Source organism: Balaenoptera physalus (genome assembly GCF_965194825.1).
Source record: "Balaenoptera physalus genome assembly, chromosome: 12".
Taxonomy (NCBI): Eukaryota; Metazoa; Chordata; class Mammalia; order Artiodactyla; family Balaenopteridae; genus Balaenoptera; species Balaenoptera physalus.
Window position 1 is genome coordinate 92,958,700 of NC_138897.1, and position 144,179 is coordinate 93,102,878.

At 41.1% G+C, this 144,179-nt stretch overlaps 1 protein-coding gene and 1 long non-coding RNA gene across 16 annotated transcripts; both read left to right on the forward strand.

Moving 5' to 3' along the window:
• The first annotated feature begins 9,900 nt into the window (after positions 1 to 9,900).
• LOC309640085 (uncharacterized protein) lies at positions 9,901 to 60,934 on the forward strand. Of its 15 annotated transcripts, none has more exons than XM_082418389.1 (3): positions 9,901 to 36,824; positions 37,378 to 37,477; positions 58,112 to 58,205. In XM_082418389.1, the coding sequence occupies exon 1, from the start codon at positions 26,938 to 26,940 to the stop codon at positions 27,343 to 27,345; it is 408 nt and encodes a 135-aa protein (XP_082274515.1). In that variant the 5' UTR covers positions 9,901 to 26,937; the 3' UTR covers positions 27,346 to 36,824; positions 37,378 to 37,477; positions 58,112 to 58,205. The 15 variants fall into 15 exon arrangements, with proteins under 15 accessions (XP_082274515.1, XP_082274507.1, XP_082274508.1 ...); XM_082418381.1 differs by having other exon boundaries at positions 9,901 to 36,759; XM_082418382.1 differs by having other exon boundaries at positions 9,901 to 35,318.
• Positions 60,935 to 96,736: 35,802 nt separating this feature from the next.
• Positions 96,737 to 135,165, forward strand: LOC309640112. The gene is made up of 2 exons (XR_014252037.1): positions 96,737 to 105,712; positions 129,526 to 135,165. It is a non-coding gene; the product is annotated as an uncharacterized lncRNA (long non-coding RNA).
• Positions 135,166 to 144,179: the final 9,014 nt, after the last annotated feature.

A 144,179-nucleotide genomic window follows, 5' to 3' on the forward strand; every position in this document is an offset into this window, starting at 1 on the left:
AAGTGAATCAGTTATACATATACATATATCCACTCTTTTTTAGATTCTTTTCCCATATAGGTCATTACAGAGTATTGAGTAGAGTTCCCTGTGTTATACATTAGGTCCTTATTAGTTATCTATCTTATATATAGTAGTGTGTATATGTCAATCCCAATCTCCCAATTTGTCCCTCCCCCCTCTTTTCCCCTTGGTAACCATAAGTAACCATAAGTGGTTTCTTTTTTGTTTTGTTTTTTTTTTATAAATTTATTTATTTATTTATTTTTGTCTGTGTTGGGTCTTCGTTGCTGCGCGCGCGCTTTCTGTAGTTGCGGCGAGCAGGGGCTACTCTTTGTTGCGGTGACTTTTGTTGCAGAGCACGGGCTCTAGGCACGTGGGCTTCAGTAGTTGTGGCACTTGGGTTCAGTAGTTGTGATTCGCGGGCTCTAGAGCGCAGGCTCAGTAGTTGTGGCACACAGGCTTCAGTAGTTGTGGCTCACGAGCTCTAGAACGCAGACTCAGTAGTTGTGGCACGGCCTTAGTTGCTCCACCGCGTGTGGGATCTTCCCGGACCAGGGCTCAAACCTGTGTCCCCTGCATCGGCAGGCGGATTCTTAACCACTGAGCCACCAGGGAAGTCCCCATAAGTGGTTTTAAAGGTTTTATTTTATCAAATTCTGTAACCTCTATTTTTCCTGATTCATGCTACATACCATTGACATCTTCATCCATGGATGTCATGATTAAGACAAACTTTGATGGCCAGAATTTGGGGGATGCTGAAATAGTCTTTTTGCTGTCCACCGTTAAGATGATACATATTTCACTTTGCTTACATCTTCTTTTCAATTCTTACTTTTTCTCCTTTTCCAGCTCTTCACAATTTTTTTTATTCCCATCTTCCTTACTGGTTTGGAAACTTTCCATGCTATGTCTATTATTTTAGATGTTGAAATTTCACTCTTTTGGGCCCGATTGTTCATGGTCTTCCTGAATGTACTTTACTGATTACCAATGACCCCTGAAAAGTGCCCCTTAATTGCTTAGGGAGCAGGAAGAATATTCAGGGGGTTTTTTTTCCATCAGGTGCAGTCAACAACTGAGTCTACTCTTTTCTGAAGTCCGTCTCAGTTCTTTTTCCCTTCCACACCCATCTTTGTTTCTTTCTTGATTATAGCCAGTTGGGCAAAAGTCCACACCTTCCACAAGGCTGAGAAATCATCCAGAGTGGAGAGTCCCAATCGTTAGCACACGTGAATCACCTCGTTAAACATCAATCACGTGCCGCATGCCCAAAGTTTCTGATTCGGTAGGTCTGGGGTTGGGCCTGAGGACTTGTGTTTCTACTCAGTCCCCGGTGACTCCTGTTGTTCTAGGAGCCACACTCTGAGTAAGGCCTTCAACATCATCACTGGAGATCATAAGTCATAAAGAAGCTTTTTTTGTAATTTATTTTTTTAATTTTTATTTTATATTGGAGTATAGTTGATTTACAATGTGTTAATTTCTGTACAGCAAAGTGATTCACTTATGCAAATATATGTATTATATATATATATATTCATTCATATTATATATGTATATGTATATACATTCTTTTTTAAATATTCTTTTCCATGATGGTTTATCATAGGACATTGAATATAGTTCCCTGTGCTATACAGTAGGACCTTGTTGTTTATCCTTTCTGTGTATAATAGTTTGCATCTGCGAATCCCAAACTCCCACTCCATCCCTCCCCTACCCTCCCTCCCCCTTGGCAACCACCAGTCTGTTCTCTGTGTCCATGACTCTGTTTCTGTTTTGTAGATAAGTTCATTTGTGTCATATTTTCGATCCCACATATAAGTGACATCATATGGTATTTGTCTTTGTCTGACCTACTTCACTTAGTATGATAATCTCTAGTTGCATCCATGTTGCTGCAAATGGCATTATTTCATTCTTTTTGATGGCTGAGTAATATTCCATCATATATATGTACCACATCTTCTTTATCCATTCTGTCAATGGACATTTAGGTTGTTTCCATGGCTTGGCTATTGTGAATAGCGCCGCTATGAACGTAGGGGTGATATATCTTTTCGAATTAGAGTTTTGTCTGGATATATGCCCAAGAGTGGGATTGCTGGATCCTATGGTAGTTCTATTTTTAGTTTTCTGAGGAACCTCCATACTGTTCACCACAGTGGCTGCACCAACTTACATTCCCACCAACAGTGTAAGAGGGTTCCCTTCTCTCCACACCCTCTCCAGCATTTATTGTTTGTGGATTTTTTGATGATGGCCATTCTGACTGGTGTGAGGTGGTACCTCATCGCAGTATTGATTTGCATTTCTCTAATAATTAGCAATATTGAACATCTTTTCATGTGCCTGCTGGCCATGTCCAGATAATTTTTAATGGCTTCTTACCTGGGAATCAAACATCTTTAGCCATCCCACCTGTATGTCCCACTTGCAGAGGTACCTGGTACCACCAGTTTGGGAGTGGGAGTGAGGGGGTGGATTTGCAGAATAAACTGCAGTGGGTCGTGTCCCATTCTACACACTGCTGGCCTGCAGCCCAGCCATCACTCTCTGTCTCAGCGTGTCTCACCCTCCTAAGTTGCATTCCTGTTTTCTCCTCCAGTATCTCCTTGTCCTTGTGTGCCAGTATCTTAAAAACAAAATCAACTTACTGCTATTTTAATGGCATTTGAGGAACAAGTACAAATAACTCCTTATGTTCCTGCCATCATCTTTACCATACATGGACTTCCTGAATTTAGTGGGGGGGGGGTGGAAAGTTTGAATAATTTAATTTCCATTATAATTGAGTGCAAAATTCCAAATGCTGATATAGTTCAGTTCATTTCAGGGTTATCTTCAATCCCCTGAATTTATTGTTGGTCTCGATGAGTCCTGAGTGCTCAGTTCTCTCGCTTTTAGTTCCTCTTATTCAGTAACACAAAGACATAAAAAGTCAACAGTTTCTATTCATGATGACAAAGTCACTTTTTCCCCCAAGTTGCACATGGTTTGCATGAAAGCCAAGGTTTTTGTGAAAAATGATTTAAATATATTTTTAAAAGACCAACTAAGGAAATAGGGACCTATGATGCTTTCTGTCTGCTTAGACTTGGGGCAGAAATGGTTCCCCTACCCTTCAATCTGCAAATAAACTTCCACATGTTAAGGCACCTCCATAACTTTGTCTTCTGTGGTCTACTGGGGCAGAGGCAAAGATCAGAGCATGTTTAAAATGTATATGTCTGTTTCTGAATTCGCATTGATTGAATGGTACTCTGGGCCAATCTAATGATAACTAATTACTGGATCTCAACATGCTAACATCTTGTGATGACTGATGAACCACTGGAAAAATGGGTAAAATTTGCATTTTCTATACAGAATCAACTTTGCAAAACAATAAAAGAGAGCATTGGATACATGGTTTGGCAAACAAAAAACTATCTTTAAAAAACATTTTTTTTAATTGAAGTATTGTTGATTTACAATGTTGTGTTCATTTTTGCTGTACAACAAAGTGATTCAGTTATACACAAGTATATATTCTTTTAAATATTCTTTTCCATTATGGTTTATCACAGGATATTGAATATAGTTCCCTGTGCTGTACAGTAGGAACTTGTTGTTTATCCATTCTATATATAGTAGAAAAAACTATCTTTTAACCTTGACATTTCAAATGATGACTGTGTACTGTAATTTCCTTGGCCCGTTTTTCTACGTCTTACTATTACTACTACTACTAAGTATATTCCTATTAGCTACCGCTCAGTTCATGTAAAATGATACATTCCCTGCAAGGTGGTAGATTCCTGGTAAAATTTGAAAGCTGAATGCTAAATGAACAGCACCTAAGAGATAATATTCTTTCTATTGACAAGATATCAAGAACGACACTAGAAAAATACTTGTTTGTTGCCTTTTCAAAATATACACTTTAGTTGTTGGTGTCTTTTATAAAAAGATTAGGAGTGCAATAGCAAAATAATGAACCAAGGTAGGGAAATTTTACCCTTAGATGTAGATAATTCATCCTTTGTTGATTACACACTAGACATCTTTAATTTTATATTCAGTATCTGATTTTCCTAAAGTCACACATTGTTTCACTCCATCAACTTTAACCTTTCTCTAATGGCATAAGCTTAACGTTATTTTTTCTAAGAATTACCTTTCGTACTTACTAGAAAGTCAAAGCTTTATCTTAATTTTACAGTGACTGTGATCTAGAGTTAGAAGAAATCCCAGATGACTAAGAGGGGTTAATAAAATCACATAGAAAGAAGACTAATTACCATCAATCTGGACTACACGGGCCAAGTATGGGATAAGCAATCCTGAGAATGCAGGGTCCACCAGCGTTATCCGTGTTGGTGACGTCAAACATCTGGGTATTTTCAAGCATCTTCACGCTGGGGCGGGTAAATTAGACCAACCATCTGGTTGTTTGGATGAAATTTACACTATTCATATGGTACACATTTTAAGAGAGTCATTGAGACCAACTCCAACCCTGCTCACTTTTCTGGTTTTTAGAAGCAGCAAGCAGTGATACAGAAAATTAGATGGTATTTTTAAACTTGCAGTGGTGGGTCTCTCTCTACACTGTAGTTGCCTAGGCCATATCATTCCAGAACTCTTTTCTGAATCCCAATTTTGGTATTTAACTCATCCTAGGCCGGCTGCAAATTTTTTTCTAAAGATCTCATGCACTAAATGAATAACTCCATTCTTATAGCAATACCTAGTGCCTTGAAGTTCTGCCTGGCGTGTCTCTGTTCTGGACTTTTAATAATGTTCCATTTCCTCTTCCATTAGGAATCTGTTTCTAGAAAGAATCCCTTCAGTTTCTGGACAGCGTTTTCTGTTTATAAGCACGCTCTGAACTGCCATCAGATGCTAAATCGTGTGTACTTTAGAGGACCCTTCCCAACACATCTCCCGCTAGTGTCAAGAAGAGGGGGTGGGGAGTCAGTGGTACCGAAGCTAAGGCTGATGGGCATTGAGATAAGATGGGTCCAACTGATTGCACCGCCAGAGCTGCTGGGTTTTGTCTCTCACAAAATCTAGTTTGCGTGTGGGCTGAGATCGGAGCTTTATCTTCTCAACCCTCCCCTCAGGAACTAAATGTCTTTTCCTTTTGAGTGACCCTGTTAGCTCCCATGCTGCACCTTGTTTCTGATTTTTCATCCAGTCTCCCAGGGTGCTGCTGAGCCCACCTGGATGTCTTTGCTGACCATAGCCATGGGCTGAGTTGGATGGGGAGGAAAGCCACTCTGGGTTTAAAACAAACCACACACACACACACACACACACACACACACACACACACACACACCCCCGACATACCAACAAACAACAGCCATTTGTAGAGTGCCGTGGCAGCTGAACAAGCAAAAGGATTGTTGAATGAACATAAGACGAGGATGGGACTTTTTGTCACTGTTGAGATGGAGAATGCCTTCCTATATCTAAACTTGTGTTTTGTTCCCTTTGAGCATCACAGCTTTATTTCAGCTGTTTTGTATAGTATTCTCCCAAAGGGAGCTTTGCATTTTTGGTTTCTGAAGCAGAGCTCACTGGAGAAATGCCTCTGTGTGTGTGTGTGTGTGTGTGTGTGTGTGTGAAATGTCATAGGAAGCGTCAACTATTTTACATATGTATATATTTATTTATTTTTATTTTTTTGTATGCACAGTGTTGGTCTATGGAATTACTTTCTAAACCTATTTGTTCCTTTTTTATATGACTTCCTACTGACAAGCTTTTAAAAAATCTGTTTAAAAAAACTCTTTTTCTTTGTTTCTACAGTGCACTGCTACCAATGTCCCCTGCTCTCAGCTTGCTCCTTGGGCAGGTCCCCTGCCATCAAGTTTGCTTCTTGTGCACTCTTACCTAAGAAAACAGATAACCTCTTCTTCCTTTTTTTTCTTTAATACATTTTTTTTAACATCTTTATTGGAGTATAATTGCTTTACCATGTTATGTTAGTTTCTGCTGTAGAACAAAGTGAATCAGCTATATGTAGGAAGGAAGGGGACTTGTTTGTCCTGGTCACCCGGTACCTAGCACACGGCTGTGCCGTAGCAAAGGCTCATTCAATATTGTCTCACGAGACAGTGAAGTTATAGCAGTCAGGGTAAAGCAGGAGGAAATCATTCATAGAATCCAAAGGCCTTCCATTTTCCTAAAGCATGTGAACAGAAACACACAGACTCAGTGGGTCTATGCCTTACAAGAAGCTTTAAAAATGCCCTCCTAGGGGCTTCCCTGGTGGCGCAGTGGTTGAGAATCTGCCTGCTAATGCAGGGGACACGGGTTCGAGCCCTGGTCTGGGAAGATCCCACATGCCGCGGAGCAACTAGGCCCGTGAGCCACAACCACTGAGCCTGCGCGTCTGGAGCCTGTGCTCCGCAACAAGAGAGGCCGTGATAGTGAGAGGCCCGCGCACCGCGATGAAGAGTGGCCCCCGCTTGCCGCAACTAGAGAAAGCCCTCACACAGAAACGAAGACCCAACACTGCCAAAAATAAATAAATTAATTAACTAATTAAAAATGCATAATGCTTTTAAAAAAAAATGCCATCCTAATAGTTGGCTGTGTCATTCGTGAATGCACTAGTGCATGCCAGAGATTCGTATCCATTCATTTTGGGAAATTCTCCAGCCACCTCTCCTAGACGGGTCTTCTTCTAGACGGGTCGTTGTTGATTAACCTTTGGGAAGTCTCCATCATGCATGGCAACTGGGCTTTGCTGTGTGGCCATGATGCCGAGAAACACTGCACGCGTGTATTCTGACCACGTGGCTTCTCATGTACTTGGTCTACAGCGCATGCTTGGTTACCTGTCTTTTCCAGAAATTCTAGGAGTGTGCTGAGCCTCCCCTGCAGCTGTTTGCACGCATTCACCTCTTGAAATGAACAGGTCCCTTCATTGGTCAGTGGCTGATACAGGTGTGAGGGCAGAGCGTTTTGCTCACTTGTTTCAATGTGTTGGGTGATGACTCTTCCATATGACAAGTTGTATTAGGGAAAGTAGACCCAGGTGATCAGCAGCCAGATTGCAGTGATAAAACCCTAGAGGATGGCAAGGTGCATTGCTCAAAGCAAGGCTCTTATTCAAATAGTTTTGCCTGATGAAATTCTAAGGATTTATTTTCCTCAACATAATTGTGCAACCTTCAGAAATCTCCTGAAAGTGACCAAATGACCCCTTGCCCGCCCTGAAGTCTTTGACTTTGAAAATGTATCAGGAACATTTGAATAGCTTTTATCTGAAAGAGAGTGCTAGTAATAAGTGTTTCTGACTACTGAGTTCTCCCAAAGTCTGTGACTTTATTTACATCCTCTTAAGATGTTCACTTGAGACATTTGAAAATATAAAATCCTTCGGCGGAATACCAGGCTATTAATATTACCTTCTTATAAATTCTATTTTCCCAAACTGGCATTTATTAAATAACTGAAATATAATTTTACATGGCATTTGGATTATGCATAAGCTTCATGTTTGATTTATTTTTCTTTGAGATTAAAGGTGACAGATGACATTGATAAGAGGGTGTTTTTAAAATATCTCCCCTTTGCAGCTCGTTCACTGTAGATTGACAACTCAGAGAAGGAAGAAAAACATAAAGTCAAAAGGGCTGATTATGCAGATGCTGTACACGCACTTCACAGAACATCAGGCAGGAGAGACTTGCGGTTATGGGGGAGGTGTCTGGGAAGAGGATGCAGGCAAAGGGAAGAAATGATTTAAATACTAGGCAAATACAGGGAATTTCAGATACGTCAGGATTGTAGGCTAGCCCTGTGAAAGATTAGGAAGGAAAATAATGATTTATTAAAGGTAGGGGACAAAGAAGATAAAGTTAACAGTTAATGCTCATATTTTATTATTGAATTACTTTGGCAGCTATGGCTTCCCTGATACAATTTTAGTCTGGTTTTAAGATCATGCAATCGTGTCTGGGCATATGATGTCTACTTGGGCTGAATAAATGCCAGGCTGCCACAGGGTCGGGGTGGGGGGAGAACATGGGATCTCAGGGGTATGGTCCCACCTCGGCCACTTCTAGCTGTGTGACTGCCCCTGGAAAGGGGATTAATGATCCCAGCCTTGGGAACCTTACAGGAAAGCTGGGACACAATGAGTTAATAGATGAAAGTAGAAATAGTGAAGAGTAATAATAGTTCATTGTAAAAATGGCTTAAAATATTAAAGTGTTGTATCCCGGGAAGGGAACACTATGATTAAGGTCAGATCTGACTTTTCTCAAAGCTCTTTTGTCTTCTCCACAGCTCCTAGCAAATATCCAGCACATATTTGCTGGGTAAATAAATATACATACATATTTGTATGTGTGTAGATAGATGGATAAATAGATCATCAGGCTTTCCTCGTCCTGTGGAATACCGAAATGTCCTCTGTGTGGGGTGTGTGTGTGTGTGGTGTGTGTGTGTGGGTGTGTGTGTGTGTGTGGGTGTGTGGGTGTGGGTGTGTGTGTGGTGTGTGTGTGGTGTGTGTGTGTGGTGTGTGTGTGTGGTGTGTGTGTGTGGGGGGGGTGTGTGGGGTGTGTGTGTGTGGTGTGTGTGTGGTGTGTGTGTGTGTGTGTGGTGTGTGTGTGTGTGTGGTGTGTGTGTGTGTGTGGTGTGTGTGTGTGGTGTGTGTGTGTGTGGTGTGTGTGTGTGGTGTGTGTGGGGTGTGTGTGTGTGGTGTGTGTGTGTGTGGTGTGTGTGTGTGGTGTGTGTGTGTGTGTGTGTGTGTGTGGTGTGTGTGTGTGGTGTGTGTGTGTGTGTGGTGTGTGTGTGGTGTGTGTGTGTGTGTGTGGTGTGTGTGTGGTGTGTGTGTGTGGTGTGTGTGTGTGGTGTGTGTGTGTGTGTGGTGTGTGTGTGGTGTGTGTGGGTGTGTGTGTGTGGTGTGTGTGTGGTGTGTGTGTGTGTGGTGTGTGTGTGTGTGGTGTGTGTGTGGTGTGTGTGTGTGTGTGTGGTGTGTGTGTGGTGTGTGTGTGTGTGTGTGTGTGTGTGTGTGTGTGTGTGTAATGAATGAGGATCCCTATTTTTACAAAGCTTAAAAAACATATAGTCCCCCAAGCGTTACAAAATTACTTCTTCTTGAGAATGACAAACACCATAGGATATCACTTATGTGTGGAATCTAAAGTATGACACAAATGAACTTATCTACGAAACAGCACAGCCTCACGGACATAGAGAACAGACTGGTGGTTACCAAAGAGAAGGGGGTTGGGGGAGGGATGGAGTGGGAGGTTGGGGTCAGCAGATGTAGGCTTTAAAAAAAAAAAGGATAACAACAAGGTCCCACTGTATAGTACAGGGAACTATATTCAATATCCTGTGATAAACCATAATGGAAAAGAATATTAAAAAAAGAATATATATATATATTATATATGTATATATCACTTTGCTGTACAGCAGAAATTAACACAACATTGTAAATCAACTATACTTAAATTAAAAAAAAAAAAAAAACAGAAAACCAAAATTACTTCTTTTTCTTCTTCACTGAAACGTTCACGGTCCATAACCGGTCTCTGAATATACAGAACATTCACATTAAGCAGTTGATTGTGTTTCTGATTTATAAAATTTTTGGTATTTATTATAATTACTTTTTAAAATGAAAGTATATAGTCATGGTAAACAATAATTGGGGAGAGAAGTTCTTGAGGATTTTGATGAAAACTTTCCCGTAGGATACCAAGCCACATTCCAGGCAACTAACTGGTACTCAAGAGTTATATTTATTAAATTAAAATTTTTAAAAATTAACTGTATAATATTGGTTGGGATTTTTCATTATGTGGCATGAATACAAGGGATTCACAGAGTTGGAAGTAAGCAGGGAACATTGGATGGAGGCATGTGCATGGCTGCCCCGGAGGCTGAAACCTCGATAGAGATCCCATTCTAGGAACCATCTAGAATATGAACAGTCTTATCCGTGGAATGGAATGGAATGATGTTCACCTGTTTTGTTCCTGTCCTAAAGGAGCATCTCACTGGGTAACAGGCACAGATGAGTATCAGCACCATGAAAGTTTCACTGACAACACGCATTGTAATTTCCAGCATAAGACATTGAGGGGCTATTAGAAAAGAGAATTTATACAGAGAAGGGAAAAAAAGGAGGAAACTCCTCACAGCATTACCTTTTTCTACCCTCAACTCAAAGCACAGAGCCCCCTCAGGGATCAGCATTATTTGCATCACAAGACTCTTATCAACCATCAGGGTACAACATGACAAAGGAATCTAGCCTCTCTGGGCTAATTTGCTATTTACTATCGGCATCACCCATCATTATGTAAACAAACTCCACCCTCACAATGTTAGTTCAAAGGAGGAAAACAGCTAATTTGCCAATACGATTGACTTGCAATTGTTGTTATGCTTCATGAATTAAAGCAGAAGCCTATCAGTAGATAACTAATCAGAACCCGCTGTATACCACAGAGAACTCTACTCCATACTCTGTAATGGCCTATATGGGAAAAGAATCTTAAAAAGAGTGGTTATATGTATAAGCATAACTGAATCGCTTTGCTATACACCTGAAACTAACACAACATTGTAAATCAACTGTACTCCAATAAAATTTTTTTAAAAAGCAGAAGCCTATCAGATGACGGTAATTACTAGTAAGAATGAAAAGTATTGGCTGGCAGCTGGACCTCCGTGCTCTGACCTCACAGCCCTGGCCTGAGGACACCAAGCTTCCGGGGCAGGTGGAGATGGAGATGCCCAATCCCTGTGGTGGCCAGAGGGAGAAGCACCTGCTGGGCACCTGCCCATAGACGTAGGTCATGGAGAGCCATTGACAGAGACCTGCCGGCCCGTATTTTTGCACTGAATCCTGTGTTATATGTCAGTCTGAAACCATTACATACTGTGAGCCCCATTTTAATCACAAGGAGGCCAATCTCTGTCGTGGGTCGTGGTAACAATGACCATATGGAAATAAACAACTGAACACAGCAGCCTGAAAATTGAAGTAATAGGCATTTAGCATGGTTTAAGGAGAGATGCTTGGAAAATTAGCTACTAAGCGCTGGTGTCGCCTTTAGGTTTTTAAAAAGGATATTATTTTCTGAATATTATGGAAAACAACCCAATTGTTTCCGAATATAAAAAGCATTTTAAAAGTTTGGAGTGGTTGGATTCAAATATTGCCGAGAGAAAACATTTTCTGTCTCTCGGTTACTGAAAAATGGTGTTTCTCCAAACGAAAGAGCCAAGCAGTTCACATTCTGTTTTCTAAAGAATACAGCGCTTTACTTTCACGTGTTTTCCAAAGGAAATGCTGCAAACGTTCTCTGAAAATTGAGTGTTTTCCTCTGAGCTCTTGACAGCCAAATACTGTATTTACACGAAACTTCAATGAAGTGCAGCGCCCCCTAGTGGGATAACTTGCGCCATCACGGATTCATCTCGTGTTAGTGCATCTCTCCTGCAGATGGTTTGAGGGACCAGCCCATTAACCCCAAAGATGCGCCAACAAACTTCGACCATAATAACCAAATACCCAGAGCTTCCAATTCACTTTCCTGGGTATGAAATACTTTTAAAATGTTCACCAAAATGTTATTGCATGAGGCTCGTGCCGCCTGAAATCAAACTAATGCGTTTTTTGCTGAATTAAGAAATATAAATTCCACTTGCAGCTTTCCGTGATTCTGCCTTTAGTGATTCCTCTGAACTCTGCTCATTTCTCTATAATATCTTTAATGCTTTTATCATAGTAAAATTGTTTCTGGCAATGTTCCGTCACTGAGGAACAGAAGATGAAGTTAGCATTATCAAAACGGGTAATTAGAGGCAAATTCATTTTTATGTGTTTGACAAACCTTGCCATTTGATAGAAGTAAACACCTTGTCACATCTGAAATCAATGATAATTATAAATGATGGAGTATTTGCAAGAAGGCAACACAAAAGTAGCTACTAGGCCTGCTTCCAAACTTAGAATAAATGCATTAACAATTTAATATTGACCAATTATACATGAATTCTGTTTAGTGTGTCAGTACTTCTGGTGGCATGGGATTTATTAGACTAAGTAATGTAAAATAGAATGAAATAGATTAAGTCTTTTTTATGAAATAATGGTACCCGCTAGATCGGGTACTCTAAGTCAAAGTGGGAATTTTCCTCTTTGTAGACACTCTCTGAGTTGTGGATGGTGTGTTGAAACTCTCATGCTGCAGACAGCCCTAAGCCTCAAATTAAAACAGCCAACAAGAGTGATAAAACAGATTTGAAAAAGCAGTTATCTCCAGGTGGAGAGAGAGAGTTTGGGAAGTTTGGGAAAGGTCCTTAGGTGTCTGCAAAGGTAGTATAATTTCTAACGTTGGTGTGTAAGTGTGGGTCTTCTGAGAGTGGAGACTAAGATGGGATTAGCTAAGCAAGAGATTGATTAGGGTAAACAATTTTGAGGAACATTTGGCAGAAAGCCAGGGGAGGTGGGAAAAGCCTTCAAACCTGCAAATCCAATTGTTTGTGGGGAAAAAAAAAAGATGGAAGGAAGGGTAGGTGGGTGGAGGAGTCTAGAATTACAGGAAATTTGGAACATTTGTAAGGGTCCACTGGGAACCTTCAAGCCAAAGTCACTGTCACAGAAGCTTAAGTGTCCAGAGCAGCCTGCCTTGAGCAGGAAAGAGGACTATTTGCCTCTCACCTTAAGCCAAGTGAGAGATAGGATTCTGAAATTTTGCCCTGGAAGTTGTAGGGGCACAAAGCCTGACATCAGAACCACTCCTGAACATACCTACAGGGACAATGCCTTGCTAGAACAGCCCAGTGGGCATCAGAGCAGACAGGTATCCACGTAAGGAAGTAACTGCATCCTCATAGCTCAGAGCCAGTGGTCCGATATTCACCTGCAGGGTGAAGAAACCCCAGTAAGAGGGGAGCTAAATGCCTTGGGACTGGGTGGGGACTGGGGGTCAGCCTAAGAAGCACAGCCAGCATTGAGGATGTCCAGTTAGAGAAAGGCAATGGGGAATTTTCTCAGTGTTGGAAAACAGTAGATGTTCAATAAATGTTTGCAGTGGCAAATTTATCTTGTTATGCTGTGTCAGTCACGAAAGCAGAAAGCACAGGTATTGCAAACAGGGAATTTAACTCAGGGAACTCATTACAGTGGTGATGGCAGACCTTAAAAGCTTCCCAGAGATTAATAACTGACAGTAGAGAGACAAAGGGAGATGGTAATATTATTACAGCTGGGAACCTGGACCTTAGAATTAAATCTTGAATCATAGCAGGCCCTACGGGTTGGGAGATGGGGAAAGAATCCACAAGAGACGCTCAGCTGCTATTTGAGATGCTGCCCATGGCAGAGAGAGGATGTGGGAAAACGCCTGGCTTCTCCCCGCCTTCCACCTCCAATCTCCTGCCAGGGTCTGTATTGGGCACATCTAGGCAGCAGCAAGAGAGTCTGGGAAATGCAGTTCCCTGTAATTTGGGGCAAAGCAGAAGGTCAACAATGGATCTGAGATCAAGCAGGCTCGTGAGCAATCCACATATCCTCTTAACAACCACATGTGTCAGGAGACTTGTAGGAAAAAAAATCAGGTGACAGTGACACAGACTGCAGTTGGCAGCTGGCAGAAGGATGCCTTTCTCCATGGAGCAGGAGTTCTATGGCCTCATTTAGACCAGGATCCTAGAAAACTAGACCCTTTTTGATTTGGAACTTTTATAACAGTTCTGCATATGAGAGATTTTGCATAATGATAAGGATTATTGCCAAGGGGCGGGGGGGAGGCAGTTTTCCTTTTTGTTTAGTTGGCACATAATTAAAACTCTTACACTAGTGAGAGTTTTCAAATTTGGCACAAATCTATTTAATATATCAGAAAAGCTTTGAGGTGCTGCTCTCTGGGAATTATGTAAACTTAAAAAAGCAAATAAAGCCTGGGTTTTACAGAGTCCCAGAGCAATACTAGAGAGGAGAATATTATTATGTTCTTTATAGAGACACTGGCTTAGGACAAAAAAATGAGCTCCAGAAATGTCTCTAAATTCTTCCAGTGCATTTCCTTACCTTTAGACCAACTCTTTGGACAGTTATTGGACATGATCCTTGTTTGGAACTTTCTGTGGAAGGAAATGATTTCCTGCATCACACAATAGGCACCAAGATAACAAGTGTTCTTGATTGGCCAACAATTTGATAATACTTGAAGTCAATATTTAAAAACAAAAAGAAATTGAAAAGTATTTAGAAGAAAAGCAGAGTAATCTGTGGGCAGAAGAGTGGATAAAAGACAACCATTGTTCTCTTTTACTTGTATTGCCCTGAGCAATTCAGCTCTGCCTCCAATTTGCATATTAAATTCAACAACAAAAACATCAGCAACAGCAATAGCGCTTGTGGCAAATCAGAAACACCCTCTTGGAAGATGTCCGCGGACACTGCTACTTCTCTACAGCTCTCTTGCTAAAAGGGAATTCAGTAAAGAGCCCTTCCCAGGTGCCCTGACATTTTCAGTTCCCATTAAGTGTGGGCACCTAGCAGTGCCCTGATGGAGATCATAACCTGGTCTTGCTCCAACGGATGGGGAAGTATGGGTCAGTGATGGAAATTAAATAAAGGAGGAAGCTGAAAGGCAGGACTTATGTTCAGGGAAGGGGCTGAGAACAAAGAAAAGAAGAGGGGACTCTAAGTCAGGGCGTTTGGGGAAATGGGAAGGCAACATTTCAGACAGGAGCCTGGGAGATGTGAAAATGAACCTAGGGATCTCCTGCTAGTTATTTTAGGGGAACCACTGACCGAAACTGCCCACCCTGGCCAGGCCTGATAGTAACCACTTGCATGAGTTATCTTACAACAGGAGGTCCTGGTAAGGAACACGGAACTAACAAGCTATCACCAACCGGAAGAATTCGGGAAAGGTCAAGAGGAGAGAGGATACAGACACCAGTCCGTATGTCCTACCAACCTCCCAGAATCCTCTTCGCTGGAATCCACCTTGGCTGAGCAATGCGTGCACCACCAGGAAGGACCCTGAGTCAGAATGATTGGCCAGAGACAACCCGGAAACTAACCCCATCACCAGAAAACCCAAGATTGTGAGCCACATGGCAGAGCGGTTCTCCTGGGTTCCCTTACCCTGCTGCCCTCCGCCCCGGCGCCCCTTCCCAATCAAGTCTCTTGCATTGTCAGCACGTGTGTCTCCTCGGACAATTCGTTTCCGAGTGTTAGGAAGAGCCCACTCTCGGGCCCTGGAAGGGGTCCCCCTTCCTGCAACAGTCAGAGGGGGTGGTGAGGGTGGGAGGGAGGAGTCTAGAAGCCAGTGGGAAAATGGAACAAACTGGTGAAAGCAGTACTGGGGGCAGGGAGTGGCTGGACATCCTTTTCCTGAGCATCTTATTACGATTTTATTACCGACTCTCTCAAAGAGGAAAGAAACTTGCTGATAACGCTTGAACACTCATCGCCTAGAGTCTACTTTTCAAAGTCAATTTCAGACATTAGTTCATTCCCTCCCCCCAAACTTCTGCACTTGTATCAGTAAAGACAGTGTAACATTATTCGTAGATTATCATTAGAGGTAACATGTAAAACAGTGACCCACACAAATCTCACGGGTAACATTCCATAGGTTTTAACAAATGCATGTGTCCATGTGAGCATGCTCTTATCTGGATGCAGAAGCTTGCTGTTCCCCCGGGAAGTTCCCTCAGGCCTTCTGAAGCAGCTAGGGGGTGGAGCAGGTGGGTGCTGATGTAGAGGAAGCTGAGTGGTTAGGGATGGGGGGAGGCCAGGGTGTCAGGGTGGACCATGGCCAGGGAGGCACCTGTGTAATGGGTGTGGCTGGGAGTGGGGTGACCAGTCAGGCAGTGGCTCTCAGAGGCTTCAGGACACTGGGGCAACAGGAGGGACCACGGTGGGGTCTTCAGGGGGCAGTTGTATCTCTGAGGAGCCTGTCTGGGCAGGTGGATGTATCAAGACATGGCATCTAAGAAAGATGAAAGACGGGGCAGCAAGGAGGCTGGCGGGACCACTGGATCTCAGATTGCAAGCCAGAGACTGTCCCCAGCCAGATCCAAGCCAGACTGGGGTGCCAGGTAAGGCTTAGGGGTGGGAGGTGAGAAGCAGGAAAGGACAGGGATAGTGGAGGCGGGAAGAGGGGGAGAGCAAGGATGAGGGAGACAGGGAGAGGGTCCCATGGGGTTTAGTGGATTTTACTAGATTTTCCATGTCGTTAATTTCACATCTGCAAAGCGTGACCGCTTTTCTTGTGTTTGCCAGTATTTATCCTTCTGTGTTCTTCAGTCTCTCTTGTTTTGCTTTGTTTTCTTACTGCACTGGTTAGGACCACTCGCAAAATGTTGAATATTATTAGTGACAGAGGAGATTGTCTAAGGTTTTTTCCTAGGTTTCTGATGGCTACTCTGAGTGAAGAAATTGATATAATTTCTAGCTCATTGAGGATATATGACTTGTTTGTGTTTTATTTTTGGTTTTCTTTGTTCGGAGGGAATGTATAGAATTTAAACAAACACATTTTGGTAATCTATTGACATGATTTTGTGCTTTTTCTCCTTTTCCTCTATTTTACATCGATAGATTTGACTGAGGTTGTTACATCCTTGCATCTCTGAGAGAAGTCACCTTTGGTTCCAAGGAATAACTTTAAATACACTAAAGGGTTTGGATTTTCTGATAGGAGTTCATCCTTGTTACCTGTGTTATAGATAAAAAGGCTAACTCCCTCAAATTCTTTTCAGATCATTGATTTTCCACACTTTGTTGAGTGCGCTTTGTAATCTGTGTTGACCCAGGAAACCCCTCAGTGTCTTCCTTTCTGAGATAATCCCTTCTCTTGTTTGACATTGACTTTCCTCAGGGGACTCCTTCTCCCGGGAAGACACGGTTTTCTCTGAAGCCTTTAGGTCATGGCTGACTTACCTCCTGCATCGGTTCACTCATCAGCTTGCAGGCAAGGTGACGTCCTGGTTCTCCTCAATGATTCTTCCAGAACAACGTTTCCATCCCTCCTAAAATGCTCCAGCTTTGAAACTCGAGGTATACCACCCTTTCCCCTTCCTTGTCGCAGACACTTGTAGACCCTGGTTCATTCTTCCACAGTTCTTGAAGTTCTCTGACTCACTGTCATGGTCTTTGACTCCTTCCTTCATAATCGAGATTTAAAGCATGCACCTCTTAAAGGAGCCGTTCTCATTGTAGTTGGTGTATGGAGGAAGGTAGGATTCTAAATTCGTGGAGAGATAGCCAACCTTTATTAAGTTGCTACTATTTTCCAATTAAGTCCCATGGCTGACACTATCAAATATCAAGTTCTCATACATGTCCGGGCAGTTCCATTATTCCATTGGTGAATTTGGCTACACTTGTCCCCATACCACAATCCTAGTGACTTCAAAGAGGTAACACATCCTGATAATTGTCAGAAAGTCCCTCTTTTTGGTTGTTTCCTTTATAATAATGATCTCAGTTATACTGGGCTTGGCAGGGTCAATTCCTGGGCTCAGTCTTTATTCCAAGATAACATTCTTGAAGCTAATTTCTGTGAGTGTTAGAATCTCTGAAAAGCATGATGGTCTCCTAGCAGAGGCATGCCATGTGGTTGGGTACCAGCCAGGACTTTGGGGTCAGTCCCAGCCCTGCATCTCATCAGCAGGAAAATGCTGAACCCGTGAAAATAAGTCTAATGATAGAATCAGCCACATCTGTTACTTTGAAGCATAAGATAATGCCTGTTAAATTGCCCATGGAACATAGTAGATATTTAATAAGTGATAGCTGATTTTATGATGATTTACAAAATTCTGATAATCTTAGTAGTACTATGTAGGGATATTAATTAGGATTAAAAGAGCTAATATAAATAAAGACCCAGTATAAAGTAACACCTGTCAAATATTACTTTTAGATAACTCATACAGGTTAATTTCCGTCACTAATTCTCTTCTCTGTTCTCTTCTTTTCTACTGCTTCTTTCTCTTTGCAAATCCATGTCATAGAAATAAGATAGAATTTGGGGAAGAAAAGTATTCAAAATGAACTTATACTGCTCTTTGAGCAAAAAAGGTAAATACATTTTTAGATAGCAGTGATCTTCCCCAAACTTTAATTGATCAAATTCTTGGGAGAAAAGTTATTGTGAATATTGTTAGCAGTTAACAGTATTTTCTATGGAAGTTTAAGACAAGTCAGTTTTATTCTGATAAAGAAGAGAAACATATTCTGTTTATTCTGATAAAGAAGAAAAACACACATACACAAAACCCAGAACTACTCATCTGGAAAGAAATAAATGAAGGCTGTGACTTCTCTCTGGTAATATTTTCTGATCTTTCTTTCTACTAAACTTGAAAAATAAAAACCTCTCCTTGAATTAGCATCTACCACTAAATATGACAGCCAGTTCAAATCAACATTACTAAAAATATTTTAAAAATTAAAATGCCGCAAATAGAGATAGATCAATATCTTGAAATTTCCTCATTTCTCTCTGTAACTGATATTCCATTTTAGAGTTTCAAAAATCCCACAAGCATTGAACAAAACTTTAAGAGGAAAAATGGATCAATGGGAACAACATGCTTGGCGTATTTTATAACAAATATAGAGTAGCTACAAATTGGTTATGTGGTGCTGCCTGTTATAAAAGCCTTGTCAATATCTCTGTGTATATACAATTATAAGACGGGATGATAGAATGGGGAATGCTTGAAAAATCTATATGGTAAAAGTTGCATACAACACGTGCCCGTATAAATGAGATTGTGCAGTTTTGTAGTCCTGTACAAGAAGATCACTTTCCTGAAAGAGAGAGAATGCAACTTGTGTGAGACTAACTGGGGGAAACTTAAACCTCAAGCTGAGCTCCAGATGCCTTCCCTGATATAAATGAGTTGACTTTCATGTACTGATGATATTCAGGGTTGGGTTGACTGCCAGGAAAGTTAACCATGACTAAATATGATAGCAGTTTGCTACACAGACTGTGGATGTACTTTAAGTAGTGAACATGGGGTCCTGTGACCCTGTGATTTCTAGAATTTGCTTTGATTTTGTGTACTTCATAAGAGGAAATTTATTTTAAAAGATAGATTTACATTTTTATTAAGAGATTAAGTTTAGTTTTATTACTAGATTAAAAAGAATTTCTGTTTCTGGCCAAGATGAAATAACAGGGTCTGAATTGACCTTCCTGGTTTAGACAACTTAAATAAATGGAAAAAATATATATATATGAAACAAGAGTTTTGGACATAGGGCATCAGACAATTCAGGGCAGTGATCACTGAGAGAGGAGAAATGGTAAAGGACTTGGATTCAGAATATATAAAAACTCCCCCCTAGTAATACAGTCAGATATCCTAATAAAAAATTAAAAGGATATCAAATAAAATTTTGTAATGATGCTAAACATCATTATCCACAAGGGAAATGCAAATTAAAACCACAATGAGATACACTATACTCCTATGAGAATAGTCGAAATTGAAAAGATTGACTGCAAATTATTGGTGAGGCTGCAGAGCAACTGGAATTTTCATACATTCCTCGTGGTGATGTAAAAACGTACTTTCTTCAGGATACTTTGGAAACCGTTTGGCAGTTTCTTAAAAGTTAAATATACCCCTCCCTGTGACTTAACTGTGATACCTCGAAGTATTTACCCAAGAGAAATGAATGCACATGTCTATACGGCACATTTTGTGTGAATGTTTATAGAAGATTTATTTGCAACGGCCGAAAACTGGGAACATCTCAAATGTCCATCAACAGGTAAACAGATAAATTGCAGTATATCCATACAATGGACTACTACACAGCAGCAAAAAGGAATAAAGAATTGCTACAGCCAACAACATGAATGGATATCCGAACACATATGCTGAGTGAAAGAGCAGACATACTGTCGGGTTCCATTTATGTAAAATTATGCAAATGTGAATGAATCTGTAGTGACAGAAAGCCTGTCAGCGGTTGCCAGGAGCAGGAGGTAAGAATTACAAAGGGACATAAAGAAACTTTGGGGAATAATGGACATGTTCATTTTCTTGATTGTGATAATGTTTTATGGGTATAAACATATGTCAAAAATTTTCAAATTGTATACTTTAAATATATATAGTTTATTTTATGTGAATTATAAATCAACAATGCTATAAAAAGAGGCAATTTGGAAGGATGATAAAGCATCATTTAAATGGGAGAAAATAGTCTATATAAAACCACGTGTAATTAGGTAACTAAATTGCTTATCTGCCATGCAAAAGTGACAAAACATGTGAAATTAAAAGTTCTGCTTTCCTTAAGCAATTCACTTAGTACCCTATCAGATTCAATTTTTGATAGTCTGCACGTTGCTTAAAGGAAAACAAAGTAAGGATTAATCATGCAATTTTTAGCTTAGGGTGGAGCTGATGAGTTTAATTTCCCAATTTATTTTTTGGAAACATGATTTGCCTATATGAATACATAAGCAGTTGTATTCTTAATATTGCCTTCAGTGTTATTTATACAGAGATAATATAATAAGAGAAACGTTATTCATTTATTCTAATGCACCCTTCAGGCTCTGGGTGATAACAGCTCTGACGCCTGGTGATATTGGTGGTATAAATATTACATGTTAGACTCAGGGTGGTGAGAATTTTTTGATAGAAGGAGAGTCTCATTATTGGCTTTGTATGTATTCTGTCACATGGAGGTTTCCTGTGAAACAAAAATGATTTAGGTTTACTTTCACAGCATCAATAAAGATGCTTAATCACTATTGTCTTTCCACGGTGTTGTAAATCTGGGGCAGTAACATAGATGGTAAGCATACCACGTTTACCCCTCTTACATCCATAACAGACATTAGTAGTCAATTGTGATACTCTGACCCAAAGCTTTGCTCTCTGAATCCCTCTCATCACATTCCCTAAAACAAACACTAACTTCGGGGAAAGTGTGCACGGAGGCTGAGCCCAGTTTGCCACTTCAACTCTAGAGAATTCTGCAGACATCAACAGCTCAGCTCTTGTGTAGCTTGGTATAAAACGTATACTATCTGCCCAATATCAGGACACTTATTAAGAATAACAATGACAATGTCTTTCCTTTCATATAAATTCCTTTTCTTTTGTACAAATGTAGTACACGCTCACTAGAGAAAATTTGGAAGACACTAAAAATTAGAGAAAAATAATTATTGTACATAATCCTACCACCAAGTTAAAACAATTAGTGCCATCTTCAAGTGACTTTTTTTTGAGATACATGTATTTCATTTGTGGAGGTTGATTTGGGTCTTGTTTCCACATCTCTACTTAAACGCACATTTTCCAGTACCTTCTTGGATATTTGGAGTGTATTTATAATAGCTATTTTAATATCGTTGCTCTATTTCTATCACTTGTGTCATCCCTGTATCTATTTCTATTGATCAATTTTCTCCTTATGGATAATGTTTTCCCATTGCTTTGTATGATGGGAAACATAAGTGTGGCCAATTGTCAGCTGACCATGAATGCATGAGTGATACCAGCCCAACCACATGAAGTGCAGACCAGTTGTCCCAGATGAACTTGGCCCAAACTGCCAGCCTATAGAATTGTGAGCAAGCTGATGATTGTGTTTTTAAGCAACTAAGGATTTGGTTGGTTATCAAAAGCTAATTGATGCATCAGGTAAATATTTATGAAAATGATGAATAAATATTTCATAATATCTCATAACCTTGAGGGACAAATTAGGGTAGGGGATTAACAGATACAAACTACTATATATATTATAAAATAGATATGCCACAAGGTATACTGTACAGCACAGGGAATGATACCCATTATCCTGTAATAACCTGTAATGGAATATAATCTGCAAAAATACAGAATCACTATGCTCTACATCTGAAACTAATATACTATTGTAAATCAACTATACTTCAATAAAGCATCATAAAAATAAATATTTCAGTTAATAAAGAAGAATAAAAGGACAGTAATCCAAGTGATTTGAAAAAATAATGTGTGACTAAGTTCCCTGACAGATCCAAAATGGGTGTTATTTTCCACAAACGTGGAACGTACCCTGCTTCCCAGGTTCCCTCTGTGTTTCTTGCATGTGTCTCCCTGAGTCTCTCCTATGGTTTCTGTTTATTTGCTGATGAATGTCCCCTCTCTGACTCAATTCACAGGGAGAGCAGGATGAGACCACTCAGTTCATTTCTCTGCTTTTGCAGCTGGAGTAACTCCAGTCTCCTGGGGTAGAGCCCAGATGAGACAGACTGGGGGGTTCATGATTCCCACCTACTGTTGTCAGGCTGTCCGCTTTTCTTTGAGCTGTTTTCATCTCCTCACTTTCATCCTTAATTGACCGTAATATCGACTGAAATAAAGGATTGCATTATTTATCATTATTGAACAGTTTCATATTTCTTGTCCTTAAAGATATAAACAGATGAGTAGAATATTTTCTATTTCTCTGAGACTACTACTCTAAATTAATTTGCTTTTTACTTATGAGACCTAGCATTTTTCTCTCTCAGAGTTAAGGCTCCTAGAAGAACTGAGAAAACATAGGTTTTGTATGTCAGCATTAAGTGTTCCACCCAGATACTTTCTTGCAAAAATTACAGTTACTGTTACCACTAATCATTATAATAAGAATTAACAAGTTAAACATGACTGCTCTCTGGGAAGTTTATACGGAGCTCTAGGGACCGAGTTCCTTTGTTTCCCCAAACAGGATACACAGTGGATTTTATCACATATTTACTTACTTAATTTTAGATCAATACATGCAATTTGGCTTCTCTGAACCACTTATTTGAGGAAAATGTCACTGCTTCAAGCTGAACTTTACTAGTGCAATTTGCAAGTAATGATTGAATGATGCAAATTGTCATCAGGCAATTTAGTCAAGATTGGCGATGGAGTGGGAATATTATAGCTGCAGAAATTAGCTGCTGTGAAAAACATCACTATTTTAAAAAGTAATTTCAGCAACTTGGAAAAATGAATAAGAATTCCATTTTTTGATTATTGAGATGGAAGATGTTAAAATACAAAATGAGTCTAAGGCACTTAAGCTCCAATAAAAACTTTCCTCCTAGAATTTATCCTAAACTGATAGCTCAATTTTCCTTGGTACAACCTGGAAAACACTAGAGATTTGAGCTAAAGTGTCATAAAAATGTGTGCGTGAGACTGCTGTCTGTAACCTGTTTGAAATGGAAAACATTTAGAGCACAGTGGTTAAGCAGGCACAGGGTTTGAAACCAGGGTAAGTAGTGGCGTACCTTGGGGTATTTATTTAACCTCCCCCAGCTTCTACTTCCCAGTCTGTAAAATGGGACCGACTGATAGCTACCTTCCTTGTGGAAATGTCATAGGTTAAATGAAAGCATGACGTAAGCCTTTATAAGTATAATGCCTGACACTTAAGAAAGAAATGTTTTGTAATATAAATGCTGCTCTTGTTATTATTTAAGGGAACAATGAAATAAATCAATGTTTATATGCTATAAAAAAACATGATAATGTCCATGATAAAAATAAACAGTTCAAAGGAGCATAAAGGGGGGAAATTGCATTAAAAATTTCCCCTCATCTTATAGCCTCTCTGTTTCTGTCTCCACAGATAGACATTGTTAAATTGTGTGGTGTGTGTGTGTGTATGTGTGTGTGTGTGTGTGTGTGTGTACACTCTCCAGAGTCATTCAGTACATAATCAAGTATACGTCACTCTTTTAAAAATATGTATGGAAGCACACCCTTCCCATAGCTCTGACCCTCACTTTTTCTAGCTCAGTTATAAATCATGAAGGTTGTTCCCTATCAACACATACAGATCTACTTTCGTGGCTTTTTCTGGATCTTGCTCATCATGTTTTCTTTCCTAGAAGGAAAGATCTCTGCAGGTCATTATTTTCCTTCCTGTTAATTACTTGGCAATGTACTAGGACATTGACAGATAAGGCAGCTTTGACATTCAGATAATCATTCTTTACAATTATTCCAGCTGGACCTACAAAGACCAGATAAGGAAAAGCAGCCATACTCCTAAGACCCTAATAGAAATAATGGGGGATATTTTAAATCACACAGTTGTGAAATGTACTTCGTGTTTCAGTGCAATTGGGAAAGTCAATTACCTTTCTGAGATCTCATGCTATTTACTAGAGCTAAGGTTATAATTCCTGAAAGGCAGCTGGATATAGTTAATTTGCTGTCTATAGTGAATTTCTCAATCTACTAATCATATAACTTAGCTCTTTTTTTTTAACATCTTTATTGGAGTATAATTGCTTTACAATGGTGTGTTAGTTTCTGCTGTATAACAAAGTGAAACAGCTATACATATACATATATCCCCATATCCCCTCCCTCTTGCGTCTCCCTCCCACCCTCCCTATCCCACCCCTCTAGGTGGTCACAAAGCACCGAGCTGATCTCCCTGTGCTATGCGGCTGCTTCCCACTAGCTATCTATTTTACATTTGGTGTGTATATATGTCAATGCTACTCTCTCACTTCGTCCCAGCTTACCCTTCCCCCTCCCTGTGTCCTCAAGTCTACTCTCTATGTCTGTGTCTTTACTGCTGTGCCCCTAGGTTCATCAGGACCTGCCCCTAGGTTCATCAGGACCTTTTTTTTTTTTCTTTAGATTCCATATATATGTGTTAGCATACGGTATTCGTTTTTCTCTTTCTGACTTACTTCACTCTGTATGACAGACTCTAGGTCCATCCACCTCACTACAAATAACTCAGTTTTGTTTCTTTTTATGGCTGAGTAATATTCCAGTGTATATATGTGCTACATCTTCTTTATCCATTCATCTGTCGATGGACACTTCAGTTGCTTCCATGACCTGGCTATTGTAAATAGAGCTGCAATGAACATTGTGGTGCATGTCTCTTTTTGAATTATGGTTTTCTCAGGGTATATGCCCAGTAGTGGGATTGCTGTGTCATATGGTAGTTCTATTTTTCGTTTTTAAAGGAACTTCCATACTGTTCTCCATAGTGGTGTATCAATTTACATTCCCAGCAACAGTGCAAGAGGGTTCCCTTTTCTCCACATAACTTGCTCTTTGTATATATTTTAGAGCCAGTGACTAATAAATCTGGCAAAATATCTTCTGGCCTTCACATTCAAACTTTGCTGTAATACAGCAACTGAGAAAGTTATTTTATTTTATTTTTTAAATTAATTTTTATTGGTGTATAGTTGATTTACAACGTTGTGTTAGTTTCTGCTGTACAGCAAAGTGCATCAGTTATACATATACCTATATCCACTCTTTTTTAGATTTTTTTCCCATATAGGTCATTACAGAGTACTGAGTAGAGTTCCCTGTGCTATATAGTAGGTCCTTATCAGTTATCTATTTTATATATAGTAGTGTGTATGTGTCAATCCCAATCTCCCAATTTATCCCTCCCCCCGCTTTCCCCCTTGGTAGCCATAAGTTTGTTTTCTACATCTGTGACTCTATTTCTGTTTTGTAAATAGGTTCATTTGTACCACTTTTTTAGATTCCACATATAAGCAATATCATATGGTATTTCTCTTTGTCTGATTTACTTCACTCAGTATGACAATCTCTAAGTCCATCCATGTTGCTGCAAGTGGCATTATTTCATTCTTTTTGATGGCTGAGTAGTATTCCACTGTATGAGAGAAACTTACTTTCATCCAGGTCTATATATGCTCTTAACTGCCTTTATCAATCCATGGGTGATTACAGGTCTTGATTTCGGACAATGGGGTCTCCGAATTTGGGCCTGACCAAGGCAAGTGGCACTTGTTTTCACCTCACACCATGCATGCCTCCTAAACCACGCACTTGAGACTGAAGTTTCCACTTTGTTTGCATTCTATCCTCTCCTTCAGAGTCTGGCCAACATATAATTAAATGGAAAAATCTTTCTTAACATATGAGACAATGGCATTTACTATTTTCTATCACTCAAATCTATCCACACTTAGGAAAACACTAAACTAATTTATAGGTTTGTTGTCTTATTAGGGCTACTCCAGGATTTAACTCACGTGGTTATTTAGCAGATGTTTGTTCTTGGGCCTTTTTGAAACTTAGATTCCCCATAAATAAAACGGGAATAAGCCCATCATAAGGATAATATTACAGCTCAATGATATAAGACATGTAAAGATGCTTATCATCTTTACTGCTTTACCACATAATAAGGTATCAGTAAATATCCAGCTTGTATAATGAGGATCTGGGTGTGTATTGGGAGATGGCTTCCCCCACTATTTCTGGGGGTAGCTCTCTTGTGGGTGGTGACTTGAAGCCTGATGCTGATGCCTGCCTTCTTCACTGCCCATGGTGACTGTCTGCTGCTCTGTGCTCCAAGGACTGACCTCTCCAAACTCTTTGCCTCTTACACCCAGTTGGGTTCAGTGGACCTGGGAATTACTGAGATAATAATAAGTTGGATCAAGTTTCCATTATTCATCAGAAGCTTATTTAACTGTGACCACAAAGAATTTTTTTTCAACCAAATTCAGAAAAGAAAGGAAAAGGGAAGAGAAACTGGAATTTGGGGAACACCTCCTATGAACCAGACGCTCTCCCTATAACTTGTCTCCTTTAATCCTCAACTTACCCCGTGAACACTTTTTTCTTTCATTTTTAAAATGAGGAAACTAACATTCAGAGAAGATAAGACATTTGTTTAAGTGTACAAAGATTATCAGTGGAGGGCCAAGACCAAATCCAGTTGTGTTTGACTCTAAATGCCATGAATGAAAGGTCATATGTGCCAAATTTCAGTAATCTCAGTGGTAAAGTAGTTAGAAGTTTGTCAACTAAATTGTCAGTGGTGAGAATTTGAGAATTAGAGAACTGCCTAAGAAGGGAATGAATCAAGCAGAATTTACCTGTCACTTACTCATGTTGGCAGTATCTATTGTTTGAAATATGTTTTTGATGGTGATGATGGTGATGGTGATGATGATGATGATGATGGTGGTGATGGTGATGATGGTGATGATGGTGATGATGATGGTGATGGTGATGATGGTGATGATGATGGTGATGGTGATGATGATGGTGATGATGGTGATGGTGATGATGATGATGATGATGGTGGTGATGATGGCGGTGGTGGTGATGATGTTGATGATGATTATGATTATGGTGGTGATGGTGATGATGATGGTGGTGATGATGATGATGGTGATGATGGTGATGATGATGGTGATGATGATGGTGGTGATGATGATGATGGTGATGGTGGTGATGGTGATGATGAAGGTGATAGTGATGATGATGGTGGCGATGATGGTGGTGATGGTGGTGGTGATGATGTTGATGATGAATAGCTGATATTGATTGACTGCCTATATATGCTGGGTACCACTTTGTGCATCTTGCAAGGGCTACTATCTTAAATCCTCATAATAACTATATATGTGCACACTACCAGTCTCTATTTTATGAGAGGACAGAAGAAGCAAAAGTTTATTACTTCATCCAAGGTCAACCAACAGTAAGACTCAAACCCAGTTCTACATTATTCCAGAATTGTCCTGTTAAATATAATCTAATTTTGCTTCCCACCAGGGATGAATGGGTGCAAAATTCTCTGAAATTTCTTCCATTCAGTTATTCTCATAGCTCTGGCCCACTTGTAAATGGGTCCTTTACAAGGACAGAGTGGCATTTGGGGGCATAAATTTTCAATTTCTGAAAAAAAGAGGCACTGATGATTTAATGCCATGTCATGATCTACTGCAATGTTTAATGTAATTAAAATTCACATTTAAAATATGTGTGATTCCCAAGATGATTGGAAACAAACTTGTCTGAAAGTAAAGAGAAAAAGATGGATTGAATACTTCTCAACTCTACCTGCATCGGCCAAAAGGAAGAAAGAGATTGGTCTTTCTCTATCATTCTCTATCATCATATTGGTCATCTCTAGCTATATCCTTGCTTTGCATTTAACAAATGCAAACCCTGAAAATCCCAGGGCCTCAGTTTGCTCACTTGTTAATGAATGTACCTGCTTATTCTACTTCACAAGATTATTAGGAGAGTAGGACCTAAATAAGAGATATGAATGCTCTGACTGGTTAAGAAAAAAAGTTGGATAGTATAATTCACATACAAAATTTTATGATGCTTTGACACATGCAGAGAAAAATGAATGTGTAGCTTCCATAGATGCTCAGGGGGACCAGGAAACAGTGTTCCAATGCTTGGATGACAGGAAAAGGCAACAGAACCAGTTTCCACTTGGTGAAAGTTGCTTATTCTACTTCGCTCAAATCAGACTCCCCGTATGTACAGAGATGGGTAATAGAAAGGAATAAATTTTGGAGTCAGGCCAGAATTTAAATCCTAGCTCTGGCATAAAGAACGTCTGCTTGTTCATATGACTTGAGGACCAGATGTCTTAGCACAATGTAGATTTCTAATCCTTAGACACCGACTCAGAAAAGGGGAAGGCAACCCTGGATGGACTGAGATGGACTTCCTGCCATCCTTGAAGAATGGGGACTCAGGAGGGAAAAAAAGGTGAGATGTAGAACAAAAATGATTATTTTGGAAAATTCTCCCAAACCTGCATTTGTAAACTGAGATCCAAACCCATCCACAAGTGAGATCTTGAAATAGCATCCCTGATGCTGATGTGCTTTTTTCTTTTTTTAAACTAGAGTTGACTTACTTTTTATTTATTTTCTAATTTTTATATTTATTTTTATTGTTTATTATTATTATTATTATTAATGTGTTTTTAGGATCCTAATTTCTTTAAGTATCTGAAATAATCCTCCCTTATTACTGTGCTATTAGCACCTCAAGCTTTGGAAGAAGTAGGGGAGCGTATTATTTGTTAGCAGGAGGTAAAATTGTGACTGTCAACAAAATAAAAAAGAAACTCTGCGTGGAACTAAATCCTTCCTTTCATGGCCTCCTTTCTTTATATCTGCTGGGCCATTTAGTAGGAATCTTGTCGATTGCCTTAAGCCGTAATCTCCCAACACTTCTTTGTAAAACACACTCCAAAGTAGGGTTAAGTGAAGCTGATATAATAGCAATTTTATTATTGTTATGATTGCTGCTTCCATAAAGCCAGCCTAAGTGCCCCGTTTGTTATGATTATAGTCTAGTAATAAAAGAGCATCTTAAGTGAAGCAAACCCTGTCACCCATCTAAACTCAGATGGAATTTTATGTTAGAAATTAACATCTCCAGCCTTTATCTCCAGTTGAGCTGTAAGAGAGCCAAACCTTCAAGGACCAAACCCCAGCATTAATCAAGGTCGACTTCTTTGTTTTCTTTCTGAAAATACGTTTACTTTCTTCTCACCACCGCAATAAGGCTCCAAATTCTCACTAAAACTGTCTTCTCAAAAGCCATTGCAGGTGAGAAAGTAACAGCCAAATCCAGTGGTTCAGTGTCTTTACAATCATCAAAGTTTTCTAGACATTTTCACTTGCATCTTCCCACACCAGGGTTATGACAATTAGAGTGTGAATGGCCAGCAGTGAACAGAGGGAACCAAGAGTAAAGTGTATTCCCTTGACTCTGCCCCTATTTTCATATTAATTTAGTTACACCTTTTCAGGAATAAAGAAATATACTACTACAATTAATGATATTAACCTTTTATATAGTAGCATTACTGTATCCCTGAAAAGCTGCTACCAATGATGTATTTACTTTCTATCACCTTTTCTGCACCTGAGAATCCTGGAAATGATGTAACATTGAGTATCAACAATGGACCAGACACAGGTGCTGGTTCTCAACCATCCAACAATCCCTGGATGCCGTATATTATCTGCATTTCCTAGATGAAGATTCGGAGGCCAAGAGGTGTGAATTAACTTTTTCAGACTCAAACATCTGATGCGTCTTGGAGGCAAAAGCATCAAGGGGCTTAGAGAGTGACTCACAGTCTAACTTTTGGGACAGTTATTTTACACCTGAGATTCATGTGTGACCTTTGTTCTACTTCATGGATCCCCTGACCCATGTGTCCTGAGACAGATGTTACAGTGGCAGAATCAGTGAGCCCCGAAGTTCTGGAACTGTCTCTTCGGAAGTGACCCCCAGGTGACACACATGCTATGTTCCACCTGTAAACCAGGTCCTTTTCTATAATTCACCATTTAACTAATTATTGGAAAAGAGCAACTGCTCCTCAAAGCCTTGAGGAAAGTAAACAAACCATAAATAATGATTTATTAATTTAATTAGTTAACTCTCTCACATGTTCTGTTGGGAAGCTAGGAAACCAAATGAAGCTAATTATAAATGTGTGGTTGACAAATAAAAGGCCAAGATGCTCAATTAATTAAAAGTCCCCCAGGACGAGCAGTAGCCTGGGGTTTCCTTCATCTTGGAGGAAGAGGGAACAGGTGTCATATTGGGAGGCGTAGCCTCCTTTCCAGCCTGGAACAGGGTAGCTACTATGGATAAATGTCTTTAGGAAAACTCTCTTGCTATTTTCTGTCTACTCACAGAATCCTCTACTCCATTTCTTCTGATCACCAAGTGTTGAAACCAAGCAGGACCCTGTGAAGTCTTCCTGGGGACACATCCCAGCCCGTGTCCCCCACCTCTTGTTTACAGAAAAGCTTTAGCCTCCGTGAGTTCCAAAGAGCAAATTTAATCAGGGAAGTGAGAAAATGCAGAAACAAAGGAAAACAGTCAAGCAAGACAAAATAATAATAGTTTAGCCATGAGACAAAGTCCAAGACCTTTAGTTCCTCCTCAAGGGCTGTAGATAATATCCTGAGAGCTGTTTTACAGATGCTGAAACCCCCTCCAGGTGGAAGAAGTTAACTGCATGCTGGTCACCAGCAAGTAGACCCCAGACCTGTTGGAACCAGAAGGTTGATGACTGAAATTCCTGAAACATCACCCTGTTACCAGGACCAAGCACCCTGAGGGGATTCAGGATGAAGAAAAGCAGGATTCTGGCCCTAGATAGCGAAGGTGCTTCTCAAAGGAATGATTTCAATGAGCCCAGACTCCTGCATCTTCCCATACACGGAAAAGCACTAAATTCATTAGCTTATTAACTTGAGATGTCTGGTTTTTCTTTAATTAACAGCAAGCTTTTGACTTTCCAACTACCTGGTCTTTGCTGCAAAAACTCCTACATATCCTGGATTACCCCTTCAGAACCATCCCTCAGAGCTATCTGAGAGGCTGTCTCCCGGGCGTAAGTCCTCAGTAAGTCCACTGAATAAAACATCATTCTCAACCTTTAGGTTGCACTTTTTTTTTTTCAGCCCAGAGTTCCACCTCCATGACTTTATATACACACATACAAATTACATATATATGCATATATACATATGTATATGAATGTATAGATGTGTGTGTTTGTGTACGTATGTATATCTCAGACACATACGTGCCGAGGGAAAGGTAGAGCCATGGACGTAAGTGCAGGTGTAGCTGGACCACAGTAGGGGGGTAGAGATGCAGAAAGTTATGTAGGCAGCTATAGTCGCCTTGCTCAATCTGTATCTTCAGGTCCCATCCACACACGTCACACCTATTGGCCCCCAACAAATTCTTATTAAACAAACACACGAACACTAGACTTTGCAGTATGGAGAGCTACTTATGTATTCACATCTGTGAGCTTGCTCCAGGGAAGGGAAGAATATCTATGCCTTTCTTTCCTGGCACATGGCCTGCTGACCCTGGAAACATTTGTGTTTGATGAATATTTATGAAAGCTGCCACTTTAATTAAAATATAAAAGCCTCAAGCTAAATTAATTGGGCTGAAGTTAAAAAAAAAAAAACCCACAGCCCACTTGCATTCTAGAAGATAACAAATGAGGGTCAGAGGTTGTCTTTGTTCAGAGCCACAGAGAATAACTCAGGAAGTAAAGACTTCGGGAAGGGACACACCTTGAAAGCATTTCTAAACCAACAGACTTTGAAAACATATTCTCCATCGTGGCTTGCTGGCTTGAATCACCATGGAATAGGACTGGGTTTAAGTGAACATCCTTATGGTTCCCCTCTAAGCAGGCTGCTGTGTTGCCCAAATGTCAATGTTCACATTCCGTGGGCACACAGGTCATCACCTCTGCTTTCACTCAATTCCCCCGAAACCTGCAGGACACATGAGCCTCACACCTGGACCTCACAGTATGAAATCATTGTGATCTCAGCACAAACCATGACATTTACCACCAATGTAGCTCGCCAAACATCTGTTATTGATAGGAAAACAAGGTTCATGTTTTGCTTAAGGACTGATAAAAAGGTAATTTGGGGGAGTACTGTTTTTCTCCAACCTCTTAGTGTCGTTATGTTGATTTTCTTAAATCTTATTTTCTCACCAGAGTGCTTGACTGAATCTCCCTCCGTAAAGTAGCACAAATCCCCTTATGTCCTGGGTGCTGAGGAGTGGATATCTGTCACACAGAGCTTCCTGGATTTTCTCTCCTGGATCACAGCTCTGAGAAGGTAAAAGTGACCTTGGGGCCCCTCTATTTCTTGCCCAAATTTACATTTCAAGATGGCAGGTTTGGTCATCAACACCTTGCTGACCTGGGGAAAGCAAATTCATCCTCATTCTAAACACTCCTCTGGGTCCCCCTTTCCTGCAACATCTCAGCAGTTGGGGGCCCCTGGATGGGGATGGGACATTGAGACCTGTGTCAAGGGCACCCTGGGTTTGCTCACGAGGGCGGCACTATCGCCCCATTGGAAAGGTCTCATCTCTCATGTCAATGGAGAAGAGCCTCTTATTGTGCAGCTCAATTATTTATCTTTATTGAGCTTGAGGCTGCGTGTTCATATGAAATTCACCCTTTTGTTACAGCGTTTGAGGATAATTAGAAGGCACTAAACCAAATGAATGAATCATCACAATATTTTTAATTAAATATTACCAGGTGAAGACACTTGAGAGGATTTTCATTATTGAGAGACACAAACAGGCACAGATTTCAATTATGTCAACTATATCTCCTACTTTCAACGTTAAAAAGTGCCACTGAGTAAAAAAAATGGAATTCATTCTATTGATGTGATTTTGAGAATAATTCATTCAGTTTATTGTAATCACTAGGAATTTATTGTGGGCAGTCAATTAAAGGTATTAAAAAGTCTAAAACTTAGAGGTGAGAAAACCTTACCATGGTGGGTAACTGTAATTATTTCAGTCATCAGAGGAGAAAAGTAGCTAAAAAACTGAATGATAAGACAAATGAAAATATACAGCCACACGAAAACTGGACCTGATGTTCACAGCAGCACTGTTCATAATCGCCCCAAAGTGGAAATGACCCAAATGTCCATCAAGTGATGAATGGATAAACAGAATGTCAAATGGACCTACAATGGAATATTATTTGCCACTAAAAAGGTGTGTATTACTGATATGTGCATAGATGGACCTTAAAACATCATAGTAAGTGAAAGAAGCCTGTCACAAAAGACCACATACTATATGATCCTGTTTATATAAAATGTCCAGATTAGGCAATCCATCAAGGTAGAAAGTTGGTTCATGTTTGCAAGGAAATAGAGTCAGGAAGGATTCAGGAGGGACTGCTAACGGGTATGAGGTTTTCTTTTGGGGTAATGAAAATATTCTCAAATTAGATTGTTGTCTTGGTTGTTCAACTTCAAAAATCTAAGAAGCATTGAATTATGTCCTTTAATTGGGTGAATTGCATGGTGTGTGCATTCTATCTCAATAAATCCATTTAAAAATGGAATGAAGGTCAAGTAATCACAGTCACCCAAAATGCCACATATAACTTTTGAAAAACTCATTTACCTTATTCATTTTTGAAGTAAAAAACAAATCCAATCATATCTCTCTATTCACATTCAAAAATGAAATAAAGCCCTACTTACTAGTGTATTTGGTTCTGTGTATATTTTAGTTTTTCTCTCTCTCCATATTTATACATTCTAATATATTTTTATACATTTAAATTTTTAGGAAAAAAATTTTTTAACCTATATTATTTATGTATATAAACATAACACATAACGTATAGATAACATATATACATATACATAACATATACAACGTAGGTTTTTAATTTTTTTTTCCTCTTGGCAAGGATTCCCTTGATGAAAAAAGTATCAGGTAATACATTTTGGTGGGGTCTTCGTGGCCCAACAGACAAGAGGGTGAGACTTCTTGCATTTTGATAGCAGCATTGCAATGGATACCCTATTTAGGGACCGGGAATAAAGGAAACAGATTTCTACAGATGTTAATGCCTGAATGTTAATGCCACAGCCTCGCTAAATTTCTAGGATCACCTGAAAATAACCCAGCCATTTAAAAACTCTTCAAGGGTTAAGAGTGACTTGATTCTGAACTTTACAACAAAATTAAAATAATTTATTAATAATAGTAATAACAGCCTACACTTAGCACTGAACAAAAACCATAGACAGTTATATAAATATTCATTGAATTCTCAACATGATGCTATTAGCTTGATACTATTATTATGTCTACTTAAGTGGAGATCATTTGCTTCAAATTAATTTTTGAAAAATAAAAGTATTAAATGTAATTGCCCTATTAGCTTCACAAAAAGATTTAAAAATATAATTCACTTTTATTTTTAACACTGTTAACTCAGTTAACTTAGGATTACATCAGTGGGGTTTTTTTAAATCAAATTTTCTTTTAGGGCACATCTGATAAATATAGGTTTTAGCACATCGATGTTGTTGTTTTTTTTTTTTATCATTTAAAACCAAATGGCTTATCTACTCATTTAGTCCAATAAGAATGTGTGTTTGCATCTCCAAGTTGGAATTTTCCATTGACTACTCTTTTAAGATCTTTTATCTACCCTGTGTAGGAAACAGACTAATGAAAAGCTTTAATTATTTTCCCATCTACTGATCCTAAGTGTCCTTTTCTCCATCAGTATCCATTCCGTGTGCAAACTCTGAACCTGTACCTGTGATGTCCCAGACACATGACACTGGAGGGTCACATTTCTCCAAGGATTATTGAGATGATGATGACGATGATGATGATATAACATCTTTGAAATCCCTCACTCTATGCCTGACCCACAGTATGTGCTCAGTTTCTCTCCTCATTCTGTTTTTGCCTGTACTGTCCATTGCTGGGCATTGAGACTGTGATTTTACATGTTTTAAGACAACTTAACTCTCACAACAATCCTATGAGGTAACTTATAATCATACCCCAACTTCACAGATGTGAAGATTGAGGCACAGAGTAATTTTCCCAAGGTCGTAACTACACTGGATGGAGAAATCAGAATTTAAAACCAGCAGGGACTGTCTCCTTTGTAATAAACCAGTAATCTAGTGAGTAAACTGATTTCCTGAGTTCTGTGAGCCATTCTAGCAAATTAGTTGAACCCAAGGAGTGGTGTGGGAACCTCTGATTATAGACAGTTGATCAAAAGCACAGGTCATGACCTGGACTTGCAGTTGGTGTCAGAAGTGGAATGGGGGTGTCTCATAGGACTGAGCCCCTAACCTGTGGGATCTGATGCTGTCCCCAGGTAGAGGGTGTCAGAATTGAGTTGAATTGTAGGACACCCAGCTGGTGTCCAAGAATTGCTTGGAAGTGTGTGGAAACCCTCCACGCATCAGAATTGGTCAACCCTTAGTGACTCTCTCCACACAATCTTTCTGTCCCCTCCTCTATTTCAATCTTGAAGCCCCCCCAACTCTTAATAGTCTGGGGGTCTTGTACTAACCCTCATGGTTTCTCTATACCCTATGAGCACCTTATAAATAATTATTTTACTAAACTGTCTTTAAATTCTCCAAATTTGTACCAGAGATTTCCTAGTTCTACTGGAAAAGTAATCTTCGGTTGTCAGTTTTCTGTTCTTCTCTCTTTTACCACAGAGAGACACAAATATCAAATTGCAAACCACAGTGGAACTAATACTGTTGCCTTGCAAAAGTCAAGTGCAAGTTCTTATTTTCACCCTGTTCTAAGGGTTCTAAATCCTTTATTACATATCAGTTAATCAGCTCTATAAAGACATGAAATACGCATCTGAATACTTCCCAGAGTTCTGTATCAAAGCAATGCACACTTTACAATCATTGAAAGCACCCTGGAGGTTTGCAAAACTCATTATATTTAAGAGAAAAAAATATGTTTCGGCTATAAATGGCTTCTCTCTAAATGATTGAGACAAAGGGTATTAGTACCGTAGAATGAAATCGAAGAACACACCATCTGGAGCATTTGAGGATATTTCTGTGGCAGGGTCATACAGAACAGCACCAAAGAGCTCTCTGAAGATGGTACTGAAAACCTTGAGTTTTACCAAAAGGATCGTTTTGTCTTCTAGCATTCTGAATATTCTTTTCAGGTTGCTAAATGAGGCTATGATTCCAATATGAATCCTTTCCCTAAATATTATGCGATCTGTCAACAAATCATTCATTTTTTATTATTATTTAAATGATTGCTAACACTTTCTTGACTATTCAAAACCCTTTTCTTACCCTTTAAAATGGCTATTGCTTTTTATTTTTTTGACCTCTTCTTCTCTCCTCTTTCTTTTCACCTCTCCTCTCCCATCCTCTTCTCCAAGTCAACATTTTGTGTTCTATGTTATCCCTGAAATGCCTTGGTCTTATTTTCTTGCAGTTTCAGGAGAGCTTTCTTGCTTTGGCTGAAGCAAGATGAATAGTACCGTGAAAGATGTCAGGAAGTCCTGGACCCACATCCTGCCTCTGCCACTTACAGGCTGTGTGACCTGGTGTCAACTGCAGAGCTGCTGTGAGGCTAAGTGTCCACGTGTATAAAATGGGGCACCATGACTCATTTATAGGATTTTTATGAAGGTTAGCTAAAACAAATTCCAGTTATACACGGAAGACTTACACACATTTATTTTGCTCCTTCACCCGAGGAAGGGGTGGACATATCAACACAGTTTTGTCCAAGGAAATAAGACAGAGCAATAATAGGACTGTTGGTCTCAGGAAAGAAATCTTGGTGCCTGCAGAGAGGGCGGCCAGGAAGAGCTGGTCTGCTGTAGAATCTCAGGAAATGCCCGGAAGGAGAGGTGCCAGGTACCTTGGACAGTAGCGCAGAGATGGAGCTGACGAGGAAGGTAGTCTGTAGCATCTGAAAAAGGACCGTTACACCCCACATCCAGCCCTTCTGTTGTCCTTGCCGATCCGATTGGGAGTCTGCCCTCCACCCCAGGGAAGTGATGGGAAATTAACATGGGAGGCTCTGGTGAATGTCTCCGTGCCCCACAGGCTGGGGAGGATTGGATGAAACAAGAAATGAGGAAGCATTCCACGGATGGATTGGGGAGGGTGACAGAACACCCCTGCTCTAGATTGGGGGGTGGGGCGGGATGCCCATTTGTCCTTTCTTTGCCCACAGACCCCAACGCGTTGAGAGGCAGAAGGGCTTGGGGACGAAGGTGCCAGCTCTGCCGGCAGAGGGCCTGGAATCTCGGCACTTTGTGGCTGTGAGACCATCGGTGAGTCATTTAAAGTGTCTGGGCCTCAGTTTCCTTGTCTGTAAATGGGCATAATAATCACACCAATGCATGGGGCTGTGAGGGTCGGGGGAAGGAGGTAATAGATGCACGAGGGCGTTAGAACAGGGTCTGGCACAAAGTGTTGTTAAAAGTGATTGTGACAAATCTTTCTTTTTGTCTCTTAAATGTTTTCCAGGATACACACACAAAATGTACATTGGCATGAATATGTGGGTGTTTATTTGATAATTAAAAAGAAGGAAGGGAAAGAGGAAGAAAGGGAGGGAGAGAAAGAGGGAAGGAAAACAAAACAAAAATACAGAGACAGAAAAGAAGTCTGTCAAGAATAAATCAGAAACTAAATAAAATGGTACCTTTGGAGGAGTGGTGAGAATGGCATAGGGACATGTCATAAGAGTTAAAGGTCTAATTTTATAATTGGGAATTTTATGGATATAGACAACTAGGAAAACCTTAGGAACAATCGGTTTAAATGTTCTCTTTTCCTACTTTTGCATATCTGAAATTTTCCATAAGAAAAGGTTGACATAAACAGATAACCTTTAAGGAATCTTTATTAGATGTAGCCGGGACCTTTCTGATACTATAAAACACCCCAGAGCACTTATTATCAAGGTATTTACACACACACACACACACACACTCACTCCTCTGGAAATGTGTTTTCAGTTTTTTGTTTTCCTGATCGTGAAGTAAATTTTCTTAGCGTTTTGCATGATGTCCCTAGCAGTACTTAGATATTTTTCTGAAACTCTCTGACTCATTTCTTGATTTCAATGGAAACAATACACACCTATTAATAGTAAGATTAGCTTCTATTTTTTTCCTGTTCATATTGTGAACATCCTTCAGCTTCTTACTTTCTCTTGATATTTGCAACTCAGAAGATTTAAGCATCATCTGCAGAGTTAAACATTTCATTAAAAAAAAAAAATCCCTCCTCCAGACCACTTATCGTAAAATATTAAGTAACACTAATCCAGAGGCCCATCCACTGGCGGTTCATCATCCAGAAAATTCCTTTGTTTCCTGCTAAAAAAATGAATTACTGCCTGCTGACAACATGCTGTTCCTGAGCCCAAGATTGTTAAAGAATTGAGCATGTGTGGGTGTCGATCATTGTCGGAGGGTTTTTGAATAAAAGCTAAATTAATTGGCTCCACTTACTCTCTATTTTCTGCATATGCTCCTTTCTGGAATTAATGGGCAATTTGCTCGTGATGTTTAATACAAGCAAACGTCACTTTGTTAGTGTCTTATCATAAGTGATGCCATCTGTCCCATCTATTAACATAACAAGCGGGGGCAGCTGGATGGATAGTTCACGGGCCTTTCCTTGCATTGAGGTGATCAATAACCTGGAAATAGAGGCACCATGAGACACACTTGATAAATGTTTCTCTAGTGATGGAATATATTTGGAGGACGCATTTTTGCTTGGCTGTAATTTCAGCCCTGCTTGCCCTGATGTCAATAAGGTGTAAATCATTCCAAGCTGCGGTACATCTATTTACAGGAACTGAGCGTTAACTTTGTGTAAAGTACTGGTAGAAACTTTATCTCATGAAATCGTGGAAGTGGCATTGATAAGTTGCAATCCTTCCCATTTAACAGTTGAGGGCGTGACGACTCAGGACACTGAAGCTTGTCTTAGAGTCACAGGGTAAGCCTCTGAGCTGGGACTAGACCCAAGTCTATCTGATGATGAAGTCTTTACTCTTTCTCTTTGCCATTGTCATCACCTAATTCCTGCAGAGGTCATGGGTCTCAGTGGTGCTATAAAGTACACGAGATGCATTCACCTGTCAATGGACTTTTGGGTTGTTTCCATGTCTTGGCCATACGTGCATACGTACTGTACAATGGAATATTATTCAGCCTTAAGAAGTAGGAAATCCCACCATTTGTGACAACATGGATGGACCTGAAAGGCATGACGCTGCATGAAATAAGCTTTGTGGGGTTTTTTTCTAAATAAATGCCTTTGCCAAAATAAGATTTATTTTGAAAGTCATTTGAAAGACAGTGGTTTAAGGGAGGAAACCTAAGACCCAATGGCTGTAGATTCCAGACTTATAGTCTTTCCAACCCGCACCGATGGTCTTTGTCGTGCCGAAAAGTTGCTTTCTTTGGCAATTCCTACTTGTAGATTCCTGGAGAAGGCATCTTTCCCATAAGCCTTCTTCATTTTTATTTGTAGAGCTTTATTTCCAGGAGACAGCGTGTTAGCTGGAGATGGGTATATATTTTTTAAACATCAAGGAAGACGTAATATGTTCAACAAAATGAAGCGGGCTCCCCCAGAGGTGAAGAGGAGAGGGTCTCTAGTTTTGCTTATCATCTTGCTGCAAACAGAAATCCACACGTCGACATAGTCCCCAGCACACACCACACGCACAAAGCCTCCTTGGCAATATTTGGCCAAATTTGGGCTGATTATCCATAAAGCACAGCTGTCTTCCATGCTGGGGAAGAACAAAGAAACTGCAGCTGCAGGAGGAGAGGGAACAGTTTTCTTGAAGCAAAGCTACTGCCCAGTGATCAGGGCCTTTTGTTGTTTCCGTTTAAAACGAGGAAACCAGCTTCAGAGCTTGCCTTTGCTGACGGCCACGCTGGGAGAAACGCCAGCACGGAGCAGGGGGGTGTGCCCACCTGCTGCCTCTCCAAGCCGGCCCACCTGGGGAACACCCCCGGGAGGGGATGCCCGGGCCTGCCTGAGCCTGGCAGCCCTCAGCCGGCCTGGCTTTGCCTATAATTTTGGGACGCAGCCCAGGCCTAAGAGGTTCCTGGGTGTAGCCTTGTTTTACAGAATTATTGGGTTTGTGGTAATAAAATCAGTGAGTATCAGTGACATTTGATTAAAAGGTGACGACTCTGAAACACCCATCCCACTTATAAACTGAATCCACCTGGACTTTTTGGTTTGTTTTGGATTTTTGGGTTTGTTTTGTTTTTTGATTGGGTCTATTTAATGTTTCATCACCCTGGCTTCAGTTCAGGAATCTTAAAAAATACAGCCACTATGGAGAATAATATCAAGGTTCCTTAAAAAAACTAAAAATAGAGCTACCATATGACCCAGCTATCTCAGTATTGGGCATATACCCTGAGAAAACCATAATTCAAAAAGGCACATGTGGACTTCCCTGGTGGTACAGTGGTTAAGAATCCGCCTGCCAATGCAAGGGACACGGGTTGGAGCCCTGGTCCGGGAAGATCCCACATGCTGCAGAGCAACTAGGCCCGTGAGCCACAACTACTGAGCCCATGTGCCACAACTACTGAAGCCTATGCACCTAGAGCCCGTGCTCTGCAACAAGAGAAGCCACCGCAATGAGAAGCCCGTGCACTGCAACAAAGAGTAGCCCCCGCTCGCCACAACTAGAGAAAGCCCACGTGCAGCAACGAAGACCCAACTCAGCCAAAAATAAATAAATAAATAAATAAATAAATAAATTTATGATGAAAAAAAGAATTGATTAAAAAAAAAAAGACACATGCACCCCAATGTTCATTGCAGCACTATTTACAATAGCCAGGACATGGCAGCAACCTAAATGTCCATCGACAGATGAATGGATAAAGAAGATGTGGTACATATATACAATGGAATATTACTCAGCCATAAAAAGGAATGAAATTGGGTCATTTGTAGGGACTTGGATGGACCTAGAGACTGTCATACAGAGTGAAGTAAGTCAGAAAGAGAAAAACAAATATCGTATATTAACACATATATGTGGAATCTAGAAAAATGGTACAGATGAACCTATTTGCAAAGCAGAAATAGACACAGAATTAGAGGACAAATGTATGGACACCAAGGGGGGAAAAGGGGGATGGGATAAATTGGGAGTTAGGGAGTGACATATACACACTACGATGTATAAAGTAGATAACTAATGAGAACCTACTGTATAACACAGGGAACTCTACTCAGTGCTTTGTGGTGACCTAAATGGGAATGAAATCCAAAAAAGAGGGGATATATGTATATATATAGCTGATTCACTTCTCTGTACAGCGGAAACTAACACAACATTGTAAAGCAACTATACCCCACCCCCCAAAAAAACAACTAATGTCCAGGACCTACCCCCAGAAACATAGACTCATGTTTTCTTTCTTTCTGTCTTTCTTTCTTTCTTTCTTCCTTCCTTCCTTCCTCTTTCCTTTCTTTCTTTCCCTTTCTTTCTTTCTCTCTTTCTCTCTTTCTCTTTCTCTCTCTCTTTCTTTCTTTCTTTTCCTCACATTTTCTGGAATGAGACCCAGTGGTAAGTATTGTGAAAACAACACTAACTAACAAAAACTTTTCAGTTGATTCAAATGTGTAGCCAGGGATGAGAACCACAGGCCAACTGTTGAAATATTTGCAACACAAGATTCTTTGTTTGGATTAAAATATATGTCAGGGCAAGTCTTGAGCCCCAATAGAATATTAAGGATTTCTCCCATGATAAAGTGTGTTGACAATGACAGAAATCTTTAGGAAGGAAGTAAACAAGTCTCATGGTACACGGTGCAGGCGTCATTTGTCATAGACCAGCCAACATCCCACCTGTGTTATATGATAAGTGGCTTTAGTTGTGCGAGTTTTCCTGCCCTTCACAGTTGGGAACTGGGAGTTTATACTGCTGATGATAAAGAATGGTTCTCAGACATTTCCATGGCACAGGGGGTGAGTTATGACTCTGAGTTAAGTTTAATGAGGGAAAAAATAAGGCAGACGTGATGCTTTGTAGGATGGTCTGCTCTTCCCGAAGTAAAGACGCTGCAAGGTTAGTCTTCTCAACTTGCACCAGGATGAAATGCAGAAACTTAGGTTGTTTCGTGGTCTTTGAGATAAAACGATGAGTCATAGATTTTTATTTTTATTGATTGATTGATTGATTTTATTTTATTTTTTTTGGCCTCCCTGTGAGACTTGCAGGATCTTAGTTCCTGACCAGGGATCGAGCCCGGGCCCTCGGCAGGGAAAGCACATTGTCCTAACCACTGGTCAGCCAGGGAATTCCCAAGTCATAGATTTTTAAATATTCATTTAATGATGTTGGGGACTTGTCAAGTCTGTGAATGCCTGTAAGTTATGCATTTGGCTTCATGGGAGCTGGGCGCCCAAACACAGAATTCATCCTTCTTGCTCACTGATCATTAACTTAGAGTTACTAGTGAGTTTAGAATTTTTAGTGACCAACAATTCAAATTTATCTGGAAATAAAAGATTTCCCAGGATGCAGGATTTTCAGTACTAAGACCATGCCATTCACAGTTGGTCACCCTAACACTGCAAATTATGACTTCAACAGACAACCCCACAGATGCACTTGACTTCCCCATACAATGTGTGTGTCCATAGCACACAGCCTGTGAGTTAAAATCCTAAGACAATTGTTTGTGGAAGTTTGCCCCAAACATTCTAGACTTGTCCAAATAATGTGAAAACACCCTGCTCCCTCTATACTTTTACATGGTTAATCCTTTAATTTAATCCTTTTAGATCCTACTCAGGGCAAAAGAACTTGTTCCATGTGTTTTAAAACTGGCAAAGAAGGGTTGGTGTGGTGTTTATAGATGGCATGCAGAGGCTGGTCTAAGAAAAATTTGATCAATCCACTGCATTCTCTGGTAATTTGATAAGACTGATGAAGAGATACCTTTAGTTAAAAGTATTAATCTTTGGTTTCTTGTCCAGCACCTTTGAGCTTCTGTGTATGAAGCAAACTTCATAAGATAACCATTAGAAAAACTTACTAATCAACTAAGCTAAGTTGATCAAGAGTACATCCATTATTTATCCATTATATCCATATATATCCATTATATCCACTGAAGTTAGGGATCACCATTTTGACAGCCTTAGTAGTGAAGAATCATTTGATAGAGTTTTATGACCTGGGCTGGGTGATTTTTTTAAATTTTTATTTTATATTGGACTGTAGTTGACTTACAATGCTATGTTAGTTTCAGGTATACAGCAAAGTGATTCAGTTATAGATATACATATATAATAGCTATTCTTTTTCAATAATTTTTCCCATTTAGGTTATTACAGAATATTGAGCAGAGTTCCCTGTGCTATACAGTAGGTTCTGTTGTTTATCTATTTTATATTTAGTAGTGTGCATATGTCAATCCCAATCTCCCAATCTATCCCTCCCCCCTTCCCCTCTCCCCTTTGGTAACCAAAAGTTTGTTTTCTAAGTCTGTGAGTCTGCTTCTGTTTTGTAAATAAGTTCATTTGTATCATATTTTTTTAGATTCTGCATATAAGTGATATATGATATTTGTCTTCCTCTGTCTGACTTACTTAACTTAGTATGATAATCTCCAGTTTATCCATGTTGATGCAAATGGCATTATTTCATTCTTTTTACTGGCTGAGTAATATTGTATTGTATAAATGTGCCACACCTTCTTTATCCATTCATCTGTCGATGGACTTTTGAGCTCCTGTGTATGAAGGAAGCCTCATAAGATAACCATTAGAAAAACTTATTAATCAACTAAGCTAAGGTGATTTGAGAGTACATCCATTATTTATCCATTATATCCATAGACAATATTATAGCCCCTGGAGTGGAGGATTACCATTTTGACAGCCTTAGTAGTAGAGCAGGGAAAACAATCAAAGGGTCATTTTGATAGAGTTTTATAGCCTGGGCTGGGTGATTTAAAGGTAGGTCTTACAAGGCAGGAAACATGTTAGGATTAGTTTGGAATTGATGGGTACAGAGGCCAAGGTCTTGAATAGAGTCTTGATGAGAAAACTGTAAATCATGATAAGTAGGCTATTTTAGTTTGTTTACAGTTTTATTCTGACTCGAGTATTCCTTAGAGCAAGAAGACAATTATTTTGTGCTTGTTCTGACTATTATTTAATATAGGAACAAGAAAATATGCCCAGCCTTGTTTAATACAGGAACAGGACATTACCCTGGTTTGGGTTCTCCAGTCTTTTAATATTGTGGTCACATATTGATTTGGCGGGGGCGTGTTGTGGTAGAACTCCTGAGTTCTTCTTCTGGAGGAGTCTCTCCCCTGAGAAATATTATGTCAAATCTTGGTGGGACCGTTAATGTAGATAATAACTCCCGTTTGCACAGGTGATGAGACTAGGGGCTGGCAGAAGTAAGTCAAACTCTTCCTGGAATTTGGTTTGTAAGCAGAAACGTACAAGAATTAAAAAATGGTTGTAGTTGGTTTTTTCAGCTGGTTGAAGAAACCATTCATTCCTACAGCCTGTTTCCCTAAAATTACCTTTGTGCACAGTGCTTTTTGAGTTTCCCTTCAAGGTACTCTCATATCATTTCAAAGTTTTTCTTTTTGTTTTAGTTGTCTAAGTGAGCCAGAATTTGCCTCTGTTAGATTTAACCAAAAAAGATTATTTGACACATTTAACCATTATTTACAAAAATACTATTTTCTGCATAGCCCGTATCTGATCCCAATATGTCAGTGTGTCAATTTCAAGTAGTGACTGCATCAGAAAAGTACACTTGAGAATTATTTACTTAACCATCTAAGCAATCTTTTCTCCCAGAGGTGGGAGATAGGATCCTTTTCATTCAGAAATATTTTTCATTTGTTTTTGTTTATTCAACCCCCATTTGAATTCCTGCCATGTGCCAGGCACTGTTCTAGGGGTTAGTAATACCACAGTAAACAGAATCCCTGTTGCTTTGATGGAATGTACGTTTTAGTGGCAGTAGACAGCAAACAAGGAAATATACGTCAAACAGCAATTAATTTTAAAGAAAAATAAAGATTAAGTGTGATAAAGAGTGCTGGTAAGCGAGGAGGAGAGCCGCCATTCTATCAGAGTTGGGTCAAGGACGACCTCTCATTGAAATGTGATGTTTGGCGGTCCAGTGGTTTGAACTCCTCCGTGCTTCCGTTGCAGGGGGCACGGGTTTGATCCCTGGTCAGGGAACTAAGATCCCCCAAGCCAAAAAAAGAGAAATGTTTGAACAAAGACTTGAAGGTGAAGAGGGAGCCACTAGGCTCTCTGCGGGTCAAGGCAGCAAGAATGGGATGTGCAACAGCCCCCTGGGGCAAGGGTATGACTGGAAAATTTGGGGACCAGTATGAATGGCACCCAGGGCACCCCAGGGGGCTGGGAAGGGTTGAGCTCAGAGAGGTAATGGGAAGGTCTTCCAGCCTCTTTGCCTTTTGCTTGCAGCAAAATTGTAGCCACTGCAGGATTTTGAGTAGATGAATAATATGGTTGACTTCCATTTAAGAAAAACCATTAACCTGTTCGCTATACTAATACAGGGCTGAAGCAGGGGCAAGGATTTTTACAGCCAGGAAACCTGATATAGACTATATCATAAGCCACATGAGAGAACGCGGTGGTTGAGGACGGGAGGTGGGAGGGGGGTGTTCAGAAGTTGTTTAGATTTGGAGTATTTTTTTTTTCAAATAAATTTATTTATTTTTGGCTGCGTTGGGTCTTTGTTGCTGCGTGCGGGCTTCTCATTGCAGTGGCTTCTCTTGTTGCGGAGCACGGGCTCTAGGCATGCGGGCTTCAGTAGTTGTGGCTCACGGGCTCAGTAGTTGTGGCCCGCGGGCTCTAGAAGGCAGGCTCAGTAGTTGTGGTGCACGGGCTTAGTTGTTCTGCGGCATGTGGGATCTTCCTGGTCCAGGGCTCGAACCCGTGCCCCTGCATTGGCAGGCGGATTCTCAACGGCTGCACCACCGGGGAAGTCCCTAGAGTATATTTTTGAAGACTGATCCTGTCGCATTTGCTCTTGGATTGGGTGTGAAGTGGGAGAGAAAGAGAGAGCTCAAGGATGAACCTAAGATTTTTGCCCTGAGTCAGAAGAAAAATGGAGACAATGTTCACTTACCTGAGGAAAGTCAATGTGGAGGCGATTTGGGGAGGAAATCTAGAACTCTGCTTTGGACATGAAGGGTGAGAGGTCTGCTTGCATCCAAGATGAAATGTCCAGTAAACAATTGGTTATAGAGTTTGGAATGCATGGTAGAGATACTAGTTGGAAATAAATGTATCCATCACCAGCCAAAATAGGTTATTTGAAACCTTGAGACGAGAAGGGATTAGCCAGGGAGTGACAGTAGGTAAAGACAGGATCCAAGGATGGCAATCTGGGGCGTTTCAGTATGTAAAGGAATGGGGAATGTAGAAGAACGAGGGCGGGACCCTGAGAAGTGGGCAGTGAGTTTAAGTAAGAGCCAGACGTGACTAATGTCTTAGAAACCAACTGATGGAACTTTTTCAAGAAGGAGGGGCCATTGCTTGTGTTCAAGGAAAATGCCATATTAACTCCTTCAGCCATGTGGCTACCCAAGCAGACATCATGCCCATAAGCTTATGCAGAAAGAATTACATTCATGGGAAAATCAACGGGGGGTTGGGGGACACATCCTTGACTCCCCAACATTCAGCCAGGCCACAGTGTATATATCTGGTTCCCCAGACTCTCGGTGTCAGCAGCATTGCATGTTGCCTAACTAAAACAATTTTATTCTTCAGAAATAAGCTTGTAAAAACACAGAGCTGAGCGTAGCCTCGAAACTCTAGGAGGTACTCAGAACGAGACTGACAACCTTAATTAGGAAATATCCATGCTAATTAATCAACCTTGATAAACAAATATCAATGTCTCTTGCTCCTTCTAACAATCCTTGGTTTACCAAATCTACCTTGGTTCTGTTTGTGATGTTGATGGATTAGGTAACATCGCTGTTTCAACGAAGTGCCAACATACCTGGCTTGTTTCCAAGAAAATGAAGAACTATGGCAGCACCCTGGAGCAAACCAGGCTACAGGCACCCAACTCAGCCTCAGAAAATACCCAGACTCTCAAAGACTACCATTTGGAAGCAAACTGTGACCAAATCGTTTTTTAAAACGTGAACAATAAAATTGCTTTGACCTTAGGAGATGTGTCCCAGTCCGGAGGCAGCTTAGTTCTGGGGCCGCAGGCAGTAGATTTTTACATGAAAACACCCAGTACACGTGAACTTTAGAGGGTCCTTGTCTACTCTCCTCCAAAAGGCTTTAGGCATCACACACAGATATGCTAAAACACATAGCAGTTGTCTCATAGCAAACAAAACACATACTTACCATCGTTATCGTCAGCGAAATGACAGCGACAACGAATGGACCTAAAATGGTTAATTATCCCCGTAACAGTCTACTTCGATAGTAGACGGTGAAAGTAGAGGCATTATCTAACATAAGTAATAGTCTCAGCAAGGGGATCAGTTAATGCAAATTTGGCAAGGAGGTAATCAATCGGTTCAGGATTTTAAACTCTTTCTCCCTACCTGAGCTACGCTAGGCACCTGGAAGACATCTCGAAATAAAGAGGCTGCAGCGTGTCTCCTAGGACTGGAGGTAAGGCGTGGCCGCATGCAGAGCTGGTGGTATCCAGACAGCTGGGGTAGGGGGCACGCATCTTTCTAGGGAGGGTCTCCACCGGTCCTTGGGACTGGGGCTAGGTGGGAGGAAAGACAGATGGGCAGTAAGTTCAAAGATGCTGAGACTTGAAAGCGATGAGGCTATACCTGAGATGAGGAAACTCACCTGATAAAAGTTGGGGGCACCTGGTGGAGAGTGGTGAGCCAGGCGACAAACAGTAAAGAGAGTTTATGTTTCTTAAACACTGACAAGTGCGTTATTTCTTGTAGTGCCTTTAGGAACCCTCGAGGGTAGAGAGCGACATCACCTACATATACATGCACATTTGACTTACTCAGATTTTAGTATATTTTCTTGGAGAGAGAAACAGCCCCACAATTCTCCCCATCTCCACACAGCTCTGTTCCTCAGCTCCAATGAGGAAAGAGAGAGTAAGCTTTGTGTTACATCTTGACTTTTGCGTTTCTGAGTGCCATGATCTTGATGCTATTGAGACCATTTATGTGGTCTCCAGGAGTAATTTTTAGTTTAACAGATTTTTTGCCTTTGCAGTGAATTCAGAATGTAATCCTCAGAATTAGATGCAACGCCGCTGTCCTATTAATATTTCTAATTTACAGATGAAAAATAAAACAAAATGAAAAACAGGGGAAGGTTTCTTCTGTATAGAAACATTTCTAGCTAACTATGCAGAAGAAATAAGAGAATTAGAAAGTCATCGTTCTGAAAGCCTTCGTGGAAATATGGATTTAGACCAGGATCATCAATGCTGAGACCATTTAATGTAAGATGGTTAAAGATGGCACCACTAGACCCCATTGGACAGCCTAAATACTTGCCTTTAGATGCAGTACAGCAGGAAGTACAGACACAACCCATGAAATATTCTTGCCAAAAGGTGTAAACCCAATCTAATCAAGCCTCCAGATTCTGAATAAATGACACAGAAAAAGAGGGAGGGGGCCTTCTTACAGGTTACAAGACTCTTAGGAGAGATGCCAACTAAATGCAATGTGGTTCTTTTTTTTTTTTTTTTTAATCCTGATTCAAATAAACTGGCTACCGTAAAAGACATTTGGAGGCAATCAGTAAACTGAAGAACACTGCCTGAATATTAGATAACATTAAAGAATCCCATTAATGTTGTTAAGGGTCATAATGGCATTGTAATTGTGCCTCCAAAGTCATTATTTGTTAGATGTATATGCTAAGGCATTTGCTATTGAAAATAGATTGGTGTCTGTAATGTGTTTTAAAATACACCAGAAAAGAAAATGAGATTACTCAGGAGTTAATAATTGGTGAAATAATAAGCCCCTGGACATTCATGACACATTTATCTCCACTTTTATCATTTCCACAATCAAAAGTTTTAAAATGCATAAAAGGAAAAAAGTATAAAATATTCCATGTCCAGCTCTATTGCTCTCTTTCCTTACCTGGGTATATTTTTCTTCTAATCACTTTTCATTCCCTCCTATAGAATATATTTTTTCCCCTTCAGGATGTAAGCTCATGGAGAGTAGTCTTTTTTTATTTTAATTTTTCTTTTTAATTTATTTTATGTTTGGCTATGTTGGGTCTTTGTTGCTGCGTGCGGGCTTCCTCCAGTTGTGGCGAGCAGGGGCTACTCTTCGTTGCGGTGCACGGGCTTCTCATTGCAGTGGCTTCTCTTGTTGTGGAGCATGGGCTCTAGGCGCGGGCTTCAGTAGTTGTGGCACGTGGGCTCAGTAGTTGTGGCTCGCAGGCTCTAGAGCACAGGCTCAGTAGTTGTGGCATGCAGGCTCAGTAGTTGTGGCGCATGGGTTTAGTTGCCTCACAGCATATGGGATCTTCCCGGACCAGGGCTTGAACCCATGTCTGCTGCATTGGCAGGCAGATTCTTAACCACTGCACCACCAGGGAAGTCCCTGATTTGTTGATGGTTGGATTAACCTCCAGTATGTAGAACAGGGCCTGGCACCTACTGGGAGCTTGATGAATGCTATGATTGTTGAATGAAAATGATGATAAAAAATAAAATAAATAAAATGAAGTTAAAAAACATAAGCGAGTACTTAACGTCCTATGGAACACTAGTCCAAGTCCAAGATTACATGCCCAGGGAGGAAATAACTTCAGAAAACCCTGTACTTCACGCCTCCCTCTTAGAGATTCACAAAGCACATGAATGTATCAATGCATCTTAGAAAACTTCCCTTAAAGAATCTTGCTTATTTTTGAGGAATCAACTTATTTCATTATAACACTAACACTTCCCAGGATTTATCTTTACAGAAGATACTGTGGAGGACGCTCACTTCCAGAGTGAAAGGGACACTTTGAGAAGCTAAAAAGTAAGGACCAAGCTTGGGACACGCTTCTGTCTGGAAGGGGCGGATGGAGAGCCAGGAAGGTAGAACATAGGAATTGGAGTCTCACTCTTTTCTCATTGGTTCTTCACCCACACATTTTCAGATGATTCTCTAAATAAGATCCCAACCACCATCTACCTTCAAGAGGAATATGGAGGAGAGGGAAAAGGAGGGGTGGAGACAAGGAAAATCCTCATAGGAAAGCCACACTGATGCTTTGTGGGGAGACCAGAGGCAGGAGCAGTCGGTGCCTCCAGAGAAGCATCTTTTTTTTTTTTAATTATTTTATTGAAATATAGTTGATTTACAATGTTGTGTTAATTTCTGCTGTACAGCAAAGTGATTCAGTTATACATATACACATAAATTCTTTTTCATATTCTTTTTCATTAGGGTTTATCACAGGATACTGAATATAGTTTCCTGTGCTCTGCAGTAGGATCTTGTTGTTTATCCATTCTATATATGATGGTTTGCATCTGCTAATCCCAAATTCCCACTCCATCCCTCCCCACCTCCGCCTTGGCAACCACCAGTCTGTTCTCTATGTCCATGAGTCTATTTTGTAGATAAGTTTGTTTCTGTCATATTTTAGATTCCACAATAAGTGATATCAAATGGTATTTCTCTTTCTCTTTCTGACTTACTTCACTTAGTATGATCATCTCTAGGTCCATCCATGTTGCTGCAAATGGCATTATTTCATTCTTTTTTATGGCTGAGTAGTATTCCATTGTATATATGTACCACATCTTCTTTATCCATTCATCCGTCAATGGACATTTATGTTGTTTCCATGTCTTGGCCATCGTAAATAGTGCTGCTATGAACATTGGGGTGCATGTGTCTTTTTGAATTACAGTTTTGTCTGGATATATGCCCAGGAGTGGGATTCCTGGATCATATGGCAACTCAATTTTCAGTCTTTTGAGGAACCTCCATACTGTTTTCCACAGTGGCTGCACCAGATTACATTCCCACCAACAATGCAAGGGGGTTCCCTTTCAGAGAAGCATCTTTATACCCCATTCTGCCCAACCCGACATGGATTCCAAAGATCCTAGTTCAAGGTGCCACCAGCGCCAGAAGATTATCTCTCTGAAGCTCACCCCAGAAATATGAGATCAAAAGGTTCTTGTGATTCAGCCTCACTTTGAAATACCTAAAAATGTTTCCAGAAATGGCTGAATTTGGAATCTTTCTGTTCTCCAGTCTCCAACCATGTCTCAGCCACTTACCCTTTGGCATTTAGAGTTCTCACCTAGGGGGGAAAAGAAGCCAAAGGAGTAAAAAATATATATATTTTTAAAAATCCAAACCCAACAAGAACAGAAAGCAAAATCCTGAACAGCTTGACAGGTCTAGTCTTTCTTAAAACACAATTATTTTAATAAATGCAGTACACTCTCCACTACTGCCTGTTTTAAAATGGATTTGAAGGTGAACTCTGCTAGTAAACCTTCATAAAAATATAAATCTAAATTTTCACTGCAGAGGAAATAAATGGAAGGACCGTAAAGCATGAAGTGAATTTTTTTTAACAACTTTATTGGAGTATAATTGCTTTACAACTGTGTGTTAGTTTCTGCTGTATAACAAAGTGAATCAGCTATATGTATACGTATATCCCCATATCCCCTACCTCTTGCGTCTCCCTCCCACCCTCCCTATCCCACTCCTCTAGGTGGTCACAAAGCACCGAGCTGATCTCCCTGTGCTATGTGGCTGCTTCCCACTAGCTATCTATTTTACATTTGGTGGTGTATATATGTCCATGCCACTCTCTCACTTTGTCCCAGCTTACCCTTCCCCCTCCCCATGTCCTCAAGTCCATTCTCTACACCTGCATCTTTATTCTTCTCCTGCCCCTAGGTTCTTCAGAACCATTTTTTTTAGATTCCATATATATGTGTTAGCATACAGTATTTGTTTTTCTCTTTCTGACTTACTTGACTCTGTATGACAGACTCTAGGTCTACCCACCTCACTACAAATAACTCAATTTCGTTTCTTTTTATGGATGAGTAATATTCCATTGTATATATGTGCCATATCTTCTTTATCCATTCATGTACTGATGGACACTTAGGTTTCTTCCACATCCTGGCTATTGTAAATAGTGCTGCAATGAACATTATGGTACATGACTCTTTTCGAATTATGTTTTTCTCAGGGTATATGCCCATTAGTAGAATTGCTGGGTTATATGGTAGTTCTATTTTTAATTTTTTAAGGAACCTCCATACTGTTCTCCATAGTGGCTGTATCAATTTACATTCCCACCAACAGTGCAAGAGGGTTCCCTTTTCTCCACACCCTCTCCAGCATTTATTGTTTGTAGATTTTGTGATGATGGCCATTCTGACTGGTGTGAGGTGACACCTCACTGCAGTCTTGATTTGCATTTCTCTAATGATTAGTGATGTTGAGCATCCTTTCATGTGTTTGTTGGCAATCTGTATATCTTCTTTGGAGAAATGTCTATTTAGGTCTTCTGCCCATTTTTGGATTGGGTTTTTTTTTGATATTGAGCTGCATGAGCTGCTTGTATATTTTGGAGATTAATCCTTTGTCAGTTGCTTTCTTTGCAAATATTTTCTCCCATTCTGAGGGTTGTCTTCTTGTCTTGTTTATGGTTTCCTGAGCTGCATGAGCTGCTTGTATATTTTGGAGATTAATCCTTTGTCAGTTGCTTTCTTTGCAAATATTTTCTCCCATTCTGAGGGTTGTCTTCTTGTCTTGTTTATGGTTTCCTTTACTATGCAAAAGCTTTTAAGTTTCATTAGGTTCCATTTGTTTACTTTTGTTTTTATTTCTCTAAGAGGTGGGTCAAAAAGGATCTTGCTGTGATTTATGTCATGGAGTGTTCTGCCTATGTTTTCCTCTAAGAGTTTTATAGTGTCTGGCCTTACATTGAGGTCTTTAATCCATTTTGAGTTTATTTTTGTGTATGGTGTTAGGGAGTGTTCTAATTTCATTCTTTTACATGTAGCTGTCCAGTTTTCCCAGCACCACTTATTGAAGAGGCTGTCTTTTCTCCATTGTATATTCTTGCCTCCTTTATCAAAAATAAGGTGACCATATGTGCGTGGGTTTATCTCTGGGCTTTCTATCCTGTTCCATTGATCTATATTTCTGTTTTTGTGGCAGTACCATACTGTCTTGATTACTCTAGCTTTGTAGTATAGTCTGAAGTCAGGGAGCCTGATTTCTCCAGCTCCATTTTTCTTTCTCAAGATTGCTTTGGCTATTCGGGGTCTTTTGTGTTTCCATACAAATTGTGAACTTTTTTGTTCTAGTTCTGTGGAAAATGCCATTGGAAGTTTGATAGGGATTGCATTGAATCCATAGATTGCTTTGGGTAGTATAGTCATTTTCACAATGTTGATTCTTCCAATCCAAGAACATGGTATATCTCTCCATCTGTTTGTATCATCTTTAATTTCTTTCATCAGTGTCTTATGGTTTTCTGCATGCAGGTCTTTTGTCTCCTTAGGTAAGTTTATTCCTAGGTATTTTATTCTTTTTGTTGCAGTGGTAAATGGGAGTGTTTCCTTAATTTCTCTTTCAGATTTTTCATCATTAGTGTATAGGAATGCAAGAGATTTCTGTGCATTATTTTTGTATCCTGCTACTTTACCAAATTCATTGATTAGCTCTAGTAGTTTCCTGTTAACATCTTTAGAATTCTCTATGTATAATATCATGTCATCTGCAAACAGTGACCGTTTTACTTCTTCTTTTCCAATTTGGATTCCTTTTATTTCTCTTTCTTCTCTGATTGCTGTGGCTAAAACTTCCAAAACTATGTTGAATAATAGTGGTGAGAGTGGGCAACCTTGTCTTGTTCCTGATCTTAGTGGTAATGGTTTCCAGTTTTTCACCATTGAGAATGATGCTGGCTGTCGGTTTGTCATATGTGGACTTCATTATGTTGCAGTAAGTTCCCTCTGTGCCTACTTTCTGGAGAGTTTTTATCATAAATGGGTGCTGAATTTTGTCAAAAGCTTTCTCTGCATCTGTTGAGATTATCATATGGTTTTTATCCTTCGATTTGTTAATATGGTTTATCACATTGATTGATTTGTGTATACTGAAGAATCCTTCCATTCCTGGGATAAATCCCACTTGATGATGGTGTATGATCCTTTTAATGTGCTGTTGGATTCTGTTTGATAGTATTTTGTTGAGGATTTTTGCATCTATGTTCATCAGTGATATTGGCCTGTAATTTTCTTTTTTTGTGACATCTTTGTCTGGTTTTGGTATCAGGGTGATGGTGGCCTCGTAGAATGAGTTTGGGAGTGTTCCTCCCTCTGCTATATTTTGGAAGAGTTTGAGAAGGATAAGTGTTAGCTCTTCTTTAAATGTTTGATAGAATTCACCTGTGAAGCCATCTGGATGAAGTGAATTTTTATTGTGGGTTAAAGAGGACCAGATAAAGTGGCTTCAGCATCCATTGTGTCAGCCACGGATGCAGAAAGCATTTTCCCATTTGAAGAAGATGGAGTGTGCGGTTCAACTTACAACTTCAGGGAAAGTTACCAGACTCCTCTCAACCCAACTTTTCTTATGCTGTAGGATGCCTTTCTGGAGATCACGCACCACCTCTGAGCAAGAACATATGTTTACAAGGAAAGGGATATTCTGTCTCCCCAGCACCTCTCATTAAGCTCTGCAAGTCCTCAGGTCACCTTCACAGCCAGGGCTTCTTCTACCCTGGACTGTTCGCAGGCGCTCAGTATTTCTTCCTGGGAAATAAACCTAATTGATATATTTTCCAGGGTGTCGCCTCAGTCCTGCAGGAACCCATGGAACTAAATGAAAATCTATGTTTCACATTTTGGATGAGAAGGTAGTCGTGTCTGTATTAAAATTAATGAGAGCAGCCAACAAGCCAGCAAGCCACCAACTACAATTTCTTCATAGCAGCATGAACGTCCTGTCCAAAGTGCCAAGGGAGAAAATGCTATTTGAGTCCATGACCATGTTTTAAGCTTTAATAACGTTTGGTTTGAAAATGAATAATACAGGTCCTCTATGATTTGAATCATCATACTGCATTACTTTCTTTCATTTAGAAGATTATTATCTTATAATAGCTACGCTTGCATGGCACGTACTGTTTGCCAAGCACTGCTCTGATAGCCTTAAACTTGCCTACTTATTGAATTCTCTGATCAGCCCTATGAGATAAATCCTATAGTGATCCTTTTTTTACAGACAAGGAAACTGAGGCACAGCAATGTTACATAACTTGCCCAATTTTACATAGTCAATCAGGGGCATTTCCAGGATGTCACCTGAAGCGGGTCAGCTGGAGTCTGTATTTTTAACTCTATGACAGTGGCCCTTAGGTGGTCACCTGTTAGAGCCACCTGGGACACTTTTTCAAAATATCCGTGCCCACATGGATGAACCTAGAGATTATCATACTGAGTGAAGTAAGTCAGACAGAGAAAGAAATATCATATAATATATGCAGAATCTAAAATAAATGATACATATGAACTTATTTACAAAACAGAAACCAACTCATAGACTTAGAGAAGGAACTTATGGTTACCAGCGGGGAAGGGTGGGGAGGAGGGATAGTCAGGGACTTTGTGATTGACAGGTACACTCTGCTTTCTTTCTTTCTTCCTTTCTTTTGGCTGCACTGGGCCTTAGTTGTGGCATGCGGGATCCGGTTCCCTGACCAGGGGTCGAACCCGTGCCCCCTGCATTGGGAGCGTGGAGTCTTACCCACTGGACCACCAGGGAAGTCCCCACCCTGCTTTATTTTAAATGGATAACCAACAAGGACCTACCGTAGAGCACAGGGAACTCTGCTCAATATTCTGTAACAGCCTAATTGGGAAAAGAATTTCAAAAGCATAGATACGTGTACATGTATAACTGAATCACTTTGTTGTATACCTGAAACTAACACAACATTGTTAATCAACTATAGTTCAATATAAAATAAAAAGTGAAACAAAACCAAAAAACATCCATGCCCAAGCTAAGTTCCAAACAAGTAGTTGAGAAAAACTGCCTGGGGAAGAGTGTAGTAGAAGGACATTGAGAGCAAGCTCTATCACTCTCTACCTGAGAGCGGGGTACTCAGGTAATTCATTTAACCTCTCTAAGCCTCAGTAGTTCTCATCTGTCAAGTGGGATAGTCCTGGCTCCCACCTGGTAAGGCTGTTGTTGTGAGCATTCCGGGTCGGTTGGCCACCTGTCCTAGTTAACACAGACTGAGCAGGGTCTCAGGACCTGGGACTTTTAGCGCTTAAACTGAACAGGTGGGGACAAACCATGACTGGTTTTGCATCATCACAAAATGAGCTAATGCCACCATGTCAAGCACATTTCTCCAAGCACTTGTCAGCTCTCAGCAAACAGTAGTTATTAAGATTCGTGTTTTATATACATCTATTTTGCTTTAAAGGCATCCCATATCTAAGGGATTTTCAAGGCAGGGATGAACAGGCAGATTTGAAGTTCAGAGGAAGGCCAGGGTGGCTGGACCACATAAAGCAAGAGGTAGCTATGATCAATCTCAGGGGTAAGAAGAGTAATAAAAAGCCAGAGAGCAATACACAGGGATAGAGATTCAATCTGGTTGCATTAAGTAAACCTCAACAGGTGAGAGTTTCAGATGGGAAAACCGCCAGAGAAGGTCATGTACTGGGACTCGTGTTAGTCAGGAGAGGAAGAGGCTCGCCATCTGTGGCTTGGCAAGGGTTTGTGTTTGTCTGTGTTTGGACAAGATTACGGAGTGGTCTTGTCCTGATCCATCCTGGTCACAAACTGGATTTCCCTGATGTTTATGTCCTGTGAAAGTGTTTGTGTTTTATAGGAGTACAACAAGGTCTATCTGAGATGTCAGGGACCATTCTTCTTTTTTCTCATTGGGCTACTACAAAAAAATAAAATAAAATAACTTAAATAATAATTTAACCCTCATTGAGTTGACAGTCGGGGACCAAAGATAGGTGTTCAGCAAAAAGTCACTCATGTAATGAATTGATTCCTTAATCTTGTGGTAAGTCCAGTGAAGAATAGTTTCAACAAAAGTCTATATTATTAAGGATGTTAAATCAATTTGAGGGAGAGGGTTGGAGTGGAGGAAATGAGCAACAGAAAACACAGGTCTTTCAGTGGTTGAGAAATATCTACGGCCACATACAGTTTATTCCTATTTGTATACGGAAAAATGAAGAAAGCATAGACCAATTGTGTTGTATTTTAATGCTTTCAATTAAATTGATTATGCACTCAGGTATAATGACTGCTTTTGAGATCATGACAAATGTCCACCTTGGAATCCCTATGTGGGCCTGAGGTCTGGGTTAGATGACCCTTTAATCACACTCTTTTGTCCCCTGGACACTCCAATGGCGATACTACATCTCAGAGCGAGACGTTTTAGCCAAGCAGATGTTAACTTCCAACGAAAACAGAATATAGAAGAAATAAGTCCTTATTAAACTAAAACTATAGTGTCTCCATCTTTATCTGGAAAATAGAGGACACAGTACACCCTGCTCCTTTAAATATCCATCTAAGATTTATTCCCAGATGAATTGAAAGGACCCTGGGCCACCTCTTCCTTATAACCTGCCAGGGTTAGTGGGAATGAATATCCATGTCATTATCACTTTCTGTTGGGCGTCATCGTGTTGTGCAACTTGGCATACCAGCTTTAGGAGTGACCCTGGAATCAATTAACAGTGAATTATTCATACGAGAAAGGGCTGCAAAGTGTTTCCCAGCTGTTGTTTCATGAAAGACATTCTTCTTTTCAAATGTTGCTCCGGGGTTTGACCGTTAAGTGACCAATTCCATCATCAGAATGAAAGGGATTTTCTTTTCCTTTTCCAGATATCAAGACCTGCCCACTCAACGGATCCCTCGGCTCACTTTTGGAAAGTTGAGCTGTCAATCATCGCTGTGCAATTTTAGCTGTAGTCTTGCTAAGTGGAGCTCTTCATTGCCATTGGGCTGGACCTAGTTTAAATGCAGAAACACGTGAGGTAGTTTCTTTCACCACCAAATATGGTCGTTTTGAGAGTCAATGGTAGATCAGAATTCACCAGTGAGGGGCTTCCCTGGTGGCGCAGTGGTTAAGAATCCACCTGCCAATGCAGGGGACACGGGTTCCAGCCCTGGTCCGGGAAGATCCCACATGCCGCGGAGCAACTAAGCCCATGCGCCACAACTACTGAGCCTGTGCTCTAGAGCCTGTGAGCCACAACTACTGAGCCCACGCGCCTAGAGCCCGTGCTCCGCAACAAGAGAAGCCACCGCAATGAGAAGCCTGCGCACCGCAACGAACAGTAGCCCCCGCTGGCCGCAACTAGAGAAAGCCCACGTGCAGCAACGAAGACCCAACGCAGCCAAAAGTTAATTAATTAATTAAATACATTTTTTAAAAAAATTGTCGATGCCATCGTCTTTAAAAAAAAAAGAATTCACCAGTAAGAAGTTACACGGTGACACCCTTCAAGTACCCACCCTCTTCCCTTCTACTCTTAAGCGCTGCTTGGAAACATAACTTACCCTTTTAATAACCCAAACAAAATCTCATCAGCAAGGCAGAATCTTAACGCTGTCCAAAGGAGGAAGTTGAGACCCCCTGCAATTTTCTGTTGCCATTCACATCAAAACAAACCCATTCAGCTTCCCAGTTCCTTTAGGAAATTCTTCTATTCTCAAGGAGAAGGCAGCTAGTAGATAAACTAATTGGGGGAAAGACATTCAGTAAATATGAATGTGCTGACTAAAGGCAGAAGGCAGATGTTCATTTCTTTAGGAGTCTTCTGGGAATTTGAGGAGGGATTCTGATGTGAGAATTCCTTGCAGAGCCAGGAAAACACCTAGAATTGAAGTCTGCATGGCATTTAATTTGCTGACAACTTCAGAAGAGACCACAGTCCTGTGGGGTTCTTTGTTGAGCGTTACATCTTTTTCAGGCAACAAAGTGAGATGTAGGGTGAGACTCTCCTTCACATTCCTGATGTTTCACCCTGTTAAACAAGATTATTAAGGTTTTCTCCCTCTTCCTCCTATGTTATTTTGGTGAGGAGCGAGAAGGGAAGGAAAACTAAGCCACAGATAATACTTTCCCGATGGCTGTGTTTGCTTTCAGGTCTGAGAACAAATGCACATCTCTTTGGGGAAGTCAGACTAACACTCCCCACTTGTGCACATGGGCTCTCATACACACATCTGTAGAAAGAACCAAGGAGACAGAAGTGGGGATATACAAAACCGTATAATCTAGTGTGAAACTCCAAAAGTGATCATGATTGGATCATGAGTTGTCTTCTGTTTACAATTTTAGAGCTGTAGATAGGTAAGCACACAGGGAAATATTCTGCAAATGAGTAACATACATGCTCAGCGCTGCTGTTCTTCTTGTCACATTTTCACAAGAGCTGCCTTTTCTCGGGAACCCTCCTACGCTGTTGGTGGGAATGTAAGTTGGTGTGGCCACTATGGAAAAACAGTATGGAGGTTCCTCAGAAAACTAAAAATAGAGTTGCCATATGATCCAGCAATCCCACCCCTGGGCATATATCCAGACAAAACTGTAATTCAAAAAAGATACATGCACCCCTATGTTCATAGCAGCACTATTTACAGTAGCCAAGACATGGAAGCAACCTAAATGTCCATCGACAGATGAATGGATAAAGACGATGTGGTACATATATACAATGGAATACTACTCAGCCATAAAAATGAATGAAATAATGCCATTTGCAGCAACATGGATGGACATAGAGATGATCATACTAAGTGAAGTAAGTCAGAAAGAGAAAGAGAAATGCCATTTGATATCACTTATATGTGGAATCTAAAATATGACACAAATGAACTTATCTGCGAAACAGAAACAGACTCACAGACATAGAGAACAGACTACTGGTTGCCAAGGGAGAGGGGGTTGGGGGAGGGATGGAGTGGGAATTTGGGATTAACAGATGCAAACTAGCATATATAGAATGGATAAACAACAAGGTCCTACCGTAGAGCACAGGGAGCTATTTTCAATATTCTATGATAAACCATCATGGAAAAGAATATAAAAATAGAATGTATATCTATATACGTATAACTGAATCACTTGGCTGTACAGACGAAATTAATACAACATTGTAAAACAACCATACTTCAATTTAAAAAAAGATACATAAAAAGAGTTGCCCTTTCTCTCTTTTTCAGAAAGTTTCCTAGAAGCGCTGTGCTGTGGAAAGAGCAGTGGCTTTGTCGTCTCCAAGGCATATGTGCCCCATCCGTCACTTTCCAGCCATCAGTGCTTGACGGTGAGTTACTCATTCTTAACCTGCTCACACTGCAGCTTTTTTCAGCTGAAGCCATTCCCCCCGCCGTGGGCTCATCTCCATGGATTCAGATGGTTACCGTGGGCTCCCCAGAAAGACGCACCTAGAAAAGCACCCCCCAAAACCTTGAGGATTGGTCGACTTATGTAGAGCAGCTCTGGCAGACCCTCAAGGGGTAAAAACTTCCTGCAGACTCTCCATCAGCAGTTCTGAAATGACGCTACCCTCCAAATGTTAGAATCCAGGTTCCTGCCATATAGAGGGCAGAACTTGGTAGCAGTTTTGCTTTTTGTTTGTTTGTTTGTTTGTTTTGCCTGTGCTGTGTGGCTTGCGGGACCTTAGTTCCCCGACCAGGGATTGAACCTGTGCCCTCAGCAGTGAAAGCACGGAGTCCTAACCACTGGACCACCAGGGAATTCCCCAGTTTTGCTTTCTTATTGTCTGCTCTATTGATTAATTTCTTGATTCTTGTCCTTAGCTAAACAAGATGGTTTATAAATGCATGATGGGAAACTCAAAGAATGCTGCTTTTGTTTGTATGTTTGATTTTTAGCCATAGCAGAAAAAAAAAATAGGCTGAAAATAAAGAAATCTAACTTAAAATCCCAGATATGGCAGATACTTACTATGTGATCTTTGTCAATAATAATAATAGTTGCAGTAGTAATGGAAATAATATGACTGGACTTCCCTGGTGGTCCAGTGGTTAAGACTCTGAGCTTCCACTGCAGGGGGCACAGGTTCAATCCCTGGTCAGGGAACTAAGATCCCACATGCTGCATGGTGTAGCCAAAAACATTTTTTTTAATAAAAAAAAATTAATTTAAAAAATTTAAAAAAAGAAATAATATGACCACTGCTAATAATAATTATTATTTACCTAAGGTCTACCATGTACCAGACAAGGTGCTAAGACATTTGCAATATAATCTCATTCAATCTTTGCAACACCCTTGTGAGGAATGCTGTATTGTCACCCCATTGTGCAGATGAGGAGACTGCGGCTCGGACAAAAGAAGCAGCGGGCTCAGTGCCACACAATGAGATAGGAATAGAGCTGAGATTTTAAATTCGGGTGTGTTCTCTGCTTCTCTGCACTGGGGCATCTTCTGACTGGGCTGTGCCTGCCTGGTAAACTTCTCCTGTGTCAACCCCAATTAAAACCATTAGAAATATTCCACTTGTCATACTTCCCCTAAGGGTGCAATAAAACTCCTTATTAATTTTTATTTAACACAGTGGAGGATTTAGCCAGATTCTAGTTCTCTGTTCCAATCCTTTCAGCCTCAGAGAAATGACTCTGAAGCTTAAATACCGCCCTGTCTTCATTATCGTCTGGGAGTTCAGCCAAATAATGTCCTTGGGGCTGAGGGAGAAAGGACGCTAGCAGCTCTTGTTTCCTTGTTTATTTCTGAGACAGAACAATGTGACCATTTTTTCAAGGGATATGTACATCCTCCAGAGAGAAAGGGAGGGAGGAAGGGGAGAAGGAGAACCAGGGGAAGAAGGTTCCAGGCAGAGAGAAGAGCAAGTACAAAGGCTGGGGTGGGGAGGGGATGGGATGGAGGCACCAGGTGTGAACAAGGAGCCTAGTGGCGGGTATGGCTGGGGTTCAGGGAGTGGACGAAGGGCAGTGGGTCCCAGGAGGCAAATGGGGCTGCACCACCTCTTGTCCTGCAGCTTACAGAAGGACATTGTATTTGATTCTAAGTGTGGTGAGATGTCATTTGCAAGACACTGAACAAAAGAGCAACGTCACCTGATTTACATTTTAAAAAATTGCTCTGGCCCCTCCCCCTTCCCTCTCCCCTCGGGTAAGGGATTTTTTTTTAATTAATTAATTAATTTTTTTTGATTTTTGGCTTGGGTCTCTGTTGCTGCCTGCGGGCTTTTCTCTAGTTACGGCGAGCAGGGGCTACTCTTCATTGCGGGCTTCTCATTGGGTGGCTTCTCTTGTTGCGGAGCACCGGCTCTAGGTGCACGGGCTTCAGTAGTTGTGGTACGCAGGCTCAGTAGTTGTGGTGCACGGGCTTAGTTGCTCCGCGGCATGTGGGATCTTCCTGGACCAGGGCTCAAATCCGTGTCCTCTGCATTGGGAGGCAGGCTCTTAACCACTGCGCCACCAGGGAAGTCCGGGTAGGGGATTAAGTGATACAAAGTACTATGTATAAAACAGGGAAGCAATGGGGTGGGGCAGGGATGGAGTGGGAGATTGGGATGAGCAGATGCAAACTATCACATAGAGAATGAATAAACAACCAGGTCCTGCTGTAGAGCACAGGGAACTCTATTCAGTATCCCGTGATAAACCATCATGGAAAAGAATATGAAAAAGAACGTATATATATATGTATAACTGTTTAGCTCTAAAAATAAGTGAGCTTCCAAGCCATGAGAAGACATGGAAGAATATTAAATGCATGTTACTAAGTGAAAGAAGCCAGTCTGAAAAGGCTACATGGTAGGTATGATTCCAACTATATGAGATTCAGGAAAAGGCAAAACTATAGAGACAGTAAAAAGATCAGTGGCTAACAGGTATTAGGAGGAAGGAGGGATGAATAGGAAGAGCACAGAGGATTTCTGGGGCAGTGAAATTATTCTGTATACGACCTTAAGGGTGGATATATGACATATATTTGTCCCAATCCACAGAATGAACAACATTCAGAGCGAACCCTAATGTAAGCTGTGGACTTTGGGTGATATTGATGAATCAATGTTGGTCATCAGTTGTAACAAATGTACCATCTGGTCGGGGACGTGTAAGTCGGGGGGCTGTGCACTCGTGGGGGGCAGGGGGTACATGGGAAATCTCCATACTTTCCTCGAAATTTTGTTGTGAACTAACAACTTATCTAAAAACTAAAGTCTTAAAAAAGAATCCCAGGAGTGGTCATTGAGACTCTGCATGACCGGGCCCCAGCTCACTGACCCACCTTCCTCTGGGTCCCCCTCTTCCTCGCTGGGCACAGTGACAGGGGTTACTTATCCGATGGATGCACAGAGACATTCCACCTCCAGGAAAGCGGTCTGGTTTTCAGACGCCTTTAAGCTCCTAACTGAGCACACAGACTTGATCGGCATCGCTGATCGACTTTGAGAAGAAACTCAAATGGGTGGAGAAAGTTTGTTTTTGGCCGTTCCGGGAAGCCGCGCGTGGGTCACAGGCAGGACGAGGTGGCAGCTGCCAGCGCACACGGCACTGAGGGCGCAGGAGCCGGGAAGTTTCTAAGCGTTTCATCAGTCTCGGCAGCGAGGCCGCGATGCTGATGAAGCAGCGAGCGCGGGGAGGTGAAAGACGCTCCAGGACTTTCATCTTGGCGTCGTCTTTTCTCCAGACACCAGGGCAGCGGAGCGTCTGCTTCCGCAGGTGACACGGTGCTGCTCCCTGGCCCAGAGACGGATGGTAAACAGACGGAAGGAACTCACTGATGGGGCCGCTCTCTCCCTCACCCCACCCATGACACAGAATTCACTGCAAGGAGACATAAATGCGAATCTCTATTCAAATGAAGCAGGAGAGAAGCTTTAAATGACATTCGTCAGGGGAGCTGTTTAATAAACCATGAGCGTTGCACCCAGGGGCGGAGAGGAGCACGTGGCAGGGTCCTTGGCGACGCCCTGATGCCCGGGCACAGCCTGCCATTCCCCACGCGCTGGGGGGAGGGCCTGGGTGGTGAGCTTGGCCAGCTTCGCCCGCCCTACTTTTGGCTCCTGGTACCCCTGCCGTGGCCAACAGCACAAGGATTCCTCAGATACTAAGTCCTCCATCACGCTGAGGACTTGGCATTGGCTGGTCTCTCTGCCAGGAAAGATCCCCCCTCAGAAACCAGTCTCCCTTCTCTACTGCCTTTAGATCTTGTTTTCAGACGTCAGCTTCTCAGAGGATCCAACGCCGATCTATTCCGAATTAGAACACTCCACCACCAGCAGCATCACGCCTCATAATCTTTATTCTGTGATCTATCCATGTTTCCTTGGCATCTCTTGCTTTGTCACATGCGTTATGCATCCTCGACACATACACATTAGATTAGAAGCTTAATGCTCAACTCACAACAGTTAGCAAAGTGCCGGCGCTGAACCCTCCCACTCTAACGTTATTTTTTTTTTAATTTATTTTTTTATTGCGGTAGAGTTGTTTTACAATGTTGTATTAGTTTCTACTGTACAGCGAAGTGGCGTTCCCTGTGCTACACAGCAGGTTCTCTTTAGTTATCTATTTTATACATATTAGTGTATATATGTCAATCCCAATCTCCCAATTCATCCCATCCTCCCTTTCCCCTCCTTGGTAGCTTTATTTTTAAATGGAAACACAGTCAAAGAGAAATCTGAATATTCAACTCCATTAGACCAATTTTTTTCTCTATTTCTTCTTTCTTTTCAGATATATTTGTTTCTCCTTCCCTCCTTCCCTCTCTCCGTCCTCCTCCTCTTTTTTCTTTTTCTTTGCTCTCTCTCTCTCTTTCTCTCTCTTTTTTGGTGAAACTCAGAAGAAGAAGGAAAACTCTAATACCACAAACAGACAAGAAACCAAGAGAAAACACTCTCCTTAAGAGGCAACACTGAAACGGGCACCATTATGGATTATTTTGAACCAGGCGGTGTTCTGATTGAACTTGCATTTCCTTTTCTGCTGTGAAGGCTCGCGGGGCTTCTAGAACACAGGGTTGAAAGATAAGAACTGAGAACATACGGTGTCCCTGCTAGCAGTAATTCTCGGCTCTCATAACACTGTCAGCCAGCTCTCAAGTTGGCTGCAGTAGATGTGGTTTTGTCTTTGCTTCTTGCATAAGGGTGAGGGTCTCGACTCCCTGCTCAGCTGCGGATGGGGAACTGCAGTGCACATGTAAGGAGATGCCTGCTCCCATGACAGAGGGTGGGCACCACTAGGGAAAAGCAGAGGGCGGGGTGCGGGCTGTTTCTCCAACCCCAGTCTTTGTTTAATTTTTTTTTTTTGAGTAGGAAAAAAATATCTTGATTCCAAACAAAGTTTAAACACATTTTGTTTTCAACTAACCCTACCCAACGTGTCACAATCCATGGGAAAGAGCTTGAAGTAATGACCAGGGTCCTTGTAGAATGTAGTGTTGTGTATTTTGTTCTGAATTCTGTGAATCCAGCCAGGATACAGCAAGTATTGGTTACATTTCTCAGTCTCTTTTAAAATATATGTACATTTTATTCAACTACTACATAATGAGAACGGGCTAGCTCTCCAACTGCAAGAGCTGTCTTAACAGAACTGATGGCTTAGAAACAAGTTAAAGACTTGACCTGAATTTTTAAAAAAAATTTTTAATTGAAGTATACTTGATTTACAATGTTGTGTTAGTTTCAGGTGTACAGCACAGTGATTCAGTTATATATATATATGTTCAGTTCTTTTCCATTACAGGTTTTTACAAGATATTGAATATAGTTTCCTGTGCTATACAATAGGTCCTTGTTGTTTATCTATTTTATATATAGTAGTGGGTATCTGTTAATCCCAAATCACTTATATGTGGAACCTAAAAAAATGATAGAAATGAACTTATCAACAAAACAGAAATAGACTCACAGACATAGAAAATGAACTAATGGTTGCCAAAGGGGAAAGAGATGGGGAGGGGTAAATTAAGAATTTGGGATGAACAGATACACACTATTGACCTGAATTTTTTTATTAGCTTTTATTACGTCGTTGATGGGATTTCAGTTTCCACCTTCCCAGGATGTTATCTTAAAAATGAGAGTGATGGAAGGTACGGTGTTTTCTTTTTGGCTCATTAATATAAATTGAAAGAGCCTGAGATTTGGTCTTTCATGTACAGACTTCACTAGAGAAGGAACCAAGAGAAAATTGCTGGGTCAATATATTATTGGTGGGGATGAAAGGGACAAATATTTACTGAACATCTATGATGTATCAAGAACCAGGATTTAATATATTTTTTCTCCTTGAATCCTCCCAACTATACTACGTCATACAATTATTCCCATTTTACAGATAGAGAAGTTGAGGTACAGAAAGAAAGTCAAACACTGCAGCTAGCAGGATTTCTGGGAGTATTACTATAGAACTGCGATGCTATAAGATTATTTAATCATTTAATTGGTGGATATTTGATAGTTTCTAAAATTTCACTCTAATCTCATAATGAACATCTTTTTATATAAATGCCTTGTATGTGTTTCCTAAGATACCACTTACTGAGCATTTGCTATGTGCCAGGGGCAGCTATGTTTTACATACATTTTATAATTTAATTGTCAAAGGACATGGAGAAATGGGATTCAGATCCAGGCCATGGTTTCTGAGTAGGGGGTGCCAGCCCATCCCATGGGAATATTCCTATTTATGAGTGAGAAGTTCACAGGGCATCACAATTTCATTTTTATCTTTAAATTTTCCAAATTTTCTATAACGTGCACCCATTATTTTGCCTCTAAAAATACACACACACATTTATGGTTATGTGCGTGTGTGCATGTGTGTGTAAGAACCTCTGAATCAACCATGGTTAGAAGGACTGGGCGAAAGCAAATTCAGAAGACAGAAAATAGAAGCACGCCAAGGAGGCTTCATCTAATTCTTAAAGATCACACACTTCATAATTATTTTATACCTTCTGAGGTGCTGGGGGAAATTCTGCTCAGCCTATTGTGTGGGCAAGAGAGGCTGAAAAAAATCTCCATTATTCTGAGACTTTCTTTTGCCTCTTGCTTGGCTCCTACCATTGCTTTTAGATTTGAGAGACGTATTTTCATGACCGTGACCTGGTCTCTAAACAAGCTTGCCATTCTATAAAGCGTGGGTCAAAAGGATGAATAATTCAGGTTCATCAGTTATTAATATATACATTGATAAATCTAGAGGCAGCTTTCCTTGTTTTTCAGGTTGATCTGCTGGCAGTTAAACACTATGCTTCACCCAGAACAAATAAACATTTCACTTTGGACATGGTTCTGATGCATGCTTTGACTGAGTCACTTATGCAACCATTTTTACCATCAGTGCCCTCTGCCAGAGGAACGCATAGGCTAGATTTTTATTTTGGCGGGGGGGGGGGGGTTGTGTTTTTTTAAATATTTTTTTAATATTTATTTAATTTATTTTTTTGGTTGCACTGGGTCTTAGTTACGGCCGGCGGGCTCCTTAGTTGTGGCATGCAAACTCTTAGTTGTGGCATGCATGTGGGATCTAGTACCCTGACCCGGGCCCGGTGAATTGGGAGAGCAGAGTCTTAACCACTGCACCACCAGGCAAGTCCCTAGAGTTTGATTTTTATTCCTCCAAATGGTGCAAGCAGCCAAGCTCCATGTCAGATGCCTTATTTTATATTTCTGCTCTCCACGGGTGAGGTTGAACAGTTCACCTCTCCCCTGGCCAGGAATATGAGGGCTTCTACCCTTCCCAGCCCCTGCCTGTGTCTGGACTGAAGAGATTTCAGTGTTTCTCAGGTGAAGAAACACGCTGTGTGTTTCTATCTCATCCCATCTAAAGAGAAGGTCAAGGCTGATTCCTGGAGCTGAAATATGTGCCCCACGTATTTGTCTGGGTACCACTGGAAATAGATTTGCATTTCCAGAGTGAAGACATCTTTCTTTTTTGGTGCATATGTGAGTCTCTCAAAGGCCAGTTCTCTTTACCTGTCTATAAAGTGGTAAATTTGCATCGGACCCTGCAGTTGCCAGGAGAGACAGAGAATTGTCTCAATTGGCAAGAAAACATGGTGGACCCTCTGGACTGCCACCACCCTCCCACCCCGTCTCACTCTATGTTCAATTACAGAAATGTCAAGGTGGTCAAATATCTCTTTCTCCAGCTGGTCCCAGCAACTACCAACTTTCACACTGCCAGGTGCCATCCGAGCTGGGCTGGATGCTTTGTTTTGTCTTCGGGACCCCTTCATCTACTCATACCTCTCTAATTAGCGAAAGATTCTCCAAAACTCCTGAAGATCATCCCTTGAGGTGAGGAAGATGCATTTTCAATTTCCTCCTGCAAATTAGACTGGGACATGCTTTTCTGAAAATATCAGATAAGGGAAAAGCGTGCAGCTCTGGGGCTGAGTTTTCAGAATTGTATTTGAAAGACAAAAGCTCAGTGAGTTTTGTGAATCTCAAAAAGGAGAATTACAGCCACATCTTGGAGCCCTGGTGGGTAGGAGGGAGGTGGTTTAGTGCCCTGATGCTGTTGGGTCCACTGGTCATTCTATTTCGAGACAAGTTGGAAAAGAGTCATGTGTCTCTCGTACCTCAACCAACTCTACCAGACCCATCACCAGGTGAGTACTATGACCTGCTCCCTCTGAGCACGTGCCAGACACTGCAGGGACCACAAGAAGCAAATATGTTGCCACACTGCCCTCCCGGAACTCACAGTCTGATTAGGGAAACGACGGGTCAGAGTTTAGGTTGCTTCCGGTTGTGAGTAACACACAGCCCACCCAAAAGAGCAACAAACAAGTAAGGACACATCGCGATTTAGACTCAGAGTATCTGAGATGGTTACCTACACTCAGATACCCTCTTCCATGACATCCATCAACCCCTGCAGACCTTTCATTCCTGATAAGTAGTTCTCAGCATCATTGCACGTTAGAATGTTGTGGGAATCTTTAAAATACAGTGGTCCAGGCTCCACCCCAAACCAATCTCTGGTGGTGGAGAGAGAGAATCAATATTTTCTTTAATTAATAGATTTAATTTGAGTGGTTTTGAGCTTGCTGAAGAATTGCAGGAAAAATGCAGAGAGTTCCCATGTGACATCTCCACCCCTACACAATTTCCCCTATTATTAACATCTTGCATCAGTGTGGTACATTTGCTACAATTGCTGAGCTGATATAGAGATATTATGATTAACCAAAGTCCATGGTTTCCATCAGAGCTCATTGTTTGTGCTGTAGAGTTCTGTGGGTTTTGACAAACACATAATATCTTGTATCCACCATTGCAATATGGTACTGAACGTTTTCACTGCTATGAAAATCCCCTGTGCTCTCCTGTTCATCTCTCCCTCCCTGAGTCCCTGGAAATCACTGATCTTTTTTTTTTTTTCTATGGTTTTATCTTTTCCCAAATGTTATACAGTTGGGACCATACATGTCGCTGTAGCTGGAATCATTATTTTTTTAGAAGGTCACCAGGTAATTCTAATGTGCAGCAGCCTTGAGAACCACTAGACGATAGCCTGGGATAACTATATGTTAATTTATCTGAAAGAATCTTCAAGATAAGCCAGTGCAGATGAGAAATATGCCTTGGAAGGGAAGTAACTTGGCCAAGATCACGTGGGAAGTTCAGGAATCTTCTAAGTGACTTACATCGTTTTTCTGAGATAAACTGTTAAAAGCAACTTACAGTGTTATCTTTCTCAAGGTTCTAAAATTCACCGATTTAACAGCTATTTGTAGAGGATCGGTCCTGGGCTACGCACCCCTGGTGCCGTGGACACAGCTATAAACTGAGAACAGCTCCTGACCTCAGAGGCCGCCATTAGTCAGTCGGAGACACAGACAAGTTAGCAGTTGCACAATGCGGCGTGTGAACAAGAGCAGCCAGTGCCCATACACATGCTGACTGTTCCAGCACTTTGTAGTATTAGCTCATTTAACCCTCACAAGAGCCCCTGGAGGTAGGGATAATTATTACCCCATTTTACAGATGAGGAACTAAGGCGTAGAATGGTAAAGTGCTCTACCAAAGGTCACATAAAAAAATATTCATAGATGGGACAGCTGTTACCGTCCAGGGTTCTTGGCCTCCTTAATCAATAGAAATTGATCAGAGGCCAGACCGGAAATTCAGGCAAGGCTTTGTTGGGGCCCCTGCTGCAGCAGGGGGGAGCGAGAACCAGTAACAGGTTCCCCTGCTCGCTGGCTCCCTGGGGTGTGTGTGGGGCGAGCTGGTTCCTTACATGGGGTGAGGGTAACAGCGAGTCTGCTTGTATGGTATGTGGTTTATATCTCAATAAACCTGTTTTTAAAAATTTAAAAACAAGAAAAAAGCTTGTCTGCGGGTCGGGCCGGAGGGGGGCGCAGCTTAGGTGGTTTGTCCACCCCTCTGGTGGTGTTGAGTGCAGGGGGCATGCACAGGACCCTGCTTTTGCTGCTGGCTCTTGAAAAATGGCAGTTGGGTTTTTGGTCTTTTTGTATCCTGTCTATAATTTGCCCCAACGGCTCATACAGGCAGTTGCTTTTAGTCCCTTATAGTTTCTTTGCATTTTGTTGCTGGAAGAGATGTTTGTCCAGGTGCAGGCACTGCAGCAAAGGGTCCCAGGTCCCAGCCTGTCTCAGAGCCAAGATTCAAACCCACCAGAGACTGTTCCGTGCACTAAATCATTGCTCCTGCACTCTGCTGTATTTTACACTTTCATTAGTGTGGACGTGGGGCTCTGAATGGCCCCTTCCTCATTAAACAACTCAGTGACAGCTTGATTCTGGAGCTTATTGTTGAAGCCGGACACATTCTACAGTGCATTCTACCTGAAAGCTGACTGCTTTCACCTGGCAAGTATTCAAATGCCCTGAAATCTCCGTCCTTACGACAAAAGCTTTGAACATCTTTACATCCAATTGTCTCTCTCAAGAATGATTTCATTTATGGGAGCTTATCAGCTGTTCTGCATTTATTGTTATTGAATAGTTTTTCATTCGTAGGGGGGAATGGCTTGCTTAAGTAGGTCATTGCTTGTTGGCATTTACGAGTTTTAAATCTAAAATTCACCCATATGTTAATGTGTTGCGAGCAGCACCTCAAAGAACAGGCTGGTAAACAATGTAAAGTGTTGGGCAAAAACAATCCCAAGCAGGAGCAATTGATATGCGGATTACCAAAAAAAGGGATTCAGATTTGGTTGATCAGGAGAGGAGTCTGGAAGTGCCCTTGGGACTAGACAATTAAAACTAAGACACAGGGACTTCCCTGGCGGTCCAATGGTTAAGACTCCACACTTCCACTGCAGGGAGCATAGGTTCGATCCCTGGTCAGGGAACTAAGATCCTGCATGCTGCTTGGCCAAAATAATAACAATAAAAATTAAAAAAATAAAACTAAGACACAAATGCCATGAGCAGGTTCACTAAAGAAACTCATGGGCATAAGAGAGATGCCAGCACTTCATCTACTTATGATTTCTCTACCTGTAATCTCTCAGTTGCAAATCCTGCCAAAATAGTTGGGTAACTCAAGCAAAATCCCAGGGTTGAGTCTCATTGGCCCATCTTGGGTCACATGATGATGCTAGGACCAATCATTACGGGCTGTAGGGGAATGAATGAGTTGATTGGTGGAAATTTGGGCTCATGGCCAGAAGGTCAGGGTCCCTTTCCAACAACAAAGACTCAAAGTAGAGAAGAGGTGGCTTCCCAGGGAATCTGTGTCCCATTATTAGGGGAAGCAGACATGGACAATCAATCAAACAAAACAATACCTTCCGATAATACCTGTCTTACCTCCATACCTGGCTAACCCTTGGATTGTCATATTAAATTCCCTCTGGATGCAGGCTCTTGAATTTTCTTGTGGGACCCTTTTCAGTGTTTTGTTCAAGTTTCACAGGCAGGAGATGGGGGAACAATGGGGGAAAGGGCCCCAGGTGTGTGGTTAAAATAGGAGAAATGATGGAACAGTCACAAGTGTAAGCCAGGTTGTAAACAGGGGAAAAACGCTTTCAAGGAGCCCAGGGAATGGTGTCAGTTTGGTAGCTGGGCAGAAGGAAGCATCAAGCTGGTAGAAAGGATCACTGATTCTGGAAGCCACATTCATGTATAAGGATTTTCTTTGAGATGTTTGTTTTCCTTGACGCCCTTAAAGGGCCAGCTAGGCTAGAAACTTGGGACTGTCAGTGTGTCTGATCCTATTGTGTATTATGGAGTCCTCTCTGGATGATGAGGATAAAATAGCTACCGTTTATGGAGTCCTTATTAAATTCCAGGAACTACGCTAGGCATTTTGCATTGGCCACTCAACTTAATTAGGGCAATGACTCTGGGAGATATGTGGTATTATTATTATTATCCCAAGTTTACAGATGAGAGAATCAAGCATCTGTCTAACGCCAGCGTCTGTGGTATTATCCACCACACAGCCTCCCTTGGCCTCACTGTGAGGTCCTGTTGCCCGTCCATCCAAATTCCCGATTCTGCTTTACTATGACTTAATCCATGGGAGTAGATGACATGAAAGACAAAAATAATACCTCTTAGAAGCTAAGTCTTGAACAGAGTAGAAAGCATTTCCTACCAAGCAGACGACCCAAATTGGCAGAGTCTTGGTAGGCTCATGGGGTTTGAGAGGAGAAACACAGATCTTTTAAAGCCAAAAAAAAAAAAGAAAAGACAAACGATGTCTCTCCCCTACTAGGGATGTAGAGTCTCTGCGTGGGGTTGCTTGCGTGACTCTGGCTGTATCTCACCTTTGGGTAAGCCCTGGAGTGGATGGAGGAGGTCTCCTGCACAGGAAGGGTCCCTGCATCAGGACTGGGCATCCAGCTGCATTGTGATATGGCTGAGTCGGACTTTTATCTTCCAATCATGTTTGCACAAGTGCCTGAAGGTTAGGTGACCAGGTCAGAGTTTATCGATAATGAAAAATGTTCGCAGAATAGCTTTGATGCTGGCTCAGTATCTGGTTGATTTGCAGAAAGATCAAGAAAGTCCGAAAAGGGACTTCCCTGGTGGCGCATTGGTTAAGATTCCACCTGCCAATGCAGGGTACACGGGTTTGAGCCCTAGTCTGGGAAGATCCCACATGCTGCAGAGCTACTAAGTCCATGCTCCACAACTACTGAGCCTGCACTCTAGAGCCCGCGAGTCACAACTACTGAGCCCGCTTGTCACAACTACTGAACCGCGTGCGCCTAGAGCCCGTGCTCCGCAACAAGAGAAGCCACCGCAATGAGAAGCCCGCGCACCACAACGAAGAGTAGCCCCCATTCACTGCAACTAGAGAAAGCCCTCGCACAGCAATGAAGACCCAACGCAGCCATAAATAAATAAATAAATAAATAAATAAATAAATAAATAGAAAGAAAGAAAGTCAGAAAATGTGTGTTGCCATTATTTTCTTTCCTCCACTAGAAGGAATTCTTCTGGACCCTTCTTGATGTTCTCAACACTTCTGATGCTTCAGGATCATATTATGGGCAAAAAACATACTGATAGGTTCCTGGTTTGGTCTGGAAAGATCTACTTCACGACCATGTAAAAATATATATATATGTGAACGAAAAAATAATTACCAAAAACAAACCAAAAAATGTGAACTGATTGTCACAAGCTCTACAATATGAGCTAGCTCCCTCTCTGGGTCTGGGCTTCAGACGTTCCCACCCACCCCTCCTGCGCCACTGCACCCTGCATGGTTCCCTGCCGGGCACCTTCGCTGCTGTTGTAGAAGTTGGCATCACAGCTAAGGTGATAGAAATGACACAGTTACCTCCTGTCTCTGGGTGACCAGCTGAACTCAAACTCCAGGGTGCCTGCCCATGTACAGTGATCTCTGCTTTCTCTGCCATCCCCATGAGAAAGGGGAGAGATTCTTCCGCAGGGGATCTGTACCAAATAAGCAAATATGTAGTGTCAATGTTGTAGTAAGGCTTATCCTTTCCTGAGTTCTTGGAGAGGAATACGTTGGGGCCACACATGAAACTTAAAGAGTGTGGCAGGGGGGTCTTGCTCAGATCTGGGGCTATTATGTTCTTAAGTTTGTGAGTTCTCGTGATGAGTGAATAGATGCTATCATCTTCAAGCAGGGTATTTAACCTTTCTAAATTTCGGTTTTCTTATCTAAAAAATGGGAAGAGTAATATTAATGTCCTTATAGGTTGCTAAAGACTTGGTATACAGCTTGATGCATGCATACTAAGTACTCAGTAAATGTTGGCTCTTGTTAGTTTAATGCCATTTTTCAAAGAGATACATGCAAGGGCCTCCAGAAAACTCCGGGGCCTCTCCACTCCTCTACCTGACATGTGTGTGAAATTCAACACACCCCAAACTAAATACCCATCCTTCCATCTGCTCCCGGAATGGTCTTCTGCATCTCACTTATGACACCACATTTATTCCGTGGACCCCAAAGTCCTTTGATTCATCCTTGAGTCCTTTCATTAGATACAACCTACATCTAGTCCATCAGATAATACCATTGCTTTAACTCCAAAATCTATCAGGAAATGAATTACCTGCATTCTTAACTCACCAGGATTACTGCCACCACCTTCTCACGGGTCCCCCTGCTTCTCTCATCACTCCCCCACCCCCCAACCCCGTCAAGAAGTCAACATCATAGGGCAGGAAGGGCCTTGTCCATTTGGTTCATGGCTGTGGCTCTGTGCGTGTCATGTAGTAGGTGCTGAGTAAATATTTACTGAATGAATGAATGAATCCTTTACACAGCACATCATTTTATAATTTTTCTTCTCAAGATCGTGAAGACTATGGTTATCGTTCTTTAGCTTTTTAAAATCCTGCCAATAAGATTTAAGACAGTTTATGTATTTTCGGGTCCTGATCTGTCGGGGTCCCAGGTACCAGAATATGAGATTCAATTAGTTTAAATGCTGCTGTAATATAAATTCTGGGGAAGACACATCCTTCTTCACGTGGTATTTTATAACATGAATCTCATCCAGAACCACCGATGGAGAGAGGGAAGTCAGAGAAGATTCCAGAAAAACTCTCTAGAGCCAGAAAAAAAGAATCAGGATTCAATCCATGTCTTCCTATGCTTCTCTGCTGCCTTGTAGGATGGCACGATATGCTGTGTCAAAGACACACTCTCCTGATAGCTGTCAAGCTTATAAGATGCCACGCAAGTGCCTCCTTACCCTTTTTATCTCTGGGTGATTATCAAATGAAGCAGCAAGCAAGTGACATGCTCTGTCAATCAAAGACAAGATAACCCATAATATACTGAGGTCTTGAATATTTTCCAGGCATATACTTTATTTATGGGACTTGTAATATTGCTATCCACTTTTTTTTCATTGTTTTAAATTAATTTTGCTTGGTATAGAGTTGATTTACAATGTTGTGTTAGTTTCAGGTGTACAGCAAAGTGAATCAGTTATACATATACATATATCCACTCTTTTTTAGATTCTTTTCCCCTATAGGTCATTACAGAGTATTGAGTAGAGTTCCCTGTGCTCTACAGTAGGTGCTTATTAGTTATCTATTTTATATACAGTAGTGTGTCTATGTCCATCCCAGTGTCCCAATTTATCCCTCCCCTGGCTTTCCCTCCCGGCAACTATAAGTTTGTTTTCTATTGAATACATCTGTGACTCTCTTTCTGTTTTGTAAATAAGTTCATTTTTACCATTTTTTTAGAGTCCACATATAAGTAATATCATTTTTTCCCCTCCCCTTGATAATGCGTGTGTTACTTTGGAGACAAAGAGGCCGTTGCTTATGGGGAGAAAATAAGAAACTCACAAATGGAAGAGACATGCTTTTCTAAGGTGGTGACTTTTCCTGACTTTACCATCCAATCTCAAGAAGTGCCTGTTTACGGCAGGCACGTGGACATGCCGGGGAGATAAATTTTCTGGTGCACATTCTCAGGACTTCCAAAGAATGGAAAGGTAAAAAGATATGGCCAGGCTAGTCAATACTGACTATTCCAAGGATTCGATACCTGTCAGCTCTGATGGATTTCTGGACCCTGCATGACTCAGCAGCTAAGTGTTCATGCTGCATCTGAGCTGTTAAGAGCTGTACACTTTTGTTCAGGCACAAAATTATGAAACCAGCTATGACTATGCTTTTGTTGCTATGGTAATTTATATTCTCACTGTTTTCATAACTTCATCAAATGCAGGCAATCAGGAGCAATGTGGTACTTCTACATAATTTAACACTAAACCATCCATAACGACTCTCAGAGCCATTTGAAACATTACATGAGGAAATTAAAAGCAAATAGAAATAAGTCATCTCAAACCTGAACGCTATAAATATTTGAGGTGGGCGCATAAAATACTTAAAGAAAATTTTTGATGTTAGGAACAGACATTTCTAATAAATGGTGCAGAACAATGATATATTGTAAAAAATATCTTTGAGCCTTTTTTTCTCACTTCAAAAGAGAAACAAAAGAGAATAGTGCTTTCTAATTGTTAAGACACAAAACATAAAGTGATTTTTCACAGGCTTCAGTAATATGGTTATAGTACTTGATCACAAAACCATAATTATTAGCCTTTGCATGAATATTGGTATTTTAAAGGTCTGATTACTACACACTGAACTTGTGTCCAAAATATTTATAATAGGTTAAACTAGAAAGCGTGACAGTTCTTAATATATAATCAAATCCTGTGTATTCTTACACAGACACACACACACACACATACGCACAATCAATTCAAAAGCATGTTATTAGCGAACTATGTCAGTTTTGTTTCTTTGCTTCTGGTTTGTTGTTGGTTTGTCATTATCGCAGGTTTAACGCACTAGGTTGTATTTGCCTTTATTCGTGAGTAATTCCCACTGTTCTTGGTGCTCCCCTGGGTCACAGAAAACTGTATTTATGTGATCACTGGAACCCTGACCCTTCTAAAATATAGCTTGAGGTCAGTATGTGGGGCTGGGATGGATTTCAGAGTTAGGACAGAATCCAACCCTTTATCATCCTAGAAACATGTTATTCCTCCAGCCCCAGCCGTGGGGATGTGGGTAGAGGGCTACGCACCGGCTGTGTTTTCAGCGTTGCCTGGAACCTGTCCACTTCCCCCGTCCCATCCTGCACCGGAAATGTGTTTTCCTCCAGCTTGATGGGACAGTGTGATGTCTTCAGAGTTAACCCACTTGTGACTATGAGCCGACCGCCGGATGACGGTGGGTACTGAATGATGGACGGCAGAGCGGGCTGCCCAGGGAAGGAGGACAGAGGAGGAAGGAGAAAGGGATGCTGAGGGGTGAGAAGAGATGATGGATTCATCCTCTCATCCTCTAGCCACTGAGCATCTTCTGAGGACCAGGCACTGGACCAGGCGCTGGGTCTGTAGTAGACACAGCTGCTGCCTGCCCTCCATCTGGGAGCCCCTTTTCCTTCTTGGTACAGCTCTGACGTTATTGAGATGCCTTACCCTCTTCCACACTCACAGTTTAGAAGAAGCTGCTTCCAGCCCCCAGCTCCAGACTTAGGTCCTTTATTGTATAAGGCACATCATCCCCTTAGAACTTCTTATTGGTCCAGGTAAGAACACATCACCTACGTTGACCCAAACAGAAGGTAGCCAAGGTTCCTAGAGTAAGATTGGGCGAGTTTCTGGGTGCATCTACATGTCTATACACACGTGTGTGATAGAGAAAAAATAAATGCGTGGTTCTGCCATTAGGAGCCTTCTTTTGTGGACCAGAGGAATTACGGTTTGATTAGAAGCAGAGCAGAGACATGGAAAAAATCTTGATCAGTCATGAATGGCATTGTTGAGTTGCTGAGTCAACCACATGAGTAATTTTCCCCAGATCTTGATCTCTTAGGTGAGAGAAAACAATTTCCTTCTGATTTAAATGAGTCTGAGTCACAGTTTCCAACTGCCTGCAGCTGGGGGCATGGCATTTTTTCTAGCGAGGATCTTTTGGGTGACGGAGCGGATACAAGCTACTTCACTCTCCCGGCTGTAACCTCAGCAGCACATGGGAAGCCACTCTTGGAAAGATGTGATTCTGGTGGCTTCACGTGGCCCCACTCGACAGGGCAGGAAGCAGAGTTGCCAAGCGGTTGAGGAAGTGGGGTCCTTCCATCCCTTGCCACTCTTCACACTTTCCCGGAGGTGGTACATCTAATCCATGCTCTGTATATAAGGACCCGGGATTCCTTCCAGGAGACAGTACCGGCTCCTTGGAATCAACCTCAGGTTAAAACAAATTTGGATTTAAGGCCTACTTGAAAAAACACTGGTGTTTTTCTGGTGTCAGCTCCAACACGTCAAGAGCTTGGAAGTCATCACTTCTGTACTGACAGTGAGACACATCTGGAAAAAACTGCTAGTCAGTGACTTTTCTTAGACCCAGCAGAGCACTGAGGTTCAAGGCAAACCATCATCCTGAAATCCAGATATTCACAATAAATAAATGAATGAATGATTACATACATCAGCAGAAAAATAGATAAATTTCCTGAGCAAAAGACTCCAAATAATTTATGCAGATGCTACATCCTCAAGGAGGTGCAGTCTAACTGCCCACTTCTTACAGGTGGGCTACTCGCAGTGACTCTCTTCCAAAGAGTAAGGTATGGAAATGAACAAGGGGCGGCGCTGGACCGACTGAGACGGCTTAGCATTGAGAGAGTAGGTTTCCGCCACTCAGCACAGTGGGGCTTTGAAATAGTGATGTGGTCACCTATAAAATATAAACGTACATTCCTAGCATCCGAGTGTGTGGTCTGAGATTCCTACCTCCTGCAGGCACGTTGTTTGTGACATTACTGGGGCCGCCACTTTGTCAGCAGCGTTCAGTAGCAGATCTACGATTTCTGTGTCACTAATAATATTACTACTGTCAGTTCACTTCCGCACAGAAGGTGCGGTGCCTCGAGCATGGCGCTATGGAGGGCAACTCCTGTGTTTCCTGAACCCTCAGAATGTCAGGGCTGAAAACAGTTGCTACGTGATTCAGGTTCCTAGTAGCCATAGGTAGCACGCATAAAGTGGGATAATCTGGGGAGCATTTAATAGACTACGTGTAAAGTATTGTGCAGGGAAACCCTGGGGATTCGTAATAGAGAGGCACCCACCATCTCTCACATGCAGGGGTGAGGGACTGCGGACGGCATGGTAGCAGAGTGACAGGGAGGGCTGTGCTGGGAGGGCCACCAGGCAGGACCTGGGACTGCCAGTAAAGGAAGCAGCCAGTCTACTGCAATACCACGGGAAGCTTGCTGGGGAAATTAATACTTTAACTCGGCTTTTGTCCCTCCCTCTGATCTCCTGCTGGTGCATGTCACTGTCAGATACCAGTATAGATCCCAGGGCAAGATAGCTCTTTGATATGCAGGAAACACAGAGGAGAAGGTGGAGAATGCTGCCTACCAGATATCCATTCAATCTTTCTCCTTTAGAATCAAAACCTCAGTCATATTCAAGGTTACACTATGCCCAACATCTCTTGTAATTAAGTGCACCCTGTTATTAAGTGCTGAATAATGGAAATGTTATGTGAGAGTTCTGGAAAGTCTCCCTTAATGGAACAGATGCAGGTGAGAGGTGAAACCCATTTGGTTCTCCTGCCTCACATTCTTTCTTGCTGTCTAGAATGTGGATGTAATGACTGGAGCACTAGCAGCCATCTTGGGTCATGAGGTAAACTTGACTTGGAATTATGTCAGTGTACCAGAAACATAGAAGTTAGTGGCCGCACACCACCGTTCCTTTTGATCTGGGAATTTGTTTCCTTCTTCTGGTCCAGTGAAACATTTTTCTAACTGAATAGTTATTAAGGGAAGAACATTATTTGAACTGGAAAATAGAGAAGGGTAAGGCAACAGGTGAAAATGATGGCTGTTGATAAATCTCTGGTGGGGAGTCATGGAAATCACTAAGTATTGATATGTCTAATATTCAACTTTCGGTTTATTTATTCATTCACGAATTCAACTGATATATGTTAAGGCTCTTTTGTGCCTGGTGCTTACTCAGCCTTGGGGCTACAGAGATAAGACTGGGTCAACTCCTGCCTGGTCTCCTAAGAGTTGAGTGGATAAAGCAGATGGTGGTTGTAAAAGATTTACAAGAATGATGAGTGCTGGGAAGGAGAGACACAGAGGACATGTTAGGAAATAGTGGTGCGGGGGGCAGAGGGTGGGTCTGCTTAAGTGGACAGAAGTGTCCGAAGACATCACGCTGAAGCTGAGACATGAAGGAGGAGGAGGAGCCAGTGGCCGGAAGCACAGGGCATGTTTCTGGAAGGTGACGGGAAAGAGCAGAGACACAGCTGTCCTGGGAGAGGGCTGCTCCTGCTGGGAACGGAACTACCTACTGAAGGTGCTTCTTCAATGGTTGTTTGTTTTAAGAGAGACAAAACAATCAAATTGATATCAAACAGTTTAATTTCTTTTCCTGGCTTAGGAGATAAAAATAATAATGAGGTCGGTCAATTCCACATCCACCACCTCTGAGCCACGGTTCTGGCGGGAAAAGAGGAAGCCATTGAGGAAGGACCTGAACCACATCCAAGTCTCTGGAAGTCGTGGACCGACCTGGATTAAGACCCTGTTATTTCGGGAGCTCACCGAAGCACAGGAAGGACAGAGAACTAGAGGAAACCTAGCTTCTCTTTTTTCTGAATTTCACGTAATTGAGATGAAATGTCTGAAGGCAGCAGCAAGGGATCTGTACTGTTTCCTAATCACCTCTCCAAAGCCCCCGCAGCCAGGACCCCAGACACTGTCACGAGGCCCCTGGGCTTCCGTGTGCTCGGTGCCCACACGAGGGACGGTGGGTTCAGCCCCGGAGGGGAGGGAAGGGCAGCTTTCAGCCCGGCTCCTATTTTGACAAAGGAGCTCACTTTTCTTCTTGAGCAACCAATCTGTACAGGGAAGATGGGCACAGGGGAGAAAATTACACGTAGTGCCTGTGGATTAGAAAGAAGGCAAGACTGGAGCCTCGGCTCTTAGCATTGATTTTGAATGAGGGAAGGGGCCTCAGGACACTCACTGCCTTGTAGACATCAGCAAGCCCTGGCCAAGTGGACCGCATCACTTCCAGGTTGCTTTCCTAGGATAACTGTCCCCTTTGGTGTCGGCAGATACCAGCTCCCAGCAGGTGTCATCTCTGGGATTCTGTTCAGAAGCTTTCCTGAGCCTTGGGAACTTATCAAAGAGTCATCTGATGAATGGATGTAACTGGACAATTTTTATTCTGTAGCACACTTTTTAAAAATTGAAGTATAGTTGACTTACAATATCGTGTTAGTTTCAGGTGTACAGCAAAGTGATTCAGAATATATACATATATTCTTTTTCAATTCTTTTCCCTTGTAGGTGATTACAAATACTGAGTTGAGTTCCCTGTGCTCTACAGTAGGTCCTTGTTGGTTATCTATTTTATATATGGTAGTGTGTATATTGTAACTGGACAATTTTAACTGAGAGAGAGAGAGAACTTAACAGAGCAGGCCCTCGAACCCCATTCTGAGCTGCGCTGGTCTAAAGGGAGAAAAGACAGGGTCCTGCTGTCTCTGTTGGTCTCACTGCCCTCACCCCACAGTGTTGTGTGTGATTCCCAAGCTACAGAGAAGGTCCCCCCTTTAATATTCAGGGGCTTCAACGTAAGTCATCTCTTTCTTCTGCACTTGCCCCGCCACCAACGGAAAACAAAACAAAACCAAAACCAAAAACCTGTTTCATCTCTGGGAAAAACAAACACAAAATCGTGAGTCAACACACACAGAGTTGGCTATGCAAAGTCTAGCTTCCAAGTCCTAAGCACTCCCACCAAATTCTATGCTCAGTTCTCTCCCCCTTGGATGGCTTGCCCATGGTAGATGCTCAGTCAAATGGTTAAATTGCTCATACGGGATTCAAGCTTTTTTTGCTTGTACTGAACTCTCTCTTGAAAGACCAAGAAATTGGGTGGAACACACTTTAGGCAAGTCTGGCCTCAGGGCAGCCAGTTTGCAAGTGGCTCAGAGGCTGCCCTGGAGAGAGGGCTGCAAAGGGAGGAGGGCAGCTGACTGCCCTCCATGTGTATATATTTTAACTCTGACACCCCATGAATCCTTTATTTTCCTGATGCCACCGAGGCACCAGGGCCTGACGGTGACACTGCACTGAATTTGCAGCAGCTGCACTTGAACGGCATTCGGTTGCCCTCATCTGCTGTGATGTCCTGCCGCTCTGCGCAGGAGCCTTCAATAATTACCTTGTGAATCTTTTTCTTTAAATGAAGTGGGGGACTTCAAGAGGCTTCCACATCCGGGAAATAGGGGCAAGCCTGACATTTCCCTGCTCTAGAAAAGGGCACTGAAGGATGCGTGGGTTTGCCTGAGAGCAGGAGACTCGAAACCAGGCCGGTTCCTGGCATGCTCGGCACCCACTTCGGGCTGAGAGCACATCCAGCGCTCAACAGGGAGAAGCCTGGGTCTGGGAGCCTCCGTGCCCTGGAAGCGTCCTGGCTGGAGAAGCTTTGCTGTCAGACTAGGTTGGACTTAATCCAGCCCAGGGCACAGGCTCTGAAATGCCCACCACATCACCATTCTCTTCTAAAAATAAAATGTGGCTCATCCAGCTTCACTACCAAAAAAAGTCTGAAAATATAGATTAGCCAAAGATAGCATTGAAACACTCATTCTTCCTGAGATAAACACTCTAACCCTCATGTATTAAACTTCAAGCCTTATTCTTTTTAATTTTTTTTTTTAATTTATGTATTTATTTATGTATTTATGGCTGTGTTGGGTCTTCGTTTCTGTGCGAGGGCTTTCTCCAGTTGTGGTGAGCGGGGGCCACTCTTCATCGCGGTGCGCGGGCCTCTCACTATTGCAGCCTCTCTTGTTGCAGAGCACAGGCTCCAGACGCGCAGGCTCAGTAGTTGTGGCTCACGGGCCCAGTTGCTCCGTGGCATGTGGGATCTTCCTGGACCAGGGCTCGAACCCGTGTCCCCTGCATTGGCAGGCGGATTCTCAACCACTGCGCCACCAGGGAAGCCCAAGCCTTATTCTTATACATACATATACACACATCAGATAGATAGATAGATACATAGATACATAGATAGACAAAAGACATTAAATCCCCCATACATTTTTTTCCCTTAAAATGATGCTATAAACATCTGTGGTAGATTATTTTACCGTTTTTAATTTTTCTCTCCCTTTGTGATCACCACCATCATCATCATCACTATCATCGTTATAATCGCCACCATCATCACTATCATCGTTATAATCGCCACCATCTTTGTCATGATCATTATCACCATTATCATCACCATCATCATCACTGTTTTCATTAAGGCTTCTCTACTAATTCTGTTCTGATGGTGGAGTAGTTGAATAACTAAAATTTCAGCTCATCTAGTATAACCTGTTTCCATACATAAAAATGCTGTTAGTGTACCTAACAACCGGCATCCCATCCCTGATTACAGTTTTTCTGAAAGGAGGAACACTTTATATTGCAAAGAAGCTCCCACAGGTTTTTACAGCTTGATTATTTCTTTGAAATAAATATCAAGGAGTGAAAAGGGCTCAAATAGAATGTTCCATTATAAGACTTTGAATTCATATTGCCAAATTGTTTTTCTTAAATCACTTACACTATGAAAATCCCCATTTCATCATATTCTGCCAACAAAGGAGACTATATTTAAAAGTTATTTGCCAGGGTGATGAATAAGACATTAACATTTCCCAGTTTTTTTGTGTGTGCTTTTTATTAATGACAATGTTGAATTTTCACTTCTAGTAAATTTTCTCAAAGACATATTTCCTCAAATATATATATTTCCTGTATTATTTTATTTTCATTTCTAATTTGCTTGTTTATGTCCTTTATCTTTTAATAAAACACTTTTATTAAAGTGTTTGCATTTATATTGGGTGATTTAGAAATCTTTACATATTAAGGATGCAAATGCCTTGTCTTCTAGATTACAATTCCTTCCCCAGTTTTTGTTTGCCTTTTAGTTTATTTATAATGCATTTTAATAAACAGAAGTTTAAAAATGTATAGTCACACGTGTACACTTACATTTATGGCTTCTTAATTTTCTCTCAGGATAGAAAATGCTCTCATATTTTATATATCATATAAGCGTATACCCTCTACGTTTCATGTTGATTAAAATGGGATTACACAGTGATCTAGTAACTCATTTCTGTCTGTTCCTGATAATTCCTTTTTCTAGCCCATCATGGGGTTTTTCTCTTATTTAAGCCAGACCAGGAAGCATGTGTGGCCTCAGGAAAGGTAAGGGGTGAAAATGGAAAAATAATGGAATAACAGAAGCTGCAGCAAATGTTCCTGAGAAAAGCCTGCTTTCTGCTCCCGGTCTCCCTCTCCTGTCCTCCCCAGGTGGCCCCGAGACCCAAGGGGAGAAAATGGGACGTGATAGAAATAGACAGCTTGGGAGTCTGAGAGTAAGGGACTTGTGTGCCATGCATCTCAGGGGGCCTGGGGGATGCCAAGACTCAGATGGGTCCTGTCCCCAGCCCAGGTAGGAGTGACGGAGTGGCGGTGCCTACAGGGTTCGTTAGCAGACTTTCCTCCCACCTGTGGACTGAATGGAGCCTCGGAGCATCTTCCTACCCCTGCGAGAGATGTAGGAGAGGCTGTGACAAAGCCCAGGGTATGCCTGGGCAATGCGGGTACCGATGCTGTGACTAGACGGGAGGGGAAAGATGCAGCACTAAGGACCTGGGGTCACTCCCAATTCCCTAGAAGCCCCTACAGGACAGCGCCGCCATCCCCGGACCCTGAGCTGATCGTGAACACTCTAACTTTAATTAAATAATGTCTCCGTCCCTCTGTGGGGTAAAGGTTACAAATGAAAATGAATATATAGAAAATAAAATGGCTTTTCTTTTTTTTTTTAATATACTTTCACTTCCCCCTTTTAAATTGTTTCCAGCTTTATTGAGGTAAAATTGACAAATAAAAATTGCATATGTTAAAGGTGGGCAACTTGATGTTGATAGATAGGTGATAGATAGATAGGAAGAAAGAAACTCCACAATCAAGCTTATTAATATATCCATCACCTCACATAGTTACTGTTTTGTTTTTCCCTTTTTTTGTGTGTGTGGTGAAAACACTGAAGACACACCCTCTTCGAAAAATTCAAATACACATTACAGTATCATTAGCTACAGTCACATAGCTGTATAAATGTGTGTGTGTGTATATATATACACACACAAAGATATATATGTTTTAAACATATATATATGTTTACACAAAGATATATAAGAGTTACAACTCTTATATGTTAATAATATTAACAAAGTTGTAAATTCTGCACGTGTGAAGATGTGTCGAATTTCATCTTATCTCTAATACCGTGTTACTCATAAGTCTGGCAAATCCTTCTAAGTCAACAAAGGTATCTTTTTCTCCCCAAAACACACCAGTATTCATTTGGAAATAGTGACCACTGCATTACACTGGATACCACACAAACAAACACACATTGTCATACCCTTCCCTCGATTGCTCTAGGAAAGTAAGCAAAGTTACATTTCCTATTTTAGAAATTGCAACTAAAATGTTCTATGGGCAAATAAACAGGAGAGTGTGGATAGCAGATGCATTGGCCCCTTATCTACAGAGCTGATTCTAGCAATTCTTACTGATGATCACGCTTCCTACAATATATCAAGTGATGTGTCCAATCGCAGGAACAACAAAAATTTGTTGCCCTTACCTCTCAGGTAATTTGATTTGAAAAAATAGAGTTTCAAAATGTTTTCTTGATTTCCATGAAGAATTTAATAAGACCACACAAATCAAAAAGCAAAAGATTTTTCTTTGTATCTTGTCTAAATACAAACTAGATTTTGCTCAACTCCCTGCATATTCAGCCAATAGGCAGGTGTAAATTTTGACAAATTTCATTGAGCCTCTAAATTCTTGCAGAAGAAAATAGTCATGATCTGCTGAAAGTCCTGCTTGCTTTGTACACAACAGTGCTAAGCAGGAGTGTGATTTGTTTGCCTCTGACATTGAGGGCTTCTTACTGAAAGCTTTTGGTCACTTTTCAGTTTCCTCAACATGAGCAGAAGCTCTTAGTAAGATTTTTTTTTTTTATTTACTTTGTAGAAATTAAAGGAGAACACCTTCTTAGACAGGTGCCTTCAAAAGCCATAAAAAGGATATTAAAATGTTGGCCTGCTATGAAATTGTATTTTCAAAGTGTGGGACAAGTAAAGTGTCTTTCTCTGACTTGGAAATACACTGAGGAGGAGAACAGAAAAAAAGACTACATTAAAACAGAAATCTGGGGCTTCCCTGGTGGCGCAGTGTTTGGGAATCTGCCTGCCAATGCAGGGGACACGGGTTCGAGCCCTGGTCTGGGAGGATCCCACATGCCGCGGAGCAACTAGGCCCGTGAGCCACAACTACTGAGCCTGCGCGTCTGGAGCCTGTGCTCCGCAACAAGAGAGGCCGCGATAGTGAGAGGCCCACGCACCGTGATGAAGAGTGGCCCCCACTTGCCGCAACTAGAGAAAGCCCTAGCACAGAAACGAAGACCCAACACAGCCAAAAATAAAAAATAAATAATAAAGAACAGATGCAGGTAGTTTGATATGCTCATTGCATAACATAAATAGGGTACCAGGTGCAAAGTGCTCCAGAAAATGTACATGGCTTTCATGCTATAGGGTTCTTTTCACAAAAAAAAAAAAAAAAATGGTGGGGCATTTTAGATGTGGAGAAACGGGCTGAGGAATTGATAGATGCAGAGGACCTGATGGACAAACAGCTGGTCCACCAAAAAGCAAAAGCAAAACTGCGCTACAGAGTGAATGGACACTTTTGGAGAGCTGGAAAGGAACCTACAAGTCTAAAAGGCTGCTATTCCCCTATGTTCACAGCAGTACTGTTCACAATAGCCAAGACGTGGAAGTAACCTAAATGTCCACTGACAGAGGAATGGATAAAGAAGATGTGGTACATATATACAATGGAATATTACTCAGTCATAAGAAGAATGAAATCATGCCATTTGCAGCTACAAGGATGGACCTAGAGATTGTCAAACTAATCACAGTAAGTCAGAAAGAGAATGACAAACACCATATGATATCACTTATATGTGGAATCTAAAACATGACAGAAATGAACTTATCTACAAACCAGAAACAGACTTACAGACGTAGAGAACAGATTTGTGGTTGCTAAGGGGGAGGGGTTGGTGAGGGATGGAGTGGGAGTTTGGGATTAGCAGATGTAAACTAGTATATATAGAATGGATAAACAACAAGGTCCTACTGTATAGCACAGGGAACTATATTCAGTATCCTGTGATAAACCATCATGGAAAAGAATATGAAAAAAAAAAAAAAAAAGCCCGCTGTTACTTGTAAGTAACCCTATGTGCTCCATGTCACACGCTGTTCTGCAGACAATACAGGGTATGGTATCACATTGGGCCATCACTGTCGTGTGGGCTTGAGAAGAGCAGAGCAGAAAAGTCCACGTGAACTTTACAATTCAGTTAGTTTATAATGTATTTAGTTGCAACACAACATAAAGGAAAAGGAGGCCTCCTGAAAGCCACGGGCAGTTTAGAGAACTCTCCCGGGCTTGTGGCTCAGTAAAGCCTGCCTCTTACTCCCACCGTCAAAATGATCAGCTCTCCAAATTCCTTTGTTTTCGATTTAATTTTACGGCAGCCTATCAGGACTGATTCATCAGCTGTCGCCTCTGTTTACTGTTGATTCACTGGGGCTAGGTGATGAGAAAAAGGATCATTCAGGGATTGCACCGAATTTCAAGAGAACTGAAGTTACACTGGTTTCGAGAGAGATGATTTCCTTTAGCAGAAGCTCCCATTGTTTTTTCCCTTTGCCAGATGCATCTCACATGTTTGCTTGCAAAAACTCACAGATCCCCACAGACCTCTCCCTCTTGCCATCTGTTTATAGTCATAACCAACCCCCATGACCACTACGAACCTCTTTTCCATCTCCATAGTTTGTCATTTGCAAACTATCATATTATAAATGAAATCATACAATATGGGATATTTTGAGATTGACTTTTTTTCACTCAACATAATGTCCCCGACACCCATCTAAGTTGCTGTGTGTATCAATAGCATGTTCCTTTTTCTGCCAAGTAGCGATTGCACGTTCTGGACATACCACAGTGTGTTTCACAATTCACCTTTGGAAAGGGATTTAGTTGTTTCCAGTTTATGTTTATGACAAATAAAGCTGTTACGAACAAGAGTGGGCAGGTTTTTTTGTGGGGACATTTTGCTCCATGGAAAAATATACCCAGGAGTGTGACTGATGGTTGGTAATACGGTTTTGAATGAAATGAAGTGGGAAGATATCCAGGTGGTTAAAAGAACTAGGCATGACTTTTTGTCTTCATATAAAAAAATGATAGTCTCAAGCCCCTACTTGCTTTATTTAAAGTTAAAGAAGATGGAATCCGGAGTTTGGATTCTGTTATCAGTTTCAGAAATTCTATACAAAGAAATGCATAGTAAATACAGAATGTCTGGCCTCCTCCCCCCACTCCTGCAACAGCCTCGCAGAGAGTTAGTAGTGTGGATGCTGCGGAAATTCACTTAAAGTGCTTTAGGTCTAAATATGTCCACGAATATCCTCTCCGGGAGAGGAGACATCACACTGTACCAATTTTAAGGTTTCTTATTAAAAACACAATTTCAAACACAAAAAGCTCAGGTTTAGATCAAGATCAGAAGAGGAGGTTAGAGCATCATTTGTTTTAGCATCTTAACTGGGGGTCCAGGAGCTGAAATAACCTCCAGTCTGGCCACGTCTGAGAAACCTTCAACACAGATCCTCCAGGTGCCGACGGGAAGGAAGATGTTTTACCTGAAGGACACGCCAGGAACTTTGGTGGAGAGGAAAAGAAAAGAAGCAAGGAGAGAGACTGTCCCTTTATGACAGAGGAAGAACAAAGTTTTGTTAAAAGAAAAATACATAAGTTTTAGACAGCACCCGCTCTGGGCCCACAGATAAGCTAGCCCAGGTCGCAGAAACCAGAGTTATAATTCTTGTCACTGAAGGAGCAATCCAGGTGAGCTGTAAATATCACCTCTGGCCGTCATCTAGGTTAGCAAACTAAAGGTAGAAGAACCTGGAAGAAAGTGGGAAAGGTAGACGCAGCAAGTGTAGGGACTGGCCCTCCTTTCTCTGTTTCCCCAGGTGGTGATTAAGGCCCTCGGCATGTCGCATCCAAACGCTCATTTCCATCCGTCCCCAAACCCTCCTTCACCAGTGAGCATGCCACCTTGAGACCCCCGCACACTCTGTAAATTTCTCTCCCCAGATGCAAGGGGCAGGGTTGCCAGATTTAGCAATATGCAAATACAGATATATTTAGTATACAATAAAATTTTAGTACAAGTAGGTCCCAGATATTTCTTGGGAAATTTCTCCCATATATATAGGGGAGATATATATATATATATTTATTTATACTAAATTTAGTATTCATGCAACATAGTATATGTATGTATACATAGTATATATCCTATGTTTTATGTATACTAAGTCAAATATAATTAATAAATTATGCTTATCAGTTAATAACAATATTACAATTATTAATACAGTTAATAACCTAAATGTCCATCAACAAAAGAATAGATAAAGAAGATGTGGTATATATATACAATGGAATATTACTCAGCCATAAAAAGGAACAAAATAATGCCATTTGCAGCAATGTGGATGCAACTAGAGATTATCATACTAAGTGAAGTAAATCAGACAGAGGAAGACAAATATCATATGATAGCACTTATAGGTGGAATCTACAATATGACACAAATGAACTTATCTATGAAACAGAAACAGACTCACAGACATAGAGAACAGACCTGTGGTTGCCAAGGGGTGGGTCGGGGAGGGTTGGAGAGTGGGAGTTTGGGATTAGCAGATGCAAACTATTATCTATAGAATGGATAAACATTCTGTATAGCACAGGGTACTATATTCAATATCCTGTAATAAACCATAATGGAAAAGAAGAAAATTAATATGGTTAATAAATTATGATACTATAATAAATAATAATTAAATGATTGTTAGATTAATTAATTTAATAAATTTGATAAAATGCAGTTTTATGAATCTTTATATATTTATTTCATATTTACTGTTATATATATTTTTTACTTACATTGTAATAGAATTATATCTTTTTATATAGTACTATATACTTATTATTTTTATAGATGCTATATATTATATAATTAAATGGTAATATAATTTATTATTTAATATTTAAATATTTAGACATAGTGTTTATATATTTAGCATAAGTAGGTCCCATGAAATATCTGGACCTGCTTATACTAAAATTTTCTTTGCTGTTTATCTGATACTCAAATGTAACTGTGTGTCCTCTATTTAGGATTTGGGAACTCTAGCAGGGGGTGGGGCAGGGGCGGAGCTTACAGGGGACTCAGTCCCCCAGAAACCAACTGTTCACAAACTGGAGGACCTAGGAAGGCTCAGGAGGAAGAGCATTCAATTGGAGACACACAGAATCGCTACAAGGGTTGTTTATAAACCCAATTCAGGAAGGATCCATAGGCAGAAAGTCTGGAATCAGGAAGGCATTTTTTCCACTTCCCTTGAATGGTGCAGGGAGAAAACGGACCATGAAATTTTTCTTTGGCGTGCTTAAGGCCAAAGGACAATTTCTGCTGTAACCCTGGGCTTTACTACCTAATACCAGCAGCAAATAAAGATTTCTTTATTCATATATCCGTAAATATTTAGGACTACGTATCTGACGGCCAATGACAACGCTAAACAAGCACTCATGGCTTCCAACAGACTCTTAGAGTCTCTGAGGGAGGTTTCATTTTGCCATCATTGGGGAAATTAAACATTTGAAATGAGCTGTAAAGTCGGATCTCGACATAAATAATTCACAGGGAGACTCGTGGATTCCAGACACTCTTTTCTGTTTGCGGGGACGCTGCCCCCTGGACCCTGCAGCTGCCTTCTCTTCCCCGGCCTTCTCTCCCTCCCCATCTTCTCTCCAGAGGCTGCTACAAAGCTCCACACAATCAAGGGCCCTCCTTCTCATGTTTCAAAACTTAAAAATACAGCTTAGTCTGACTGCTTTGACACTCGATTTGATTTTGATGCAAACTACCCCCAGAGGACCAATCACCCAAAAAGTGCCTCTTTCAGTGGAATTTGAGGACGGACCACTGATGCTGTCACAGGTGTGTGGGACAGGTTTCCCTCACCTGTACTCATGGGTCCCCTGAGTCACCTGCCCACGTGGCACTTCCATCCCAACTCCCTATCTCCATCCCAGTGGGGCATCACCATTTCACATCTAACTTCCACGTACGTTTTTGGGTTTTGTTTATTAAATGACTAGAAATAGCAAAGTCCAAACAGAGTAAAACACTTAAAAATAAATTTTAAAGAAGCTTAAAAAGTACAAAGGGCCCCCTTATAAGCTCTTTGGTGTCTAGGTTGTGTCTTATTTATCCATAGAGCTCTGAGTAGTCTGCACGTGTAATCCAATCACGATTCATCTCCAAGACTCTGGGACTTACTGCTTGGAGGTGAGAACATTCACCCCAGTACCTGACCAAAGAAGGAGAAACACTTCTGGTTAAGCCATTAACAGTATCTGCAACCCAAGGCAAAGGAGTAGGAAAGACTGTTATGTCCTCACCTCCAAATGGGGCCCAGATGCAGTGACCACACCCAGCATGCCAGTCTCACCACACCCTGAGGACCGGTCCTTATTTCACATTACACGTGAAACCAGGGAGACACAAGAGGCAAAGTAGCTTTTCTGAGATCATCTAGACAGTGGCAGAGATGACCTTGGCAATGAAATTCTTTACTGCACACTCAGATTCTTTCCTTTTTTTTTTTTAAAGCAAGTTTTCTGCTTTTTTAAATATATATAAATTTATTTATTTATTTATTTGTTTTTGGCTGAGTTGGGTCTTCATTGCTGCGCGCGGGCTTTCTCTAGTTGTGGCGAGCGGGGGCTACCCTTCGTTGCAGTGCGCAGGCTTCTCATTGCAGTGGCTTCTCTTGTCATGGAGCACAGGCTCTAGGTGCGCGGGCTTCAGTAGTTGTGGCTCGTGGGCTCAGTAGTTGTGGCTCGTGGGCTCTAGAGCACAGGCTCAGTAGTTGTGGCACACGGGCTTAGTTGCTCCGTGGCATGTGGGATCTTCCCAGACCAGGGTTCAAACCCGTGTCCCCTGCATTAGCAGGTGGATTCCTAACCACTGTGCCACCAGGGAAGTCCCAGATTCTTTTCATAACACCATGATTCCTCTTGACCTGTATAAAAAATATTTTCAAAGTGCATTGCAAAACTGAAAAAGTAAATCATCTGCTATCTTCACTTTTTTCTACTATAAAAAATCTCATTGCCTTTGCCATTTAAAATATTTTGAGTCAAACTTTTTATTTAAGAAATAATAGAAACAAATGCATATAACCACTACATGGTGATGTGGACTCTTGCAAAAATTTCACATGTAAGAACTCATTCCATCCTTACAACCTATGAGATAAGAATTATTATTATCTCACCTTCAGTGATGAAAACTCTGAGAGAAAACAGAGAGGTTAAGTAATTTGCCTAATGTCTCACAGCTAGTAAGAGTCAAAGCCAGGATTTGAACCCAAGCAATTTGACTCCAAATGAGTATACCATAAAGGATGTTAATTTTCCTTTAAGAACAGAGTTCAGGGAATTCCCTTTCAGTCCAGTGGTTAAAATTCCATGCTTTCACTGCTGAGGGCCTGGGTTTGATCCCTGGTCTGGGAACTAATATCCCACAAGCCACGCAGCACAGCCAAACAACAACAACAAACACAGAGTTCAATGCCCAATGGGATAAAAAAGAAGGAAAGAAAAAGAATCCCCAAACTATATTTTAGAAAACCCATATACTGGAGACAAAGTAATAAAATCTAATAGGCAATAAGTTTACTCAAGCAAATGAAAATAGAAAATTAGAAAGATGAACCGGGGCTTCCCTGGTGGCACAGTGGTTAAGAATCTGCCTGCCAATGCAGGGGACATGGGTTCGAGCCCTGGTCCGGGAAGATCCCACATGCCGCGGAGCAGCTAAGCCTGTGCGCCACAACTACTGAGCCTGCGCTCTAGAGCCTGAGAGCCACAACTACTGAGCCCGCGTGCTGCAACTACTGAAGACACACACCTAGAGCCCGTGCTCCGCAACAAGAGAAGCCACAGCAATGAGAAGTCTGCACACCACGGCGAGGAGTAACCCCTGCTCGCTGCAACTAGAGAAAGCCCGTGCACGGCAACGAAGACCCAACGCAGCCAAAAATAAATTTTAAAAATAAATAAATAAAAAGAATAAAAAGATGAACCAAAATTGATAGGACCACTTTGTAAAATTGTTCAGTACTATCTGCGAAAGCTAGTACCTACCAAAGCTAAACATATGCGTACACCATGACCCAGCAATCCCACCCCTAAATATACACTCAGTAGGATTGCTTGCGTATTTTTTGCCAAAATTCATATATTAGAATATTCCAGACAGCAGTATTTAGAAGAGCCAGAAACTAGACACAAACCAAATGCCCAAAGACTTAACGTAAATCCTGGTATATTCATATAACATACAAATAGGTACTAGATAAAATATAATGTGTATTATACAAAACAATATATAATGTATATGATGTAAATATAAACTGTTCAATGATGGGAATACACAATCCAAAATATAAAAATATGGATACAATTAACATAATTTCGAGTAAAAGAAGCTGAGAGTATGTTTCTACTACATGAATCCATTTATACAAAAGACAGACACAGGCAAAACTAACCTTTCTGAGTGGCCACCCCGGGGAGCCGGGCAGACATAGCTGGAGGAAGGATGCCCAAGGACGGGACTCTGGGTGCTGCGTGTGTTTTGTGTCTTGAGCCAGGAGAAAGAAACACAGGTGTATTCAGTTGTGGAAGTTGGTCTGTTACTGGAAGTGGGGTCCTGCTCGCCGCTCGAAAGCCAATAAAGAGGCCAGGTTGGTGGAAAGGAAAGTTTGCTTTATTTTGGAGGCTGGCAACTGGGGTGGGGAGGTGAGGGCTGACTTCTGTCCAAAGGCAGACACTCTCCCCCCACCCCACGCTGATAATCAGGGGCAAGAGGTTTTATAGACGGAGGGAAGGGGCTCCGTGCAGAACCAGCACAGGCAGCTCCGACAGGCATCTTGAAACTGGTCATCGGTGGTCTGACCAGCGTCCTCTTGATGGTTTTCAGTACAGTGAGTCTTCAGTTCCAGGGTGGGTTTGTTCCCATTTCCTTGAGGCCAGTTCTCGGAATTGTGGCAGCTTATGTCATGGCTACAGCCTGGTCATCGTGTAGTTAACTTCTCCATCTGGTAGGGGTTTCTGTAGCTACAAGACAGCTCCCAGGACACGGCTCAGAATATGATCTCTAGCCCTTGAGGAGCAACGAAAGGGCCTTGACTCTGCTTAGTGACTAAACTATTATTATTTAGTCTTGCTGGACTGTTTTCCTTTGTTTCTGCATTTTCCCACTTCTCTGATTAAACTTACTCTTTGGCTAAAGTTTTTCCACAGACAAAAGGCAGGCTGAGGACATGGGGGGGGACGGACCATAGGGTCCTGCTCCGTTTCAGGTCCAGTGGGCAACAGTGAACACTTATCGATTAACCGTTAAATTAAGAAATTAAATGCTTTTAGAGGGTGAATGATTTGACCTTTCTTCAATATTACCTGCCCTTCTGCAACTTTGCCAGCCTTATTTCTTCTTTGCCTGCCTAGCCAACCTGGGATACCTAAGAACGTCTATGTTTTATTTGTTTTTTAATGTTCCTCCTTAAAAAGACATTGTCTTGCTGTGATAAATATACTAGCCTCTTGGAATGACTATCCCCCTTTCATTAACATGAACTTGGGGAGAGCTGGGGTGAAAAGAAAGAGCTCTGGTGGGTGGAAGAAAGCGGGCATTTTTTCATGTTCTCAAGCTCTCCCGGCAGACAGGGTGTCTCCTGGGTTCCCCTCCAGCCTGGACGGAGCCCCAGCTCCCTTGCCTGCAGCTGATGGCTGTCTTAAATGTACTGGGGCTCCTTGTGGAGGAGACTTGGGTTGGCTGTTATCTGGGATTAGAGCCTGTGGGATGACAAGTCCTGCAAATAAGCAACCAAGGAGACAGCTAGTAATGGAGAGAAGTTCCTGCCCACGGAGATACCTACAGGTGCTGAAAAACAGGCCAGTGTATACTGTGTTGCCAGGATGGCTAATGAGCACAGCATCCTTGAGAGAAATAGCCAAAATACGTGAAAAGCCTTCAAGATTGTGCAAAATCTTCAACTCAGAAATTCCAGTTCTAAGAAATTATTCTGGAAAATAACCGAGCAAGGGTTCACCCCGTACTAATTATATTCTGATTTTATCCATGCTTGGGATAAACGTGGTTTTAACTGAACCAATCTAAGTCAGATACAAGTTAAAGTAACTGAATGGGTAGTTGTAAATCGTTGCAAAAACAAAGGCTGTTTTGAGACCTATAATTTTCTGGCTGGTAGGTGAAGCAAAAGCCATTTCCTGATGGGATTTTGGAAACCAGCTTTCTGAAGAAATGTGTTTATATTCATCCTGGAATTCAGAGACAAGGCTGAACTTATTACATCTTCCAGGAACCAATTTATCCCCAGCGGCTCATACAGAGAAATGTGTCTTAATTCTGGTGGTGCAAGTGGCACTCAATATTTTAATTTATTTTCTCCACAGACAAAAATTTAATTTGTCACCATTTATTATGTTGCATGCTCCCTAATGGAAATTCTTGGAAACATTTCTTTTCTTTTCTTTTCTTTTGCTAAGTGGGTCGATAGATTGCATTAACCAACAACTCTTTACTTTCTTTTTTTGGCCATGCTCCACAGCCTGTGGGATCTTAGTTCCCCGACCAGGGATCAAACCAGCGCCCCCTGCAGTGAAGAGTGGAATCTTAACCAGTGGACCGCCAGGGAAGTCCCACCAACAACTCTTTTTTGAAATCCTGAGACACCTGTTGTAGCTGGTTGAGGTTTTAGCAAATGCAAAATGTGTTAATTAAATCAAGACTCAGAGGCTCCCCCTTCAGGCCAGTGGAAGAATCAAGGGTCATTTATTGCCTTTGGAATTTCTTCCTGTTATCCTGGTCTCCAAGGTCACTTCTCTTCTGTAATCTGAGACTTCACCAAAAGGCATCTGTATGGAGGCTGACAGAGAACTGGTCAACAATTTTGACAGCAGAGTTGGCAAAAAAAAAAAAATACATTCATACATCACACCTGAAATTCTGACCTACAGACTCAAAAGCAAATGAAAAACCTTGAACATCATGACCATTCAGTATTATGTAGAGTTATATGCCCAGAGCTCTATAGTTCTATTTTTATTTTTATTATTTATTTTTATTTTTATTATTTATTTTTATTATTTATTTTTTATTTTTATCTATTTTTATTTTTATTGCAGAAAGTTGTAGACAATTACAAGATCATCTCAGCTAACTTGAAGTTTCTATTCATAAGGTGTTGTCAAATGTAGGTCTCTCAGTTATACCTCCCTTGGGTATGGTGAGGCAGACAGACCAGGACATCACTGTCATTGAAAAGATAGTTCAAAAAAGAAAAGAAACAAATGAACTTATTTACAAAACGGAAACAGACTTATGGATATTGAAAACAAACTTATGGTTACCAAAGAGGAAACCTGTGGGGAGGGATAAATCAGAAGCCTGGGATGAACACACACACTATATATAACACAGATAACCAACAAGGACCTACTCTGTAGCACAGGGAACTCTACTCAATGTTCTGTGATAACCTATGTGAGAAAAGAATCTAAAAAAGAATGAATATATGATATGTATAACTGAATCACTTTGCTGTACACCTGAAACACAACATTGTAAATCAACTCCAATAAAATAAAGTAAAACAAACATAACCACAAGCCTCAAATAGAAAAAAAAAATTGTTTGTTACAGTTCTTACGAGGAGGGGGTGTCCCAGGCCATGAGGGGCCATTCGGGGAAGCACCAGGTCAGTCAAGAGGCAGAGGGCTGGGAGGAAAATGGGGTCAGGAGTCTTTATTGCAATTTCTGTGGGAAGGAGCAGGCAACAGCAGGTAAGCAGGCTTAGGTTTGGCCAGTTTGAATAATTCCATTGGTCTCTAGGACATAGGGGCTGTCCCTAGGTGATTAGGGCAGGTGGTTAGTGGCCCAGAGTGGAAGAACTCAGTAGAAGAGGGGGTAGGGTGTGGACTCTGGATTAGTTGGTTTACAAATGGAAGGTGGGAACTGTTTGCTATCTATCTCTAGGAATTAGTTAATCAAGAGGGGCAGTCCCTCCCTAACCAGCAAGACCCCAGATGTCAACTCAATAGAAAACAGAAATGGTAAAAACACATGCTAATCCAGAGGGTCCCCTCTGTCCTGCAGCCTGGGGATGCAGGAGGTGAAGACTCCCATTCATCCTGCAACATCCCGTGACCCTGTAAGACACACTCACATTTTCACATCCTTGAAATGCAGGACACAGAGGTGTGCAGAATAGAAAACCGCGACCTTATGACAGGCATCTGAACTTCTTCACCTGCTAAACTGGCCTATTCCATTACCTGGAGAGGGAAAGATGGTCGTTTATACATATTAAATGTTAAGTCTTGACCTGGTCACAAGGTTAGAAAATGTGTTATTTTTCTCTGTCCAGGAGGTTCATTGGTTGAGTCAAAAGAAAGTCCTTAAGGAAATTAGGGACACAAATTCCTAGGCTGTGTCAGGACAGGGATTCTGTGGATTTTTCTTAAACAAAAAAGAAATAAATCTAAACATGGGTACAGGTTGCGCTAAAGGTCACAACTTCTCTTCAATCCTGACCTGAATAAAATAAATTTCTTGTGCACGTTTTTGGTATCAACCTCAGCTCCTGCACATACTGTCTGTATAACGTACACGTGCCACTCACCTCTTCAAACTGCACTTCATCTGTGATGATGGGGGTAATCAGAGTTTCTCCCTTATGTGACCACTGTGATGGACAAGTTACACGATGTGGGTAAAACACTGAGTATTTGTGATTATCATGCTAACTCTGACAATCCTGGGCATTATTAGTGCGGTGGATTAAATCTGCAAGAAATGGCCACGACATGCCCTCCCCGAAATTTGGATGTTTTTTTTTTTTTCTCTTGCTTTGGGATGGAGTGGTCTTTGGTGACTAGATTGATCAAGAGACTGGGACAGAAGTTGGGCTGTGGGCATTCCCATGTAAGGATAGAAAAGGCAATACAACCTCTTCTTAGTCCTCCTGGGACTCTCCCACTTTGAATCCAGCCAGCATGCTCTGAAAAAGCCAATCAGCCACATGGGAAGGTCCAGTGAGGTCTGAGTGGGTAGCCCTCATCATCCTTGGACACGTGTGTGAGCCGCCTTCAGGTGACTCTGTCCCAGGCTTCAGCTGGCCTGGCTGATGCCAAGTAAAGCAGAGACCAGCATGTCCCTTCTAGCCCGGAGAGGGAGGAGTATCCCTGGGGAAATAAATGCTGTCATTTTAAAATCACTGAGTTTGGGTTTTCTTACACAGTAATAAATAATTTTAAGATAAAAAGTCTGTAATATATAAGAATCCTATTAATGTCCGTGCCATAATATCTTCCAATCAATTAACCTCAGCTGTCCTCCTCTCCCCAAAATTAAGATAGAAAAATTCAGAAGTGAGAGGTAGTCTTCATTTTTTAGCAATATGTGAAATTATGCATAATAGGTATTGCCATGTAAAACAATACTTCTTTAAGTAATATACTGAAAAGTCGACTTTTCTAGCTGCCCTTATTTCTATATGTGTATGTATTCAATATATATGTGTGTATGTATACATATGTATAGATATATATGAATGTGTGTATACATATGTATATATAATCATTTTCTTACTTCAAGTTTATCCACATATCCTTCTGTTCTATAACCAAGACAAAAAAACCAAAAACTTTTAAAAAATTTTGTTAAAGTGTATTCCTGCATTTGATAGTAGTTTCACAACTGAAATAGTATAAATTTCCTCTCTTGTAATAAGCAAAAGAAATAAATGGAATACTTCAAAGTCCATGGACTTGTTGCCCTTTCTACTGAAGGGTGGTAAAAAATACAAAGAGGGCCCAAGAGTAGATTCATGGGGGAAAGAAACAATGTAATTATAGTGTGCTTGTTACTAGTATCTTTTTAAAATGCTTATTTTAAAAAGAGATTATTCCTCCATAAGCAGGAGGAATTCTCAAATTACTTTGAAATGACTGTTCTTAGCTTGTTCTATAATTCTTTTCATCTTTGTCAGCTAAATAAGCAATAGAATATCCTTAAAGATGAACCAGAGAAGAATAAGAAAAATCATCTTCATTACTAACTCAGAACCAACATATCTTCTTTTGGAGGTAGTTTAACACACTGAATATGTCTCTTATAATGTCTTCTTCCTCAAAAGTAATACTGCCTTCTTTTTCATTCCAAAAATAATCTTTTATACACTTTAATCAAGTAACAGATGCTTGCCACACAATGCCCATTATGGAAACGCACTAGTTAAAATTAATTCACCACCTTTGATTAAAGAGTACATGAAATATGAATACCTTCTTTAAAACTGAGTTTCTTTGGTCCAAAATGTCTGCCTCAAATAGAAAGTAGGCAAGCAAACTTCTACAGCTGAAGTTTTGTACTATGTAAGCCAATGCTATCTTTCCATCCAACTAGGAAGGATAAAATTTAGAATAAAGATCTTCCATTCACCAAACCATGACACAATCTGCATTTTTGAAAGTGGATGAGCTTATAAATTACTTGTAAATACTTATCAGGAGTGACACTACCTCTTCAAAATAGCATTACCAGTGTGCTTTACTTAATATACAGAATAAAAATGAAATTCAGGTAGACAGAGATTTTGTGTTTTTGGAAACTCAAGTCGGGATTCCATGGGCCAGTTCTAGCCACTGTGTGCATGTTCAATACAAAGAAATCAGACACTCAAGAGCTCTCCTGGTCACTCGTGGTCACAATGATGTCCTTTTGAGTTATCATTTCTGCTAAGGTCCAAAAATGATACTTGAGTTATTTGTAAGCTAACTCTTAGTTTTCTTCTTGTTCAAGCTGATAAATTCGGGTTGTTTCTCGCAACCCAGCTGACCATCACCCCAAAGCCCATCCTCTTACACCTACTATGTCACTTGTATGAACTGGTAATTGAACTTATTTTCCCATCAGCTGTAGTATCCTAGTCTCAAAGTCTCGCTAATGGAGACTCATAGCCCCAAGGCAAATATTTCTGTGTGTGGCACATATGCTATTTCTCAATAAGAAGAGGAGGGGGAAAAAAAGGAACTCAAACATGCAGCTGAAAATGCCAAAAGTCTAACTTAAAATACCTCAGTAATCTGAAATGGTGGTACTACTGTGTTTTTAATTCCTTGTCATACTATTTCTTTTTTTTTTAAATTTATTTATTTATTTATTTTTGGCTGTGTTGGGTCTTCATTGCTGCACGTGGGCTTTCTCTAGTTGCAGCGAGCGAGGGCTACTCTTTGTTGCAGTGCGTGGGCTTCTCACTGAGGTGGCTTCTCTTTTTGTGGAGCACGGGCTCTAGGCATGGAGGCTTCAGTAGTTGTGACACGCGGGCTCAGTAGTTGTGGCTCATGGGCTTAGTTGCTCCGCGGCATGTGGGATCTTCCCAGACCAGGGCTCGAACCTGTGTCCCCTGCATTGGCAGGCGGATTCCTAACCACTGCACCACCAGGGAATCCCCTGTCATTCTATTTCTTACTCTGCTATTATATTGGTTATATTTTGTTGTCCGTAATCCTTAGTAACCTAAACAGTTGTTCTCGGTCCTTGTTCATTTTAAGTTCCAAGGCTCACTGGTGTTCCTCTAGGGATATATGGAATTATTTGTTGATCCTCTGTTGCAATCCTCTGATCTCTCAATTTTCTTGCTAGATGTCCATACTCCATGTGGACCACGGTAATATGCAAAGTCATTCAATGCGTAAGATTTTTTTCGTGATACTGCTTTATGGCTTCTGCTTTCTGGTTGAGAGTTACAGTTTATTCAGTACCAGCTTCTGCCTCATTGTCGGAATCTCTTGATCTTCCAGTGAGATCTTTAACAGCAACAAATGCTCTGTCAACCGTGCAACTCATTTTCCAATCAGCTGTAGTAACTGAGTCTTAAAGTCTGTGCTAACTAATTGCCCCACAGGAAATAGTTGTATGTGTGTGGATAGAGAAGAGAAGTAAAAAAAAGAATTTGCATGTATAAACTTCTAGGTATGTGGATGACAAATTCATGAGTCTACTTACAATATGTATTAACTTAGTTAATCCTATTTAAAATCGGGTGTTATATAGGGTGTTAGAAAGACTGCTTTTCTCATTCTTGTATTTCCTAAAGCAATTTATTTAAATACATCATATATACATTTGACAACAACAACTTTATTAATCTAGCATCACTGGCTAACACAATTTTCCACCTTCTAAGTTGCTTGAAATAAAGCACATGTGGAATGTGTATTTGATGTTTTGGCTAGAAATTTCATCCCAAGCGATTAGTGCACATTTGTTTAAACTTAGGACATTTATGTCGTTCCCTTGTCCAGTGAGTACTGCAGAATCACAATCCAATAACTTCCACATTGCTTTGTTAAGCAATGTTTACAACAGTATTTAATGTTCTTGATTTTAGAGTCGTATCCTAAGAAATAGTCGCTAAATCTTTTTTCAATGTCCCATTATTGTTTCCTTCCTCTTCTCCCTTCTCCTCCCCTCTGGCGTTTTTGTCTTCTTAAACGTTATCTTTTTTTCCCCCCTCTATCCTCTTCTTCTCTTATTTCATCTTTAATTAATAATGTCGGGTGATCTCACAAGTATCTAAAACTATCATTAATTGAAGGCAATTAATGTGTTTTCTCCAAATAGTATAAAAGTTATAAGTGAAGTAAATATAAGAGCATCCTCTAATATGAAAGAAATAAATCTTTCTTTACTGGGAGTTTCAGGGTCTATCTCTTACTATAGATTTGAGCATATATTATAGTTATCACATATCAAGAAATTTTGGGACAAATCCATATGGTGTAATTACCTGGTCAATGAACTCATTGCTGTCAGTCAAGGGGCTCCCTAGCTGACTGATTGAAACCATGATCTGGGGAAATGTATAACATCCAGATTCTAGAGTCCCACCTGAAATCTAATAAATCTGAATCACACGTAAATGTGTACTTTACACATCCTTCTCGGATACTTTGGATGCTCAGCCAGGGTTGTGAACCAGTGACGGAGATTATAATGGAGTGCCTTTTCCACACAGAGGTTGGTATTTTTTCTTTTCCAGTGTATCTTGGCACTTGTGAAATATCAGCCTTCCAAAAATCTTTCCTGATGACATCAAAGCCAACCTTCTAGTCTAAACAAATTATAAATCACTGTAAATAAAGCTCCAAGCAGATATCTCAATATATTAGTTATTTATTGTAGTGTAACAAAAATAATCCCCAAACTTGGTAGCTGAAAGCAACAAACATATTATCTCACCGTTTCTGTCTGGGAGTCTGGGAGAGGCTTTTTCTTGGGTGGTTCAGGCTCAAGGAATCTTATGAGGTTGCAATCAAAGTGTCATACAGAGCTGTAGTTATCCCAAACTCAAATTACAAGCTAATGCACATGGCCCTTGCCAAGTCTTGGTTCTCTGCCATTGAAGCTTCTCCACTGGCTGCCTCATGACAGCTGGTTTCCTTCAGAGAAGGCAAGAGGGTGCACCTCAAATTACAGCCGCAGTCTTTTTTATAACCTAATCTCAGAAGAGACATCTCATCACTTTGGCGTATTCTGTTCATTGGCAGAGATTCATTAACTCCAGCTCATACTAAAGGGGAGGGGGTCACACGTGGGTGTGGATGCCAGGGGATGGGGATTTCTGAGGGCATCTTAGAGGCTGGTCCCCTCCCCATGGGCCAAGCGATGGAAATCCTGGGTAAGGGTAGACCCAGCCAAGATATTTACATCAAAACCATGAAATTAATTCCTTGAAGTTATTCCAGGATCACATAAAAGCATGTGCAATTGAGATTTCTAAAGCAAACCTACTTCCACCAAAATAATGCGTCCAAAGAGTACCCTTCTATATTTATATAAAAGTCACAATGGTGCTTAAAATATGCAAATGTGCCCTATTACCAAAGTTATAAGGGTGAAATTAAGTTGCTTGTAGATGAATTTTCATTTCAGTTTTCCTAGTAAATTTTATGTGTAATTGCTAATGAGGTTGTCAGTTAGTTTGGCTAATTCCACAGTGTGCCATGGTAGACGTAGTACTTCCTGTTTTTGGCATATGTTTCTACGCTCAGCATAACAGTGTTCTAAATCAAATATAATTGTTTGCGGTTAGTCTCTGCTTCATTGATGTGGGTTATCTTTGTCTCCCAAGCTGGAATGAAAATTCTCTGAGAATAAGGAATAGATCTTACTCATTTTTTAGAACCGGCTTTCTTTTTTCAGCTATTAAAACTGACCCAGATTTAAAATTTTTTTTAATAATTTTTAATGAAATCAGTTTGATGTATGTTGCTAAAAATAGACACAAAGACATAAAACTGGGAGATGACTTCAAGATAATTTACTTTTAATAAATAAGAGGCCAACTCTTATGTGAGAATTTTGGGAATTTTTAGAAAATCCTAGTGCCTGGTATATCTCTATTTCAACCAAGATGAGTCAACTTCTAGTCTACCAACTCTCTGCGAACAACTGAGTACCTATTTAATACATACAAAAAGCAACATCTCTTTAGAGATATTAAAGAGCTGCCCCAAATCCAAAATTTGCATAAACAGGAACAAGAGGAGAAGAACCCACTAGATAAGCAGAGCATTCTCTGCTGCTTTCCCTCCCAACGCATTTGGTGAACTATCAGTTATCTATCCCTGGGTAACAATCCCCTCCCCCCAAACATAATTGCTTAAAATAACATCAATCATTTTTTTTGCTCATGAATCTTCACTCTCCTCTATGGTGTCAGCTGTGATTCTGTGACTGGGAGCAGGGAATCCCTTTTCAATAAGACTCCCACGGCTGGCAGGTTCGTGTTTGTCACGTGACCTGATCCACAATTATGTGGGATGGGGGGAGGGTCTCATTTCTTCTCCATAGGGTCTCACCGCCCAGCTGCTTGGGCTTCCTCACAGAATGGCAGCTGATTCCAAGAGAAAGTGGTGGGCCACCTGGAATCCACACACAGGACCACCCCTGCTTCATCCCCACAGGCTCCACTTCCCCCTGAGTCTGCAGGGGGTGCTGGTCTGCTCAATCCACAGTGGTCCATTCTCTGCTCAAAATAACAGCAAAGGCAAAATCTGCGCTCTAAACCTGGAACCTCTAGGATGGACCCCTCCATCAACGGCAGGGCCTGTGGCTTTGTCCTCATACTTTGTCCTTCTGGCTCCCTCCTGGGGGACACACCCTCCAGCCCTGGCAGGGGACTTAGAGGGAGGGGCTTCAAAGGTGGGAGAAAGAAAGGTGAAGAGGAGGAGCGGGGGGCTGCAAACCCAAGAAAAGGGGGCATCGGATAGTTCCAAGACCCATCTGGGTCAAATTATTTTGTCTAAGGTTGCATTTTTTAAAACTTCTTATTTTTGTGTGACTTCTCATCTCTTTGTGTATATTTTCAATTTTTGGATTAAATTGTATGATCTGGGGGAAAATATTACACTAGTCTGGGAATCAGGAAATGAGGATTTAGATTGTAGGTCTTTTGGGATAATTAATCCTCAGTGATGATGAAGAAAAATGTGTAATTCTGTTGTGTTTGTTTTGGGACTTTCAGCCACCTGTAAAGTACATTTAAAATGAGTCTGCTGTGTTGTATGCAAACTGTACCCTGGTAGATTTGATTTAAATTGGCACAAGGAAGCCGTAGACAGCGAGGTCCGGGAAGGCTCCTCTCAGGGGTGGCATGAGGATGCGGTCCTCCACGAAGGGACGTGCAAAGGAGCCAGACCCAGGCAGGAGCTCCAGGCAGAGGACAAGAAGTGCAAAGGTTGGGTGGAAACAAGCTGTTTGTTCCAGAAATAGAAACAGACCCAGGGGTGAGTGTTGACTGTCTAACCAAATGTCAATAAGACCATTTATGAAGCAGGTTTGAAGCACTTAGTTTCAAAATAGTCAAATAGAGAGAGTGCTTGATGATGTTTTGTGTTTAATTTTTTTCTAATAAGATGTCATTTGGATCAAGGAAGTCATGTAAGAATGTTTACCGCAGCCACAGGTGGACCAACCTGCATCGCAGAAGCAACGTAGGCTTTCTATCCATCACTCTGCCAAGAATTTCCCCCAGTACAACTTTTGTTTGACCGTTGTTCTTGAAAACCACTGGAGCCATCATAGGTTGGTTGGTGGCACTTATATTTAAGATCATGGGCTTTGTCTATTTGCATCTGGGGTAGTAGTTACTTGTCAAACAAGCCCAGGATGGTTTGGGACTATTACAGGGTAAGAAGATGCTAAATGTCCACTTTCTCACCCCAGGGGTGGTGCTTCTCACCTCTGCTACGGCGGCTCGAAGCTTAATGTTGACTTTCATTTGTTTAAAAGCAGATTTCATTTCTTCCAATCCACTTCTGGACATTTCCACTAGGCTGGTAACATAATTCATTTTTAAAACCAAACTAAGCCTGGTTTTGTCTCCATAATTTAGTTATTTAACCTGACTCCTATAGGAAACCAAGCTTCACTGTCATGACGGAATGAGCAGCTCCAGATAATACAGCAAAGATGGATGTAATTATGGGATTTGCTAAGTTTGGTGGAAAGAAAGTGGATTGAAAAGCTGTCATGCTCCCGTATGGTGAAAAAAAAATGTAGCATCTACTCATGACATACTAGAGGTTTAAAACTAGACTCAGGCATGTGGGGAATTTGAACATTGACTAGATATTTGATGATATTAAGGACATTTTTATTGTATTTAAGAATAATAATGGCATTACAATCATTTTTAAAAAGAGGCATAGGTTTTCTTTACACGTAAGGAAATATCTGTGAATTGTATGCTTAAAAAAGACAACAACCAATCAAACAAACAAAAAAACTCAGAAGGGATTTTTCAACCCTTGCAAAAATTTCCGAATGCATTATCTTTCCAAATTTTGTTTTATTTTTCCTGGTAGGATTATGCTGACCTGACCACCATGCTATTTGGAATTCAACCCAGTATTTCTACAACCACAGAGAGAGGGCATAAGCGTTATACTTTATTCCTAAATACGTGAACATCTCTGTAGGAATTTGCCAATCTTTAAATACTTGGCCACAGTTTTCCTCTGAATCTATGATAATGAACCTTTTATAGCTAGTTTTGAATCTCATGTACAACAGAAGCTTCTAAATGAGCTATTTGGCCATAATGAGAAATCTCTATTAAAACAAACAAACAAACAAAAAACCTCTGCATGGAATAATTAAATAGACATAAGTGCAGGTTCTGTGCCACGTGTAATTGTAAATAGCACTGACAATGTAATTTATGCTCGTTTATGACACAGTAGCTCATTAGGGCTCCAAATTTCATCCCTTTCTTTAGCCAAGCTCTTCTGTTTCTCTGATAGAAATTCTTTTTATTTCATCTACATTTTTTTGCCACTGGACCTACAAGGGGAAGGGTAAGAAGCTTCTGGAATGGGGGCTACCAGCACTGGGAGCCTAGGAACAGGTAGGGGTGCAGGTGGGTGGAGAAAGCTCTAAAGGGACGGGGGTCCCTGGCCTTCAGATTAGCTTTGCCAAGTTAGAGTGTTTCCAGAATTTCCAAATCAGCCAGTGTCTCACAGAAAGCCAGAAATTGAGACTTTTATATAAAATTGTCTTATTTTTCTACGTTGGATATGGATGAAACATTTTTCGACATTCTGTGTGCCAGGCACAGTGTGTTTGCAGGATGCAGGGAGTGGGATGGCCATCAGTTACTAACCTTTGTTCTGAAAGAACAGGGCTGGTCCCCACAATGCTGTTCTCATTTTCATTGGCATGTTCAGACACAGATGAACGTCAAGGGTGTAGCTTACACTCTACTCACCAAATACAAAAATGAAACTTTGGTGCAATAAATGGAATTTGGGGGGAATAAATAAGATTATCAGAATACTGAATAGAGTTCCCTGTGCTATACAGTAGGTCCTTGTTGATTATGTATTTTATATGTAGTCGTGTGTATATGTTAATCCCAAATTCCTAATCTATCCCACGGGGAACTCTACTCAATGTTCTATAATAACCTATACGGGAAAAGAATCTGAAAAAGAATAGATATGTGTATATGTATCACTGAATCACTTTGCTGTACACCTGAAACTAACACAACGTTGTAAATCAGTTTTACTCTAATGTAAAGTCAAAATTAAATTAAAAAATATAAGAGTATCCCTAGCGGGGTTAGGAGCACAGAATCTGGAGTGGGAAAGCTTCAGATGTATTCTGGCTTCCATGGCTGCATCAGTTATTGAATTTACCTTCTCTGTAAGCCTCAGTATTTTGTCTGTAAAAAAGGATAATAATACAACACACACACACACACACACACACGCACACGCACACACACACACATCAGACTTTTATGAGGATTTCAGCAATACTGTAGGTTCAATCCTTAGCGTATGAGCCAAACCCAGTGAATTCCAATATAAATGACATTTGTTCCCAGGGTTCAGTAGTAAAAGCCAAAACCCTTAATTCAGTTCAAGAACATATCTTTTGTTTAACTGAGACTGGATTGTAAAAAAAGAAAAAAAAAAACTGCTCTTGGTAGCAAATTAAGCTGTGTTTCTTGCTGAGTGATATGAGCTTCTGCAGAGTTCAACGAACACAGGTCCAAGTGGCCCTGTTTTTATGCATGCGTGATACGTATTGCTCTGTGGCTTCCTGGAAGGGACACATGCATTTTGTGGGTTTTCAAGCCATACTTATTGGCAAGCTACAACTGCAGAGCCCTTTATAGTTTCAAGACTGGTGGGAACTGGCTCATTTAGGAAAATACATGGTGAAAGAGGGCCCCTTCTGTCTGTTTCTCTGATTTTATAGCCTTGGGTCCATTATCTGTTTTCTCCATCCGTTATGCTCATTGGAACAAAGACGTCAGCCAAGCCAGGAGGAAAATGTGCCAGTGGGAATGAGAGCAGGGGTAACTTTTTTTTTTCCCAAGCTTTTTTATTCTCTTGATTATATTTCCTCTTTTTTATTGAAAATGTTTACTTCAGATATTATTTTGATGCACTTCTTTTTAAAACCCCTTCATAGGTATAATTATGGAATCCATAGTTTCATGACTGGAAACTGATGTCGATTTTTTGTCGCTGGCTCTGTAGGGAAATAGCTCATACTTTTACCTCTCCTGTTGTGACTGGCTGCCTTATCATGCCTGGAATATTGGCAGAGAGAGCTTGTTTGGAGCCATTTTAACTGGATTAATGGATATCCTCCTGATTCCTTCAAGGGGAAAAGATGCCTTTTCATCACTGGCCTTTTTTCTCAATATCGATAATAGATTAGCAATTGAAATTTAGAAGAGTGTATGCCTTTTAAAATATGAAACCCTTTTATTATTATACAACAAATCTTATCATAGAAAAATGAAAAGATATAGTAAAAGTAGAAGGGGAAAGTACTCAACCAAGTGTATTGTTTGTGAATATATTAACCCGTTGCCTTCATTTTCCTCTATGCCTTGTAATTGTATTGTGTTCATCCTGACACATATTTTGAATCCTGCTTCGTTCACTCAATATTAAATACAAACATCTTCTATGTTATTCTAAGTTCTTCACAAACTCATTATTAACGTCAAAAAGAAATTTCCTCTAGAGCTTTGACAAAACTAAGTAGTCTCCTACTTGGGGTCTTTAGGTAGTTTCTGATAATTTGCTATTGAAACCGAGCAGGACCCTGTGGGCCCCTCCTGGGTACAAATCCTTTCTGTGTCCCTCATTTCTTGTTTGTAGGAAATAGGCTTCATTCAGCCTCCATGACCTTCCCGGAGTTCCAAAGGGCAGGTTCAAACAGTTGCTAATCAGGGAAGGGAGGGGATGCAGAGATAAGGGAGGAGAAGCCAAGAAACAATAGTGCAGCCTTGGGGCAGGTCCTGGTTCCTCCTGAAGGGATACACATAAAGATAGCTGTGAGTTCTTCTGCAGGAACTGAGGCCCCCCACCCAGATGGAGAATGGTAACTTCAGGCTGAGCTCAAGGTTCCTGATGCACTGTCCTCTTACCTCACCACCAGCTAATCAGAAGTCACACACCCTGCAGCCCTCTCCCCAGATTTGGCCTATAAAAACTTTCCCCCCCAAACCATTGGGGAGTTCAGGGTTTTTTGGGCATGAGCCACCTGTTCTCCTTGCTTGGATGGCCCTGCAATAAACTTTTCTCTATGCCAAACTCCAGTGTTTTGGTTTGTTTGGCCTCAACTGTGCGGGCTCACAAACTTGCATTCAGTAACACTATTATGCATACAATTAATAGAAACCACCAACACGATTGGTCACTCCCCTGTGGAGGCACTGTGTTAAGTGTCTGATCTCTGTTACTGCATGGGACCCTCAAAAGCAGCTAAGTCAGATTGTAGCATCATTTTCACAGATGCAGGAGGACACCAAGGCTGAAAGAATGCAATCCATGGGTCCATAGGCAAGTGGCTGGTAAGTGTTGGGGGCAGGGTGAACAGCTAGTTGGAGTCTGCACGGTTTTCTGTGTTTGGACTCACAACCAGAAGAGCAATGCAGAACCCTGTTGTACTTCTGATGCCATCACACCACGGACCTCTCTGGGGAAACTGTGACATGCAGCTCAGATGATAACCCTTTGTCTTTTTTCCAATCCCTGGACAACTTTAAAAAGCTAGACCCCTGCCCCTAAGCCAAGAATGTCTGCTCTCAGCAAGGCATATGAAAAACAAGCACTGTTGCCCCAAAGCTGGTCTGCTTCTCGAGTGCTGTCTATCTAACTGCTGGTTGCAATGTACTGTGGATATAAAATAATTTTAATAAGTTTAATGGACTGGAGCCAGCTTTTAAAAGAGAGACTAGAACACAACAGAATAGAATAGAAAACAGAATAAGATACATCAAAGCACACTGAGGATAGTAAGGGTACACACAAATTCCGGAACCTTCTGTTTCAGTTTGAATGTGTGTGATTATGTGCTGAGTCATGATAGAAAACGTGTTTCTTTCTCTGGGTTGTGGTAAAAAAAAAGGATTTGAAAATCATGTTTCTAGGGCTTATACCATGAAATTTCTGGTATTTATACTTAAAAGTAGAGAACAGCCATGTATGTTGATATGGGTGATGTTAATTGAAAAGAAACACCAATCCTTGGTATTTGCATTAAAATAGTAAAGAAAATAAAAGATAAAAAAAAGATAACAATAGCAATGTACATACCAGTGTGTGTGTATATATATATATACATATACACATATATATATGTGTATATGTATATATATATATACACACACACACACAGACACCAGGCCAAGCTCTGAGTGCTTTTTATCATTAACTTATTATTTATTATCTCATTTATTTATCACCAAACCCCATGGAATTGGTACTATTATTATCCTCCCTTTGCAGATGAGGGAACCTAAGCCCAGGAAGGTAATTTTCTGAAGTTCTCACAGCTGGGAAGTCATGGAGCTTTAATCCAAACACAAGCAGAGAGCCTATGTTCTTAAAACTATTCCCCAGCTCCTTTTGCAAAATTTTGTAACTTATCTGACAAATATGGAGAAAGGAAATGAATGGGAATATGCTTTAATAATCTTACCATCACAACTTTAAGGTGTTTCTAAAGTGACCTGCATTAAGCCTTGGACAGAGGATGATGACCCCATGTTGACATTAACAGCAGCTCTGCTGTATCGGCAGCATCAGTAAGAAGAGCACCGATGCCATCTGTGACCTTAGTGGGAAAGTTCTGATAGTGATTAGTAATGTCTGCCACGGGCATAGGATAAGAGGGTAGAGGCACACACGCCACCAGGTATGTGCCTTTTATTCTTTCATTAAAGCAACATGTATTAAGGGCCTAGGTTGTGGCTGGCACTGTTCTAGGTCTTGAAGATATGGCAGGGAACAAGAAAGACAAGCTTTCCTTTGAAAGGGAGACATTAAAGATTGATAATGAAGTGGACAGTTAAACACATGGTAAAATTTCACATAGTAACTTCAGGTACTGGGAAGGAAAGTAAGGCACTGAAAAAGATAGATGTCACAGAACTGGGCAGCTGATGTGTAAGGTATCAGGGGAGCTATCTCTGGCGAAAGGCTATTTTAGTAAGCCGGAATAAAATGAGGGAGTATGCCCACAGGAAGAGCATTCCTCTAGAGCATCTGGAGGAACAGCATTCCAGGCAGAGGGGACAGCAAAGGGAGCATGGCATTTCCTTGGCATGCCATGAAGGCGAGACTCGTCCTAAGCCTTTCGGCCATTGACTTATAGTTTTAAAATGTACAATTTGTTCAGAAGTTTGTGCACGCGAATGCTGGGAATAGATGTTGCAGGAAAAGAAATAGTGTCTTGCATTTTTTACTTTGTCAATTTCAAAGTAAATTTCAAAGTTTTTGGAAATCGTTTATGAGAGGCACACACTATTTTTATAAAAGAAAAAAAACATTAAAATACTTTATAAATTGTATACATCCTGGCTCAATTAGTAGCACACTGAAAAGAAAAAGCAATAAAATACTTTATAAATTGTAGACATGCTATCTCAATTAGTGACACACTGAGGTGAGAATTTTGAGTTACTTCTAAATATTCACAGAGTGCTGGCCAAGTAGCTACTTACTAGTTTCCCTGTGGTTACCAGACAAGATTTAGAATGAGTTCGTGTTAAAAGTGAAAAGAGGGCTTCCCTGGTGGTGCAGTGGTTAAGAATCCACCTGCCAGTGCAGGGGACACAGGTTCGAGCCATGGTTCTGGAAGATCCCACATGCCAGGGAGCAACTAAGCCCGTGTGCCACAGCTACTGAAGCCTACATGCTGCAAATACTGAAGCCCGTCTGCCTAGAGCCCATGCTCCACAACAAGAGAAGTCACCACAATGAGAAGCCCATACACCACAATGAAGAGTAGCCTCTGCTCGCTGCAACTAGAGAAAGCCTGCACACAGTAATGAAGACCAAACAGAGCCAAAAAAAAGAAAAAAAGTGAAAAGAAGTTATGAGACCTCATCCAATTTGGTCCCCTCTTTCCATGATCTAGTTTGATGTTTTCCAAGTGGGAGCAACTTCTCCCCCGTGAGACATTCAGCAATGCGTGGAGATATATTAGTTTGTCACAATTAAAGGGTGCTACTGGCATCTAATGGGTAGAAGCCAGAGACACTGCTAAGCATCCTATAGGGGGAAAGATGGCCCCCCAAATAAAGAATTCTCAGGCCTGTCATGTCAATAGAACCAAGACTGAGAAACCCTGATCTAGGTAAGAGCATCATAAACAAATGGAGGTCGAATTCCTTTGCTCTGCTGATAGTCTGATGCAGTTGCTATGGAGACCAAGTGATGGATACATGCACATTCAGTGGCTGTGCAGAAGCTTCAAGGTCAGGGTGAGGGAAAAAGACAGATAGTAATTGAAACTGGAGAGGTACCACTAACTAGCAGGGTTCTGCAGGTGCTGACTAAATTATCCATCACACTTAGAGTTTGCACTGGGAGCGCCCCCTTCTGGAGCAGAGGAACTCCTGAGAACTCAACTTCCAGGTCGACCTGAGAATTACCGTCAAGGGGACCACCTCTTTGTCCCTTCTCGCTCACACTCAGAGAGGTCCCTGCCATGAGAGAGCTGGTTGTGAGAACTCTTCGAGAGATCTTTCAAAGCAGAGAGATATTTCAAAGCATCGGGAGCATAGGCTGGATGGAAAGGTGGTCTGGAAATTCAGAAAGATCTAGAGAGTTTCCTAACTTGATCATGGATCCATGGTGATATTTCTTCTTGTGGTAAATTTGATGTTGAAGCAATCATCTTGAATGTTTTTATTCCCTTCTGGCTTCAATTTTCTTCTATTTGACTTTATTGCTACCTTTCAGACATTTTTTAAAACTTGATATTGATTTTCTACCAGTGAGAATGGAAAACCGTGGCCATTTTCCTGGACTATTATTAGTGCTAGAATGGAGAAATGGAGGCATATCTGTTCAAGGAGAAAGCTCGGTTTACTCCTATTCATTCTCTCTCTCTCTCCCCTCTCTTTCTTTCTCTCTCTCTCTCCCTCTCTCTTTCTTTCTTTCCTTATTTCCTTCTTTCTTCCTTTCTTTCTTTCTTTCTCATGCCTCTCTTTTTGAAAGCTAAATATCAAGGTCTCATTTTACCTGTAATTGAAACTTGAACTAATGAAGATTATCAGGCTAACATCTATAAAGAAAGTCTTTAGTTATCAAAACTCAACTTGGCATACTCTATTTTATAAATTCCAGTTTTAAGGCTTTAACATTTTACATCACTAAAAAAAAAAAAGTCACACAGGGGTGAGTATCCAAATAAACAGAAACATTTTGTTTTGAAAGGCAATTAGCAATTGCATCAGAAGCCTGAAATGTGTATTTACACTATGAATCCATATTTCACTTGTAAGGATGTGTCCTAAGGAAATAATTTCAATGATGTAGTTAGCTATTGTTTTTGTCTGCCCAGGAAACATTATCGCTCCTTCTGTTACTGGTACCCCAAATTCCCTGGGGGATGACACCCCCCCTTCCCCACTGTCCAACCATGTGTTTAGGTGGACATGATGTCTTCCTCAGCTCAGAGAGAGCAGCCTGTGACTCAAGTCTGAGAAATTACTATATTTCATTCTTTTACCGCCATGATCTGTTCAACTGGAAACTTGACCCAGTTCAGTTCTAGGCCAGGCATGAACCCAAAACATTAATGGGACTGAGGAAATGAGAAGTTCTCTTTCAATCAAACTTATCACCGGAAGGGTATAAGGCTAGAAAAGCTAGGTTTCACTATGTGGAGAGAACTCTAGCTAAGAATGTGTCCACCACAGAAAATAAGAAACCTTGGAATGTAAACCTAGGTTAGACTTCTTTCCGTGTCTTCAACTAAGGTAGAAACGCATGCTGTCTGTGAAAGGTACAATACCATGGTACTAATTTAGCCATGCCATCAGTAATTGTACGTCTGAAGTCACAAGGTTTTTTGTGCTAACTATATACTCTCTAACATATTAAAATAAATTCCTATTTTTTATAGCCCTTTGTGTTTCCCAAATATCGCCTTTTATGTCAGCAGTTTTATGCACTCTGTAGGGAAGATGTCAGAGTGAAATGTCCTTTTCACTTCAAATGACATTTTCCATAAACCACCCGAATCATAATGTTACCGAACTCAGGTCTGGCTGTTCACCACTCAAAAGCCAGTAAAGAGGTAAAGTTGGTGGAAAGAAAAGTTTGCTTTTATTTCGGAGGCCAGCAACATTTAGTGTTAACTCTGTGCCTCTAAAATTCTATGGAAGATGGTCTAGACTCCCTGCCAGTAGAAGAGTTCTGATAAGTATCTACCTCTAAGAGGTCCTTGCATATGATTTGAAAGGTGGAAAAGAAAATAAGCCATTATTCTCCGGTGCACCTCTGGTGGCAGGTGCAGAAAAGCAGGTGGACATTGGTGGATGATGAAAATGAAGTTCCTCCATCATTTTCCTGGTTTCCTCCTGAGAATCAGATATTTGGGTGTTGTGGGCAGTGACATAGTGTAACAGAGCAGGACCCTATGGCAGAGGTCCCCGACCCCTGGTACTGGTCTTCGGCCTGTTAGGAACCGGGCAGCACAGCAGGAGGTGAGCGGTAGGCAAGCAAGCGAAGCTTCATCTGCTGCTCTCCATCGCTCCCCATCACTCACGTTACCTCCTGAACCAACCCCACCCCATCCGTGGAAAAATTGTCTTCCAAGGAACTGGTCCCTGGTGCCAGAAGGTTGGGGACCACTGCCCTATGGGACTTTCCTGGGACTGACCCCTCCACGTCCTCTACCTGTCTCTTGTTTGTAGAAAAACTTTAGCCTCCTAAGCCTTCCCCAAGGTCCAAAGAACAAATTTAATGAGAGAAGTGAGAAAATGCAGAAAGAAAAGAAAACAGTCAAGCAAGGCAAAAGAATAATAATTTAGCCATTCAACAAAGTCAAGAACTTTAGTTCCTCCTCAAAGACTATAGATAATATTCTGAGCCATATCCTTGAGCTGTTTTGCAGATGCTGAGACCCCCATTAGGTGGGAGAAGTTAACTGTCTGCTGCCCACAAGCACGTAGACCCTAGACTGGAGGGAACCAGAAGGTTGATGATGCTGACTCCCAATTACCTCACCACCAACCAATCAGAAGAAGGTCCACGAGCTGATCGCACACCCCACCACGCTCTCCCTCACCCTGTCTTTAAAAAAACCCTTCCCTAAAAGCCATCAGGGAGTTCGGGTCTTTTGAGCATTAGCTGCCCATTCTTGGCGCCTGCAGTAAACACTGCACTTTCCTTCATCCCAAACTGGTGTCAGTAGATTGGCTTTCCTGCGCTCGGGTGAGCAGACCCAAGTCTGGTTCGATAACAATAGGACTCGCTTGCCCAGTCCTTCCCGCTGTTGGGTAAACCTTTAATTCCCTGTACAAAGCAATTCCTCTTAAAAGCTTCTAGTGGCTCCAGACTTATTGGCTGTTTGTTGTAAGCACTACATTTTCTTTTTAATTATGGTAAAATACATATAACATAAAATTCATCAGCTTGGCCATTTTTAAGTGTCTAGTTCAGTAGCGTTAAGTACATTCATATGGTTGTGCAACCAATGTCCAGAACCGCTTTCATCTTGCAGAACTGAAACTCTGTCCCCATTAAACATTAACTCCCTATCTGCCCTCTTCCAGCCTCCGGCAAAACCTATTCTACCTTCTGTCTCCATGAATTTGATTTCTCCAGGGACCTCCGATAAGTAGAATCATACAGTATTTGGTTTTGTGACTGGCTTATCATCTCACTTAGGATAATGGCCCAACCCATTGTTTTTCAGTTTGTTATGTTTAATACATAGAATGTTGGCTGGAATGAAGGATGTGTTGAGACTTGATAGCAGAAGACGTATTCCCCTCCTAGAGTTCCAAATTGGCTCATCCATGAAAAGATTTCACATGATTCCTTTAGTCCTTGTCTTTGTAGTTTACTATTACCTTGAGACAGAGCATATCCAAGAGGTTGTTCATAGGTGGGGTTAATACGCCAGAGAACGACCCCTGACGCTTATGCCCTGGGAGACCTCCCCTTCCTGTGTGAGCAAGTGTCTGAATTAGACATACTCTCGCCCATTGCTGAGTGTTATCTAGACATAATTTCTCTTCAAATTCTGTTACTGGCCTTTGGCTACAAACAAATAAGTTAATTCACATCCATGTCAATAACTCAGTCACACGAAAATTGAATCAATGAATTTAATTAGATCTCCATGTATCGTTATAATTTGGCAATGATATCTCTCCTAGTGAGGTGGTGAGATTAATCACTGGATGCCAGAAATGGAACATGCTGATTTGTGAAGAATTTGACACAAATTCTGGAATGGGGATTGTCAGCCATGGGTTTTCTTGGACAGCGTTAAGGCCAATTACCATGAGAGGAGAAGATGACAGTCTGAATTTTATTACCTGGAGACTCAGAGTCAAATGTCCCAACATTCTGTATTGGCTTCCAGGCTTTGGAGGATGTTAGACGCCTGTTATAAGTGTGAAAAATCAGTGGTGCCTCACCTGTGGGACCACATCAAACTAAAAGATTTCTGCGCAGCAAAGGAAACCATCAACAAAATGAAAAGGCAACCTACTTATTGGGAGTAAATATTTGCAAATCATATATCTGATAAGGGTTTTACATCCAAAATATACAAAGAACTCATATACCTCAACATCAAAAAAACAAACAGCCCAATTAAAAAAAAATGGACAAAGGATCCGAACAGATATCTTTCCAAAGAAGACATACAGATGGCCAACAGGCACATGAATACATGTTCAACGTCACTAGCCAGCAGGAAGGAAGATAAAGTAACTTTGTTCAGTTCCGAAATTCAGAGTTACAACGAAACGGAGGTTTTCTCCTTATGTGTTCTTCCCTGACCTTGCACCATCTCTCCAGGAAGATTTCCTTTATAAAACACTAAATGTGACCACTAATATTAGTACAAAGAACATTAATGGAGGAGCTCAGGGCAGGCCAGGCTGAGAGGCATGAGTTCCCACCTTGACAAATGGGCATCACTCCATAAAAAATGCCACCTCATTTGCCCAATGTCAAGTAGACTAGTATTTCAGACATGGAAACTTTTGCCTCGCAGCATCAAAATAATTGAAGGCTGTAATGGCTCAGTACCCTGTTTAGAGTTATAATAACGGGATTTACATTATTCTTTTCCACGGGCACAAGGTCCCCAGATTTTTACAACTCCCTTTCCTTCGCCCCCCCATGCAATAACTAGGATGTCTTGTCACGCTCTTATGCAACAATCCTTGAAGCATGTCAGCTCCTGGCAACAAATGCACTTAGCCAGAAAATCATACACATCAACCAGCAAAGAAAAAATCCTGATTTAATAGAGTTTGAATTTGCCACAATCTGGAAGACACAGAGAGAAACAGAAGCTTCACCTGCCTGGCCCGTTGGTTGTTGAGTCTCCATCTGACCTGGAGGGATTATGAGGGGCCAGAACCTGAGACAAGGCACGTTCCTCCTTCAGATCGGCTCTCAGAGTTCCCTGACCTCCCCCTACCTGGCGCAGATCACAGGGGCAATCACACAACTATCTGTGTCATTGTTTCTTTCAAGAGTCACAATCTCAAATTCCAAAGCCACCAGAGAAGTGACATAGAGAGATGAAGTGGTCGCTTGGGGATCTGACTTAACCAAAGGAGGTGTATGCACCCCAATAAGGGGATCAGTTTGGACTCAGCTCCCGTCAACTGCTTCCCAACCAGAACAACCCACTGTTGATTGATTTTCTACATTTCCAAGGGCAGCAGGAACGATCACTTTTAATATACTTTTTATTTTAAAACAGTTAGAGATTAACAGAGTTACTGTGAAGATAGCAGAGAGTGTTTCCATATATCACACACCCATGTCCCCCCTATTATCGACATCTTACCTTTGTAGGGTGCGTTTGTCACTCTTTATGAACCGATATTAATACTTTTATCAAGTAAAGTCTATACTTTAATCAGAAGGATATGTGGTTGATAAGGTAAATGTTTTGGTATTTAAATGTTGATCTTTGTGGTAAGCAGAATAATTCCCCATCCCCGCCAAAGATATCTACATTCTAATCCCCAGAGTCTGTGAATATGTCACCTTACATGGAAAAAGGGACTCTGCAAGGTGTGATTCAGTCAAGGATCTTGAGATGGGGAGATTGTCCTGCATTATCCAGGTGGCCCAATAGAATCACAAGCATCCTTAGGAGAGGAGGGTAGGAGGGTCAGGGTCAGAGAAGGAGATGTGATGGAAGCAGAGGTCAGTGATGCAGCCATGAGCCAAGGTCCGTAGGCAGCTTCTAGAGACTGAAAAAGGCAAGGAAACAAATTCTCACCCAGACACTCCAGAAGAAACACAGTACTGATTTTATCCAAATACGATCCATTTTAGACTTCTGACTTGCAGAACTGAAAAAGTTTTAAATATTGTGTTGCTTTAAAATTAGATTTATGGTAATTTGTTTCAGCAGCAAATGATGAATTCGATCAGAAGGAAAACACCCTATCAGTCAAACACAAGTTCACCCCCTGACCTGCCACTTTTCAGAGGACCAGTGTCTGCTTGGGATGACACAGATCCTAATGTAAAATGAGATTACACCCCCCTCTGTATCACAGACCCTGGCACCATCCGTGACACATAGAAGATGCTCAATATATTGTATTTAATGAATGCTTTTAGCACATTAAAAACTACTAAGTAAATTATTAATATCCTCCAACAAGGAATAATGTGATTCTTTATTCTCCTTGGGCAAAAACTGTGAGAAACAGTGATTCTATTTATCTCTGGCCACTTGGGACTCCTGAAGTATGTACAATATCCTTATTTCTAAGCTACTTTAAGCACGCCTTTGATTTCTTATTATGGAACAAAATGAGACACACGCTTACGGTTTGCAGATGGAGTATCGTTACCGACAAAGTAACTATGCTTTTGAAAATGGCATAAGTGGAGAAAGCACCATTTCAGAGTTCATTGTCGGTCTTTCCAGTTTCAAGGGTCTAGAGAAAAAGAACTCCTTAGCCTATTTTCGTTTTTCTTAGCTAAGACTTTAACTGTGAAGCTTTTCTTTTGTTGGGCTTGGGGCCCTGGGATAAGTGCCACATGAGTTGAAATCTGCGCAAACATCAATGTCATTATGCTTTTACATGCTGGAAAGGCCAGTGTGTTACCTTCCTTTAGACGCTGTTCATCCTTTGGAAAGAGAGATCAGTTCAGCGTGAGGGGACGGCTACTGAGTCCAAGTTCGCACTGCTTGCCGCACAACAGGCCAATAAACCAAGAGAGAAGCTGTTGGGGCAATGAATAGCGACTTTATTTGGAAAGCCAGCAGACCAAGAAGATGGTGGACTGGTCACCCAAAGAACCGTCTTGCCTGAGTTAGAATTCAGGCTCCTTTTATACTCAAAGGGGAGGGAGTAAAGTCAAACATTTCCTGGTTCCCATCAGCCTCCAGAGGGGACGTGATCATGTCTTCCTGCCTGCAGTCATTCACAGGTGGGTCTGGTCAGGATGTTTCCTGTGAGCTAAACAAAGGTATTTCAGCTTAACACTCATTACATGGGAGGCGGGTTCCCAGAGATGAACCATAATGTATAATTTAAGCTTATAGACAACATCCCTTTAGTGATTAACCTGTAGCAAAAGCAATAGAACACAGAGGTTAAAGTAAAAGAAACAGATCCAATATGGAGTCAGATTTGTTTTTCCCTGTTACAGGACCACACACACGGAAAACACAGAAACAGGGCTTTGAGTATTGATACATTAACTTTCCCTTCCCAGAGACGCTCTGCTGGAAGAAAGGTCCTTTGGGATTTCTTTCCCCATCTCTGTCTCCCTCTCTGTCCCTCTCTGTTGGACATTACTGTGCGTGTTTTTCCTGTTCATGGAAGACACTCACTTTACCCCCTCCAGAGTCGTTACGTAGGCAGAGGCTTCCTGCGTCATCCCTGCCCATCCTGGGCACATTCCCTGATGTTCGCTGACATGCGGTCGAGTGCCTCCGTGCACATCCCTGGATCCTGTGTGGTCGCCTTTAATCCGTCATTCCCACCATCTCACTGCTATGGTTTCAAGCTGTCACTCTGTTGTATTTCTGTGCGTCTTGTTCTTCATAGGCATCCAGAAGAAACTCAGGGGGGATCCCTGAGTCCCAGAAGTGGCTTCTCTCTTTTGTCTCTTTCAGGAAAACCTAGGCTCTAAGTTCTAATTCTGCTGATGCCTGGCTCTGGCCAAGGTCAATCCCCCAGCCTTCACATCCTCATCTAGTAAGGAGATGATTCGCCTATCAAAGCTGTGAAGCTGGCTAAGTTCTTAGCTCCCAGGAAACAGCAGATGTAATTTTTCAATCATTCAGTCATTCTTTCATCAAAGCAGCATTCAATAATGGGCACCGGGGTACAGGAGCCTGAAGTTCAGGCTTTGAGCACAGACTGCTCTGGGTTCAAACTGCAGCTCTGCCGTTTACAACCTGAGTGAACTGGGTCAGCTCGTATATCCTTTCTTTTTGCTTCAGTTTTCTCCCCTGTAAAATAAGTGCTGTGCTGGTATTCGCCTCACAGGGTTGGTTTACAAGGGAGTTGAGTGTGTGTAGAGTCCTACACAGTGTTGACCTTTAGTAAAATTTAGGTAAAAATACTAATACTGTTAGAATTACAGCAAGGCTCAGTCAGCCTGATTCCAGAGCCTGCGCATTCACAACTGTGCCAAACTGCTTACATAATTATTGTTAGTCATAACAAAGTCTCTTTAATGTATTTCCATTATTCAGGTGGGGTATGTCTTTGATGCTGGTGGATTCAGTTTTGCCCCTGCCAGAGCTCTGGGTACCTTATCATATCCTGGGATCATCTGTGGGAGGGAGACCTGGCCATGGGGAGACGGCCCCCAGCAACAGGTGGGGTGTTACAACTCTCATGGGGAATTCAATCTGCTGACTCCAGGCCCTTTTAGGAAGCCTGGGACCAAAATTTCCACGAGTTACTCCTGACACCCGCTGGTCCTCTTGCCCCTGGCCCGGTCACTGATGCTGAGATCCAGATGGTGGTCATTCATGACAGCATAAGGATCTATATTGGGTCTGATAAAGGTTCAGAGCATAATTCAGCTTCTAGGGCTGGCAAGTCCGGAGGTTTCCATGTAAGCCAAGTGGAAAAACAAAACAGCTGAAACACTGAGTGGAAAATGCAATGGTCAGAATAGCACAGTGAATATGCGTCCAGATTTTGGAATCTGTCCTATAAATCTGTGTTCAACTCTCAGTAGCTGAACTGTATTCAAGCTAAATAACCCCTTTGTGTGTCAGTTTCCTTGCCAGCAAATGGGACTGAAATAGGACCTACCTGCTAGGGTTCGTATGCGATGCAATGAGTTAAGACATATATAACATTAGAACAAATCTCTGAACATTCCTTAATAAGCGAGAGCCATTATTAACTCTAAAAGTGTGAGCACATACAATCCAAAAAAGCTATTTAATCAAAGCGATTTGCTGCACAATATAAAATATATCTCACATTTATAAAACAAAATTCCTAACTGGCGACAGCAGCTATTTCCATTTTTTGTGTCTTTTTCTCCAGAGCCCATAGTTCTGCAGGCAGCTGCAGAGAGCTTTGAGAGATAATAAATGTGCTATACATACCAACTTCTTTGATTCCCTGCCTTTATTCTAAAATATGGAAAGGCTTGGGTGTAAATATGGCTGTGAAGTCTTTTATTGCTCCTATTAACGTGAAAATGTGCTTGTGTAATGCACTCGGTTGTGTCTAAACCACCCCTGCTCCTGCCTGATTTCACGTTGTCTGGGAAAGAGAAAATTGGAGCCGGTGCAGTAATCACACGTTAACAAGCACGCGGACGTTAGTGGCCCAAAGAGCTTTTTAGTGGATTAATTGAAAGTCTCCCTGTGCGAGCTGGAGCATCTCAGCTAGCGACACTGAACAGGCACATCTCACGATTAGTGGGGACAAATGAAAACTAAATCATGTGATACGTCCCACTGCCGACTATTGAATAAGAAAAGTCACCAGCCCGAGCTGTCCTCATTTCAGAACTTGGAGGCACTACAGACAGCTGCACTGAATGTAGGTTAAAGCCTGGATCCTATCACGAGGCCATCAAAGTTTAAGTCCTGGTTCCACTGCTTACTTGCTGTGTGACCTTAGTGAAGTCAGTTACCCTCTCTGTGCACCTGTTTATCTGCAAAGGGGAATGATGATAACAGCACCTATCTCATAAGGCCACTGTGAGGGCAAAGTGGGCCAGACTGTGGGAACACACCCAGAACAAGACCTGGAGTGTAAAGAACACAAAGTAAGAGTTAGCTATTATCATTATAGTATTATTATTACTACTATTGCATTGTTAAAGTCCTCATAGAAAATACATGGCATACTCAAAGCAGGATAGGATTTAATGAAGGCAGCATTTAAATGGATTTGTCAGGATAAGTAGACAGGGGATGGTTCCACACCCAGAAACTAGCATCAGAGGAAAGCCTTTACACCACTCCCCAGCCACACCCTAACCAGGGGGCCAAGAGGAAGCAACAGTTTCCAGAACAGGGAGAGGGGTGGCAATGAGAAGTTCTCATCCAGTGGGAACTGTGGCTTCTGTGAAAGCAACACAAATGATGCTAAATCCTGGAAGAGTAGGGAGAGAATGAGGGCCATAAATCCCTTGACCTCTCTCTCATCTTGACCCCCAAACCCCAGTGCCTCCCATTAGAAAATCTAACCAGAAGCCAGCAGGCAGGGGAGCCCAGTTGATCCATTATGAAGAGGTCAGCCTCCAGGTTTCAGAATGGTGCAGGGGGACACTGGGGCAAAGAGGCGATCTGGAGGGTGATTGGAAAGCATTCAACTCCAAGGACAACGGTCTTTGGACCATCTCTGTTATCTATGCAATTAGTATGAATAAACTGAGGAGATATTACCCATATAGCCACATACCCCACTGCCAAGAAATGCTAAAGGGACAAATATAACCGATATAAATATTTCTCATTTTTCCAATCTGTGAGAATTACTTAGTGCCTTTTCATTTGGGTTCTGGGCCAGAGTCAGGAAGAGTGATAATCCTCATAAAAACAACCTGAACAAAAATAGTGACAGCAAGTGGCATGTCTATAATACTTAACAATGGTCAAATTGTTTTCATGCATTTAAGCACATTTCAACCTTGTAAAAAATTTGTGGTAAAGGAGCTATTGATTTCTTTTTCAAAAATGTGGAAATTGAAAATGAAGTTTTCAGCTGGGCAGGATCAAACCCCACTGTTCTTGTTTAAATTTCTTAGAGAATGCATGGAGAAATGTTAACAATATAGAATGTGGTTTAAAAGTACAAGATGTAGAGTTTACTCATCTGTTTGTTTTATTTAAGTAATAAGTTGAGAGGTCTTGTGAGGCATCAAACTCCAGACACTGGCTAGCAAAGTTGTGGAGAAATTGGAATCCGTGTACACTAATGGTGGGAATGTAAAATGGTGCAGCAGCTATGGAAACCGTATGGAGATTTATCAAAAATTAAAGGTGGAACTAGCATATGATCCAATGATCCCACTTTGCGGTATATAACCTAAAGAATTGAAATCAGGATTTCAAGAAGTATGTACACTCTACAATAAGTGGGAAACACTTGAAATACATGTAATGTTCTTTACTGTTGATTTTAGGAAGTGGAGTATTCAACCGTAAGGTTTTCCTGTGGACAGCTCTTCTAAAAAATATTTCTTACGCCTCCAAATTCTGTATTTCTAGTATCATATTTACTACAAACATTTTAAAATACTCTTTTATTATACTAATACTTTTGAAAAATTAAATAAGGCATGAAGACTTTCAAAGATTGGTAGTTTTGTTGGGAAAAGTAGCCTAGGTTGGGAGGTTACTGAGAGCCACTGCAATTAACGACACACACCTGATGCTGTCTACTGCTAAATATCCCCGGAAAGGATCATTTAAGCACGCTTCCAGCCCTCCTTACTGGTCACTCAGAAAAAAATCTCCTTCTACAAGTCTGCTACCATTTATGATTGCTTTGTCACTTGAAGAATAGAAAACAACCAATGTTTTTAATGACCCAGCTGAAATAGTTAGCTCTGGAAGGAATATTTTACCTGATGTGCTCAGAAGTGTAACTCATGAAGTCTACAGGATACAATCATGGGACTATATGAGAAAGACATCCTTTAGATTTGGTGGCTGGACATAGAACCCAGAGCTATTACTGAGATGACAGTGCATTCAGATGCAGCATCATTGTGAATTCTGAGAAAATGACGGAAAACATCCGTCCTGTGGGAGGAGGAGCCTTTGAATTGACCGTGTCTAATTCTGGAATAATTCATTTTCCAACCAGTAATTCCAGGCACCAGCAGCAATATGGCGGCCTTTGTAGACACCTAGGGGCCAGGAGGGAAAGGGGTTATTTGCAGAGAAATTAAATTTGCATAAATATTTTAGCAAAAATAAATGGAGCCAACCACAGTCTTTGCCTGGATTGTTCCTCTTTGGCAGATGTTAATAGAAGTGGCCTGTGTTGTTGTGAGTCGTCCCGCTGTGAAAGCGGGTCTCTGGCACCCAGGAAAGGGCCTAGAGTCCCAGCTCATGAAATAACGCATGTTCCCCTGAAATAGACTCCAAGATAGAATGAGTTAAGACTTTTCTGTAGTCCACTTATTCAAATCACTACTGAAGATGGCCCCAAATATTTTCTAGAACTTCTAAAATTTCTAGAGATAACCCTTATTAGAACAGAGTGAAATCTGGATCTAATTAAATTCAGATGGGGAGGTGAAGGCAGAATACAACAAAAAATCAGCAACTCAATGTCAGTTCAAGCCATTTATAAAATGCCTGCCCCTGTCCTTGAACACTGAGGTCACTCTCACTCCCTGCTGGCAGAAAGTACAGGAACACTGTGAACTGGACTTCAGGTGAGAGGGGAAAGCTTTCATGATTTTTAGCTAAATACACGGGACAAGACAGCAACTGCAGAAGTCCAAGGCCAGGCTTGCATTCTGGAGCCCACCCTCTGGAATGGCTATAATAGGATCTGACTATAGAGCAGACAGCACCTAATGATGTAGCTTCCAGGCTCCTGGGTCCTGGTACTTCCAGCTCAGGGATGTGAACTTAGGTCCTTCAGGTGCATAAAAAAGGCAGAGGAAAGACCAGAAGAGCCTCAATCCCATCACTACACAAGTCCATTCACATGGAATTCTGCATAAACAGAGCCTCCCGGAGATGTACCAGGTGTGGGTGAGGGCCCGTTTGGAAATCGGACATTGCACAGTCTTGTAATTCTGTCTGGAAGAACTGGTCTGGGCTAAATGTCTTCTTCTGTCTTCCTTCCAATTCTGTATAATCAATTCCTCTCAATTTCATGAACTCTAAATATTCAGTTTTCCCCATAAACGGGATCTTCCATAATTCAATCTTTACTTACAAAGAATTCCTCCATTAGAGAAAATGTCTTTTAAATGATTGTATTTGTTCACACTAAGTGGATTTCTCCAATTTGTGACTGCTACTGAAATGCAGTTGGGCTCTAGCAAATAGCTGTGGATTCGAGGAGGTGGTATTTTCAGTTGGCATGAATTCTTCAGCTCTTCCTCATAGAGGAAATGGCTAGCAATGTGACTCTTTACATTTCCATTTTTAAATGAAGATATATGCTGGGCACATAGTGTGAAATCAACAAAATGCTGTTGAATAAATACTGTGGAGAAATGTTCATAGACCTCCAGAAGGGAGCTGAATTTCCCTGAAATCATCCCTGTTTTTGTTTCCAGGGCTTTATCTATTGAAAAATGCAAAATGTCTTTCCATTTCTTCTTTACATCGCACACAGACACTGTGGGGCGGCACCGTGCAGGCCTGCAAGACCTGTACTTGCCCAGTCTTGAGACTGAAGAAAGAGTCTGGAGTCAGCCACAGAGACATCAGTGGTTTAATGTGTAACCGAGTCCAAGCTTGCTCTGCTCGTTGTATGACAGGCCGATAAATCAGGAGACAAGGTGTTGAGGCAGGGAATAGCGACTTTATTCGGAAAGCCGGGCATCCGAGAGGATGGTGGACTAACATCCTAGAGTACCATCTTATCAGGGTCTGGATGCTAGTTTCTTCTATAGAGCAGAGAAGGGGAGGAGGTGAGGAAGTAAAGTAAAAAGGCCATAAGTCTCGCAAAACGTCTCATGGTTTGGCCAGCCTCTGGGAAGGGATGTGTTAATTTCTTCTTTTCTGCAGCCATTCGCAGGTGGGCAGGGGCAGGGTGTTTCCCTGTGAGCTGAACAAAGGCACTTTAGTTTAACATTCAGGCAGAGGGGCAGGGTTCCCCGAGGCAGGCCATTATGTATGCCTATAGCTATAGACAGAACAAAAGCAATGGCAACAAAGGTCAAAGTAAAAGAAACAGATCCAACATGGAGTCAGATATTGTTCTTCCCTGTTACAAACGGACAGGGCATCTTACATGTGTGAAGCAATGTCCTAGAGCAACACCCCAATGCGTGCAGCAGACGGCGGGCAGGACAGGGCAGCAGTCTTGTCTACCAGGAGGAAGGGGAGGTTACCAGTTATAGGGGGAACTGACCTCAGGGTTGGTTCATCGGTTGCCAGAGAAACCAGCAGAGGAGTACACCTCTCACTGCCCCTTTGATAAGCTCTCAGAGGGGAGATGTCCTGATCTAAAAGCTAGAACAATCACTAGCTGGGGCCAAGGTCAAGTATGTAGGAAGGTCGATCACGTGAGTGGGTGTAGGGGTGTAGGTGAAACAGACACTGTCTAGCAGAAGAGGTACAGAGAGCAAGAGAACAGCCATCTTGTGTGGCCTGATCATATAGACACACAGACAGACACACACACACATTTCTGAATAGAAATGTCAGCTTTGGAAAACTCTGACATACTAAATAAAGCACTGTATTTGTAATTTCTGTAATGATCCATATAACGTATGCGCAGACATTCTGGAATTTTTATGAATGACATAACTTATTACTGAATATAGACTTCTTCGTATCTGCAGTGAAAAGCGTTGGTCACATATCCAGAATCTACTGCCTTCTGACACCTTCTTTTATGAGGAGATTTTCACGTCTGTTCATGGCCCCTGGAATTTCTGGTGCCATCTTGCTACTAGTGTAGAGAGGAAGGCAACCTGAGGTTGGAGAGCAGAAAGATGAAGGGACATGTCACATGGCCGAGCTGTTGAATGTGTCAACCCTGGAGCCCGACTTCCTACCATGGAGCTTTGGGCTTTTCAAGGGAGATGATAAGACCCCTTATTGTAAAAGCCTGATGAGTCAGAATTTCTGTTGCTACAGCTGCAAGCGTCCAACAGATACAACATCTTTGTAAATGGCTGTGCCCTTGTTATCCTCTGCAATATCTCTATTACAACAAACTCGTTGTATTAGAGAAATCCATTTTTCTTCTCAGAAATCTGTAATCTTCTTGAAGGCAGAGACTGTGGGGTTTTTTTGTTTTTTGTTTTTCGTTTTTTTTAATTCTTTAATGCCCAGAACCAGGCACAGTGAATACTTATGAATGTTTTATCTTTTAATTAAATGTAGGAATAACTGTCAATATTCTTAAGGCTTTCTTTTCAAGTATACTATAGAAACTCTTTCTCTTTTGGGCTCTGAAGAATACAGAAGTAAATAAGACTTGGGTCTGTCTCCATGACCTTTCAATGTAGTAGAAGAAGCAGATGTGTGTTTAACGAGGTATAATCCATTCCAAAGTGTGAAGACCATTGTGTTATTGTCTGTCAAGCAGGATTGTGTTTATCTTCAAGTAACAGTAAAATTAATCACAGTGGCTTACAACTTAGTGCTTTATTTCTTCTCACATAATAAATGTCTAGAAGTTGTTGAAATTAGTTCAGCAGTTAAAAGAAATTAATTCCCTGCAAGACTTTGGGGTTTTTTTCTCATGGTTGCAAGATGACTGCTGCATCTCCAGCCATCACATCATAATCACAGCAAAAAAGAGCCAGAAGAGGTGATGCCAGTCATGCATCCCCTTTTATCCAAGAACAAAAGCTTGCCAAGAAATGTCCCACAGAGACTCATGCTTAGGTTTTGTTGACCTGAAGTGAGTCAAATTGCCCCTTCTATCTTCAAAGGAGACCAAGTAAAAAGGGAATAGAACTGTCTGTCATGTTGAAATGACATAGGGGCATTTGGATGCCATAGGTCCACACTCCCATGTCCCCACAGTACTTTAGCTATATGATCTTACATCCTCCTAGTAACAACCCTATGAATTAAGTAACCTTATTGTTCTATTTTTTAAAAATTAATTAATTAATTAACTATTTTTGTCTGTGTTGAGTCTCTGTTGCTGCGCACGGTATTTCTCTAGTTGCGGTGAGCTGGGGCTACCCTTCAGCATGGTGTGCGGGCTTCTCATTGCGGTGGCTTCTCTTGTTGTGGAGCACGGGCTCTAGGCGTGCGGGCTTCAGTAGTTGCAGCACATGGGCTCAGTAGTTGCGGCTCACGGACTTAGTTGCTCTGCGGCACGTGGGAGCTTCCCGGACCAGGGCTCAAACCCGTGTCCCCTGCAATGGCAGGCGGATTCTTAACCACTGCGTTACCAGGGAAATCCCTGTTCTAGTTTACAGATGAAGGAAATGAGACTCAGAAATGTCCTGGAACTTGCAGTTAGAAAGTAGAGATCATCTAATTGAATAAATGTAACGGAAGGGGCCAGGTAAGATGGGTCAGCTCTGACCAAGACGACCTGAATGTTTACCTCTGACTGAACATTACATAGGCTCTTCCTCCCTCTTGGCTCCTGACGTCTCTTTTCTTAGAGCATTTACTTTAGAAAACTTGTAATGGGAAATTCTTTCTCTGCTCTTTTGATATGTAATTTTTTTTTAAAGCCTCTTTTCATTTTTTCATCCTAGGAATGGACCTGGGAGCCAGCCCTTTGAAAAGTAACATCAAGGAAGATAGAATTCTCAGTCTCCATGGGAGGGAAGAAGCCAAACTTTAGTAGGAGCCTTGCTCCAAGCTGTGAAAGTCCCTCCCACCATAAAGATATGAAAAAGTCCATATTTCTTTGTGTAAAGTCAATTAGCACACACAGATGACCTAAGATGCCCCTTCCTCTGCTCTTAAAAATTCTCCCACTCTTTGTTTCAGTGAAGTTGAGCTCTGAATGAGTTCTGGTGTCTCTACCCTATCACAATAGCTTTGGATAAAGTCTCCCCTGCCTTTCAACATTCGTCTAGAGAAATTTTTTTTTTTGACAGTTCAAAACTATGCACTGTAAGGTACATTGGAATCAAGTCCTAGAAACTCAGATGCATGCACAGACCAGGTAGGCAAGGTAAGTTTGGCCAGATACAAGACAAAAAAGAATGGGAGTTACCATGAGATGCTGGAGATCCGATTTCCATCACAGTAGATTAAATAGTGATCCTCCAAAAGGTAAGTCCAACTCCTAAACCCTGGTACCTGTGAAGCTTACTTGCAAATAGGATTTTTGCAGGTAAAATTACATTAAGGCTCTCAGAATGAACCTATGGTTACCAGGGTTGGGAGAGAGCTAGTTAGGTAGTTTGGGATTGACATGTTCACACATCTATATTTAAAATGGATAACCAAAAAGGACCTACTGTATAGCACAGGGAACTCTGCTCAACATTAAGTAACAACCTAATTGGGAAAAGAATGTGAAGAAGAATAGATACATGTATATGTATAACTGAATCACTTTGTTGTACAACTGAAACTAACACGACATTGTTCATCAACTATACTCCAGTATAAAATTAAAAGTTTTTAAAAAAAGGCTCTCAGGATTTAGAGTGGACCCCAAATCCAACAAGTGGTAACCTTACGGTTGGAGAAAGAGATTTGAGAGGCAGAGGCAAGGGGAAGAAGGCTATGTGAAGATAGAGGCAGAGATCAGCGTGATGCAGTCACAGTCAAGGAATGCCTGGAGCCTCCAGGAGCTACAGAAAGCCAGGAGGATTCACTCCTGGAACCTTTGGAGGGAGCTTGGTCCTGCAGACACCTTGATTTCACAGTCTGGCCTCCAGAACTGTGAGAGAATAAATTTCTGTTGTTTTAAGCCACCAAGTTTGGATAATTTGTTGTGGCAGCCTCAGAAAATGAAGACACCTATCTAAAAACTCCACGGTTGTTACTCCAATGAAATGTGGTCCTCGATTTCACAGATGTACCAAGGGGTATCAGATATCTGGAGTTTGACGCCATATGTGTTTATTTTTTTTAAATTACTTTAGTTGGTTTACAATGTTGGGTTAATTTCTACTGTACAGCAAAGTGATTCAGCTATACACATATATACATTCTTTTTCACATTCTTTTCCACGATGCTTTATCACAGGATATTGAATATAGTTCCCTGTGTTATACAGTAGGACCTTGTTGTTTATCCATTCTATATATACTAGTTTGCATCTGCTAATCCCAAACTCCCAATCCATTCCTCCCTCACCATTCCCCTCGGCAACCAACTATTTCTGTTTCATAGATAAGTTCATTTGTGTCATATTTTAGATTCCACATATAAGTGATATCACATGGTATTTGTCTTTCCTTGTCTGACTTACTTCACTTAGTATGATAATCTCTAGGTCCATCCATGTTGCTGCAAATGGCATTATTTCGTTTTTTTTATGGCTGAGTAGTATTCCATTGTATATATGTACCACATCTTCTTTATCCATTCATCTGTCAATGGACATTTAGGTTGCTTCCATGTCTTGGCTATTGTGAATTGTGCTGCTATGAACATAGGGGTGCATGTATCTTTTTGAAAGAGTTTTGTCTGGATATATGCCCAGGAGTGGGATTGTTGGATCATATGGTAGTTCTATTTTTAGTTTTTTGAGGAGCCTCCATCCTGTTTTCCATAGTGGCTGCACCAACTTACATTCCCACCAACAGTGTAGGTGGGTTTCCTTTTCTCCATACCCTCCAGCATTTGTTCTCAAATATCTTTATTTTTCAAGGTGGCAAACAAGTCACTTTTTCTTAGTGTTTTGCAGGTCAACACTGCATGAGGCAAGTAGATAAGGAACAGGTCTCCAGGGGCAAATACACCCTCCAGATAGCAGATTAAGACCTCTAGATTTGGGAATTGGTTTTGGATTTGATCTGCATCCAATTGTTCCGGATGAGTTCTCCTTACACGGTTGAGTTCCACCTGATGGGGCCGGCAGTGGCTGGTTCTGAATATTTTTCACAGTCGTCTGAACTCAAGGTGGTCCAGAGGGACCACCTTTCGCTACTTAAGACATGGACTCGTGCCCATACCTGGAGGCATGGAAGGATACACTTGGATAACTGGCCCACAAATGATTCCCACCTATTAAAGGCTTTATCAGTCTAAGAAATGAACCTATTTTCACCCTCCCCCCACGTCTTGGCTTTGTAAGGTTTTAAACCTCAGCTTTGATTTATGAGTTCAAGAAGAAAAAAAATGATAGGAAAATATAATTTTAACCCTTCCTCGTAACTGGAAGCCAGACTCCCTCGCTGCTGCGTGGCCATTGTTCCCATTAACTTAATGAGAATTTCAGTACAAAATTCAGTCCCAGAGTCCATGCTAGATGCCCACAGTCTGGCTGAATTTTAATATTTCATGGGCTATCTCAAAACCCTAAATAGACTCTCAGAAATGTGTTTTGCAGTATAACAAAACGATCATCAAGTCTGACTTAAAGATGCATCTTTTTTTCTATAGGCAGTAATGAAGCAATTGAGAATTTCTTTTAATTCTCTGTATTACTATTCTCTGCCAGTTCAATTAAATGCTTTTATGTCGAGAGACGAGAAATCATGTGCTTTCGTTATGGAGGGATTGAGTCACATGGACAGATAGGGTCTTTTTAATAGATGAGAGCTGTGAATCAACATCCACAAGACCCATTGTCAGAAATCAGTGGACTTTTATTACTTTTGAAGTGAATCACAGGCATTTTCCCACACTGGAATTTATTTTGTTTGTCTGTTTGTTTTGTTTTCTAATAAATCAGCCATGAGGTAGTGGTTTCATGGGGATTTTGCACTCCACAAGGGCAGATACCACGCTTGCTTAAAAACCCGTGTTTGCTCATTACCTTTCACAGTGCTGGGTACATAGCTGGTGCTCAAATTCACAGGTTGCTGTTTCTGCCAAGTAGTTTGTGTTTTAGGGACTTCAGAATTCTTCAATATATTGGTGTTGATAAGGGGTGATGATATGCACTGGAATGATCTTGAACTTAGAGATTAGTGACATGTGTCTTAGCCCTTCCTCTGAGACAAACCTACAGACCCTACATGGGCTGCATTTCTCACCTGTAAATAAAATTCTTGGAGAAAGTCAGTGCTGCTAAGACAGAGGACACGTGCTGTGCCTGGAACTCAAGGTGATTTCAGGTGGCATCAGCCGTGACATGAAATAACATCATGAGGATTTATTCCCCACTGGCAACCTCCTTGAGCCTTGGTGTGACACGGAGAAATAGCCTTTTTGGTGACAGCAATTTTTAACACTTTATAATCTCTTGTTTAATAAATGGAGATATGATCCATGCTCAGAATTTTGGCAATAAGACTATATAGCTAGAATTTTATAAATTTGTTCATCTTTATTGTATTTATTTTTATGGCAAGACATGGCAATTTTTCCACTTCGAATTTAATTAAATGCCTCTTCTTAAATAAATGGATTTAAGTACAACAATGGGTCAGTTTATAGATAAATACTAAGAAATAGAATAGGTAGACCTCAGGTGTGGCAATATTTGTAGGTGGGACATACAACACTGATATTCATTAAATTCTGCAGACTGGTCTTAAAACCAGATCTTTCTGTCTAATATCCATTCACTCTTTCTTCCTCACTAAAAGTGTCCTAAGTTTGGGGGAGTGGAACAAGTATATCTAAAGAAACCTACCAACAAACAAAAACCACCTGTAGCAATTTCTCTTGCAGGTAGACATTGCCGTGTGACTCAATTGTGGCCAATAAGATGGAAATGAATGTTGTGAAGTTGTTAGATAAGACATCCAAAGAAAACTATGGTAAAGAGCTGACTCAGATGGCAGGTGTCCTTTTGCTTTTCTCCCTTTTCCTGTCTGGAATACTGAAGTGATGGCTGGTGTCCAGAAGCCATCTTGTGATAGCTAGGTAATCTTGAGAATAAAAACCAGAAAAGAAAAAGACAGGATACGCGTGGATATTGGTGGCAGTTATATTCCACTGGACTAGCCCTGCTTCCTACCTTTGGATTCCATAATATGGGAGAGAAAAATAAACCCCTATTTTGGGGGAGATCTATGTTATCTGCCACTGACCAGAATTCCCAATTGGCAAACCATCAGCGCCCCAAAATGTTCTTAGTTCCTACATGTAAAGCAGACATAATCCTTACCCCATTATTCTACTCACACTCATTGACTCGGTCAGCCTTCCAAATCCTCATCTTTAGTGAATAACAAAGAAATTTATTTCTCTTTGTTCCACATTTCAGTGGGTAATATTCTTTATAACCAGGAAATCCTTGATAGTTCCCTTTTTTGAATCTAATTCTTAACCCAAAGAGACTCATGATTTATAAAAGGACCAACTCCTCCGTGAGTCCTGTCCTGCTTCCCCACCTGATACTAATGACAGCGTCCTCTCAGACTGAAACATCTCTGCTTGCTGTCAATCAATGAGGAATACATATCAGAGCATCATGTCTCTGAGCATCTATTAACAGTGTGAGACTTTTCTCTCGAAAGGAACATGACCACATTAAAATTAAACCACACCAATCCTTAACTAAGATGAAAACAATTTTTTTTGGTAATTCAATGCAATTTTATTGAAGTTTTAAAAAAATTTTATCCATTATTTTATTTGCATTTTCTTCCGGTTTTAGTGAGATATTGAACTTAAATGAACATCATCTCATATAGATACAAAATTAAAGAAACAAAAATATTTTCCTTGAGATGAGAACTCTTACGATTTATTCTCTTGACAACTTTCATATATGACATACAGCAGCGCTCATTATATTTATCACGTTGTACGTTACATCCTTTAGTATTATTTATCTTATAAGATACAGACCTTATATCCTGTACCTTTTGACTGCCTTCATCCAGCTGCCTCGCCCCCGTCTCTGGTAACCACAAATCTGATCTCTTTTTCTATGAGTTCTTTTGTTTGTTCGTTTTGTTTGTTTGTTTCTGAAATATTATCAAGCAATTTTTAAACCATGTTTTAAGTGAAGTCCTTGAGAAAGCCCAAGAAATCACAGAAATTGAAAGATGACTCCAATCCAAACACATTTTAAATTACCAGCACTGTTGAGGTGGTGGAGGTTAGTGATGGTTGATGGGATTTTCAATGCCTTATGATCAAAAGCTCCATATTACATTGAGACAGGGCTAGAGTTATGTTTTAAAGCCTGGATATGGTTACAAACAGTGCTGAGTAAGTTCCAGCTTCTCTAATAGCTTTTGAAATGGCACATCATTTCTTTTTTTTTTTTTTTTTTTTACAGCTTTCATCAATATATTAAGGAGAAAAACTTTCACAAACAACCTTTTAAAAGTTTTTTGCTTAATCAAATTCAGGTCTATTGAAAAACAGACCTTTACAACATTACTAACAATTATTTTAAGAGTATTAAAATGATTACAAATGTTAAGATCACCATGTTGATCCTGTTCAGATATTATTTCTTCAACTGTGAGATAATTTTCAGAGATAAATGTCAACTTAAAAAATAATAGAGTAAATCAAGTTTCCCCACTCTAAAAAAAATTATTGCTCCCTTCTTATATGATAAAAATAAAGTGAAAGATCTCTCATTTCGCCAGCAAAATTTAAATTTGCCTGTCACTAGTGTTTTGTCTTCTCTTACAAACACCTATGTGCCTGGAATAGAATGTTATTATGTCGACTGTTTGGTGGTGAAACCATTCTAACAAGGGAACAAACAGGGCACAGGGTTAAAATGACGTATGTAGGTAGTAAACTAACATGTTAATAGGTGCCCAGGAAAGCAATATGAGTGAGAATGGTGGGCGATTATAAGGCATTAGGGAATAGTGGGGATTGTGGTCAGCAAGGTCGCCCATGCTTTGCCTAAAACTGAGGCAACTGGGACAGAATTCCAGATACATTCTTTGTGAAATCTTCAATTTGCAGGGAAGGGTAACAAACTCTTTGTATTTCAAGCACTGTCTGGATAACAACAAAAGCCCACTTCTGTGACCCATATCCCAGCCATGTGTCTGCAGGAGACTCAGTGACCTCAGTCCCTTAGGACTAGTGAATAATCAGAGTCAGAAAACAAAAAGGGGGTGTGCTCCTGTGAGACTGGACTACTGATCTCATAAGAATAAAAAGATAAAGAGATGGGATTCCATCTTTCAATTTACCTTCCTTCTCAGAAGTCAGTCTAATGGCTGGAATGAGGACTTGAATCTAATGAAAGATGGGAATTTTTTCTTTTTATTTATTTTTTTAAATTGAAGTATAGTTGATTTACAATGTCGTGGAAAGTTGACATATTATTAACTCTGTGTTTTAATTGTTATCAGCACACCTTGTAATCTACACTCAGTCATCACCCATCTATCTACATAAGAATAATTCTCCTAATTTTCCTCCCTTCTTCCCATCAATAAATAGGAATCCAAGATAACGATGATCAATTCCCACTACCTGGCTCTCATAACCTATGCTGTGTACACAAGTCTCTTAAATTACGTTGTATGCCATAAACTTTAAAAATATATAGCACAGTCTTTGCAAGTTTGGGTGATTCCAACCATAAATGACAGAACCCTAACTCACAATGGCTTAATCACAGCAACATTTTTTTCAGTAATGTAACAAGAACTCCAGAGTAAGAATGGCTTCAGGGCTAAGTGTTTCAGGGGCTTAATAAGTCCTCAAAGACCCAAGTTCTTCCCATCTCTCCGGTCTCCATTCTTGGTGATGCCTTGTCCTCAAGCGGGCTGCAGATTGCTAGAGCCATTTCATGTTCCCACTCAGACATAACTTCACCATTCGCAGATTTAGTAGGATCCCTGAAAGCCTTTTTTCCTTAATCTGCTGCCATTTCCCAAGTCAGGATCCCTGAAAAAGTTAATGAATTGACAAATAGAAAATAGCATTTTATACATGCTAACAACTCTCCATTTCCCCCACCCCCTCAGCTCCCGGCAACCACCATACTATTCTTGGTTTCTCTGAGTTTGACTATTTTCGATCCCTCATATAAGTGGAGTCATGCCACAGTTGTCCTTCTGTTTCTGGCTTTTTCACTGTGCATAATGTCCTCCAGGTTCATCCATATTTTCACATATGGCAGAATTTCCTTCTTTTTTAAGGCTGATTATTTCATTGCATGTCTATACCACATTTTCTTTATCCATCCATCCATCTGTGGACATTTAGGCGGTTTCCACATCTTGGCTATTGCAAATAGTGCTGTGATGAAAAAGGGAATGCTAATATTTCTCGAAGATCCTAATTCAGTTATTCAAGATAACTACGTTCCAGGGATGTGCTGTACAGCCTTGTGCCTATAGATATTATATTGTGTCCTTAAAAATCCGTTCAGAGTGCAGATTTTATGTTGAATGATTTACCATAATATAAAGGACAAAAAAGAAAATACTGTTTTAAAAGCTCTCTATTTAAATATTCCAATTTAACCTAATTTTGGTTGTCAAAAGGCAGTCCCCTTCTTTCTTCATGTTTCCGTCACATGTGTCTGAGAAGTCCAAGTACTTCAGGTCACCTAGATAGATGGTTGAACTTGGCCCAGCGTCTTCTCTTGTCTGTGAGGACAAGATAAAACTCACTATAAACAATATACACAGGATTCCCTGGTGGCGCAGTGGTTAAGAATCTGCCTGCCAATGCAGGGGACACGGGTTCGAGCCCTGGTCTGGGAAGATCCCACATGCCGCGGAGCAACTAGGCCCGTGAGCCACAACTACTGAGCCTGCGCGCCTGGAGCCTGTGCTCCACAACAAGAGAGGCCGCGATAATGAGAGGCCCGCGCACTGCGGTGAAGAGTGGCCCCCGCTCGCCGCAACTAGAGAAAGCCCTCGCACAGAAACGAAGACCCAACACAGCCAAAAATTAATTAATTAATTAATTAATTAAAAAAAAATAAAATAAAAACTCATAGCTAACATCTTACTTAATGGTGAAAGAATAGATCCCTTTAAAAAACAAAACAAAAAACAATACACACTTATTAAACATGCTCAAGTCCCAGGTTCTCTGCTAAGGGCTTTCATTCATCTCCTTAATCTCACCTACCCTACTAGGTAGTTACTACTGTTATTTTACGTATGAGGAAATTGAGCATTAAATATGTTTAGCGACCCACCACATAGTAGAAGTCGGGGACTAGGTAGGGAGAAGGGCTTTTATGACACTCAGATCTGTGGTTTTAACACTGTTTTATGAAGACAGAGGCATCCGATCAACGACCAGAAAAGTACCAGCATTATGCCAGGATGTGAGTGACATTTTCAGAAAGACGTGTCTGGAAAATTCGTTCAGTGTTACTTTAAGGGACTTTCGGGAAAACTGAAAATTATAAGCTTGCTCCCTTTCCTTTAGCTCAGCGTTGGCTAGAAATTATAGTGAAAGCCAACAGCTAAAAGGTTCAGATGACCAATGGACCTTGTGGACTCAGGTGCTTTGAGAGGGCAAACTACAGGCTGTAGCTGACATCATGTTGTAGCGATAAGGTTTGTTACTGACTATTTATACACCAGTTACCATGAAATTGAGGCTGACACTTAACCTGGTGTATTATCATCCTAAAATTGAGATTCATGGAAATCATTTATAGAGAAGAGCAAAAAGGTTTCCTGGATGTTAAAAAGGTTTGTTTCATTAGCGGCAGGACCGCTGACTTATAACATTGAGACGGTGAATGCTTGCTAGGGGAAGTGATGTTTGTTAAGATGACTGTCATAGAAAAATATGTTTGATCACTTATGTGGCAAACTATACTCCATAGGAAATTGATTTCACCTCCCACTTTGTCATAATTAACTTACAGGCTGTTGGCCTCTCTGAGTTTATTCCGTAACTTCAAAGCTGTCAGAGGGACTTGACTTCACGTGCCACTCATGAAACAACATGATTCATTGTCTGGACTTCTGCCCTATAGTCCATGGATAAATCCCCTGCAACTCTAGCACACTAATTTCGAAATAGCAGTGCAAATGTGTGTTTTCCCTACTATTCTCATTGCAGAGGGAAAAACACAATCAGTTCTCATCAGTGGATTGTCTCCCCACTGGGGGCTTGTAGTCGCAGGGATACAAAAATAGAAGGGAGAAAACTTCCAAACTTGAAACACAGGGGAGTGTGCACGAGAGTGAGACCGCTTTGGGGAGCCTGGGGCACTAAAGCATTGTCCTGGGAATGATAAAGTCAGAGTCTACAGATGAAATTGATTGCAGATGATTTTTTAAAAAATGTTATTGAAGTGTAGTTGATTTCCAATGTTCTGTTAATTTCTTTCACACAGCAAAATGACTCAGTTATACATACACACACACACATATATGTGTGTGTGTGTGTGTGTGTGTGTATATGTATATTCTTTTTCATACTCTTTTCCATTATGGTTTGTCACAGGATATTGAATATCGTTCCCTGTGCTATCCAAGCAAATGATTTTTTTTTAACTAGAGGGAAATTGAATATCACATTATGGTTCCCTCACTCATTTTCATGGATGCAGTGTACTTTGTAGGAGGCCACGGGTAAACCACTTGCTTCCGCAGGGGCTTTCGTGCACTTAAATGATCTTTTCACAACATGCACTGCCCTCTACCCAGGGGGCTTCCCAGGTGCCTCAGAGTTCCCCAGGAAGAGGGGGTCCAGGTGGGTGTTTAAGAACGTTGCATCTGGCCGAGTGACTGCAGTGCTGAAAAGAAATCTCACCAAAGGGGTTCTTCAGAAGCCATTTTCTTTCACCCACACTATTTCTAGGATGCCGAGGGTTTCATTATTTTTTTTTCAATACAAAATCAGAAGGTTTAAAGAACTGTTTAAAAAGAACTGTGGGCACTTTCTGTCCTGAGGTTGTTTCCGTATTCATAGCACTCTAACCCCTATTTCCCCATCCCCTTGAGGAACAATGGTGTTTTCCAGACAGTGATGGATAACAGTACAAAGATTCTTGAAAACTCCGTGAAGAAGCAGGTGGCACATTATGCTGTTGTCAAAGATTCAATTCACAGGGTGAACCCTGGTGCAAAACTCATTTGAATGAAATGCTTTTTGAAAATCATAACTGGAGAAGACGTGACCAGCATTGCTGTTTAACAACAGTCCATGAGGGTCCTAAACCGTAATTACATTTTAAAAACTAAAATATCAAAAAAGCTTTGTGTGAATAAAATAAATAAAAATTATTAGGATTTAGATGGGCAAGGGCATCTGAAATAAAAGGCTCATCTTTTATTAGTCAATACATTTTGCATAAGAAGTTTATTTTATGAGCTTGAGCCAACATAACTCAATTATTTTACATAATCACGGGAACAATCGGGATATGACAATTTAATGCTATTCTGAAAAACCGTAATTTTGCACGGGCTTACAGGAGCCAAGTTCACGGAGTTGTTTTCTTAACTTCTTCGTGACAGACTATCTCTGAGACCAGTTTTCATTGACTAGCCTTTCACATGCAACTGAGTGTTACGAACTCCCACCTGAGAATCCCACTCGATCCAATTTCCACCAGGATGTTCCAAGAGTTGGGAGAACAAAGGACCACAGCAATGAACAACAGCCAGAGTTCAGCTGGGGATGTGTTCCCCACCTGTAAGCTCGCAACTCCTGAGCTGAACCGCAGGGTACAAGAGCTTCTCTTACTTGGGTTCTTAAAGACTAGAAGATCATAGTCGCATATTTTGCAGACTGGGATTTTTTTTTTTTTTTTATGACTCTTGACCTCCATAGTGAATGCGATTCCACAGACACAAACCAAAAGAGAAATAAAACAATGAACACAAGGTTGATGGATACTGTGAAGAAGCCACAGAGAAGCGGCTCTGCTTCAACTAAAAGTAGATGAGCCAGGACTCAACCTATGTTTATGAGACCCCAACGCTCATTGATTTTTTTTTTATTATTATACACCACTGTCTCTATTTTTATAGATAAGAAGTGAAGTTCTTCTATTAAAAATAAGAGGGCTTCCCTGGTGGTGCAGTGGTTAAGAATCTGCCTGCTAATGCAGGGGACACGGGTTCGAGCCCTGGTCTGGGAAGATCCCACATGCCGCGGAGCAACTAGGCCCGTGAGCCACAGCTACTGAGCCTGCGCGTCTGGAGCCTGTGCTCCGCAACAAGAGAGGCCGCGATAGTGAGAGGCCCGGGCACCGCGATGAAGAGTGGCCCCCGCTCGCCGTAACTAGAGAAAGCCCTCGCACAGAAACGAAGACCCAACATAGCAATCAATCAATCAATAAAAATAAATAAATCTTAAAAAAAAAAAAATAAGAAAGGTTTGTAAAAAATATAAATTTTCAGAGTTCCTTTATTGAGAAGTAAGCCAAAAGATGTCATTTGTTCATCTATAAGTGAGGACAAAATATTATCAGGTATTGTGTTTAAGTGGAAATAACATCAATCTCTATTACAGCAGCATAAATATATGCAGGAATTCTGTTTTCACATAGAAACAGGCAATTTAAGGCTGTTGTGATGGCTCAGTGTTGCCATCAAAAGGCCAGTCTCCTGCTCTCACCCAGTATCAGCATGTGATATTCGTCCTCATGTCCACAGGATGGCTGCCCTGTCTCCATACATCGCACCTAAATTGCAAGAAAGAAAAAGAAAGGACTATCAAAATCTTCTATTCAAAATGTTTTGCTTTGTTTGGAGGGAAGGAGGTGTCTCTTCTAAGGATTTCCACTTTTCCGTCACTGGCGTAAACTGGGCCTCGTGGTAACTCAGAGTTGCAAAGAAACCTGGAAAAAACACAAATATATATATATATATATATATATATATATATATATATATATATATATATATATATATATATATATATATATATATAATTATAATAGAAAGATCCCCACCCATCCATGCCAGGATTGTTTGAACCCGCTTCAGACCCAGATGCCAAAGAACCATACAAGGGCAAAAAAGAGGTGGCACCCCAGTTCCAGGAGGAACTCTGTCTTTTCCCAGAAAATCAATGCATATGCCTCCTCCTCGCTAACTTACCTTTAAAATCTTGCCTTGATCGCCCCCCACCCTCCATGAGAATTTGATTTGCAAACTAAGTTCCCGCTTCTCCATTCTCTGGCCATTGAATAAAGCTTGTGCTGTTTCAGTCCCAGTATCTGTTTCCTTATTGGCTGTGTGAATCCAAACAGGAAAAGAACCTTCCCCGATGAGATAGGGGGCTTCGGCCAGGCTAGGGCCCAGGTCGGGGTCCATACAACTAATTCCGTAACAGTTTTAGATGAAAAATATACTAGAAAGGATTAATAGTGATTAGACTTTGCAAGAAAAAAGGTTATTGAACTTAAATGCATAACAATAGAAAATATCTGAAATGAAACACAGGGAGAAAAAGAATCCCCCAAAATGCAGGATGAGAGCATCTGTGAACTCTGGGACAACATCAAAGAGCTTAATATGAAGACAGAGAAGTAAAGAGAGAAAGAAAATATTTGAAGAAATAATGTCCCCAAAACTGTCCAAACATAATGAAAACTATAAACCCACAAATCCAACAGCTCAACTGACCTTTATGTGACCATATTTCATCTCTATCCAATACAGTGGGAAACATCGCAGACCAACGATCAATGCTTGTTGAGGGGAATTAAATCGTTTCAAATGATAAATACACAGTAATCTTGGTTTAGAGAGGTTCATTTTGGATACAGTGCCTCTTCGCTATCTAATATTCTCTTCTTTAGAGAACTTGTTGCATGTTTTAGGGTCAAATATGGCAATAAGCAGCTCCTCAGGTGAGAAAATTTTCAAGGTAATGAGAAAAACCACCACTGGGTAATTCTGGTGGAAAAAGTCTTTGAAGAGGCATTTGGGGGCTTCCTTTGGGGGTGTAGACATTGAAGGGACCAAAGGTAGCCAGTCCACTGCTAAGTGCAAAAACTGCTGTGAAGACCGTGGAGGGTGGTCGGCTGCACCGCTGACCCTTCACAAATGGAAGTCACATTGAGACGGGCTGGGACCTGGGCCCCTTTGCTGCAACGCTGCACCTCGACACCCCTCTCCTCCAGCAACAAGATACCAAGAAACTCTATGGGACTAAAGATAACTGCTTGCCTGTGCAGTTGGGGCAAATTCTGGACCAAAAGATACAAAAGACCAAAACAACTCAACTGCCACTTCTGAAGAGCCGGGAACAAAAACAGGGTGTTGGGACCAAAAGCAGGGCACTGCGCATGCCCCCTGCACTCAACACCATGAGAGGGGTGGGCAGACCACTTAAGCCACGCCTCCAGCCGGGCCCCTGGACACACCCCTACCCTCTCCCCATATAAGGAACCAGCTCCCTCCCCCTCAAGGAGCCAGCGAGCAAGAGAACCTGTTACTTGTTCTCGCTTCCCCTGCTGCAGCAGGGGCCCCAGTAAAGCCTTGCCTGAATTTCTTCTCTAGCCTCTAGTCAATTTCTATTGATTGGGGAAGGCCAAGAACCCTGGTCGTCATCAACGTGATACTGGTCATATCTATTAACTTCTGTTTCAAATAGCTATTTGGATAGTTAATTTCAGGCATAGCAAGAAGGGACCACAGTCAGCTCTTAAGAGCATAGAGTCTGCTGGTAAACTAGCTTCTTTAAATTCCAGCTCTGACATTAGCTGTGAGTCTGTTGGCGAGTTATTTAAACTCTCTGTACCTCAGCTTTCTCATCTGTGAAATGGGACTAAAAACATGAAGTACTTCGAGGAAGAGATGTGACTTTTTAAATGCAGGACTAGCATGTATTATAAGTTGAATTGTTAAGAGACTGCTTGACATGTGCCAGACCCCACACGCCTCTCTCAATATTAAACAAATCCCATTGTGTCACTCACAAATAGCACTTTTCCCCCTTTACACCTGGTGCTTCAGAGGCTGGACGTGGTCTGATTTTCTCCCTTTCTCAGTGAGACATTTGCGGGCAAAATTTCTCGGGGCAGGAAGTGAGGGGAAGGGGATGGGCAGATCTATCTTAGTTCTTTTGAAAAGAAGAGATTTATTTTAAAATGGGTACCAGACCTGAGCTTGTCTTCTACAGCATCCAGTGATGTCATCTGCATTCAATATGGCTCTGCCCTGCTTCATCTGTCTCTATATAGTGCCTATAATCATCTGATAAACTCTATTTCTGTGATGCTTTCTCTATTTCTATCCTTAGCCATTCAAAAAAAATCATTGTCTCTCTTTTGCTGAGGTATAATTTGCATGGGATAAAACTCACCCTTTTTAGTGGCATTTCTGAGTTTTGACAAATGCACACAATTGTGTAATCAACAAACCTGCATTGACATATCTTTATCAGAGTCCATAGTTTACATTAGGGTTC

Excerpts from the sequence above, each read along its gene's own strand:
- LOC309640085 (XM_082418379.1), top strand. The coding sequence starts at position 26,938 with ATGTTTTTGATGGTGATGATGGTGATGGTGATGATGATGATGATGATG.